The sequence below is a fragment of the Python bivittatus genome, unplaced genomic scaffold, assembly GCF_059951505.1.
Source record: "Python bivittatus isolate LINGU-HERP-01145 unplaced genomic scaffold, Pbiv_v1 ctg000610_np1212, whole genome shotgun sequence".
NCBI classification, from domain to species: domain Eukaryota; kingdom Metazoa; phylum Chordata; class Lepidosauria; order Squamata; family Pythonidae; genus Python; species Python bivittatus.
The window spans coordinates 55,717,315-55,861,493 of record NW_028277088.1 but is presented as its reverse complement, the minus strand read 5'-3'; the positions used below and the strand labels follow the sequence as shown (position 1 = coordinate 55,861,493).

At 37.1% G+C, this 144,179-nt stretch overlaps 1 protein-coding gene and 1 long non-coding RNA gene across 3 annotated transcripts; both read right to left on the bottom strand.

The window, feature by feature from the left end:
* Nucleotides 1–12,736: 12,736 nt before the first annotated feature.
* LOC148214633 (uncharacterized) lies at nucleotides 12,737–25,227 on the bottom strand. Its single transcript, XR_015797726.1, has 3 exons — nucleotides 25,078–25,227; nucleotides 23,384–23,445; nucleotides 12,737–12,829 (listed from the first exon to the last, which is right to left on the bottom strand). It is a non-coding gene; the product is annotated as an uncharacterized LOC148214633 (long non-coding RNA).
* A 24,176-nt stretch (nucleotides 25,228–49,403) lies between these two features.
* Nucleotides 49,404–139,177, bottom strand: RAMP3 (receptor activity modifying protein 3). Of its 2 annotated transcripts, XM_088150070.1 has the most exons (5): nucleotides 138,589–139,177; nucleotides 108,998–109,027; nucleotides 107,457–107,586; nucleotides 61,456–61,516; nucleotides 49,404–50,723 (listed from the first exon to the last, which is right to left on the bottom strand). In XM_088150070.1, exons 1-5 carry the CDS (start codon nucleotides 138,869–138,871, stop codon nucleotides 50,562–50,564), a joined length of 666 nt encoding a protein of 221 aa, XP_088006196.1. In that variant the 5' UTR covers nucleotides 138,872–139,177; the 3' UTR covers nucleotides 49,404–50,561. The 2 variants fall into 2 exon arrangements, with proteins under 2 accessions (XP_088006196.1, XP_007423228.1); XM_007423166.4 differs by lacking the exons at nucleotides 49,404–50,723; nucleotides 61,456–61,516 and adding an exon at nucleotides 72,617–77,262 and having other exon boundaries at nucleotides 138,589–138,916.
* Nucleotides 139,178–144,179: the final 5,002 nt, after the last annotated feature.

The window sequence follows — 144,179 nt, the reverse complement described above, 5'->3', positions numbered from 1 at the left end:
AAAGTTGATTGTGCATAATTGCTTGCTTCTGGCCACTGTTATATGGAGGCAAGAAAGAATGCTCAAACTACTGCACAATTGCGCTCATTTCACATGCTAGTAAGGTTATGCTCAAAATCCTACAAGCTAGGCTTCAGCAGTATGTGAACCGAGAACTACCGGATGTACAAGCTGGGTTTCGAAGAGGCAGAGGAACTAGAAATCAAATTGCCAACATTCGCTGGATCATGGAGAAAGCCCAAGAGATCCAGAAAAACATCAACTTCTGCTTCATTGACTATGCAGAAGCCTTTGATTGTGTGGATCACAACAAACTGGCAAATTCTTAAAGAGATGGGGGTACCAGACCACCTTACCTGTCTCCTGAGAAATCTGTATGCAGGCTAAGAAGCAACACTTCGAACCAGTCATGGAATAACCGATTGGTTCAAAATAGGGAAAGGAATATGACAAGGCTGTATACTGTCACCCTGTTGATTTAACTTATATGCAGAGTACATCATGAGAAATGCCAGGCTGGAAGAATCACAAACTGGAATTAAGATTGCAGGGAGAAATATCAACAACCTCAGATGTGCAGTCTATACCACCCTAATGGCAGAAAGTGAAGAAGAACTAAAGATCATCTTGATGAGGGTGAAAGAGGAGAGTGCAAAAGCTGGCTTGAAACAACATTAAAAAACTAAGATCATGGCATCTGGACCCATCAATTCCTGGCAAACAGAAGGAGTAAAAATGGAAGCAGTAACAGACTTTATTTATTTGGCCTCCAAGATCACCGCAGACGGAGACTACAGCCATGAAATTAAAAGACACTTGCTCCTTGGGAGGAAAGCTATGGCAAACCTAGACAGCATATTAAAAAGCAGAGACATCACCTTGCCGACAAAGATTCGCATAATCAAAGCTATGGTTTTTCAGTACCAATGTATGGCTGTGAGAGCTGGACCATAAGGAAGGCTGAGCGCCAAAGAATTGATGCCTTTGAATTGTGGTGCTGGAGAAGACTCTTAGGAGTCCCTTGGACTGCTAAAAGATCAAACCAGTCAATCCTAAAGGAAATCAACCCTGACTGCTCATTGGAAGGATTGATAGTTTACAGTCATAAACCAAAATTTTCTTATCCACAATAAACATGTAATAAACTAAAAAAAAAAAAAACATGTTTTAGAGAAAAATATATCTAATAGTCTTCTGACCAGGAACAATCTATCAGAATTTAATTATACTTAGAGTTGCTAACAGTGATCATGACTGAACAGTATTTTGCTATAGCAATCAGACTCAGCAAATTAAAACTTTAAACACCTATGAATTGTGCTTCAATCCAGAAAGAGCCCCAAAAAATCCCACCATATTTCATCTTCTGCCAAAAAGCTCTCCAATGCATAATCAAATTTCCTAACTATTATGGAAATAAGTATATTCTTGCTGCAAGTCACATTGTTCAAAGTCAAAGTGCTGAGCCTAATACTTTATGGTATACTAATCTGTGAATATAAAGATGTTAAAAAAAATGGAGGTAATTCAGTCCAAGTTCTTAAGAGCAATGTTTCAAGTCCCTTGCTGTATTTCAAATGCAAGCTTGAGTCTGAAGTTAAATTGCATAGCAACAAAGGCGTGCATGAGATTTGCCAACAGAAATGCTGGCTAAAATTAATTTGGGGAAAAGATCTCTATCCCAGTTCATTTTTGTTGACCAGTTTGTCTCTTCATGGGAAAAAAAAAACAAAAACAATAGCTGCTGAGTTGACCTATTGTGAATTCTCCAGTCAGTCATTAATAACTAGGGGCTGAGAGGGCCTTAGAAGATGTCAGGCAACATACAATATCCTAGGTCTAGACTTACAGGAGGACAGGAGCAAAATCTCTCACTGCTGTAACATCAGTGTTTGGAATAGGCCATTATCTGCTCTTAAGTATTTATACAACATTCTTTCTGTCCCTCACAAAAGTGCTTTTTACGTGCCAAGCATAATGACTTGCCATCAAGAGTTCTGAAGGTGAGATTTATCTGTTCTTGAAGGAAGGGTGTTACTGAATCAACATCACATATACTTTTGAGCTGTACCATACATGAAGTTTTGAATTCAATCCATTTTGTTTCAGTCATAGACCAGCATATAACTAAGAACATAACAATTATGCTAAAATAGAAATAAAAATTAAAAATCATATTGATAGAATAAAATAAGGTAAAGTGAAAATTATTTAGGTAAAATTACAGAGTACAGATATTAAAACTCAAAAGAATCCTATAAAATTACAGTTAAATTTTACAATGAATGATTTAAATGCTATAAACTAAAACCAATAACTATAAAAGTAATACAAGAATTTATAAAACACTACAAGAATGTAAGGCTATGCTAACTTATATTAAGTCTAATACTTGCTGAAGCCCTGCTAGGGTTTGTTGGAATAAGACCATTATGTTCCAGCCAATTATAACAAAGAAATAGCAAAATAAAACATAGAGTGGTATGTGTATATATAAAAGAAGAAGAAGGGGGGAACCCTAACCCTTTTTTCCCCCCTATTAGCTGATAAATCCTTAGATATTAGGGTGTGATGAAATGAAAAATCTGTTTTATTCAATACATGAAATAAACACATTGTGGCTTAGGAATTCAGCCAGATCATTTCAGGTCAGTCATAGTCTGGCTGAATCTAAACCCAGAACATTTTTATTGTTCAAAGTTTTGGCAAAACAAAATCTGGAGGGGTGTCTTATGAGACTGGTTGACCTAGCCCCTCTTTCTTTTCTTCCTCCGCATCACAGCAGCGCACCCATTTATCTTCCAGGGCTTTCTTTCCCTTATCCTCCCTTACCTGCCACATTTGAATTCAAACACTGCATATCCAATTGGCTCACCCTCCTCTTAGTTGCTTCTTGGCTGCTACTGCCCTTCTCTTTTCACCACTATCTCTTGCCCCAGAACATCTCTGCCCAGAACCCATGTCCATGCCCAGAACAAATATGCATTATTTCAGGTCCATACCTGGGCAAACATGCATTTACATCTAGGCATAGACTATCTGAAACTGGCTGTTCCATGCACAGAATAGTCCATGCACTGTACATCTTGCACAATATATCTTATTCCTTTTTAAAATTCTACATAATAACCAGTTCATTTTAGGTGCACTAAAAATGTTAGATGATGTTGATCATTTATTCTAATTAAAATATATTTAGAATAGGAATAGTAACCACTACACACTAATTTCACTGGTGCCACTGTATTTATTTGTGTAATGTGCATAATATATGCAGTACTGTCATATATAGTAGTACAGTGTTATCTATCAATTTCTTTCAGAACTAAGCCCCATTGAATTCAGTGGTGTTTATTCCCCAAGGGAGAGTATGTGGGTATATCACTATTTCAGGTTCAAAATAATTAAGTGTTCTATTCAGTTGTTCTGCACTTAATTATCTCAAAATTTCCCAGGAAGAACATTGTTCAGTCATGTAGATCTTTGTAAGTAAAGTTGACATAAGCTGCATGAACCAAGTATATAAACAGTTTTTCAATAGGCACTATACATGAATTGCTTGGCATGTTTTCTTATACAAAAAGTTTTGACATCCTGAGGTCAGGCTGACTGTTAATCTTGGCAAATCCTGTGGGAAATTTTCTCAATTGTGGCTTGAGGGTCTCCTAGAAGGCATTTTAGGATGGGAACAAACTCAGGTTTTGGTCTGTTTGGAAGGCAGCTGAGACCTTTCCCCTTTAGAAAACAGCAACATGTTTCTATTTGTGATTGTCAACAGTGTAAATCAAAAGCAGTTTTCCACCTATGATAGTATCTGGCATGACTCTATTCATAGCTGCAGCAAATGTCCTGGGGCCAACTGGAATTATATCTGTCTATGAGGCTTATTTAAAATAAAAAACTAGGTAGAAAAAAAATGCAGAACATGACTTCTGGAATCCTTCCCAACCTCTTTGCCAGTGGTGGCCATATGTTCATGTACATGTGTACACTGGATAGTAAAGGGTAGCCTGTATCTGCTCTACTGAGCAGCCCTTTTCATTCTGGGCCACTTACATGCTGCCCCTCCACATTTTTATGGAATTCTTTGTTCTGCAGCCCTTGGCCAGATCCAGTCCATTTCACACTATTTTTTTTTCTGCCAGCTTCTCTCCCATATCAAATCTGGTCCCCATTCTGTTTGGTTTTTGAAGAGTTATCCTGCTGACAGACAGAATGCTGAATCCTTTAAAGAATGTCTTTTCAAACTTCTGTTGGAAAGAATAAAAAAGCCTTAGAAATAATGAGTGTCGACATATGAACTGTATTTTAGGGGAGAGTTGCTTTATCCTTTCCCTCACAACTATATTGTAATCCTCTCTTTAAAGAAGAAAACCTTTTTTTTTTTTTTTTTTGGTCTCTCAGGCCAAGGTCCACAGCTCTTTCACAGAGTATGAAACTTTGGGTACAATCCAAATTGCCTTCTGAAACTCGGGACATAGGAGAAAATAAGTGCTTTAAATCAGCTGATAGGCTGGAAAACAATGTGGTATCATGGCCCAATTCAACTCAAGATTTGTCTAAAAGGGTAACATTATCAACCAGATGCATCATGGCTATGGTGGCTTTTTAAAAAACAGTTACCATCATATTCACTGGTAAAATAAAGATTATGGATGATTTCATACAATGTATGCTAGTTTCTTTTCTACTGTGGGAGTTTTACTGCTTTTAATAGATAACTTCCTCCAGAAACTTCCTGCAGAAGATTCACACAATAATGGAAAAAACTAAAATTAGAGCTTCATTATTCATAGAGCCTTAGCATTCTTTTCACATCACTAAATAGAGTTGGGGGATAATAATAGTATTTTGCTGATACTAAAAACTAATTACTGTTCAACAGTACAAAACGCATTGAATTATACATGATTTTTAATTATGGAACATCACAAACACACCAGATGGGCTCTATTCAAGAACACAATGTTGCAAAATATTTTTGTTATCCCAGGAGCCAGGCTATCTTTGTAAATGGCCTATGTACAGTACTCCATTTCAGTCTTACTAATTCCCACTACTGTACATTCATTCCTCTCGTACACATTTCAGTAGTTCTTTTTCTCATTTTCCACTTACCTTAGAACATTTCAAAGAAATTCAGCAGTGAAAACATGTTCATAACAGCTATTTTTTTCTCTTCCCTTTTATTATATTATTATAAATCTTAATACAATATAGTTTCAAAATAATGACATTTGTACAGTATTAGTTAACCTTGGGATTCTATTGGTTGGGTAACAGAGTACTGAACATGAAGAAAAAAGAAAAATATTCTGTAAGTATTAATTAGTTTAGAATATCACTATTACAAGCATAAAATTATTTGACTTTTTCATACAAGATTGAATATAATATTAAGAAGAAGAAAAACTATTGTAGATTGGTACAATAGAGATTTGAGCCTTTAGCTGGTTACTTAGTATTGAGGTCTCTGTTACATAACTGCTTAGTCTATGATGTGTGTGTGTGTGTGTGTGTGTGTGTGTGTGTTAATAAAGGTAAAAAAGAATAGGAAAAAACAAAAACAATTATCGAGGGTTAAAGTACCAAAATGATTAAAAAGAAAGGGAAAAAAAGAAAGGAAAAGAAACTATTGGGTTTCTAACTCCGCCCCCACCTTTTTTTCCTGTTAATTTACTATATTGTAGACAATTAACTCCCCTTAAAAGCTAGACTGCAAGTTATTATATTTTCAATACTCCATGATATATTGTATATATGGGAACCATTCTTGCTTAATTTTAGTTAAATTTCTAATACACACACACACACATACACACACACAAACTGTTAGTTTTGCCATTGCTGTATATTCTCCTAATTTAAGTTCCCAATCTCTGTTGAAATTCTTCCAATGTTGAGCAAAATTTATTCTTGTTGCTATAAGCATCTATCTCATTAAATTATGATGTTTCTTGTTAATTTTTTCTGAGATTATGCCTAAGAAAAGAGTTGTGGTTTCATTTCAAAATTTAATTACAAAAATCTCTGCATCGTACTATGTATATCTTTCCAGTATTTTGTGTTTTTTTTACATGTCCACCACATATGGTAGAGTGTTACTTCTGTTTCATGGCATTTCCAACATTTATTACTGTATGATTTATCCATCCTGGAGATTATTGATGGAGTTGTATACCATCTGTAGAACATTTTGTACCACTTTTCCTTTAAATTATAACTTGGTGTAAATTGTATATTTAATCCATAATTCTTCCCATCGTTGTGTTGTGACTGTTTCTTTAAAATTTTGCATTCATTTTGTCACTGATTGTGAGGTGGGTGACTATATAAATACCATAAATAAATAAATAAATCACAATTTTTTGTTAGCTCTGTCTCTGTATCATACCTAAATAAAAGTTTGTGTATGCACCCTAATAGACGATGTTGGTTTTCTATGAACATTTAAAATTCTGCATTTTTTTCCTTCCTTCTTAAGATCTGATTTTATCCTTCCAATGATTTGTAAGTACATCAACCATGGTGTAGTCTAGCCTTCACTGAGTAGTTCTTGCTGTGTTTTCAATTTGTTCATAGAGTCTGAATGAATTGTATCTGCATATGTAATTACATTTTTCTTTCTGTAATTGTCTCTGACATGAAAAGCATTTGAGAGAGAAGCTAGAGGTGAAATTGTTCGGCTTATTATCCCGTTTGTAGAATCCCATGTTTATTATCAAACTTTGCCTAATAATGCATCCCTTAGATTTTTATCCCCCTTTGTATCACTATACCATAGTGATATCACATACCTATGAAGTCCATTGGCTAAGCCAGCTCCTTTCAAAATTGCTTTTCTACTATTTGGAAATTTTATCCATTCTGTTATCTACAACAGGCAACTTGCTATATGGTACAGTTTAAAATTTGGAAGGGCAAGACCACCTCTCTCTTTGGAGTCTTGTAGGATTTGTTGTTTGACGTTGGGTCTTTTCACACTCCATATAAGTTTACTGATAGTTTCTTGCCATTCTTGTAAAGTTCTGCCTGAAATACTGATTGGCGCCATTTGAAATAAATAGTTTATCTTGGGTAATATATTCATTTTAATGATTACAGTTGCTCCTAACCAAGATAATGTGTTCCTCTATCTTTCAAGGTCTCTTTTAATCTCTAGTCATAATCTAACACAGTTATTTTGGTATATTTCTTGATTGTTGCCTGTCAGATACAAACCAAGGTATTTCACTGAGTGAACTATCTGACAGCCAGATTCTTCTTGCAAAAGATTGATTTCTCCTTGCTTCAAAAATCTTATAATTATTTTTTTTTAACATTGATTTTGTATCCAGAATATTATCCAAAACTATGATTTTTTAATTAACCTTTTTATTGTCTTTAGTGGTTCTATGATAATACAGTTATAATACTAGTTAATATATTAGTTAATATTAATTAGTTAATATTAGTTTTAGTTAATAATTAGTTAATATATTAACTACAGTTAACTAACTACATCATCTGCATAACATTTAAGCTTATATTCCTCTCTGTGAATTTTGAGAACTGTTATTTGTTTATCACGTCTAACTTTTTCTGCCAGTACTTCTAATGTAATGATGAATAATAAAGAAGTGAGTGGGCATCCTTTACTGATTTAAAAATCTGCAAAGAGTGCTCCATTAGCCATAATCTTTGTTTTTTGCTGTTGAAATATACATTTAACCCAAGCTTGGATCTCTTCTCCAGGATTCATTTTATACAACAGTGCCAGCAGGAATTGCCACCACAAACTGTCAAAAGTTTTTTCTGCATCCAAAAAGATTAGTGTGGCTTTTTTTCCTGTTTGTTTTGTTTTGTTTTGTTTATTATGTCCTATTATATTAATTATAAACCTTCTATTGGTCCTTTATACTACTCTTTGGAACAAAACCCATTTGGTCAATATGTATAATATCTGAAACACATTTTTCAGTCTGTTAGCTAATATTGTTGTAAAAATCTTGTAGTCTACATTCAGCAAGGAAATTAGTCTATATGACTGTGGTTCCTCTGGGTCATTCCCTTCTTTATAAATCAACTTTATATATGCCTCTTCCCATGTTGGTGGTATTGCCTTTGTTACTTTAATTTCATTCATCACATTTGTCAGTGGTTCTAATAATTCTTCAAATTCTTTATAGTATTGGGCTATCAACCCATCTGGGCCTGGTGCTTTTCCTAATTTAATTTGGGGTTTGTTTCCTTGCTTGCTTGCTTTTTTTCATTTCTTGAACAGTTACAGCTGTATTTAGTATTTACCTATGTTGATTATTAAATTCTTTAGTAAGTGATTTTTCAATACATTTGTTCATAGCAACTTATAACATCTATTAAGTTGTAGCAATATAAAACAGCTGTTTATGTGTGTGTGAGAGAGAGAGCATTGCTGAGAGTGGGAATCTGACCTGAGCTATTATTAGTGAAGGAGGTTTTATAACTATAAGACAAAGGAGATTTATGTATAGGAAATACATTATAGTGGCAGGTAGAGCCAAGAACCTCACTACATACCTACTAGCCTATCTCCAGGGTTACTGGGGGGGAAAAGTGGGAAGACAAAGCACTACATATGCCAAAACTAACAAATAAATTAATACCAGGAAGAGAATCAAAGCACAAGTGTATGCATGAGTGCCTGGGAACAAAGGCATAAGCAATCTCCTAAAATGAAGAAAGAGCAGGCAGAATGATAGACAGAGGGAGTCAGAGTAAATCCCTTTTAAAAGACATGTTCAGATTGAGACACTTTGGTAACAGCTTGCAAGGTACTCAGTCCGGACTGCCAGCTACCACGTCCTCCCCTTAGAGCGTTCCCCTGTGGCTGTGCCTTCCCAGCTCTCTTTCCCAGGAAAATAATTGCTTTGCACTTTCCTTCCTGTGGGCAGGTCTTCATCAACATACACATGTTTATATGTGTGTGATATTTATAACTATGTATAAAAGGATATCTCTACAAAGTAACATTAAATGTATATGTACAAAGTTAGAACATCAAAATGCACATATGTACAGGCACACACAAGAGCCTTTGAAAGAGTTTCCTTTCCTGAAAGCCTTTTTGCCTTCTAATAACTTAAGTGCTAAAAAAAAAAAAAAGCAAAGGGAGTAAAATTTGACTCATCCCTCATATGTAAGGGGTCACTGGTTCAAAACTCATAGCAGAAACATTTGTCCTTTTTTTTTAATTACCATTTTCTTTCCTTCATCTATCCAGCTTTCCCTCATTAGCTGAGGGCTTTGAAAAAAAGGAAAGATTTTAATCTGTTCTTCAATCACTTTCTCTTAAGTGACTAGAAAAACAATGAAATGGTGAAATCCTGTACTTACTTATTTTTTAAAAAAGACTTAGCCACCTAAGCAAAGCTAGCTAGATGAAGGAAATATCATTTTAAAATGTTTCTGGTGGGGGTTGCACAAGCAACCTTTTATATGCAGGGCACAGCTCTTCCTCACTGTGCTATTTTTAATACTGAGAGTAAGGAAGAGGTCTTAGAAGCTCTTGGATATCAGTTGAGGGGATTTTCCATCCTTTACAAAACAGCCAAGGAATTTCTGGGATTAGCCAGGAAAAAAGTTTAGCATTCCAGCCAAAACAGACAAGAGCACCAGAAGCAACGTAAGATGAAAATGCTACTTTTAAGCAGGAAAACACCTCACATTTGCAAAGAAAGGGAAGTGTGTAAAGGTTCATTAAAGTGATGTCATCTGTTTCTGCCCTCAAAAAAATGGTTATTATCCCATTGAGGTAATAGGGCCACTAGGCAAGACTGATGATCCTTCTGTCTACACCCCACTGCCCCCTTGTGGTCAGTAGGTCACAAGATGCTGAAGAATCAGTGCCAATGAAATCACACCTCCAACACAATCCTGGTTTGACAATTAACCAGAGTGCCAAATTGGCATGGTGGTTAAACTGGACTAGAAACTGTGAGACCATGAGTTCTAGTCCTCCCTCAGGCATGAAAGCTGGCTGGGTGATTTTGGGCCAGTCACATTTTCTCAGCCCAACCCATCTCACAGGGTTGTTGGTGTGGGGAAAATAAGAGGTGGGAGCATTCTGTATGTCATCTGGAGTTGTACAAAATAAAGACAGGACATAAATCTAATAATAAATAACAGTGTAATAACCACAATTGTAATAAACCACAGTCTCCAAACTTTGAACGTGACGTGTGAGTACATCTGACACATCTGTCACATCTAAAGCAGCTGTCAACCTATTCATTCCATGAATAAAAGAGGAAAATAGGGAGGAAGAGTTTGCAAGTCCAGGCATCACCTCAGTTCATTCTCATAAAACTAAGCTACAGTTTAGTATAGTAACAGGGGCAGATAATTTCCTCATGATGGGCATTAATGCACTTGCAGATACTTCTCTTGGGAATCTAACAGATGCCCAGGCTTTAACGTTATTAGGATTTGTTTACTTAGAAAGAAAGTATTATACCTCAAAACAAAGCAGCAGCTCCTGGAATTATTCTTATTTATAAGGAGGCTCTGGGCCACAACTGTGCAGTCAAAGACCCACCCCTTTCTTATGCACATCACCTCCATCTTGAGTGTTGGACACCTCTCCCCCGTGCCCCTGTGTGGAAGCCTGCCTGCTTCCTGAGAAGCAAGAAAAAGCTAAGCGGGGCTGGTGGAGTATCCTGAGGGCTAGAAAAGTTTGTCTGAAGCAGCCTGACTTGCTTGTCTTTTGATAAATAGGTGTTCAGTAACTGGATACACACACCAAGGCAATCATCCTCTTGTCCAATCTTTTTGCATCTTGATGGCAAGCACCAGTTTAGCACAGAATGCCATTTAGCACTTTCCTTTTTGCAGCCTGCCTGCCTGCCTGGCACAAGCCCAGCAAAAAGCAATTATGCTGTAGTTGCTCTTTGCTGGAATTGTGCAAAAAATGTTGCTGTTGCCTAACTCTTGCATGCATTATATTATAACACAATCACCACCACTATTGCATTTCCATTACCAGGTTCTAAAACCCAGCAAAAATGCACTGTGAAAGCTCAGCGTCGACCTAACCAATATAGATATTTTTCATTTGGAAACACAAACTAAAATCTCAATGTCAATAAAATATAAGTACATGCCAAAGCGAACACTCAGTCAAAGCAAAGCCTTCACATTTGTAATTACAACCTGCAGCTCAGGATGAACAAGATGTAAGAATGCATTCAAAGTGCATACATACTGTACATACACAAAATTCACTCAGCTAACAAAAACAACATATCAGCAAAGCTTCAGCAGCAGACACTCTTCAGTTCAAACACTGTTAGCCAGGCAGCTGCATTTTAACTGTCATAAAAAAAATAAAAAAAAAACCACTCAGGAACAAAGCAAAAATTTAATCACATTTCTCAGAACAGCCTGGAACATTTGAGACACTATTCAAAATAATCAGGTTTTATTCTTCACTTAGAATAAAACTGTCAGAACACACGTGTTAGGTTTTGAACTCAGAATAATTAAAATATTTCCAAGTTCAAAGCATTTCAGCTTTGAAATCTTGTTTGAAATCACTGCAATTACCCAGAAGTAAATTGCATATAAACATTTGTATAAATAAATAAACATATTTGCCAATACTGAGATGCGTTGCAGGATGATTGGGAAGCAAAAGATAATCTAAAACAGCCTAGAAATTCCCAAAGATATTATACAAATAAGGAGGTGGTATATGCAGATGAGGCAGATAGAGAAGGAATAGACTGTAGTATGTATAAATATTCTGTCTGCTTTTAGTGCTGAACTGAAACACAACAATCAAAGCTGAATATTCAATGCATTTCTAGTGAAAATATAATCTGACTGGAGAGAAGGGGGCAAAGAGTCACGTACCAGCATATAGAACACTCTTTTACTATTTTTTTTTAATTCATGGTATTAAACAACATTTTTAAATACCAGAATTGATAAATCAATGCATGAGATAGTAATTCTTGTTTAATAAGTAAAATTCCAAATTTAATTCATGCTGATGATCTGAAGGAAGTGAAGGAAGGAAGAGAAATGGAGGCTTGCTGGTTTGCATCATTAACTATTTTTGAAAGAGGGAAGATATTTTCATATTAATACCAAAAAAAAAAAACCCCACTAAAAATCTTCCAATATACCCTGTAATAATGTTTATGTGGTACATGGGAAACAGCTTCATATCATCTACTGTTCATGAGTAGCATCACAGATTATGCTATCCTGGGTTTTGACCGATTTTCCAGACAGATACATTCATACAAAATATTGTACCATTTGGCAGATTTACTTTTGAGTAACACTTGGAATACTTATCTAAGTATAACACTGATTATCCTTTAAGCCCTCTGCATATTTTCCTTGTCTCTCTTTATTTTCCTCCAAATGACACTTGCACAACATTTTCCTCCAAATAACACTTCCTCCAGCCTTTTGAAATGAATCCTGTCTTCTTAGGATAGGATTCATAGGATTCATTTCAAAAGGATTCATAGGATAGGATTCATTTCAAAAGGCTGGAGGAAAACTTAAAAGCAAAGATAAATGGGGTTAATTTTCTTACTGCCTTCTGGGAGTAGTTGCTTCAGAATTTAATTGAGAAATTTCAGAGTGTTCTAAATTAAACCACAGATAATAAAACAGTGCACAAATCCAAGATTTATAGCAAATTAGCACAATTAACAACAGACAAGAAAGGGGTTTGCTTGGACTTACCCTTGAGTTGGCTGTGGATGAAAAAAAAATGATTTACTGGACCTGCTACCAATGCCAATACAAGAGGGCAGAAAGGTCCCAGAAATTTGAGGTAGAGAAAGGAGGTGTACTGAAATAAAACAAAATAAAATAAAACCTATTATTTGTTCCATGAAAGTGTTTGAGAGAAGAACCTAGCTGTTGCTATAACTGCAGGAAAGCTTACTTTCTCAGGAGAGATGAGTGTGCAAGTCCCTGCCAAAAATTCTTTGTATTTTATTTTTCCATAAAGAAGGTGGAACACAGGAAACAAGAAGTCAATTTATGGTGTCAGCCTAAAACTTCCTAAAGCTATCTATAACATGCCTTTTTTTTTTTTTTTTTTTTTTGCTATACTACCATGGTGGAAGCTAATTCATGTTTTGTTGATGGGGAACATTCTGGGGTAGTAGGGACTACATAATCAGTTGCTCCTCTAAGTAACAAACTGGATGGGGCAACCAGATCTTACCTGCAAAAATCTAGATAACCTCTAGATTGTAATGAAGAAATAACACCACCTTTCTGCTATTATCTACTGATCATCCAGATTTTTGCACCCAGTTCTGGAAGCACTAGAATTGGCAGATAATAATATTCAGAAGGGCATGAAGTAAATCCTGAGACTCCTTGTGGGAGGGAATAGCAAAGATGAAATGCATTACAGTGTTGTGATACAAACTCTGCTCCTTTTGTATGAGTCATGACATCACACACAAACATACACATAAGGAGTGGAGCTTACATCACAATGAATGTTGTGCATCATCATTCTGATGAAACCTCCAGAATCATTCTCTTTCTTGCAAGTAACTTATCCTCATCCACAAACTGACAGAATTCCAAAAGTTATGACCTTTACCAAATCCATACCCAGCTATACCAAAATAATAGCATTCAACTTTGAGTGCATTTGGGGTTGCAGATTGGTCACAGTAACACTCAAGGGTCCCTTTCACTCCCAGATCAGCAGAGAGCAGGTTTTTCAGCATTCCCTAATGTTCCATAACTGACACTGAAAGCACTGGCATCTGGTAGAAGCTACATTGATGTCACAAACGACATCACATCATTGTACAAATTATGTCATGATGTGCATAACTCGTACTATCCTTTGTTCCTCCTGCAGATGCCAGTAATTGGTGAAGGCAATGTAGCATTTCTTCAACACCAGCCCTATTATAAAAAAAGTCCTAAGATGATTCCTCATCTGTTCTCATTTACAGTATATTCTTCACCACCACAGAATATTAAAGTATGCTAAGGCACTGACATAGGTCTAGAATGGGTTCAGATGCTTTGTATTAGTTCCATAGTTTTTTCTTCTTTAATGTTGCTAAACTGATAATGCCTTATCAGAGCATGTACTACTGGAATCAAAGGCACTAAGGAAGCTGCATCAAGGCTATTGTCATTTAGTGCATTATTATCTGCCCTGACACGATTTCTCCAGAGTTTCAGGTAGAAATTTTTCCTATTACCTCCTAATCCTGAAACTCTAGAAAATGAATTTAGGATCTTCTTGCATGCAGAACTTGTATTCTGCTATTGAGTGTGGTCTTTCTGGACCAAATACTTATGCATGCATTAATGAACAATACAATTTTATATGAGGTGGAGAGGCTAATGAAGTACAAATTAGACTAAACAAACATACACATTACTATGAAACCTTTCAAGTCTTTTCTGAGTACAAAATCTATTCCTAGAATTCTGGGTGATTGCAGTGGTTTTCAATTTCCACATAATTAACAATAGCAATAATAACATGATTTTCCTATGCCCAATATGTATACACTACTGAAATAAGAAAAATAACGGGGGGTAAGGAACAGCAGTGGTTATTGAAGCAGATATTTCTGCTGGTCAGATCTCCCAAGGGCAACCATTCCATAGGGTGGGGACTCACCCTTCTTACCTCCTGAAGGTAAGGAACATCAAGCATCCCCAGTTGAGGATGGGCAAGTTCTACATGGAGGAGACAATTCTGAAGATACCTAAGAGCTAAGCCATGTGGGGCTTTTTCTTAAAACCAGCACAACTTGTATCTGGGAGCCTGTGGCAACCAATGCAGTCCCTGCAATATTAGTGTTATATGGCTGAAACAGCTGTCATCTGCCAATGCCTTTGTACCAACTGCAGTCGAAGTAGTCTTCAAAGGCCACTCCATGTAAAGCTCATTGTAGGAGTTTAATCTAGCAGTCATGAGGTCATGACTCATTATTGTCAGGGCTTCCTGATTCAGGCAGGGCTACAAGTGGTGCACCCGTGAAAGCTGGGCAAGGTTCTCCTGGCTACAGCCTTCACCTAAGCATCTAAGCAGTAGCCATCAGTCCTGGAAAAGCCCCAAGTCATGGCCTTCCCTTCCGGAGGAGTGCCATCCCATGGACTGGAGCAAACTGAGAACCAGAAGGTACCTGAACAAATAACAACTTGTTCTTATTAGAATTCAACTTAAAGCCTTTTTCAATCCATCCAGGTCTCCACAGGCTCCAGGTGCCAGGTTGAGACTTCCACAGCATCTCCAGCCAAGGGGGGAAATATATAACTGTGCATCATGACTATACTGATGATGCTTTACTCCAGATGGAGTGATAACCTCTGCCAATAGTTTTATGTGGATGTTTAATAGTAAGAGTGAGAGGACCTCACTCTGAGACGGGGATAATGCTAATGTAGTTGTATTTTATGATGTTAACTGTGTAACTGTGATTTAGTTTAAACTGTGATTTAAACTGTAATTTACCTCATGAAGGTTCCATAGCTTTTGCAGTAAGTTTGAAATTATCTTATATTGGCCCAACAGATAATGAAACTGAATGAAATTGTTCTGACCTTTACAGACTGCTGTATGGATTATAGATTAATGAAACTGAACTGCTACTTCAGAATGTTAATTTGTTTTCTGTGAATGAAGTATTCATATGAAGGAGGGTCAAAGAATTTTATGCTATTTTTTAACCATCCAATAGCACCACAGGAACCGTTGCTATCTTTTCTTTGTGTTCTATTTGTATCTAAGATTTCTTCCCATTGGAGAGGAGAGGCAATTGAAAACCTCTTATATTCTTTTTGAAGGCTGCATCAAAAGCTAGCCTCCAAAACAAAAAAAGGCCTGATAGATTACATTTAATGAGTATGAATTGCAGTTGCATTTTCTTTGATCCAAGGCTATTCTACATACACTTTAAAATATCAGTTTAAAAGGGCGCATTCCAGAGAATAGCATAGCTGACTAGCTGTATGACTAAAGTGAATTTCTCAAACAGATGATTACTAAGCACAGCAAATAGTTTTTGAAACTCAGGGGCCTGCTGTTTAATTCTGTGCATATATGTTCAACAATAAAGAACATGGCATAGCTTCAATGAGCGATTCTGCACTGCACCAATCCATGATTTGTCAGGGAATGAATACAAAGCCAGGGCATTAAATTCAGCTCTGTACATCACTCCAATTTGCTAAAAGTGACTGTTTGGAATTTCTAATTATGACCAAGTCTGTGTAGCTCTAGATTTTGATTCAGGTTATGGAATCACAAATACAGTCATTATGCATCCCTCAAGGAATAATCATGCAGATGTAAGGTTTCACATTGTTCCTCAACTGATTAAACATGCAAACTCTGAAACATTTTTTTTTTTCATGGAATATCCAAATTTAAATATAATTGGAATTATTTTTTTTTTTTTTTGTCTGCGCTCAGTCATTGCTGACCCTGCAGTGACTGCTTTGGACGAGTCCTTTGCAGTTTTCAAGGCAAGTGTTTTGGAAGTGGTTTGCCAGAGCCTCCTTCCTAGAGCAGAGCCCAGCTGGCGAGCGCAGGAGGCGGGGTTTCCGTTGCTTTGCGCCCTTTTCGGGCAAGCGCGGTTTCGCGCTTACCGGCAGCTGCTCCCGACTCCCGTGCAAGGCGCCGCCAGCATTTTTCCTCCCACCGGAGTGAGAGTCCCCATTTATCTACTCACGTGAGTTTTCGACCTGTTGGGTTGACAGGAGCTGGGGAGGAAACAGGAGCTCACCCTGTTTAGCGCGAAGGCTGGACTCGAACCGCTGAAGCGTCAGCCATTTCTGGCCGGCAACTTTCAGCGTCATTAAGCCGCTGCGCCACCACATCCCCTATATAATTGGAAACCTGGTCACAAATATGAAGAATCATAACTGAAATTTCTAAAAGTTAGTTGAAAGATGCTTGTATTTTATCCTGTCTAATCATCAAAATCATAAATTATGCATTCATTTTTTTCTGTTTCACACAAAGTCTATAAGGGCTTTCCAGTCAGCAATAAATGTAGATATTGTCTTTTCTTAGCCTCCTTTTCAGGGCTGAGAGAAAGGGACTGGTCCAAGGTCACCCAACTGGCTTCTGCCTCAGGCAGAACTAGAACTCACAGTCTCTTGGTTTCTAGCTTGGTGCCTTAACCACTACACTAAACTGGCTCTTTCTTCTTGGTATTAAATTTTAATTGTTCCTTCTTTTTATCAAAATTGTATGTAATAATTCAACCTTGACTAAATGCTTTTGCTTTGTCATATATTGAAGACAGCAATACAAATGAGTCCTTGTTAATATATAAAACTATTTCTCATCATCTCAGTAACCTGCTTCATTTCTAGATACCAAGGAATGAGATACCAATGGATAACCTGACCAAAAAATTCTGTTTACAGAAGCAAGAAAAATGTATTCACATTTGGAAGGATTAAAGAATGCTAGATATCTACCAAAATAAATTCACAAGTATAATCTTGCAGAATTGTACAGAACTAGGAATATAATTTGGATGCTGGAGAAGGTGCTGCAATTTAGAAAGAGAGCCAGATTTAGTTAGAAGGTTAGATGTTTATCTTGGAGAAGCTTTGGTTTGATTGTATAAATTCCAGAGGGGTAGACATTGATATCACAATCTAGCAATAGGTATATAAAAAATTAATATTTCTTTTTTAACGTTCAATTTTTTAAAAAATATGCTGATTAAAATCACAAGCTTTCTTGCATATTTACAATTACATTTTGCATATCCTTCCCCGCTTTTTCTATAAAAGAAGTTTATCTTTCAGTAAGTTATGAGTCTCCTCTGAAAAAGTGATTTCAGTTCCTATATTTTTAAACTTAGATAATACTTATCTCTGCTTAGAATTTAAGCCATTTCAGAGCCACTACCAAGGAAGAATGATAAAGGTGCATACATACCCATAATTAATGTTATGAAAAGTGAATAAAAAGAGTAAAAATAATTAGCAAAACTGAAATGAAATGAAATGAAATGAAATGAAATGAAGGCAGGAGATAAGTGAAAGAAAATTTAATGAAATCCTCCTCTTACCTTTCTGTCCTTGCAAACTATCCTTAATTGCATTACATCCATATACCAGTTCACATAATGCTTTTGTGGTTTTTTTTAACTACTTTTTTCTCTCCTTTAAAGGATATTATCAACTCCATCCATCTACAACTTTTTCAATTTTCCCTTTATTTTCAGCACATTCATTCTTCTTTCATATATTTGTTTTGGTACTTCATCCTCATTCATTTGTTCTATATCCAAACCAACTCACAATAATAATAATACTTATTATTATTTTAGGCCATTCACTTTTCTATCCAATCCATATTCATTTACCACCCATTCATTCCTAACTCTATCTCCTCTTGCTTTACTGCACATATTTTTAAAATAATCCATATTTATTCAATTCAAGTTACTTTTCAATTCATTTTTATATTTGTCCTGACATAACCAACTCTCACTTAAAACACTCATCAGAAGCATGCTGTTATACTTTTTTCTTTTTCTTCCAACAAATATTCATTCCTAACCATAGGCCACATACTATATACAGTCTTTCTACCAGCATTTACATTTCTTAAAAAGTCTTCTTACTTTTCCCCATGTTTAGTAGTCATTTTACAAAGCTATAAAAATTCATCTAGTTTAATTTTTTTGCCATTTATGAATAGACTTATGTATTATAAATATAAAAGAGGAAAAAGTGAGCAATCACAATAAAAATAAAATCTGTATTTTCAGATTCCTACACACTTTAATAAGATGATGATAGTGGCAATGATACTCAGAGAGATGAACAGGTAGAAAAAGAATGAACAGAGATAGAGGGGAAAGCATTCTGCTGATTAATTTGTTAGTACACATATACCTTACAAAAGTCAGCTGTAGAAAAAAAAATTAAGATGGGGAAAGAATGGGACAGGGAGAAAAAAGAGGATTACCACTGAAGAAAAAAAGTGGAATTTGTTTCCATTGTCATTCTAAAGACATAAATTAAGGAAATGCCAATTAGGAGTTAGAGGTTAAAAAAAAAAAAAATTTGGCAGCCTAGTTATTGGCTCAACAACAAAACCTGGCAAAAATTGAATCATCTAAGAGATTTCAGTCAGAAGTTAAGGTAATACGGAATTTTTCAACTTCTAAGGGACTATGAAAAGATCTATGGATATCCACCAATGCTTTAAGAACAAAACTGTCCAGAAATTTTACAAAATATTGAACGTTCTTCTTTCAAGCCCAAACCTTCAGGGAAAGAGCTTGATGAAGGCACAGCAAAAAGTTATTTGAATAAACCTCCCTTATATCTGTATTGCTCAGTTTTGCAGATTCTAAAATATCTGGGATCTTGCAAGATTTCACAGAAGGGTAATTTTATCTACACATTTGGATAGTCAGGCCACATATCCAACCATCCACTTGAACTAAAAAAATATGTTTGATTAAGAAGCATGCAAGGCTCTTTATTGAATCAGGGAAGGATTTTAATTTCCTTTAATAAGAGTCCTGATTTAGGGATAAGGCAGTTTGATCCTCCTTTTCATTTCATTTTCTGCTTAAGTGCTAATTGGAGAAATTTAGCAACTGCCTACTATTTTCACATGTTAATATACCACTGGAGAAAAGAATAGTGAAAAAAGTATAGCCCACTAGGTTATCTGGCCTTTTAGGTCTTTCATTTATAAATGTTAATTCAGCATTTATATATTATTGTATCTCTTGGCTTTGGTAGGAAGAGGGCTGTAGAAAGTAAGGGAAATGGCCTTGACAAAAGTATGCAAGAATTGTTACATAGGCAAAAGGGAAGAAACGTTTTTTAAACCATGAGAAACAAGATTATCTTCTGAAGCAGCTCAGGCAGATGCCTCCCTGATTCGCTGGAGCAACAAGAAGGAGAAGGAGGAGGCACAATCAGACTTGCAAGATTCTGATATTATAGCCATTCTCAATAAGATTGGTTTTTGCCTTCCTGTGGAGTTGATTTCCTGGTCTGACCAGGGCTGATAGCTGGCACAACACGACTGAGAAACCTCAGGCTTTGATTTAATAAACTTCAAAACCAACAGCTGGGATGGGAAAGAAGAAAAATGTTGAGAAACAAGATCTGGACAAATTATCCATTTTGAAAGAAGAAACTCCAAGAAAGTAAGACTGGCCCACTTTTGTAGGCAAATAAGGTATCTTCAAAACATACCTAAGATAAGCCTTCCATATAAAAACTGTTGAAGGATGCTTTCTCAGTCTTGCCCAGATTTTTTTTGAAGGGGTGGGGGGAAGGTTGAAGCACTTCTAATCTTGTGACTTAGCCAGAGAATTTATAGCTAAATTGATGGTCACTAGATTAGAACAGAAGTTCCAGCTGAAATGTGTCTTGGGCCATTAATTGATTCTGTGGTATTGACTCTACTTTTCCTCTCAGATCGTCTGCTTCTGCTTGAGATGTTTTTGCCTGAGTTTCAATACAGAGAAGGGGTGCTTCCATGTCTTTGCCAAAATGGAAAAGATCCTTTCAAATGCAGGCCCTCTTTAACAAAGATATCAAATAAATATTTTTTTATTCATCAAATTTCACAACTCCAAAATGATTCTGGGCAGCTTACAACAAACAAACAAACTTATAAATAACACAACCGACCAGAACAGCAAAATACTGTATGAACCATAAACCTACCAAAACCACATCAACACAAAATAAAACAAAAAGGGGATGTACAGTCTCCCTGTCCCCATGGCTTGTGACAACAATCAGATCTTTAAGGATTTCCTAAATAACAAAATAATAAAAGCTGCATGAATTTCTAGAGGGAGATCATTCCAGAGGACAAGAACTGCAACAGGAAGGAAGTAGGAGCTTCCTAACATCACTTCTATTATATTCAAAGTTTTGGCTGTATATTAACACATCATCCAAGTATGGTACATATATCTTACTTCTCCCATCTTCCAATCATTGTTCCAAACAGCTCTGAAAGGCTGGAAATGCATTGCATAGTCCCAAATGGATTCTCAGCTATTCATGCAGCTCCCAGCAGTGTTGAGTGTTATAAATCCAAAACACTAAACCAGGGATTTTCATCTAACCTCTTGGAATTTTCTAAATTCTGGATATGTACGTTACTCAGGCGCCATCTTTTTTAAAATAATTAATGCATAGCCTCAGCATATCATCTTTTTTCTATAGGTGATATAATTAAAATCTAAATTTATTTATTATTATATATAGATAAAAATAAAATTAAACCCCTTTATTTCTTATCTTTTAGGATTTTTTTTTTAAATTCTCCATGCAAAACATGAAATATAAAATGATATAATTCTCTTTATCTGGGATGCTGTCATTGCCTGATATCCTCTTTAGACTTAATGCATCTTACATCTGAGTCATCTCAAGTGATGGTGTGTCATTCATTACAAAGCGTTTTCCTGACACATTTTTGCTGGTCTTCTGTGAGAGGTTGGAGTCCAGGTTTTTTGTTCAAATTCGACATTCTTTTCACTCTTCCATGCTGTCTCCCACCCATAAACATGTTAAAAACAAAATACAGAACATTTCTAAGTATCTCAAATTGCATTGCCAAAAAGCTTCTAATATTCAAAAAGTAACATTTGAAGTATGGGTTGATAAAAAGCTAATGTTATCACCATTCATATTTTTGTGAATGGATGTATGTTAAGAAGTTGAACTGATACTGTAATATTAATTAAGTTTATATTATAATGCTGAAGATCTCTCAGAAATAATTTAAACACAGAAGAAAAATCTACATCTCATATAAAAACAATCAGAAAACTGCATATTCATAATACGTTTCATCATAGCCTACTCAGCCTTGGCTACTGTTTGTAGGCCTATCTGAAATGGTAGATAGCACTGATTTCTTCCCGAAATCACAAGTTGTATACTTGACTTTAAAAATTATAAGTCACAAATACTCTGTTAATAGATAATCCACTTTGTATTATTTAATTTTGTTTCTATGGATGAGTATATCCATAGAATATCCATGAGTAATAGTGAAAATCTTGCATTGCTAAATACCATGAAATTACATGAAAATCAAGGCTATTTGTTAAGTAGGAAAGCCACAAAGATCTAAATAACCTGAGAAACTTAGAACAACATTATGGCTCATATATTTATAGCTTCTTTCAGAAACCTAATAAAGCTGTTCCTAATTTATCTTTGGTTTTGTCATAAATGTTAGAATTTCAAACACAAATTCTAATTCCAATAATAAATTATTGTTATATTAATTATATTATTATTATATAATATATATATTATATATTTTAATTATTATTTAATTATATAATACATTATATAATAATATTAATTATAAATTAATAAATGATAAATGATAAATTCCAAGGATTACAGCAAGATCATTTAATCTTTTCATCCTCTTGGGTTTAGAGCTGACCTTCCTTGAAAGCCTTGCTCATTGCTAATGCAAAAAGGTATGGCACATCTTAAGGAGAATTGGAGAAGACATTAAAGTAGTAAACTTTTCAAACCACTGTTTGCAATTTCCTTATCTGAAATCAATTAATTATTGAAATACTTTTCTAGAACAATTGGCTCAGGAGGGCCTTTATTTATCCACAGCTGAGAATCACTGGAGGACAAAGCATAGTGAACTAGTGACCAGACAACTAATTCTCAAATTCATTCTATTCTCCTGAGGGGATACCACATCTGGCCCGCAAAAATCTGGATGACCACTAGGTAACAGCAAAAAGACGCAAAGAAAGGAATACGGTGCACACATACTTTATTCCAAAATTTCAATCTTAACAAGCATCAAAGGAAAACTTCTTTAGGGGATTCTGAATATTAGAAATGACATTTTTACAGTACATATCTATAATAATGACAAATATGACACACATAAAACACTATGAAATAATGTAAATTAAATAAAGGAACTCAAAAATAAAAGAATAGATCATAAGAATGAATGGAAAAAAATTGGGGAATTAATAGAAAACTTAAGAAAAAAATCTAAAACCAAATTACAACATAAATGAAAATTGAAAAAGGGTCTATGAGCAAACCCCAAAGAAATAAATGCAGTGTGACAAAATAAAAAGCAACGATGCATGTTACATATGAACCTATGGCATCAACATAAAAACAGTCACAATTACACAAAAGATGCAAATACATAGCTCTGTGCTAAAGGTAAGAAAGACATCGCACTTGTCAGAATAAACCACTAATTTAAAAGACACAAATGAAAAAGGATAACTCAGATTATTGTAGGGAGAATGACATTATAAATGTATAGCTATACTCAGAGTAACGACTACACAGTAGTTTAAAAAACAGGCTATTGGAAATAGGGAGGGAAAAAACTCACGTCCAGCATATGTAGGATGACCAGCAACTGTATGAGCAAGAAAAGCGGTCAGGGCCTTAATCCTGTAATAATAAAATACACACTCTTGAACACGAAACTCAAAATACCCAAAATAAACAATGATGTGAATCAATGTTTGGGATTCTCCAAATGGAAAAGCAGCCTGTACCTTTCTACTCATTTGGAGTAGAAAGGGACAGGATGAAGAAATTATCCGAGCCAAGATTTTGGTGAAAACAGTGGGTGCGATGGATTATGCAAAGTGAATGATGTTGTGAATGTGCACACTGAGATATGGACAAAAATGGAATTAATCTTTTGAGGGGGAGGGAGGAGGGAGAACCACACATCTTCCAGTTAGAGAGTTATGTGGGCACACCTGATGAACCTGGCAACTGCAGTTTAGTAACCATATAGCTATCTTCTTTGGCCTCTAAAGGGAAGCAGGAAAGATAAGATGATGACGACAGCCTGCAAAAAACATGAATTTATTCAGTACTCAAAGGGAAAGAAGAGAGCACTGAAACCCTTTTGCAACCAAGAGGAAAGTAAAGAACAGGATTTCATTGACAACTGCTGATTTCAGCTGCCAGTATTTCTCTGTAGCTGTCATTTTTAACAGCATCTTAATGTACAGACATTAACAAGCAATTATATTCTTTCCATGCTGTGGAAACAGATCAACCTGTTGTTAGAAGCACAAGAACAAAGAAGTCCAGTTTTTTTCCTCTCTCTCTCATTTGCTGGCAGTTCAGTGGATGCAGAAACACAGGGCTTTTCATGGCAAATTATTTTTATTTATATATTTACTTATTACAACATTATAAACCATTGACTCCACATGGACTCCCACCAGTTTACAACATCCATAAAACATTCAGTTAAAACCATAATGCACATTTTCCCTGATGAACATTCCCCAGCACTCTTATAGATTAAAAGTTCTGAATTCATTCATTCATTCTTTTTTTTTTTTTTGCAGTTTTTGTAAAGGCTATAAGAGAGGACACCATCTGGATCTCCATGGGCAAGCTATTCCAGAGGGATAGAGCAAAAACTGAGCAATATAATTGCTTTCTCACATGGAGGGAACCCTCAACATCCCCATGCAGGACATGCATACTGGACAGATCGGTTCTATTTAAATAAGCAGTCCTGAAGGAACCTTGGTGTAACGCTGTGGATGCCTGTATAGGCAATCACCAGCACTCTGAACTGCAGAATCAATGCAGTGCTCACAATACTAATGATTCTGCCAACTCTTGTTTGCCACTAAGCCAGCTGCTACATTCTGTACCAGTTGTAACTTCCAGGCAGACCTCAAGCAGACCCATGTAGAGTACATAGTTGTAGTCCATCCTATAGGTGATAAGGGCATCAGTGGCTAATGTCAGGCTTTTTTGTTCCAGATAGGGCCAAAACTGATGCACCAGCTGAAGCAGGGATAAAGCCAACTTAACTACAGCATCCACCTGCCTATCCAGCAGTAGCTGTGAATATAGCTCTCAAGTCATGGACCTACCCTTCAGGCAGAATACTAATCTGTTCAGAATTATAGCTGGAGCAGATAAAAGGTTAGATGATTTCTGGACAAAAAGCACCTTCAACCTTCATATTTCAAGAATTCAATTCCAACTTTTCTTTTCAGTCCCTCACAGCCTCCACACATCAGGTAAATATTGATGATAGCTTACCCTAAGCTAGCTGATGTCCCAGTGACTTCATGTGAATGTTGCAGTAATAAGTGGTAGAGATATCTCTCCATCCAGGATTTGTGTGGACTGGGATAGGAACCATATTGGACATCCTGTCACCCTTTGTTCTCATGAACAAGGTACCATGGCCAGAAGATGAGCCAATTACATGCAGAAAGATGCCACAAATTGCCTTCCCCTGTAGAGAAGGGTGTGTAGGGGTTCCTTAGTTCTGAATGAATATGGGATGAAAAGAAAAAGCAGCTGTGAACATTAGACCCTGTCACAGATCCTTCCATTATGTTGAGAAGTATATTAACCTAAATAATCAGAGGGAAAGATGTTCTTATTCATTTCAAGGGGTCACATATTCAGGGCTTGAAACTGTGTGGCATGCCATTATATTTCTTTTCAGGCTGACTAATGTATTGCACTTCTTTCACCAGATGTAATTCAGTCCAACCTTATTTAAAATGGAACAATCATGCATTCTTTGTTCTTTTACTTTGAGGACTGAATAAATTACCATTTCGGAATTAATCCCCCTCCCCAGCACAATAAGAAGTGGGATAGTGACAGACAATATCATTAAGATAATTTGTATTTGACACTTTTTATAATCCTTCTTTTTGAAAATCTTAAGGCATTTAGGTTTCCTGAAAAATAACATCATAATTCAAATCCCGAGGTGTTCCTCTCCTCTCATTTTCAGCTGCTGCACTATTCTCGGAGGTTTTTGTGGGTGCAGGAATCATTTATGGAAGGAGAATGTCAGAAGAAGGTTTGTCTCTAAAGGACACCTAGAATATCAAATGTTACAATATACAAAGCATGGAATCTAAATGTTCTGTACATGCACCAAATTTTAAAATATTCCAAATCTCAATTTGCTTTCTTGTTCCATAACTGAAAAAAGCAGTTTACTGTATGTCACACCACTCTTCCAGATTTTGATGTCACTATTCAACCCCATTTAGGTTGAAAAAAATGTGTGGTCATTATTTTGCTGTACATTTATATATGTTGTTGTGTTCTTTTCTAGAGGATTCTTAACACAGAATTCAGAGTAAGTGGTCATTTAAAACTCTTTAATACCTATTAATTTGAGACATAGCATTTTCCCAATCCACCATTTTGCCTCCTTTCTTACTCCTCTCCTAAGTCCTTCCTCTTCTAATCCTAAGGCAGTGTCACCTGGAAATGGTAGTACTACAGAACATCCCTCTTTTTCTTATATAGAAACAAACAATAATAAAACAACTCTTATAACATTAGAAAATATCCTACAAGTAATTCCCAATGTAAAACAGACTCACTAATATATAGAACTACATAAATACATGAAAGGTTCTTCTAACAAGTTTGTCATCACCTGGGTAAAGTTCATCCCAGTTTATCTCCACTTAAACTGTTATTTATTTTTATAGTATCATACAGCAAGTCTCCAACTTTAAAACAACTGTATGTGTGGTATTAGCCTAGTGTTTTGTTTGGTCTCAATATTTCTGATGGTGTTCTCTAATTGCTCAATCATTAACCTTCATTTCAGACTAAAAAGACTAAAAAGTTTAGTATGAATGTCCTGAGAAAGAAGCAACTTGGCAAGTCCTGGGTGGAGCAGAATGATACTCTATGTCCCATTAAAATCTTAAATAATTCTTTTTCCACTTTCTTCCTTCACAGTGCACAGCCTACAGAGTTTTCTCCAAATGATGTCTTATCTTCCCGTTACTCTGGGGATAACAAAGAGAAGCATGGATATGTTTAATGGCACAAGACTAGAAAAAAAGTTGAAGGCCAAACAGCCCCAATACCCAATGTAGTCCAAGGATGAACTGGTAGTGGACTACCAGGTAGTGGAGGGGACAAGGAATAGCCTTGAAGGACAGAAGGAAGAGCTGCTACCAAGGCAACAATCAGAAAGCTTGAGTTCATTCCAAGAAACTAATTTGAGGAAAAGTCTCAGACAAATCCCACCCACCCACCCCCACCCCTACTTCACACAAAGATAAAGTGAGGGAGAAGGGAAGCACTTTCAGACTTGCAAATTTCTGTTACTATAGCTATTCCAATAAAAATAGTTTTAGATCTATATGGAATCAGTTTCTTAGTCTAGTCTACCTTATAAGGCTAAGAGTGGAAGAGAGTATAGTTAGTGATTATCATGTAAAGGTTAAGTTCTTGATAAATTGTCCGATATCTGAGTTAATATTATGCTAGTAAAACTCAACATGCAGAACTTGTTTGATTCACCCCATACCTTGGTGCAACTCATGTGCTAATTTTAACAATTTGTGCATTTTAAATTCAGATATAACAATCTGTTTAGCCTGCAGCAAGAGATTATTGTGTACTGAAAATTCAACAGTAACGTGCTTAAACAGTCACGGTGGAGCAGGAATTATTTGGGGTCATTTGTTGGCTTTAACAATATGTCAAAGACTTTTGGCTAAAGCATTTGCTAAAAAGCAAGGCAGAGCTGTTTTAACGATAATGCCTCAAAATCCAGCAGGCATAAATCAACAACTGATGAATATCCACCAGTAAGTTTGGTCCTGAATAGGTAAGGGAAAGAAATAGGGAATCAGCTATCTTTGTTTTTCTAGAAATGGATTGAACAACAAAATGATAAGGTTGCAATCTCCAACAAAGCTACTGGAAGCAAATTGGCAAAATTATTGTATTACATGAATGAAGCAAGAGTATGAGTGAGTTGTGATTCATTAATAGTACAAATGTACATCCCCACAGGTAAAAATTAAAATGTTCAAAGCTCACAGAAATTCCATAGTTTCACACTCAAGCTGGGAATAGCTCTGCTCTGAAGAAGAAAGTAAATGACATAGGCAATGAACTGTCCTCCTGAATCTACAGCAAGAATGGCATCAAGACTCATAGAACTGATATCAGTAACCACAAATGTTGGTTTATTCACATTGTACTAAGTTATCTAGTTCTTTAGTTAATACATTCTTTCAATTGCTGGAATGGAGAGTCAGCTGCTACAGAGCAGGCTACCAATTCTTTTTCTAGTTAAGAAGTGCAGTCATTCCAAAATATCCATATAGTAATACAGATACATTTCAGAAAATACCCATAAGTAGCTAGAAAAGAATGCATCATATCCAGATTCTCAGGAGGTGCGGTTTGTAGAATAGCTTCCACCTTCTTTGAATCAGGGGGACTGCCTGATTGTGGGTTGCCAGAGCAGTAGGCAACAGTTTCTGGAGGAAAAATGGATGACACCTCTCTCTATTTATGAACTTCTTCCTTGCATGTGGTTGTTTTCGGTCTTGATTCTGAGATGTATCCCTGGCTTTCTTGTAACAGACTCAAGCTAACTGTCCTTTTTTTTTTTTTTGTAATATGAACAGATAGTGATAAACGTACTACATTGTTCTGTAAAATTTCTCCCTGTGACTGACTTGAATCCTGAAACACTTTTTGACAACATTTTGCTGATCTTTTCACCCAATTTTTGCTGCTGAACGTGATTCAGTCTCTATGAAGTTGATATTCATCGCTGCCATTAGATGACATTCTTCTTAAGCACATCCATAAAATCTGACCACAGTAACTGCTTTATCCAATATCCGATCTGCTGCAGCTGCAGTGTTTTGTGAGTACATTTTCCCACTTCTTGATCCTGAATTAGATCTGCTTCTAAGTCTCCATACTCACATGATTTACCTAATTTCCCAAATGTATTAGGAATGCATCCTTAGATTTATTTGTGCTTGTATCTTTCTCCAGTTTTAAACCATTCCATCACAACATTTCTATATGGAATGAAATATTTATCCAAAGCAGTTTTAGCTTGGGAAAAATCCATTGTACTGGAGCTTCCAAGGAGAGTAGCAATAAACTTCAAAGAACATTGTCTGCCATGCCCAGCTTGATAGTAACTTCATAGAATACAAAAAATATTTATATTTATTCTGTATACAGTTTATATTCTGTATACAGACTATCTGCAGAGGCTGGAGAGTAGGAAGACCAGAGCAAACTATGTTTCTAAGGCCATCCATAGTCAAGGTAACAAAAAGTCAAGATGGTAGCTGTTACCATGTGAAGCCCAGCCCCTTTTTATGTACGTTGGGCATGCAAGACATGTAGAAAAGGAGTGAGGCTTCAAATTGTACAGTCATGACCACCATCTTGACTTTTTTGACCCCATCTGTGGCTATCCCTGCAATGCTTATGCAATGTTCCAGGATCCCATCTTTATTGCTAATTGTTGAATTCTTTCTTAGGGATTCTTAATACAGACTGAAGAATATGTAAGTTGTAAACTAAAGCTCTTTCTTACATAACACTTTGAAATATAGCAATGAAGGCAAGATTACTGTTAGGGTACTATGTTATCTGTTCGATATACACTAGCAACTTCATCTTTATTTGTTTCCTCTCCAAAACACTGACCCAAACATTTGCCCATTTAAAGCACCAAGTTCTCAGACTTCAAAGGCAAATGAAGTTCACAGGCACACTGTTGAAGTGAGAGCATACATGAATAGTGACACTTAAAAAAAAAGATTAATGCTTTCACACACGGAATAAAGTATTGCTTGAATTCTATCTCCATAAATTGCTTCTCTCTCAGTATCCTCTCTTAATGGCAGAATTGTGGAATCTGTTTTAATACTCTTAAGTGGTAACCAATGAGTTTAATGAGCTTAGATGTGCCCCCAAACCTTGTAGATGTAGCCTAAAGTTTCCCTAAAATTAATGCAGAATCTTATGCTATTTCTCCTCCTTAATTCTGTCTATCCATAACACTGATATTGGGCAAGAGCAACTGAGACTTGTGAATGCTTCAAAAATGATTCCAAAGAAGTGCTTTGGGATTTGCATGCACACAGCACATTGTAAGCTTGGAAAAAAATGCACAGCTGCTTAATAATTCAATTTGTTAAAGCACCTTCATCTTTTTTCAAGGTCAGATAAGGCTGAAAAAAATGTATCTGCTGTAAAAGAAAAAGAAAAAAAGCAGAGAAGTGTTGCACTAACACGTGTAGAAGGTTCATAACACTTCTTTTAAAACACGAAAAAAATGCATAGGTTTATTGGAATCAACTAATTTTATTTAAGGAAATAAAATTCCATACACCCACCCAGTCTGAAAGCTTAGTTTAAAATTAGAATTTTTCATTGGAACAGAATTGAAACACCAGTAATCCAGTCTGAGCAGATTTCTTCCAAATTAATTATTTAGAGATACAAAATGATCATTTTGTGATACTGTATGTATAAAAGTCAGGGAGCAGAAGAATAGCAAAGCATTTGTCCACAGTTCATGTTACTACTACTCAGAATCTCTCATGCAAATAGCCTGCTTGGCTGCCTCTATCCAGCTGTCACAAATCTGATTTTCTTCCTTTGCCTAAGGGTTCTGTGTTTGGATATTTTTTCCAGTGTTAGATTGCAGGCTTTGGGCCAGCTACACATGTCCGTATAATGTGAAATATGTTTGTAGTTTATGCTCACTTCTTTTGTCTATCACCAAGAAGGTTTCAAAACTGTACAAAAATTCTGGTCAAGTTGTGTGTGCAAATAGAGAATAAGTCCACACAGGAGTCTGAGTCCCTTTTTTGAACCATTTGCCTTTAAAAAAAACCCTTTAAAAAACTATGATTGAATCCCCCAGAAAACAATATAACCATATGTAATGGACATTTATTTATTCCCATTATATGGCTGCCCATTTCAACATAATGTCTCTGGCAGCTAACAACAGTTAAAAACATGACATCACAATGGATAGAGATTGGCAACAGAAGTAAACAATCACCACAACTATCCCACAGGATCTGTCATGCATCCCAATCGCCATACCTGGTGGCAGAACCAAGCCATCAAGGCCTTACAAAAGGCCAGTAGGATTGGGGCTAATCTGATCTCTGTTTGGGGAAGATGTTCCAAACAGCAGATCCTACAGCAGAAAAGGTTCTCTTCTAGGGTCTCACCAAATGGCTCTCTTTAATAGCTGGAAACCATGGCACACCTCTCTGCTGGATCTGATGGGACAAGAAGACACAGTCAGGGAGAGGCAGACCCCAGATAACCCAGCCCCATCCCATGAAAGTTTTATAGGTAACTTCCAGCCCCTTGAACTGAACCCAGAAGCACATTGGCAACTAATGCAGCTTGCAGAGCAGAGGTCGATCGAGGAGTGCATATAATTGCTGGCGCTACAGTATTTTGAACCAGCTGCAGCTTCCAGATGGAAGTTTATCTACTTTTCATGTCTCCCACATGAAGCAAATATAATTTTCTAGTAGTAAAAGAAATATTGCACAGAATACTGAATTGCGTAGGGGAAAAAATTACCAGAAACTAAACAAACAAACAAGCAAACAAAAATCCCTTAATAACATGCCTTTCACTTTAATCAAGTTGATTCATGTTCTGGATGCAACTGTAAAATTAAGTCCTTGTTTTTCCATGAAGGTGTTTTTCTATTTCTGCATCTGATTATTTCTATCCAAATTTATTCATAAAAGGCACTTAGCTATGCATTAATATGAGGATGCTTATCTGACTCTGCTTTCTCTTTTCAGTTGACATTCCAAAACATTAGGCGTTTCTTGCTGCAGCTGTCATCCAATCAGAACTGCATTGTACTAATTTCAAGTTTTCATAGCATCTCCAAACACTAATTTGGTCCATGAGATTAATACAAATTATGTAATGGGATATAAATGTATTTCTGGGTTAACTAGCAGCAAGTAATCCTATTGGAATTGGTGCACTGTTAATACTGGTTCTGTTTCAGTTTTATTCAGTCATCCAACCACTTCCCCTAAAATGAGTACGAGTGTGTGATTATTTATTTATAATCTGCTTTTCTGCCACAAAAACTCTCACAGTTAATTAGCTACAATGGCATAATGACATTATCAATGAGTTCATAAATTACTTTATATCAGAATAGCTACTTGGTAAAAAGATAATGAATATCCCAGACTCAGAGATCTGCAGAAGTTTGGCAGAACAGATTGGTTTTCAGCAGCTGGTAGATTTCATCTTGGAGGGAATTCCAGTGGATTTTATTTGGGAGAGGATGGAATTCCATCACGTACAAGTAGGCACTTACTGTATATGAAAAGACTCTGTGGGGCTGTGTTGCTTTTCGTTTTCAATGTTTGAGGGTGACAGATTTGAAAAGAATTGCAGATTGACTTCAAATTGTACTCAAGGGATTGGGAGATGGAAGCTGTGGCAGTGTAGAAGTGCTGGTCTTTTCCTTGGTAGCAGTAGTATTTGAAGTGGTGTGCCTACACAAAGAAAATGGAGTGCTGATTGCCACTTTGGATGGTTTAAAAGATATGTCTCCCTGAAGAATCTCCAGGTTCTCAGGTTTTACCGCCTCCCAGCAACACCAGCTGCTGAGGAATCCAGGTGAAAAGGTACAGGTGCACTCACTTCCTGCTTGGCATTCCTATAGGTGACTGGTTTATCACTGTGGGAACAGAATACTGGACTAGATAGCTTTCTGACTGACATTAAAAAAGGATGTTTTGCATAGTGCATTGGCTTAAGGGAGGCATCTCTCCTTGAAGAAAATATGACCTCCAGAAGTCTTGGTGTGTCTACTTTGAAAGTTTTCCCAATTTTGATGCAAGCATGGGTATGCATAGACTGCACATTGACTACAGCTACATCTCACCACTCCTTTTATGGCCCTGGCTCTCATAATAAATAAGAGTAGTAAAAGACGCTGGCAGATATATAGTTGGGATAATAATCTTAATAGAAAGTAGGGTAAAGGGAAGCATTACTTGGTGGAAAGAGGTCTGTAATGGCTCAAATTACTTTTTGTTTCATTTATTAAAAGAACAAATATTAAACTTTGGGAAAGTACACAAAACCTGCTGTGGGGTCTCTTAAAATAATATGTTAGAGGATTAAGTACAGAATTATAAATATTTAATGTCTATGAAGCCCCCTGTAATTATGTAATAGATGTTTGAATTACTGTTAGGTATTAAAGTTGAATCACAGGTATTTTGGCAAACAATATTTTGTTCCAATAAATCAAGGGGAGTTGCCATTTTTGTCAAAGCAACTGTTGCCTTTCAACTGATAAAAATGCAAAAAATAAAATAAATAAGGAAGTAAATGTTTATTTGTACAAGATTTGTTAAAGGAGCTATTATTGTCAGGCTTCATCTGGACCACTACTCAAACCTGAAGGCTAGCAGGCAGAGATTGGAGGACACAGCTCTTTGATAAACTAGTTTTATTGCAGTTACTTGAAAGGGCAGAAAACTAGCAAGAGCCTTAAGCCATATATTTTACAGTCCTGAAGTTCAAATTTTACATCTCTTTTTTCCCACCAGTGAGTTCTAACAAGCTAAAAGTTGGGTCGTTTTTTGGAGGAAAGGGTAGTTGATAACTGTGCATTGTTTTTGCAATAGACTAGCAGTTCTCAAATGTTTGGGTCTCAGGACGCTTTCCATTCTTAAAAATTATTAAGGACCCAAAAAAGCTTTTGTTTGTGTGGGTTATATCTATTGATAGTTACCATATTAGAAATTAAAACTGAGAAAATTTTAACATAGTTATATGAATTCATTTAAAAGTATGAATAATAAACCCATTACATTAATGAAAAATAACTATATTTTCTAGATAAAAAAATTAATAAGAAGTGGCATTGTTTTACATTTCTGCAAATCTCTTTAATGAACACAGCTGGATTCTCATTTCTGCTTCTGGTTTCAATCTGTTGGTTGAAGTAGGTGAAGAAATCCTGTGTCACATAGATATCTAGTTGAAAAAGGGAGGAGTACTTTAACAGCCTTTTCAGATAATTGTAACATCATGCATTAGTCATTTGGAAAATATTGGATCATTCTGAGAAAATGTCTGCCAAATACCCAAGTCTGAATAACCATAATTTGTCGGTCAATAATTGTTTTCAAGTAAAAATGGTGTTATATGAAAAAGTGGCTAACACAAGCTCAGACAATCGTGCAAGTGCTTTTCCTTGAGACAAACATTGGTATTCAGCAGAAGTGCTTTATGGACACCTCCCATTGCAACACACAGAATATTGGCAAGATGTGTACTCAAGGGTGGAGATTTAACAAAATTAATAATTTCTCCTTCATCAAGGACAAACTTAAGTGAAACTGGCTTTTTCTTTTTTGCTGCAAGTGAGTGGCAGAGAAGAATACAATGACTATTAGTACAGTGTGGTGTCACTGCTTTGATTTGTGCTAAGCGGTTTTGCTTTTACACCATCAGTGCAAATTTCAACAGGGTTGTTCCAGGATAAACCAGTTATTCGACACTGAATATTTCAGCACCACTTGTGCTTGTTGCCAAGCATTCACACAAAAGATCTTTGATGATTAGCTGATGCTGATAGACAAATACAAGCAAAACAGCAAGTCTCACTGCATCTGTAGATTCATCCATTTATAAGGCAAAAGTACGATTCTGAAGATGAGATATTAATTCACTCTTGCATCTAAATCTTTAATTTGATGAGTTATTGTAAAAGACTATAAAATCAGGCACTGCCATGATTTATTTTACTGACTTTTCAACTAGCAGGCATTCAGCAGTGTCAACTGTAGAAGGCTTTATTAGTCTGTCAGCTATTGGGTGCACTTCTCCAGACAATGCAGTATGATAATTCATCCTATAAGGTGCTTTAGTGGCTCTTTCATTTCTAGTTTGAAAACAACAAACAATTTTGGGCTTTTAAAGAGCTCATCATGTCTACATCTAAAATATTCAATTCCTTTTTCTGTAATCTCTGAATGATTGTTGTTAAAATGACACCACAACTTAACAGCACCATAATACTGTTGAAAAATGTTCTGTTGCATAAGAAGCAATAAGGTAAATTATTCATATCTATAAAGATGCTTTTGGCATCTTTTCTTATTTACAGTTTCACCTAGTTTCTTTGGAATTTATTCCTCCTTTCCATGAGTCAGAAACTCTCTGATACATCAATTTCATCTTTCTCAGTATCTTTATATGTAGATGGTGCAACCATGGGTTGTGAAAGTGAGTTTTCTAATCTCCTTTTTTTAAGCCAAAGATTCATGGCTGGTGTGGGTCTTCTGGGCTGTGTGGCTGTGTTCTGGAAGTTTTGTTTCCTAACGTTTCGCCAACATCTGTGACCGGCATCTTCAGAGGGCAGGAGCACAGACAGGAGCAGTTCTCTCTGTGCCCAGGATGATGTGACCCTTTTGTGGGTATTTATAGAGATCTGAAGGGGGGATTGGGAGGGGGAATGGGGGTTATGGGGGTTGGGGGGTTGGGTTAACGAGTGGCTGCTTGTTTGGTGTCAGAGTATGTGTGTATGTGGAAAATGTGGAAATATACACACATATTCTGACACCAAACAAGCAGCCACTCATTAACCCAACCCCCCATCCCCTAACTCCCCTAACCCCCACATCCCCCACCCTCCCAATTCCCCCCTTCAGATCTCTATAAATACCCACAAAAGGGTCACATCATCCTGGGCACAGAGAAAACTGCTCCTGTCTGTGCTCCTGCCCTCTGAAGATGCCAGTCACAGATGCTGGTGAAACGTTAGGAAATAAAACTTCCAGAACACGGCCACACAGCCCGGAAGACACACACCAGCCATCGTATTCCGGCCATGAAAGCCTTCGACAATACACCAAAGATTCATCCTTAAATATAAGAAAAAAATATCTTTGCTTTTGTTTCAGAATAAAATATTAACTTCTAAAATAATAACAATTTTAGAGAAAACTTAATAATTTAGAAAAAATTGAAAAAATAAAATATTATTGTAAAATAAAGCAATAAAGTGTACTTACTTCTTCTTGTGTTTCTGCATAGGTACAGTTTTAAATGATTTTTGTAAAATACACCTTCAGAGAGGAATTTTACATTTGATTCAGTGAGAGGCTAGGAAGTCAGCAATGAAATTCACATCAAGTAATAGTTATTAGAAGATGAAATTAAAATTGTTTGGATTTCATAAAACAGTAGCAAAAAGATATACAAGTTGTTAGAATATAAAAGGAAAGAACTAGAAGTTCTGGAAAAAAAACAACAGTACTTGTACAATTATTACAACTACTATGAGATTTATGGTAATAATTAAATTTGCTTAGCAAATAAGCTTAGAAAGGCTAAAGAAAAGCAGTAGATAAGGTCTATTTAAATCTCTACTAGTAGTATTATAACTAAACCTCATTAAATTTGATCAGGATTTCATATGTTTTCTATACAGCTACAAAACCCAGAGAAAGAATGATAGTACATATCTAGACAAGTTATATATACACATGTTCAAGAAGAAAGTGACTTTTTCAATGCAGCATTTACTGAAATAGAAATAATAAAGGCTCCCCCCCCCCCCCCCCGTCCCAGAATTAAAAAGAGAGAATGAGATTCCCAGGCCTTAGTGGCTTCTCAGGAAAATTTTACAAGGCTTTTAAAGACACTGTCATTCCAGAACTCTTGCTCATGTGTGAGCACTTGCTCATATGTGAGCAAGTGAAGGGACTTTCAATTCCTAAAGTGTGGGTGGAAAACTTCTAAAATGTCTATGCCTTAAATCAGGAAAATAACAGTATGTTCTCTCACAGACCATTTTTATTATTAAATACAGTCTTTAGGATTTATACAAAACTAATTGCTATTTGATTAAAATAAGTGTTAGATGATACATTTAGATCAAGTTTGATATATTCCTAAAAGAAATATTTCTAATCCAATGTGTAAATTATTAAACATTATTCATTTTGTAAGATTAAACCATCCTTTCTTATCATGTATTCCCTTGCTTCTGTATCATCACTCTACTGCTTATAAACTCCTTAATTTTTTGAAGGTAAAGGCCATAGGACCAGAAAGACCTTAGGAGAGCAATTTTTGTGAAGTTTTGTGAAGTATATCCATACCCATCAGATAATGCAAAATAGCTCCATTAAAATCTGATTAAGCCTTAGCTAAGCACATTAAGCTGTTTATAACTTAGAGTAAATTATCTGGATTCATATGAAATTTGGATTCTTTTGAAATAGCAATAGGAAGAAAGCAGGGATGCCCACTGTCACCATTATTATTTCTATTAATAATTGAAACGTAGTCAGTTGCTTTACATACAAACAAGAAATTAAAGATATTAATCTAAATGGAGTAAAATCTCTGTCACATTTTTTGGCAGATGATATGATCTTAACCATATAATGCCATATAAGTTGTCCTAATTTTGAACCAAGAACTTTACAGTTTTGCATTAGTGTCAGGGTTATTCATTAATTATAAGAAATACAAATTACTTCATGTTCGTACAACCCATAGAATTATTTATGGAAATGAATAAATATTTAGCTCATAAGGCTAAATACCTAGGAGTAAATATACTCACAAATTTGAATAAACTTTTAAAAGAAATATATATTTCAGTATTGTGGGGGGTGGGAGTAAGGATTTGTCCTGATGTGGGAAAAGTTCATTTACCCTTACTGAGTAAAATAGTTGATAGTTCTGCCAAAATTATGAGTTTTCCAAAATTAACATGTTCATGTCAATATAGTAATCTGAAAATCCCAGGCTATATAAGAAATGCTTGGCAAAACAAAAAAAAAAATTAAGCCATCAAATTTTATCATGCATTAAAAATGTTTTTTATTTCCCCTTCAGATCAGGATGGTTTGGAAATATCTATATGCTACTAAAACTCTCCTGTCCATTTGTCTGTTTGTAACCTTCAACTGGGCAAAACGGTGCGTCACAGGCCAACAATATTTGAAGCAAGGTACCTCAGATGCGCTAACTTACAGAATCCTGGGACCTGTTACTCCTGTGGGAATGAAATTTAGGAAAGTTGTGGCCACTTCAGCGCTGCTGTGCTGCTGCTGCTGCTGCTGCTGCTGCTGCTGCTGCTGCTGCTTCAATACCACTGCGCTGCCACAATCAGCCACAGTCACATGATCCTCATTTCCAATGCTCCCTGACAGCTTCCTACAAGTCAATGGGGAAGCCAGCAGGGAAGGTCACACCTCCTTCCCCAGGCCTCCCTGTGCTTGCACACATGCACACACCCACCAGCACCCTCCTTCCTGGGCTTCCCTGCTCTCGCAAACATGCAGACACACACCAGCACCCTCCTTTCTGGGACTCTCTGCACTCATACACACCCTGCACCCTCTTTCCCTGGCCTTCCTGCACTCCCACATGCATACACACACATATACACCTACCAGTGCCCTCCTTCCTGGGGGACCTCCCTTCACTTGCACACATGCATGCACCCACCAGCACCCTCCTTCCTGGGGGCCTCCCGATGCTTGCACACACACATCCTACACCCTCTTCCCCTGGCCTTCCTGCGTTCACACACACACACACACACACAAACACATGCATCCACCAGCACCCCCCTTCCTGGGGCTTCCCTGCGCTCACACATATGCATGCACCCCACTCCCTCCTTCTCAGGCCTCCCTGTGCCTGCACACAAGCACCCACCCACCAGCACCCTCCTTGTCAGCCTTCCTGTGCTTGCACACACCCCACACTCTCTTTCCCTGCATGCACCACAGCACCCTCCTCCTATCTTAAATAAAATCTGATAGATGCCATCCAAAGCTTTCCATACCTATTGAACCATCCATAAAATTCACACTTCTATGCAAATTAATATCAAAAACTGAAATGTGGCCAAGGATCCCTTTGACCTTCTCTCCTTCCAGGAGGAATCTATTGCTGCTAAAAGTCAACACTAACTAGAATACATATTTTATTTTTAAAACAGCTTGCTTCCCTTGACATTCTGAATCAACATCACTCAATAGTGATGCATTCCAGGGTGGAGGTATTCTTCTGGAAAAGCTCTCAGTCACTGCCACTGAAGAAAAACAGGTACCTGGTTTTACCAGCTATAAACCACTGTCTCGACTAAGCTTATATGGTAGAAGTTATGTAGGCAGTTGTCAAAATGAGGAATTTCAGATACAGCTAACAAAAAGCTTTGTTGAATAACCTATCTGATAAATTACTCCCTAACATAAATAATGTGCTCTGTATTCCACGGGATTTCTAAGCTTTCTCTATCTACTTCCCAAGGCTTTGTGCTTGGATACTGGCAATCTTTGCTTGTATCCTTCAGCAGACTTGTAAAGTGAAGAAGTACTATTTATAATTGATTTGATCTCTTGTCATTCTCTATCTCCAGATCAGGCTATAAATCAGGAGCATAAAAATGGTCTCTCTAAATATCAAAGAATGCATCCTGGCATCACAGAAACAAATCCTTTCACTAAATACATATGAAAAATGTTCTTCTGCATCAATGGATAGGATGGATGTCATCTTCAGATTTCAAAATCTCAGGGCTACTAGGCAGGTGCCAACATTTCAGCCCCAATAAGCTTTGGAGCCATAGTGACAAGGCAACAGGCCATAGCTCATTTTCATGTGTATTGAATATATCACTTGCCAGGGGTATGCCCAAGGCTTCCTCCTACACCCAAACCTCCACATTTTTGGATTTAGTAGTACTGGAGAACTTTAGTTGGGATAGCTTATATTCATCCTGTTTGTATGAATTAGAGATAGAATCACAATCACAAGTATTGAACTAGCCATATGATTGGTCCAGAAAAGGAATACTCTATAATGGGTGTTCAACCATCAGTAATTTGATTACTATGTAGTATGCTTTCTATTCCGGAGTGCCTAGTCCTCTGCTTTAATTATGTGGGTCCTTCCTCCCTGGGCAAACAAAAACATCTCTTTATATTTTCATTACTCATGGATGCTAATAAATGGACTAGCCCTCAAAGTTCAATCCTTTTCCATAAATCCTATTTTAATTGCAAAGAATTTAGGTGTTCTGCTAAAAGTAACATCTGCGGAAAATACTGTACAACGATGCTCCTACAAAACAAAACACTTAACAAAAGAAAGAAAATAACTGGTACATTCATACCATGAGCCAGAACCAAACCTGCTCCTTCTTTCCTTTCCTCTGTCAGCCACTGACTACCCCAATAGTCTTAGTCCACAACTATCTTTCCTTAGTTTTGACTATAGGTTTTCCAGTTGTTGTGAGTGTCATTATCATAATTATTTTGCATAAGTCTACAAAATTTTGTGAGAAGCCATTCCCTTCATATATTATTTCTTTATTTAGGTGAAGTTAAACTGGCAGATGCTTACAGTCACAACCTTTCAATTGTGGCCTCTACTTCATGGAACTCTCCCCCAAAGGATGTTGGATTGGCCTTCTCCATTAAAAAAATGTGGAAATGCTGCTTAAGTGATTGAAACTTGTTTTGGGGGTTATGAACCCCATGTTATTGTATTTTACTTTTTATACTTGACTTTGCATACAAGCTTTTATTACCATTGTTTGGAATAGTGGCTTATGGATATTAAAATAAATATATACTTTACACTCATGGATTCTCTACTGCATTTATTACTGCCATTTCTTTCATTAGAGAACTCAAAGTTATGTGCATGGGTTTCCAAGTGCCCTCCTTTCCAGATCTGCTTTACTTCAGCCCAATCATGTATCCCTAGACCATGCCTTGGAAATTGCATATTTCTACCAGAAAGCTTGGCTATAAATATTACCTCTGGTGATAAGTATAAATCAACTAGCAATAACCTTAGTTATTCCTCTCAGTTCTTAGAACACCAACCCATTCCTTCTACAGTATTAACATAAAACTATAAAAAGAATAGTGTTGCATATACTCTCAAGCTTATTCGTGCTTCCTGTCTAAAGTAAAACTTATTTTCCAGTGCAAATTACATAGTATTTTTGTAATGAAGTTGCTGAAGGACAGATTTTATTCTTATCTGTGCCCACAGAAAATAATGGCTAATTGTCATTTTCAGTTTTTGCCATTTGATCTTCTTCTAACTATGTGATTCAAAGCCTTTGTTAATTAAGGGTTAATAATGAAATATAGGATTTACCAAAAGTCAGGTCCCATAGGCTAATCACAATAAGTTAATTAATTAATTTTTTTTCAAAAAAATATGTCACTGTACTAAGCAATGTTCAAAAGTAATGCATCAAACAAGTAACAGTTTAAAGAAAATGGCAACCAATTCAAACATTTAATGTAATTTATATAATTAATTGACTATAGGGCCTGACTTTATCTATAGGGCCTGACCTTTGGTAACCCCATATATGCTCTTCACAGCTATAAGATGACTAAACAACTTATTCCAATTCTCACTACTACAGTGTGGAGTGAAATATGATGTGCAATCATCATTCATAGGTAAAACATCAATAAAGGGGCAGCATGGCTAATAGTGAAGTTAAAAGCCATGTTTATATAAAAAGCTAGATCAGCAAGGCATTGAGACTGGATTGGCAAAACAGAGTTCTGCAATTGCTCAAATAATGTGCACAGCCTTACAACGTGGAAAATGAAACATGATTTAGAGTGGTTTAAAACCACAGGCAGCTAAAAGAAGATATCTAGAGCATTCACATCTGGAAAGCAAAATGAGTTTCCTGACTCTAATACAAGATATGAGGGAAAGATTGAGGTATTTCTGCTCCTCAGCTAAAGATGCTGTTGGCAGGCAGGAAGCGAACTGCTTTCAAGTGAAGAGTTTGCAATATTCTTCCAAGTTAGAGGACAAAATTTGCTTTCTCTAGACCACACATTCTTAATCTAGGATACAGATAGATTTCAGGGGGTCTGTGAACTTGAACGGAAAAAAAAATACAACTTAATTTTCAGCAGCCTTTAACTGAAGTTTAGCTCTTTGTTCAATAACGAATGAAGACAAAGTAATTTATGGCCTCTAGACTCCCCAAATGTTTCTTAACTACAATAAATCTATCTAAAATTATTTATGCAGTACATTTATTATTATATTTGTTATTTTTAAACATTACAATTTTGATAACTGTATTTGAATATAATTGGTTTCCTATGTAATATGCACTCAAATACATTTTTTGGAAAAGGGGTCTGTAGGTTTCACCAAATTCCCAAAGAGGTCCATGGCACAAAAGCCTAAGAACCCCTGTTGTGTACTAAACATCTAATTCCTTTCCAGATACAATCTGATTTATTCTGTAATCCAAATTCCTAAGATTCACCTAATAAAGACAAATCCATATATATACAGATGCACACAAAATGTCATTGACTCTTCCCTCATTCAGAAGACAGACAGGACTCAAAAGCATACATTGAGTTAGTTCCCTGCTTGCAAAGAAGTCAATGGTATTGCATGTCAGGTTCGGTCAGCACGGGGCTGCAGGGAAGCTCGCAGCCAGACCACGCGGAATCCACCGGCGGTAGCTAGCGGGGAAAAGAGGAACTGAAAGCGCCACTAATTAACGGGCCACCTGCGCCCAGCCAAACCGGAAAACCGCAGCGGAAGCTTTTAACTATAAACTGATAACGGCGCGAGCCAGCAATGAACGGGGCCGCAGGCAGCGAAACAAGATCGCAACGCAGCACAGAACCCGCGGGCTTGCACGTAACGGGGAGGAACCAACCCAGCCGGAGGGGGACTGGCAATCAAGGACAATGGACCCTGACCGATCCTGCCATCATGAACAATCAAGGGGGATTATTGGGGGCCCATAATCCGCAGCTGCAACGTGATCGCGGGGCGGGAAAAAAGCGCGGGAAGGGGGGAATATAACAAGTGATGCAATTGTACCAAGCCAGTCCTGGCTTTGCTTGTGACTACTACGTTACGCATGAGTAAATCTCTTTTGTGAACCACACGTGTCACGAGAGTTTCTCTGTCGAACGGGGCAAACCTTACATTGCAAACGCAGAATGGTGCTTAGAAAAGACATGGAGAAATGGGGAGACATTTGGGAGAAAAAAATGAAAGGCACCAATATAGGAAGGGAAAGCTGGCTTGTGGTAGCACATATGAAAAGCATCTGCACATTCTAGTACATCGCAAGCTCAGCATGAGCCAGCAATGTGGTGCAGCTAATAAAAAGACAAATGCTGTTTGGGATCCATTAACATGAGCATACAGAGTCCAGATCACAGGAAGTAATTGTACCAATCTATTTTGCCTTGGTCAAGGCCCCTTGTGGATTATTGTGTCCAAGTCTGGACACCGCAGTCTAAAAAGGACATCAACAAACCAGAGTGAGTTCAGAGGGTGACTACCAAGATGGTGAGGGGCCTGGAAACCAAGTCTCGGGAAAAAGTGTTACGGGAACTATGTATGGCTAGCCTGCAGAAGATGAGATATCAGAGCACTCTTCAGATATTTAAAGGGATGTTATATTGAGAAATAGACTGGTTCTCTGTCACATGGAAGACAGGACCAGAACCAATGGGCTGAAACTACAAGGAAGTAGATTCAGATTATATTTTAGGATAAATGTCCTTACGATAATAGGTGGCACCCAGTAGAATAGGTTACCTCATGAAGTAGTATGTTCCCCCTCACTGGAAGTCTTCAAACTAGAGGTTTGGTAGCTATCTATCCAAAACTCTTTAGCAAATCTTGCACTGAACAAGTGTGATCTCTGAGATCATTTCCAGCTCTATCATTCTGTGTCCTTAATTCAGACATTTTCAAACATCTCCAATAGAATGTAGTATGATTAGTACACAGTCTACAGATCCTTAAGCACAGAGCAACAAATTACACCATTAAAAATGTATGCACTGATTCTACATAGTTATGTATTAGGAAGATGACTGTTGGGGCACTGGGAATTCAGCTGAATGACACATTAATACTTTTAACTCCTATAAGCTGAGAATATATCATGAATTCAGAAAATTGAACTGTAGCCTCAAAAGCATAGCAAACACTACTTGACCGTGTCTAGAATCTTTGTGGATTAAGTCTGTATTTGTCATCAAGCAGAGTGAAAGGAATAGGATTCTCCATTCTTCAAATATCTGAAATACTGTCATAGAACAAGGGAAAGACATGGTCTCTGTTGCTTCACAAAACAGGATTAAATCTAACTAGACAACCTGTGACCCATTGGTCATCATTTCAGTTGTGTCATTGTTCAGAGATATTTGCTTACCTAAACAGGTCAACAGAACAACAATGGGTGGGAAAAAAGCAGTGGGAGCAGGCGTGATTTGTGACTTCCTGCCAGCTTCCCCGCTAACTTTGCTTGTGGGAAGCTTGCAGGGAGAAAATCAATGGGGAAGTTGGCAGGGAAGGTCACAAATTGCTCAGGTAAGTCTCCCCCACCTGTGCACTGTCCTCCAGTCCCTCTGTGCTTGCACTGCGCCAGCCACTCATGCACCCCTGCATACACTTCCTGACCTGCACCACACACCCTCCTCGACCCACAACCCCATGCACCCTCCTTGACTTATGCTGCACCTTTGCACACCCTCCCTGACACTCGCTGCACCCCTTGTGTACCCCTTACTCTCTCCCCCACCCGACAGCAGCCACTAGCCTTGGACTTGCAACTTCCTGCGGGCCTCCCCACTGACTTTGCTTATGGGAAGCTGGCAAGGAGCATCAGCAATCACAATCAAGTTTAGGTTTCCTGTTGGCTTTCCCGCTGACTTGTGGAAAGCTGTCAAGAAGCACTGGAAAGATGATCGTGTGGCTGCAGCTGACTGTGGCAGCACGGCAGCACTGAAGCAGTGACAACTTTGCCAAATTTCAATCCCACAGAAGTAGTGAGTCCTGGATTTTGGACACGTTCTGTAAGTTAGCCCATTTGAGGTACCTTGGTTCAAAAATTGTTGCCCTATGATGCACCATTTCGCCCAACTGAAGCCACGAGAGTTTTAGCAATATATAGATGGGCTTCAGTTGCTATATTTTTGGTTTGATGGTCAGATGGTAATGATGGAACTACTACTTGGGGAGAAGAATCTCACTTTAGGTCTTCAGGCACAAGCTGGAGAGTCTGTAGCTCTGGATTCCCTCCACTGAGCAGGGGGTTGGACCAGAAATGTATGAATCAATGACACACTGCTTTCTTGAATCAACAGGTCATAGTATGCATAGTATTAAATCTTTAATACTATAGGTCATAGTATTAAATCTTCCAAATAGCTACTTGCTTTGCTGTTTGTTGGTGAAGTTCCTTTTATGAAAGGCATAAATATTTTATTATTAGGCTAGAGGAAAACCATTAGAACTGAACTATCATAACTGATGTGAAAATCCTCCATTTAATATCTTTGGCACAATTTACAATTTCTAAACATTATTAATTATTATATTATAATGTATATATATATTAAAGTTATAATGCTAAAACATTAATGTTCTAAATGTAACATTATAATTGCAACAATAATCAGTATTTATAAAGCACCTAATGTTTTCTAATAATTTCTAATATTTCTAACAGATATTAATGTATAAACCAAAACCTACTTGCAGGCTCAGAATCTAATGAGATACAAAAGAAAATAGAGAAAAGAGAACTGTTGGTGAATTTTATTCTGTATCCCAATAATAATATTACACAGCTCCCCAGCTAAAATGAATATGGTTTGTTAGGTTTGCATTTTGATTACGTTAATGTTATTAGATTTAATATTAAGCCTTTTTTAGGAGGTCTTCTTAGAGTGCTTAATCAAGAAAGGCATAATAATATTTAAAGTATGTGAGGCTATTTCAGTGGAAATGTAGTTTTCTAAGTGCCCTGTTTATCTTTAGTTTGGATGAGACTCCTTGCTGTTCCAAACCCTGAATGATCTCTGTGACACAGTTCCTCTGATTTATCTCTTCATCAGCTAATCATCCCCTAATTTACTTCTAGACCATTTGAGATTCATATTCAATTACACAGTTTTTATAAGCATCCCATTTTAATTAGCAAATCCCTTACTATTTTTAAGTGTTCTATTATCAACATTTTTCTCATTTATTTTAAACTATTTATCTTAAGCTGATTTTAATTACAGCCATGTCAAATGCTAATTTTGTCTATTATTGTTTTTGAAGATGAAGAGCTGTAGACAATACCATAAAGAGGAATGCATTTCCAACTGTGTTAAAATACTTTTGAGTCAGGAACATTGGTCTGCAGAGTGTATTCTAAAAACTCTGCCTTTTGATGCACATTTCCTGGAATTTCCTCAGTTAGAAGGCCAGCAGTGATGTTAACCCCAGTTTATACACCACCACATGACACAGTCCCAAGCTATGCCTAACCATGATAAGAGATTTCAAGCTGTTTCTTCCTTCCTGGGCAGTTCTTCTGAGGAATAATTCAATTAAGCAATCTTTCCAAACAACTTTCCCAGCTCCCTGACTTTCACTACAATTTTCCAAGTCCTTACCTTCATTCCCACCCTCCATGTTGTTGATTCAGCAGCAAAATGCTCTTCAGTGCTCAAAAATCTCTCTTATTTCTCTCTCCCTTGCCCTGCTTTTAGAAGATCACTGGGTTAGGTTACTTCTGAGCAAGCAAGATAGAAAAGCACATGCATTTCATTTATATCTTTAGGACAGCAGGTCTGCTGTCTGAAAATATCCCTTGTTGTCAACTGTCACTGTATTCTTAAATGGGGACTGTGCAAAAGTATATGGAGCTATTATCTGTAGTGGTCCTTCTCCTGCATCACTCCCAAACTATGGAATTAAATTCCTCAGGAACAGCATTTGAGCCACTTCCTTTCTCTCCTTTCTAGAAGAGCAGTTCAAACACATATTTTCATCCAGTCCTTTAAATATTACTCATTTCGGCAACTTGCATATTTTAGTTTAGTTTAATTGTCTTGTTTTTATCTTCTTCTTTTTTTTCCTATATTTTTAATATGCTCACTGGCTCTGTTCCTGACATCAGTTGTACCACAGAAAACATATAAGTGTATAGACTTTGTGTCAGATGAACATGTGAGATTGGGAACAGGATCTCATCTGCCAGGAGTAGAGAATATTTTAAGCAGCTATTAAGATAGCTTAATACGTTTAGCAGCTGGATATTTATTAGAGTTAATGCTGATATGTTGGCTTTACTATATATTAGTCCACTACTGTTGGAAGGAAGTCATTTGATAAGAACAAAAAATGACACCATAAATGATTTGATGTTTGTTCATGAGATATGAAGAGGAATAGTTCATTTTCCCCAAATAATGTTGAAATATATCTCATATGTTGCTGACTATGAGCAGAGCACCACAGGGAGTTGCAAATAAAGGTTTTTCTCCTGTAGTACAACACTGTGCAATTTAACCACCCCATGAAGCTTTTGTTATTGTTTTGTTTTCTATTGAAACATCATTCATGGGGGATACATATTTCAGGGCAGTAACTCTAGGGAATCATACAGTTCTATTTTTTTTTTATCAAATATATTTTTGTGCAGTTTCATATAGATGAATGCATTAACATTCAGGGCTTTGAAATTTATAAAAGAAACAAGATAATCATATCACCCACTCATCCCAAAACCCCTGAGGCCAAAAATAGTTGGAACTGAAATACTCCCCTTTTCCAATAACTCTGCAAATGACTGGATTGCTGCAAAGTGGCATAAGAAATCCAATCTGTCATCCTACTTCCCCAGGAAAATGATGAGCAACTAGTCATGGGAAAGATTGGCATCACACATTGGTACTGCCTGAGGGCCACAACTATTCAGGAGATTCAGTATAGATTCTTGAATTCTATAGGATCCACTCCTTTTCCTCCTTGCAGTCACTGTTTGTTCACCAGCCCTCTCCAAATATTTAAGCAGTAGCAACACAAAACAACTGAAACAACAATTGTTCTTTCTTTGTGTTCTTTCTTTGTACTCTCTTTGCGTTCTGTTTGGGCAGTAACACAGATTGGAGAGAGAGAGAGAGCGAAAGAGAGAGAGCAAGCACAACTGAATGGACAGTGATGAGAAGGTTGCAGACCCCTCATTGATGTGATCTAGGAAAACGATTATTTACTAGTTTGAGAGCCACATCATGTTTTGAATGGCGCATTGAGGACTGCACTCCCAAAGTAAGTGGTATCATGGCCAATTTTGGGGAGAGCTTTAAGGATTTTTAAAAGGTGAGATGGATCCCTTAACATCTGCAGGGTTTGAAACATCCATTTGATCCCTTAAAAAGAAAGCCAAATAAGGACATACCCACTCTGGGGAGGTGCCTGAAACCACAAAATGGATTGGTCTAGGAAGATGCAGTCCCCAGGCCACACTTTTTGCCCCACAGAAGTAGGGCTTACTTTTCTTTGTTCAACTTTTCTTTTGTTCATCTAGTACATTATTTTGATTGCCAGTGATCAATTATGTGCAGATAATTTTATCTGGCTCTTCAAAAAAAATATCTTTCATGGTGCAATATCAGATTGGTATGGTATATGCCTGTTAATTCAATTTTTCCTTACACTCTTCTATTCAGACTATACATAAAGGAATTTTGACGATGAGAGTACCCACCAATGTATGTTCTTGTCTTTACCACCTATATTCTGGGATTCCCTGTTTAATTGCTACAGAATATGAAAGCAGAATAAAATGTGAACTAAATAACATGTAGTTGTATCTTTCTTTAACAAATAAAGACTAGACTAGGCTTATGTGAAGGCTGGGAGTGAAAAATGAGTACAGTAGATCTCATTAAAATGCTTTCTGGCAAACTGGAGGTAGATATTGGAGAAAAGAGAGGAATTGATCTGAAAAAACATTGATTTGACTTTGGGCATGCCTATATCTACCCTTATCCCCTTGAAATTTTGGCTATTACTACCATAATTACTACCTATCTCAAAAGGCTGAGTGTAGGCATCAGTCTAACCATGACCTACACATGCCTTTGGATCAACTATCATAGATTACTGCCATCAGAAGATCAGCTCTGAGTAATGAAGGTTGCATTTCCATTTTTAAAAAAATATTCCTTTCTTCCCACTAGTAGAAAACCTCACTTTTGTTTGTTAATAAAATATAACTCAATTTTTAAAAATTAATAACTGCTCAAAAAGATAAAATTATCAGATCACATTTTCCCCTCTCAGATATGTTGTTAAGGCAAGCAATTAATTACTGTGTTCTGTAGAATTTATTTCAGGGAGTTGACCAAGCCTTCTGCTTGCCTAGAATTTCTTTCTTTTTCAACTTTGGTTCCCCAAGAGCTGAATTTGAAGGAGATGTTCCATTTTTAATTTAGGCCTTATTTGTGTATGTGAAAAGTACAACCTGCTTTTAAAAGAAAAACAAACGAACAAATATTATTTTGAAAATATTCACATTTTGTTTATTGTATATGTTTTCCAAATGTTAGAAAATATACTTACCAAGGTATTTGGTTCTGTTTGTTTGGAAACAAATAAGACTGATGGTTCCTTGTTCTCCTTGTTAATTATGATCCTGTGCTAAAAATTCTCCTCAAATCCCAGAATTTTTCTTCTCCTGAAAAGGAAGCTTCTCTTTTTCCATCAAGGTTCCATCTTCTGAAGGGAACCTTAAATCTTTCACCACAGTAAGAGACTCTGAAAATGGACTAAATGATTGATGTGTTATCTGTTCACCCTTAAATGTACAATGAGCACTTTAACAGCACATGTGATACTGATTCTACTTCCATATCAGAGCATACACAAGCACATAACACCAATAGTCAGAAAATTCAGCTGTTCTCATGATAAAGAGACTCTTCTTATCTGACCAATTTCCAGATACCTCCAAGAAGGTTACAAAATTTTTATCAATAGCTATGGCTTATAAAATTCATTTGGAGCCTTCCTTACATTCTTAAATGTGTTCAGATTTGTCATGTAACTTTTTATTTCTGTTATTTTTATTTGTAACATTTGATATAGTTTTGTAATTTGTCTTGGACTATATATAAAACTAAATAACTTAGATCAAAGAATAAGAACATGTCTGTTATTTTAGGGGAAAAAACAAGGTTTTGTGATATTGACAGCTGAGACAATTGATGTAAAAGTTGCTGATGTCAAAATCAATGCTTCTGGGGTTGGGGGAATATGCATAGTATCTTGTATGCCATATGTTGCCCACCCACAAGCTACAGCTGCATTTTCATATGAAACTGCTTTATTTGTAATATTTCTTCCTTCCTTCTTCCTTCCAACCTTTCCCTGCCCTGCCCTGCCCTCCCCTCCTGTGTTTTTGGAACCTGTTCTTAGCAAAATATAAGTAAAAACCCAGAACTAATCAAATACAATTAGATCTGATTCAGCTACTAATAGCTGAGTCTTCAGTCAACAGAACTAATCTGAGTAAACATTAATAGGATTATGCAGGTAAAAAAAAGAGAGAGAAGAAAAATCAATCAAAGACATTTTCCTAGGAAGGAAGAGATACAGTATGTAACTAGGGCTACAGAAACCGCTGGACCTGTCTCCTTGTTCCCATGAAATCATCTGGATGCTTGTTTACTTTTCTTCTTTTTTCCAATAGTGGAGAAGTAAGATTTTCCAGTTAATATAATACAGCTTCATGTGTGAATTTCTATAATCCTCAAATCCAGGACTGAAAGGAAGACAACTTTTCACTGGCCATTTTGTGCCCGTAGCAATTGTTTCTCTTCTATTACCATTCATTTCATAACAGATTACTCTTCTGGACCCAGAGAATTGAGAGTCATCACAAGCCTTCGTTTTACCAGAGGCACCTCAGTCCCTTCTGTCCAATCTATTATTTGATCCAGTATGAATACTGCTATTAGAAAAGCAATCTCAAAAAATGAGACCCAGCTGGATTGTTCTTTCCTGACCTGTAATGATGCAATAAAGAACAAAATGAGTTCTACAAAGAAAGTGCAAGAAAGCCAAGTGGTTTTATTACCATGATGCTGAATACTTAGAGTGCCTGTGGATTTCATCTGTAATAATTTCAAAGCTAAATAAGAACATTTATACACCAAAAGTAATATGCAATTTTTATTTAAAAATGCAGCTGCTTTGCTTCTGGCCTAAATTATACTAATGCTACAGTATTTCATTTTGTGGCCACCGTTCGGGCCACATTCTCACAAACAGCAACGAGGTAATAAAATTGAAAGCTAAACTGGCATTATATGTGCAGTGTATTGGTCCATCTTTTTTTTTTCTTTAATAGCCTGATCTGGATTGAGACCCTAATCTGGATGGAGAATGGTTTAACTTTGCCCTTCCACTGCATTCCTGACTAAATTGCCTGTTCCTCAAAGTCCCCCAGGGAGGGAAGCTGTCCTCGGCACTATTTGAAAAGAAAAGTACATCAGGAAGAGATTTAGGCTAAAAGTGTTTGCTTTGATATGCTTTTTATATGAGGGGAGTTTTCTTTGTTCTGGAACACAGATGCTATTTAAAACCATACATTCCCATAAGAAGTCAGCTAATTTCTAAAGCATTCCATCCTACTTGCAATTACTCAGAAGAAAACTCCACTAATGAGTGGGAGTTTCCTACACAACATTGTATTTAGGACTGAAGGTTTCGCTTATAACCGAATTCTTTTGTATGCTTTGTAATTGTCATTGGTTAACATTCTGATGACAGCTTTGACATCCTGCAAATCATTTGTTATTACTTGGTTCTAATCTAACACTTTCTTTCTTACAAGATAATTGGATTGACCATGCAAGGTTTTCAAGGAGAGACTGTCTCAGCTATTTTATATAACATAATCAATACTTAATACATTCCACATTATGCAATAATGGGGGGGTTAGTAATAGGTTCTTATGCATTTGAATGAATTTTTATATCACAGGTGTATAAAATACTGAAATGTCACAAAGAAGACATTGGAAAAAGGAGGAAACAGGATAGAGAAAGAACTATTGTCACGACCTGGTAATAGAGATCTGGGTGGAACTTCAGAATGTATATCTATCTGGATGTCCATCCCATTAGACTGCTTTGATATAAATACTGATACAGATGTTCACTATTTGTAGCCATCAGGGTTTTTTTCATAACAGATTAGGCACAGTTAAAACTCAGTATGAACCTACTCTTTCCAATTCTCCAGTGAAGCAAGATCTCATCAGTCCATTATTCCTAAATTTGTTTAATCCGCATCCTCCATTGCCTCATGTAGCAACTAGTATTCAAGATGTTTCATATAACATGCATGTATGGATGCTATGTATACAATTGCATGTATATGTTTTACATACTGTAGGGAAGGCCATAGAAACAGTCATCTTACCAGTTTAATTTGGATTTTATAGTATAACTTTGGCTCCAAATAATTTTATTAGAATACTGTATAATATTGCCATAATTTAATTAAATGTATTTTTTCTCATTATGGATGACAATCCAGCAAATGCCTAGCAGAAAGACTAAACAAGATTAAGGTTAGGGCCTGATTTGCTATATTAGATAATATTCTGGTTTGGCTCAGTTTTAATTAGATGTTGATCTCTTTGAATTGGAGTCTAGTTCAAGAGAAGTTTTATGTTTCCCCATGACTAGCATTAGGGAAAATGCATTTTGTAAAATGATAAAATAGGTAAAACTTGCAAAACCTTGGATATTTTTGAGGGATGATTACAGGAAAACAAGTGTAGGACCAGAGAGCTAAACTCTTTTGGGAGCTAGATGGTTTTATTTTTCAAAAGATAGAATTGACATTTGCAGGCTCAGTTGATCCTAATCTGAACCAAGTTCCAGTCAGTTAGCTGGTTTGAGAAAATTCACGAACCCTCCCAGCAACGCCAATGCATTTTTAGGAGAGGGATAGAATCCTACAACAATCCCAATAATCACTGGGTTTCTTAACCAGTAGCCTAATGGTCTGCAAACCTCATATTCCAATGACTTTTTGAAATGAGCTAATACAGTGTAGTGGACATTCATCACTGTCCTTTTTAGTATATTCCAATTTATTGTAGGTTTAAAAAAAAAACTTTTCCAAAACACTGTGATTAGTTATCAAGGATTTCCCAATTTCACCCATCTCAGTGGGAAGACATCCATATGTTTGGAAAGGCAGAGATAATGGAAGAAGAGCTACTACAGTTTCTAACACCTTTCTTGGTGTCATAGCATTATGGGTAAGACAGTGTAGAACACAGTGCAGATTACGTTGTTGTCTATGATGAACCATTATTGGGAGCATCGACATACCAAGGAAGGCAATGGCAGTTGTTGCTAATGAACATGTTACATACACTTAAGTCCTTTACTCCACTCCTCTGCAGTTTTCCTTCCCACCATCACACGCTGCAATTTGCAGAAAAATGGAAACAATACTTTTACAGACACGGCACCTGCCTCCTGAAATATTCCCAAAGCTTCCTAGTGTAGCTTTGAACACTTACAGAGATCTCCCTTTGTCCCACAGTCACAGACTCAGTCCAGCTGAACCGGCTGTGTCTTGTTATTTGGTTTCAGCTGAATACCATCCAGACCACCACAAAAACACAACTATTCATGCCACAGCAGTATTGATTCCAGTATAATTCGTTGCTTGAGGATGTTAATTATGTATCTATCAAAAGACTCTCAGATTTGAATTAAAAATAAGCCTGCAACAGCTTTTCTATTGCCTGGAAAGTAGGAAGGGAAGGACATAATTATTTTGTTCATTCCTTTTTTTTTTTTTGGCTGATTAGTTATTCTTCACTTTAAACTTTAAATATTAAAAACCTGTGTTCCTGATTTGCATTCTTTGCTCCTCTGTTACCCTTTAATCCAGCCTATGGAAAATGACTGTTAAGGATTGGGAGCTCGGGGTGTTGCCTTCTCATGGTTCCATTACTTCCTAAACGTCCATGGCCAGTCAGAGATAGTGGGAGATGAGTGGTCAAGTTTTATATGGGGTGCCAGAGGGCTTAGTCCTCTCTTTGATGCTATATGAAGTTGCTGGCAGACAGCATATGTCAGTTCAGGGTGAAACATCATCAACACACTAATGATACCCAGGTATCCTCTATCCAGATTCAAACAGGAGATGCTATCAAGGCCTTCCTTGACTTCTGGAGGCTGTAAGTTTCCTGGTCTTCCTGTGCCTGGCCATTAAGGCTAATTGCACAATTGTAAATTTCCAAGCTGGCAGTCTATAAAACTCTCAAGCCACCTACTAAGAAGCTGAGTAGTAGAAACTTGAGGAAAACCAGCAGTAAGAGAAGGGAAAGAAGGAGTTTGCTTTCAATGCCTCAGGCAAATGTACACAACAGAAAAAGTCAAGAAGACTTCAAACACACACAAGCCAAAATGCCAACTTGAAGTGCCAGAAGCATGGTCAAACAATAGGGCAAGTATCTACCAGGAACCTAACAGACAAAAGTGAAATAAGTTACAGTAGAAAGTTGCTTCCAGCAGCCTACCAAGTACAAGGTTTAAGTATTCCCTGCTGAGCCTCCTCCCAGCAGACAGCTGAGAGTCATTGATCCTCTTGCAACAATTTATCTGTTCTCCTGCCAGAACATAAAGACTTCTGAGCCAACCTGACACTTTTGCACTGTCCAGCCTTCTGACATCCAGAGTCCACATCTTTCCCAAGGGCTGGGTGATCTAATTTCAGGGTCTGCATCATTTGAGGAGCCCCTGAGTTAGAAGACTTTTGTAAGGCAGGACTTGGTTCCATAGTGTCAAGGTTGCTGTAGCTCAGAACATGTCTTCATTTAGAGGCAGGACAATAAGGATCTGGATAAGACAAAACAAGTTGAAGTTGAATCTAGTGCAATGGAGTGGCTGTTTGGCCATGCAGGTTCCTTACTGACTGTGACTTACAGACGCCCCCAAAAAATAGTCTTCAACTGGGGGACAGTTCTGAATTTGTGGCTCCACCAGGATCCATGGATGGAAGCCCTGGCTAGAGGTGCCTTTCCCCAGCTTTGGTTAATGTTCCAGTACCAGCCCTTTTGAAGTGGAAGGCTTAGTAACAGTCAACCTAGGCTAGATTACTGCAATGTGTTCTACATGGGCCTGTATCTGGAAACTCCAATAGGTGTGAAATCAGTACAAGCTGATTCAGCAACATAATACTTATTCTGCAGGTTCTGCACTGTCTTCCTATAGGTTTCTCAGAATAGTCAAGATGCTGGTTTTAACCTAAAAAGCCCTACTGATGCTTATGGGACTGCCTCCAAGTTAATTCTAGTTGGCCTATCCATTTCACTCAAGAGGAGATATTCTGCTGTTCCTTATTTTGGGAAGTGGTGTAATGCTTCCCTTTTGCTGCTATAACCCTGTGAAATATGTCCCCAGCAAGACCCAGCTAGCCCTCCCTTTTTGGAAAGTGGTGAAAAAATGGCTTTTCTGATAGGCCTTTGGAAATTTACATTTATACTTTTCTGCCTATTCAGTTGCCAATAAACTACGTTAAATTTTACTGATTATTTTACAGTTGTTTATGAATTATGTTGTTTTTATGGCTTGATTTGTAATTTCATTTATTTTAATTTGTACCTAGAAATGTGTGATTGTGGCTGCATAGAAATACTGGAAATGAATGAATGAATGAATGAATGGCATGTTACTTGTATCTAAAACTAGTAATGTGAGATAGAAATCAAATTTGTGGGAAAGGTAATAAATTTGTCAGGTGCGTCAAATGAAGGTTTTTAAATATAGAGAAGAAAGTATGGAACTCCCCCTCTCCTCAGTTACCATCAAATTTGATTAGCTTTCAGTGTCAGCTAAAACTTATTACTTTGCCAAGGGTTTTGACTGAAATCATGCTGCGATATCATTTAGTAGGTTTCAGCTGTTATCATACTCTTGTATACTTTCAACTGTTGTAACTTTGCACTGTTTTACTGCACTTGTTTTATTGTATCCCAATAAGTAAAATTTCCAGCTGACCTTGGTACAACAATCATAATTAGACTAACCATAACAATCATAGTTAAACCGTCTAGAAAGAATATTTGTAGTATTCATTGCTCTATGTACTATCGCCCAGAACTGATATCAGTTAAAGATAGCTAATTTGATTTTAACAAAGGAAAAATTCACTATTTCCTAACTCCTATGAATTGCCTAATTACCTATGAAAGAGTATAAGCTACACAGATAACTCTACAGTTTTTATAACTTCTCATTTACTCCACCATATATTTTTTCCTGTGCAGATAGATTACAATTATTTATTTGTTTGTTTAGCACTTATATAGCCACTCATCTCACAAAACGTGACTCTGGGCGACTTACAAACCTAGTAACAATTAAAACCATATCACAATTCAAGAAACATCAAACAAAAATAAAAAACAGAAAAAACAAAGACGTGAAATTACCTTTAATAGCCATGACAAATCGAAAAATATAAGTGCCCTGCCTGATCAATTTCCCCTGGAGATGATGGAAACAAAAGGCTTCACAAATCAGAATAGACAATTGACCTATAATTATATGTTACACAGGATGTAATGTTATTATTCAGAGCAACAACCAGTGGAAGGGGGAAATGAAAGTGTTGAACCTTTCACACAGGAGCCATGGAGGTCCGAGATGATTCAAATTTTAGGCAGATATCCTCAACACCCTGAACAGACCAAAATTTCTATTTTCAAGCATAATATCCCATCAGTGATTTCAGTGTTAGAAATAATCATTCTAGAAGCATTCCAAACTAGCCTAATATGTTCCTTATTCTGCTATCACTTCTCTTCCATTCAGGCCAAAGATATGCTTTATTTCAACAAGGCTATATTATATCTCTTCCAGGCTCTTGTAAACTGCCCCTGGTTTTATGAATGAAATCTTCATGATCATTTACTGAACATAAGAATCTGATGAAAGCTTCAAATGAACAAACATAATGAATAATTTGTATGCAGATACAGATGCTATCTTAATTCAGGAGAGAAATTGTGTTTGCACTCATTGGGCTTCTCCCGACCTTTATAGGACACATAGCTTGAGAGGGTGACTTTCACAAATCTCATGTAATGTATTGTGATGGATTGATTACAGAGGCAAATTGTACTGAAAGAGATTTATTTTTTGCAATTATTCAGAATGATTGAAAGAGATGACATCTATCACTTTGATTCACCTTCAAATGCAAATTCAGCACTCAGTCTCTGAACGTTATGAAGAAATTGTAAAGAAGTGTATTCTTAAGAGCTTAAAATCAGTTCTAGCTAAATAAAGTATTATGGCTGTGGGGCATTTCAGATTCAATCAGGAAAAGGTCCTCGGACGAAGTAGAGCAGGCACATAACCTTAAAACAGCCACATCTTTTTCCAAACAAGTGCTATGTTCTTTCTCCCAAGCATCCTGAAGCACTTTTTGGCAGGCAAATTCAAAACGGAGGGTGAGGACAGGTATGTGTGCATGTCTCTCTCTCTCCAGCCAGCCATTCCTGAAGGGCTATTGCAGATTATTGGCAGAGTTCATCCTTTACATCAAAAAGGTTCTAGAAACAATCCACATCATTTAATGCTTTTTAAGTGTTTTTTTTTAAATATTCTTCCTTTTTGTTCTCACAGGTCTCTGATTTCCTTAAATTCAGTGCTACTCTTTAATACATTGCTGTTTCTGCAGAAAATTTATATAAACCAGTATTTGAATGTAAACTATTAGATTTTATATCAATCTACATAAAATCTGAAATGGTTCAGAATTTAAAGGAAACTGCATACGTTATATATATATTCCAAGTAAGAGGTTGGTCAAAATATGATTCTACAATCTACAGAAAGTGATAACAGCAGATAATTGCCAAGCATTGCTTTAATTTATTAAAATCAGCATGTGCAAGTTGTCAAGAGGACCACTTGAAGCAAAGCTGTAAATTTCCATTCTGAAGAATATTGGGTTTAATATAAGTAATCCTTTAACTAAATATTACCCGTTGCAACACTGCCCTCCTTTAGGAACTAGAGACCTTGTTTGTAGAGAGAAGCTGACTCAGCCTACGTAATCTCTGTCCCCATGATTAGAACTTGATCATACAGAGATCTATATAGCCCTATAGACACAGGGCCAGTTCCCCTGTGTACTCTAGCTATTCGCTCTAATGCATGGATGGCAGAGGGATCTTGGAGCAAAGCAACAGCCTACACTTGCTGCCATTTCTCCCAGCCCTCCAATTTTAATCTTGTGAGGGATAATGCTTAAATACAACTATTATATATTTGTTTTCTACAAGCTATTTTCTACATAAGCTCTAAACTATTTTGATTATGATTTTTATCTGTCCTACAAAAAGAATGGTGATGGATGGATGGATGGATGGATGGATGGATGGATGGATGGATGGATGGATGGATAGGTAGGTAGATATGAATAAAATATCTTGACTGATTCACCCATCCCCACTATACAATATATAACTGACCCCACAGCAAGAATTACTCAGTGAAGCTAGGAATATACCATGGTTAATGTATTTACAAATTGCTAGAATAACAAAAAGTGACCTTAAGAAAGAAGGGGGGACCTTGGGAAAGATGACCAAATTTAAAACTCTTATACAGAACCAAGATCATTTATTGGGGCACATTTACAAATTGTTACTGAAATGACATGGAGATGGAACAAACTAAAACTTGCATGAAAAAGGAATGTAAACTTTCAAAGAAGTGATCACAGTTGAACAATGGGTAGAGCTATAGGAAAGAAATAAAATAAAATTCACTTCAAGCTATAATCTGTCAATTATCACCAAGATGGACAAATCATATAATAATAAATGTTTAAAATGCCGCAATAAAGAACATTTTGTCACATGTGGTCATGCAAAAAACCCCCTCAAAAATACAGGAAGGAAATATACCACAATATTCAGAAAATTTAAAAAATAAATTTTGACCTGAAACCACAGATATTTTTATTGGGAATAATTCCAGAAAGCATAAATGAAAAGTATCACAACTTATTACAATAATATCTTGACAGTTGTAAGAACCTGGGACAACATTGCAAAAGTAAAACTCTGGCGATGAGAAAAGGTTGGGAGACCAAAATTGGTGAATATGTAGCAATGGCAAAACTGATAGTATATATGCATATCAGAGATTTAATTAAATGTAAGCGGGAATAGCTCCCCTATATATATTGCATTACATGTAAGGCAGATTCATACATTTGGAGTACAGCTTCTAGGAAGAAAGTCAAGAGGTTAATTAAAAACAACAGATATAAGTAAAAATCTCCACTTAATATTTAATAGTGGCTGGGGAAAATGTATGAAAGGGAAGGGGGGGACTGTGTCACCAAAATTCCTCTTCATAATATTTTTACTTGTATTTGATTTTTCATTTTTATCGTTACTCTTTACTTTTTTCTACACTTTCAGCTCATGCCATATTACATGCATATATATATGGCTGACCCAATCAAAATGCAGCCCATCAAAATGGCAGCATAACATACGCTTCCTGCTTGTGCTGTAATGTAAAAGTTGTATACGTCAGAGAAGAATTGTATCTGGGAAGCAATAAGCTACAAGAACCAATACAGTGTTCATTATGTGCTCATCTTGATGGATCAAAAGTTAGACAGCCCTGCTTGCTCTGGAGACTCTGTAATCCGAAATCCACTTTCCTCATCCCTGCAAGCATCTCTAACAGCTCTTTTTCAGCACTGCACCAGTTGAGGAAAAACCTGTCTCATTTCTGATTGTCATTAGTTGGCTATATACCAATATCTCTCTCGAAAGATGGTTTATTTTCAGCAGTTTATATTCCATTCCTGCATACAGATTGAAGAAAACTATTTAAATGGATTATATATCCTAGGAGTGATACTTGAGGGCAGAAATGGAAGGATATTTTTAATGAATATTTTCATCCTATGTTGCCAGGGCAACTAGGTCTGCACTCATTTAACCGAGCTGTAAGTGTGAAGCTGATGAGACATGAACTAATAGTTCCTGGGTCAGAGAACACTGTTTTGTCAACACTGAACTGGTGCCTTTCAAAACATTCACAAAATGGCCAAATTTCTGTTGATTTGGAATAATGAAAGGGAAAATCTAGAATTTAAAGCTTGAAGTATAAATTTCTTGATTCTTGCCTGCACTAGAGACATTGTTTGAGCTGAGTTGCATTTGAGAGTCTTCCTTCAAATAAACCAATCCTGGGCTAAAGTGTTAAGTATCCATAGCAGAGATTTAAAATCTGGTATGAAACCTGACATACATTCTTTCCTAACTGTGACAATATTTAAGTGGAAAGTTAAGACACTTTGCCATGTCTTTTATTTGCAGCTATTCCCATGTTCTTGCATCTGCTCATGTATTCACTATTTCTGACTAAAACTGAATTGAGGTGAAAGACTTGTCCTGCACGCATATCAGGCAATGGAGCTGCTATCCCTCTGAAGCAGAGACCATAGAGTGGATTATCTTCACAACGTGGATACATCCCCATTTCCATCTTATTTATAGCCTTCAGTGAGAGCATCTTGTTAATTTTCAGTAACAGCTTCACATATTTAAATGCAATTGCAATCATTGTATAATTTCCTCATATTTAGTATACACTTCTGTGCTGGCACATTATCATTTATCAAAGATAAAAAAACTTAAAAATGTTAGAGAAGCTGATGAAGGACATTGGTATGAAGAAATGCACAAAATCACTAAGGCAAGGGGGGAGCTGAATGCATTTTCTTATCTCTCAAAACTTGATTTTTCAATCTGACAATATTCAAGTGTAAAGTGTGGTATAGCACTAGCTTCTTGGATCAATATGGGCCTCTGGATATATAGACTATATTTATATCTGGTGACAAAGAATGATAACTGAGAATGAACTAGCTAGATATTGTCCTAGTCCAAAAAGACAGAAGACAGACATAGTAGAAATAGCAGGGGAGCAAAATGTTGAATTTTGCAAATGTGACTTTTTAGATTAGGAAGCCCTTTGTTTTTGCAGTTGTTGGCAGATGCTTCACAGTTAGAGGTACTGATCACAGTAAATCAGAAAGGAGAAAACAACTTGAAAGATAGAACCAGGTATTCCAATAACAAGATCATCACATACTCTATCATAGGACATCTTGAAGGCATCTACTTGGACAGCTATCAGAAGATACCTGTCTGAAAGCATATTCAATTTGAAATACTCTCACATCAAAGTCCAGTTGAAAGAGAAAGGACTACACAAAAGGAGAGCAGAGCTTTGATGGTGCCCTTCAATAGTGAACAGGTAGACAGCAGACTGAGTAGGCAAACAAGTATATTAATCAGTCTTTCACTATAATGAGATATACTGTTATAGGAAGACAAAGACATGCTTCATTGTGACATCAGAAGGATTTTTAACATTCTAACATTATTTTTCCAAATATTCTATTGCTTGTAACATTTATAATATCCACTGCAACCAGAAAACTTAATGTATGTGAAATCAGCAGTAACCACATTCAGCAGTCCAGATTAGATGCAACTCTTATGAGATTTGACAGTGATAGAGCAGATTAAAAATTCTGATAAATTGCTGGAAAGTGTTTTGCAAATAGGAGGAACATACCATTGATTTTATTTTTAGCATCAGAAACTGCTTTTTAAAGGGTAATTTCACAAATTTCAAAGAAAGTCTGAAATTCCATCTTACTGTCTCAAGGACTTCTTCCATAGTTCTTTCATCTTCCCCAATTCTTTCTATAGAATTCCTCCTGCCAGAGACAGAAGAGCATTCAAGTTAGCAAGATCAAATGCTTTACCTTATGGAGCGGCGATTTAACATCCCTCATAGAGAATGTTTCTGCATGTGTTCTGACTCTGCAGTTAACTCGGCCATGTTTTACTTCACTTCTGCCTTGATTTTGCTTGGTGTGCAGATCACAACTCCACATCTTACTTATTGTGTTCCTTCTTACTCATTCTGAAACTTCCACGTATATGATATAATCTTTATTTTTTATTCTACTCTATTTTTACATAGCGCTGTTAGAATATTATTACTCATCTTTTCCTGTAACTGTTATCTCTTGGCATTGTTCCCACCCCCACCCCCTTCCCAGCTGTAAATTAGAAAAGTTAATTGGTAAGATGGGGTACCATATATAGGACCGAAAAATCTAGTCAATCATTTGATGACAGCAAAGGGATACCGAAAACTCTTTTTGCTGCAACCACAGGGTTGACCAAATTTCTGAGTCTGGATATGTCAATCCTATGAAAAGGGAAGGAAGGCCAATTTTAATGGACATGAAGTGTGGGAAAAACAATAAGTCAGAAATCCAAGCTTGGATAATAGGATGTAAGAGGCTGTGAAATGAGTGATTACAGTCATTAATATGAATGCAACAATCAAAGCTAGGCATGGGAGATAGATTAACAGGGGTGGAGAAACATGCAAAATAACATAAGATACTTGAGGCAGAATATTCTTCACCTGGAATTTGAAGAATTCCATCATTCACATTCTTTTGTTGCCTATATATTATGGCGGTTAGAAGAATGAAGAGTAACTTATTGTGAAAATTAGTCCTCATATTCTATATCAGGTTGCAACAAAAACAAGGAACAGATAGGAACTCTGTCTCCCACTTCTAGTAGGTGAGGAAAAATAAGCATGAAATTTGAACACTGATTATAGATGGAATTCACATTTGATATGCAGCAGTTTCTGGAATTCTTTTAGCTTCATAAATTTCTACAATTACTGAATTTATCAGAAATTGCTGGATTCTTGTGTGCATGACTCATTACTAGCACTGTATGAGAGGCAACCTAGCTTCAAGTCTCTAGCCAGGCTATGGGAACCAATACTCTTGTCACGTCTTTGACCACTGAACAAGTTATCAAAGCCTTGCCCCAGGATAATGATCAAGCAATCAGCTTCAGGTGGCTGCCCAGATTAACCATTTGACCAATTATACAACTGATGATCCAATTTCAGCAACAGGAGCCAATCCTGACAAAGTAAGTGCAGACTCTGGGCTTGTGTGCTAGAATGAAGTGGCTTTAACTGATCAATTTAAAGAGTACATCTGGTAAGTTAAGGAATGTGCTATTTTGATAGAATATCTCAGACACCTTGGAAGCCTTAATCCATCACTGTAGACAGAAGACCAGAAGAAATGAGACACATTCTGGTGGAAAAGAGATCTTACAAATCTCTCTTGCTACCCACTGCTGCTCCCTCTGTCCACAGCAAAGTCTTCAGATATTGAGCCATTGCATCTAAAGACCAGCAGAGCCTCAGTTTGGGCTGAAGAAGAGCAATGCCAACATATCCAAGGTCTTTGTTGATGTAGTGGAACTTCAGGACATTTTGCATGAGCTTGTCCTACCAAATTTCCCTGCTAAGAATTGACTGTGCTATCCCATATGTATGGATTACAAGGGCATTTTGCAAGCAAATGCCCTGGATGGCCATGTCTGGCTTCCTGGGAAATGACAGTGCCACTCACACCAGGAGCTCAGAGAAGGGGGCATCTGACAATTAAGTGGGACTTAGAGATACAACATTTGATCCTGCCTGTTACCGTTTCATACTTTACAGAGCCCAAAGCTCTCCCTTCTCACAAGTCAACAGAATACTTTCACTTACTAAATACTCTGATTATACTAATGTTTTTGGAAAGGAGGAAGCACAAATCTTACCTCACCTCCTGTGATTGTACCAGGTACTCAGACCCTTTCTAAAGCCCAATATCTTTTTCTCTTTGCAAGAATCAAACTCTTCAAAGGAATTCTTGGATGACAACTTGCAGGAGGAATTAATTAGATATTCTGCACCTTCAACCAGTAACCTTTCACTCTGTCAAAAAGGAGATGGTTTCTTGAGAGTGGTTCTCTTCTGTTTTATTTCTGAACTTTTGGAATGGCTACAGAAGGCATATTTTTACTGAGTTGAATCTCAGAGAGGCTTACAACCTAATTTGCATGAAGGAAGGACATGATACTTAACTGTTTTTGACGTGTGTTCATGAAAATTTGAGTATATAGTAAAGCCCTATAGTTTAGTGAATGTGTTTTCAATGTATGAATGAGATTTTTCATGACCTTTCAATGTTTATTTTATTACCTTTATTGTCTATTTAGATTTTATTACCTTTGGTTGTCTATTCAGATAGCATTGATTGATCTACCTGTTTTGGTTTATGTAGGATGCCACATCTCTTATGAGGACATTCCAGATGGACACTGTCAAAGTAGACTTTATCCTGTCCTGGTATTTTCAATACTGGTGCCACCTCTTGGAAAAAGCCTCATACATATTCCACCAAAATCTGAACTGAACCTTGAACATCTGTAGACTTTGCAAGTACTCCCAGAGCATCAAATCTGATTTTGTCCTGTTTTAACATTCTTAACATTAATGGCCTTAGCTCACTGAACAAGCAAGCTGATGTTCCTTTACAGAAACTTAAATATTTTGTTCCCTATCACTCACTTCTAGGATCAACTTCACCTAACATAATAATGTAGAAGCAGATTTGGATAATGTGAATAGGTTTTGGGAGCAAATTGCCCTTAAAAGAGGTAATTTTATATTTCATTCCCCTACATACATATCTCACATTACAAAAAATGTGGTTGCATAAGTTGCCACATTACCCAGTAATAGTGTGTATCTAAAGGCCTTCAATCAAAAAGAAACCATTTTCATAAATACTAAAACTTTCCCATTTTCCCAGTCAGATATGCTTTAGTTTTTTACATTTTCTTGCACTGAGATTATTTCCTAAATTGTTATACATAAATCATGAGGCAAATATCTTTTTTAATCTAGTCATTTATTTTCCTCTGTTTAGGAGGTTGGATTAAAATTAGAAAATAATGTAATTGCCTCAGAGAGCACAGCTGCATAATTTTGTTTTGTTTAAAATACATGAATAAATTATCGTTGGGACTGTGCATTTCTTCCAGTTGTATAATGCCTTTCTCAGGTCAAAAACTGCATGCAGAAGGGTTGATTGGGGGAAATGACATTTAACATATAAATACTAGGGGAAATGTGAAGGAAATATAACAAGATCAGCTGTTGTATTTTACACTTCTTAAGATTCTTGGGAAGGATTATACCATGTTATCTTTACAACAAACCTATGAAGTAGGCTAGGCTAAGAAAAAGTAACTGGTATCAGACACAAGTTCAGGTTACTGTATTTCAAGGTTTCATTTTCCAAATATTTAGTGAATATAGGTTTCATTATTTTTCATATCTGATATCTTCCAAAAGGGCCAAGCACATTATTAATCTTCATTAATGCTTCAAATTATAGGTTTTTTTTCTTTTGTAACAGAATAAACTTCTACAGTTTGATCGATGTCAACAGAAAAAACATTTGATCATTATCTTATTCCTTTGCTTACTGAACAGCCTATCATTGCTTCCTTCAGAAGATTTTCAAGGATATATAACTTGGCCATAAATATTCATGACCGAGCCAAGTAGGTTTATATACTGTACATGTGTGATGTTCCCTTACTGAAACTTCATGACTGGCACAAAAATAGACCTAGTATATATTTAATAACAAAATCCAGCAGTATAGGTTCAGTTGAATCTGAGTGCATTTCTCTTTATACTTGATGCATAGCTCTTACCTCTCTATCTCAAGCTTTTAATATTCTCTCAAACAGTCTAGAGAGAGGGGCAAATTAGCAAATGTATGCTCTTGTTTAGACCTGAATATAAGCAGAAAATGTAGATTGTGGACTTAATAGCACTGACTTGCCATTTTGTATCATATTGCAACTAGAACACAGTGAATCCTTTAATAGTTCTGAATGTTTATTTATTTAAACTTTTTATATAGTGCCATATTCCAATACAACTCGCAGTGGTTTACAAATAGTTACACAACACTTAAACAACAACTATGTTAATAAAATAATTACAACGGTATATGAAATAACACATCTCCCCACTGGAACCCAGTCTCAAAGACAACGAGAGCCCAAATTTTTGTCCAAAAATATAATTTTACAGCCTATAACTGCAGCTCTCATCCCTGAAAAAGCATAGACAGAGGCAGCAGCCATAGCAGTAGGCTTTTCTCTCAAATCTCTTCCTTTGTAATCTATATTTCCATGATGGATAAGTTAAAAATATCAGATTTATCCCAAACAAGCAAACAAACAAACCTGGCTTTGTTTCTCTGCTGAAACTTTCCTTTCAAACCTGAAACCTTGCTAGGACCTTTATTGCCTTAGCAATAAATAAACGACTCTAACAAGATGGAAACTATAAGTGGCAAGTTCTGTGGAATATACTTTTGACATTTGCTTTTCTGGCTGGAATAACTGTCCCTTATTAAAATTATGTTAAATTCTAGTTAATGTTCCTCCTGACCTTGTCACAATGCAACTGTATTCAGTATGTCTGCTGTGATTGAAGGGTTCCACTATTCATACCCCCATTTCTTCTTCTTTTTTTAGATGAGAAAGGGAAAAGAAAGGAGGCACGGAAAAGATTAAATGTGAAAATGCACAGCATTCCCTTATCTTTAATATTCGTATTAAAAAAAATTATTTCAACTTTCTTGCACCTGCTTGAGAAGCTGCACTTACCAACATTCAAAGGTGGAAGAAGAATGATTAACATAAAAATGTAGGTCAATCTGAAAGACATTTCTATCATTTCTCTCCTTTGCCCCAACAGCTCTTAAATCTCAAAGACAGCAGTGTCAGCGAAAAAAGCTTGTGGAAAACTTAGTGACAAGAAGATAATTCCACCCCTTTCATTCTTTTTAATTTTTTTGCGGTGCCATGTAACTCTTAGTTCCTAACTCTGCATAGTTTTATCCATGTATTTTATATAAATAAATATCTTTACACAAATAAATATTTTACATAAATAAACATAAAAAATCTCTTAATAATCATGAAAAGCAAGGAATGGAAGCAGGGTTAGTTATAAACAACCTATTAAAAAGCTTTTTTTTTCACTGCATCCAGGTGACACTGAGATAACTGAAAATATCACTGAGCATCTGAGTCATTATAAAAACTTCTACAAAACTGCTGAAAAAAATTATTTTTTTCTAATGAGCAATTACCGGTCCTGGGAATCAAATATAGTGGCCTACTAATTGCCTGTGCTGGGATTTTAATGATAAAATGCAGTGTTATTAAAATACATAATAGTTGCACCAATTAACTTTTAACCTAACTCATAATGCTGATAGTGCTTTTGATTCAGACTGTCCTTAGGGTTTAAAATTGCTTGGAAGGCTGTTTCACACCTTACATGGCAGGCTACGTGATCAGGAACAGAGACATGCTCAAATATTCTCATTCAATTCATGAGGGAGTTTCTGGCAGCCCCCCCCCCCCGCCGCTGCATCCATTCCCCACATGTACAGTATGACCACTATGCCTTCAGCAGATAGATATAAACAGTACAGATATAAGGCTTAGCCACACATGTACAATTGCCCTGAACTCCACAAATTCTTGGATGCAGATCAACTGAAGAGCAGAGGTACATTTTAATGCTTACTGTAGATTAGTGAGAAGTGATAACCTTCCAACCCACAGTTTTCAGGCTGTGTATGAATACCAGGCCCACGTATCTCCTAAACTGATCTCCTCTGTACCCATCATGCTTGATAGGGGTTAAAAGCATGCCTGATGAGTCAGAGTATCAGCCTTGGAAAAGAGATTGGAGACAAATGCAGAAATATAGATCACACTGACTTAAAAGCCTCTTAGATGTGTTCTCCAAAAATATTATTTGTGGAAGGCTACTGGATTAGAAAAGGTTGACTTAATATCAGGCCTCCAAAGTCACATTAATCTCTGAGGTATAGATTCTGTGCTAAATGTTCACCACAAAAAAATGCCCCCATCAGTCATTCCCATGCTGAAATGATTTTAAAATGTCATTGTCTCCAATTCAGGTTCATAACCTCTATTTCCCTTGAGCAATAGTGGCTTGCAGGGCAACCATTCCAGAGCTGTATTTCCTTTTCAGGAGACAGCCTCGGAGATTTACAGTGCTTTTGTAATCTACAATTTATTTAGCGATTAGGCAGTACTTTTATTCATACAGTTATTCTTTAAAATCATATGAATGAGAGATTCAGCTCATCCAAATGCATAATGTTATGTATATCAGAGGATGGTTGACAGATGAATTTTTCCCCTCAAAAATCAGAGAATATCATATTGATCACACAGAGTGCATAGTGGCCTTACCTCCATCCATATGCAGGTTATTTCTCAAATATATAGAAATCTTCATTTGATGACAGCAGAGGGTGCATCTCTCTCTTTCCCAACGCAAACTGAAGTACTAGTTTGGTGGATTAAGCTTTTAGGGAGCATTTCTTCAATCCCAGGCAAGAATGTACCGTTTCAATTCATTATGGCTGTAAAGCTCTCTTTCTTCCCCAGGAGTCAAAGCTAGTTTACCTGCATTTGTCAGGAATTACAGAGCCATAACCATGACCCCCGTTTTCACCCTCAGATTTCAGGAATGAAAAATGGAGGACAAAAGAGTATAAACAAGAATATGTTTACAAAAATATTTTTCTTGCTATGGATGGGGCATCCTAATAAGGCCATGCAAGAATTAATGCTTCTAGATTAGGACCACAGGTGCCTTGTGAACCTTATCACTATTTTTTTTTTAATTGTTATCTCTGGAGTGCACTCTAACTATATTTCAGGCACAGCTGTTGAAAATCTAGGACATAGTTTCCTGCCTTTTTGAGGCAGGAAACTATCTCAACTGTATGAAAATTCTAGCGGAAGCCCTCAAATAGAACATAGTTTAAGAAACAAGGAATATCTCCTCCCAAAAAGCAGCAATCCAGGCCCTGCTTAGATGTATGACATAGCACTTTTTTTCACCACTCTCCCCACTAGGATCTTTGCTCCCCAAAGAAAAAGTGGTGAAATTAAGCTTTTCTTGAGCAGTCGCCCTGCCTCTTATACAGAATGTGAGGAGGGATCCCCACAACACCTCCCACCCAATTTCTAATCCATCTAAATTTTCCTATCAGTTTGGTTTCTTCATTCCTTTCATAAGAAACATGCTAAGAAAGGGAAAACTGATTGCGCAATGCCTTTTGATTAGCCTTCCTTTGAGATACCCTCACTGTTTCAGTAATTTACAAAACTAAAATCCCAGAAGAAGGCGTGAATCACAAGTGACGTTCCCATATAAATGGTCTGACCTATCCCCTTTCACAGCTACAGTCAGGGCATCATCTTGGACGTTCCCCAGATGATCTGTCCATCCTTCTCCAATCTGTTCTAGTCATATATTAACAGGAAACATGGATTGCATTGTGAATTGATTGGTTCACAGGAACATCAGAGTTATGGTTGTGAATGTATGTGCTTTCTCCAGAATTTAGGAACAGCCTTTCTTCCTTAATAAAACAAATAAAGTAAAAATGTTACTGTACTTCTATGGGATATCAGATATGGTTGTCTGCCCCGGCAGATTATTTTTCTCCTCTCTCAAGCTATGTATTGCCCTCATTCTGTCACTGGTTCTCTCACATAGGTCATGCAAGGTGGTAGAAAGAGGTCCTAAGAAATATTAATTTCTTTGATGTAGGTTCCTAAGATTAAAGTACATGGCTTTTGTCCCCTTCTAGGAGTTAATATTTATTAAACTATTTATTTAGTTATTCAATTTGTAAGGCTGTCCAATTCACAACTGCAACTCTGGGAGGTTAACAAATTAATTATACAGTGGCCATATCTTTTTGTGAAATGATATCAAATGCTTGCCAAGCCTAGATGTCCAGAGATACTGGCCAGGTTTCTAAGTTATTCTTCTGTTAGTACAAAGGGGAGGAATTTCTGTTGGTCCTTTCTTCTATCTATAACCTCCTGTGACAAGCCCCACTAGTAGTCTCCCTGCCTTCTGGAGCAGTATTTCAGGGAGGCTGGAGAGGAAACTGAGGAAAGGAATTCCCTCTCTGAAAAAGGATGGAATCCAAGTCAATCACGACATGGAACAACTAATGCTGCCTCTCTCGAGTACAGTCTACAATGGCCTCTCAAAATTCTTCCCTCTAAAACAGAAAGGCTAAAAAGGGAAGAGACCATGTTGCCAAAGACCATTTATTGAATGTGGGATTTATTTGTGGTATTTTAAGAGAAGGTGATAAGTTCCTAAAATTGTTCATACTTCCTGTGATGAAAGGGGAAATCATTTCTTTATATATTTCTTCTTTTTCTTGACTGTATTATTTTTTATTTCTTTTCTATTTTTCTATTATTTTCTTTTCTTCACAAGAATATTTTTTATTCTTTTATTTTTTTTAGTTTGCATTAGTTTTCATCATTGTAATTGTAATTTTTAATAAAATTACTATAAAAAAGAGAATATCCAGCTTCACAGAATATACACTATATCATTAAATGCTAGCAAGCCATTTAAATTTTTTTTTGCACAAGAAACTACTGCTATGGGTATTGAATGGCATGGTAATCAGGATGATGGTGATGATGATGATGATGCCAAGAGGTAGTTTGAAAAAAATTAAAATAAAATTGGTTTATATACAGATGGAGGAATAAAAGCACTGCATATTACAATAAACACTGTAAATGTAATAGATGTTACCTTTCTAAAAAGACTTCTATAAACCTAATACAGAATATGGTAATACTGATTGCTTAGCCTGCTAGTTCACTGATTAAATAATTTAACTTTTCTTGCTACAGAATGTGAATTAGTGTCCTAGGCACAATTCTAATTCTTTTTTAACTTTTAAAGCAGTGCATATTATGATAACTATTCGATAATTGGCAAGTATTTATATCTGATAATGATTATTTTCGAGTTGCTCAGAAAGTATTGGTTTCCCTAGCAGTTTCAAAAGCCAACTCATTTCCTCATTTACCATAAGCATTTTCCATATACCTACATTGTTGTGAAAAACAATAACGCTGCAGCAAAATTCATTTCTGATTTCTTGCTGAACCTCTTTATTTTTAAATGTTATTAGTAAAAGTAATCAGATAATTCCCACAACCTATATGTCCTTTGCTTATAACTTGGTTTGTATATGCAAGAATATAAGTATTATTTTCCTTATGATTATCAAATCTGAATTCCTCCCAAAAACCATAACGTCTATTGGTCAGGCATAAATACATTACGGTTGTTTAAAATCCTGTATGGTTGTACAGATTCCTAGTGTCTGAAGAACATATGCAAAAACAATCATCTTGTTTAAAGATATTTCCACTTTCTTATGGCTTAAATGCAATTTCATCCTGTAGCTGAAACAGGATTTCTCTGCTGATGCAGACGTCTGTCATTGACGTCAATAGCTGTACGTAAATGGGTGCCTATCCATCACCCTCGTGTCAGAGCTTCCACTGCACTACTTCTACAAAGACTGAGTAGTCAGGCCTTTTATGTTGCCACCCAGGAGGCTTTTCAGGGGTCCTGGAACAATAATTTCTGTCCAGTTATATCCTGAAAGCATTTTACCATATTAGCAATGTGTGTGTGTGTGTGTGTGCGCGCACGCGCATGTGCGCGCGCGCGTGCATTTGACAACTGGTTCTTTTCTCATGCAACTAGTAGAAATGATTCCCTGTGGCGTGAACCAGCAATCTTAATCATTTTAATTTTTTTGGACAAGAAACTACTGTCATGGGTACTGAATAGCACAATAATCAGGATGATGGTGATGGTGATGACGATGATTTGATTGTAAAGTAATTTATGAAAATATTAGAATGTTTGAGAAAATGGTTCATACAAGCCAATTTATTGGGCAATATTGCGGGAGCTACTTTAATATGGATCCTATGCTTCCATGTGTTCAGTTTTCTGGACACATATAAAAAATTATATAAAGTATTTCTTCCCAAAGCAGTAATACATATAGCAATACATAAAACAAAGCAGTAATCACTACAGAAGTGATTTTTCACCCTAGTTATTACATTTATGTTCTCATGTATGAGGACTCAGTGAGACTGAGCTTACTGTCTCCAGAATGTTTCTCCTTTGGGCACCTCCAAAGCCCTTCATTTAAAATACTGCCACTGTGCTCTGTTCCTGAAAATTTCTTCCAGTTTTCCAGCAAATAACTCAAACCTCTTTTTTCATGGAAATCCGTACTCCAAAATCAGAATCAGCTAGTAGCATTGACAGGATCATTGACAAAATAGACCCATAAAGGAACAAGAGGCTATCAGAGGGCATATGGAGAACTTCTGAAAGAGTCCCACAAGGCTTGAGCATGATCATTTGCTACAGATTGCTCTATGGTGGTATGAGAAAAATAGAGCTGATCATTCAGTAAGCACATACTGCTGCTTACTGAACAAGTTGAACAAATAACAAGTATATTCCTCATTGCAACACTTTTCTCCAAGACCCATTCTTTTGAACCAAATGAAGTCACCACAAATTTAAGGAGAGCATTATCTTTCCAGTATTGAAACCAAAGTCCAGGCTGTGAGAATCATTGGTAGCTAAGCCAGGTTAAGTTATATTTAAAAGTGAATTAATGAATTAAAATATCAGTGATTGAGGAAGGGTGTTCAGAGCCTGCACAATTCCTTGCCTCTCACAGTGACAAACAGAAGCAAAATAATTTATGTGAAAAAAGATTATGATTGCAATGGAGGCGAATATGTGTAGCTCAGGGTTGAACTGTGGAGTCCTTGGGGTTCTCTGAGCTTGGTTCTTTTCTTGCAAACGTTTTATTGCCCGGCTAGGTAACATCACTGAAGGCTGCCACTCAGTAACCCAACCCCACCCACACACCCCCATCCCCCCCTTTCCCCCCCCCCCCCCCAGATCTCTATAAATACCCACAGAAGGGTCACTTCACCCTGGGCACAGAGAGAACTGCTCCTGTCTGTGCTCCTGCACTCTGAAGATGCCGGTCACAGGTGCTGGCGAAACGTTAGGAAACAAAACTTCAAGACCACGGCCACACAGCCCGGAAGACCCACGCCAGCCATTGTATGCCGGCCGTGAAAGCCTTCGACAATACATAGAAACAACTTCTTCATTATATATTGTTGTGACACAGTTGACTTTATGAGGACTGCACTGGGAGTTGGCACATCTGTAATGCTACAGGTATAGCTTTATACAGAGCTCTAAAGAATTTGACTGTTAAGATACGTGGTTATAGAATAGCCAGAGAAATGAAAGGAATTATCCATCACTTGCACTGAGTAATTCTTTCTGAAAGTTATCTATTGTATATTACCATGTACCAATTCACTATATTTTCTGCCTTTTCTTCTTTCATCATGTATAAATCAATCATCAGCTGTTCATTCCAGGCCAAAAACACCACCACCACCTTGTGGCCTACTGCCTTGTGGAGGTGCTTTATTTTACTATATGCCTAGTATTCCAGAGTCTAGGTTAGCCAAAGCCCCACCTGATTCGTTCAGTAAGTCATGTGAATTTGGGGTTCTGCTTTATTCGGAGGAGCAAATCAGAGTCCCTAGTCTGAGAGTCATATTTGTGGAAGAAGCCAATTATATGTTTGATGCTAAGTCAAAGTATGGTTTAATGTGACAAAAATCCAAAATGATTGCAGTCCTTCAAAGTCATTTAGTCTAATCTCTGTTTTATTAAAACTCTTGGGTGATTCAAGAGTATTTCTTAAATATCTTGTAAACTCAACAATAACAACTAAAATCATTTCCACAACTAGGTATTTATTTATGCTGCCTACATCATCATTTCCACTGAGAACAGTATGAATCATCATACAGATGAAAGCATTTGTTGGAGAAGCAAATTTTACTATCTTGTTGTATATCATAGCTTTAATATAGTTTTAATATTCCTGAAGGCTGACTTAGCATCCCACATATCAGCTGGCTCCTCCTACAAATGAATGAGAGTATGACTAACAGACTATGGCCAGCTCCATCCATTGTTTATCATTCAAAGTAACAGGGAGTCTGATTTGTCCCTCAGACTGAGTCAGAGCTCCTAATTCATAAGACATAAACAAACCAGATGGGGTTTGGATAATGTAGACTCTGGAACTAGACATATAGTAAAACTTTGTCTTCCAAAATTGCTTTGAAATTAACCTAAGGTTAAATATATCAGAAGAATCATTTGAGCTGGAAAAGGAGATGGTAGTAAGCCTGCACCTCTGAGAATTTACCAGCTGGTTGATGCCAGTTCAACTATTCTTACTTGGCATTTTTCCGCACGTTAAAAATTATGTGCCAGAATTTCATATCTCAGTTTTGATTTTGAACTTCCTTCCTTCTTTCTGTTCTGCATAGTTTGAACTAAGAAAACAAGACTATACAGTAACTACTTGCCTAACACCATTAACATTTATCATTCATCCCTTAGGTCACATTAGATGGATTTGCAATGAGACAAACATATAAATATATATAAAGCTGAAATTACTCCAACACTGTTTTATTACATGTTTAATTCTGCATGGATTTAGAATGACTTGAAATCTTCAGAACAAAGAGAAAAAAGTGTAAATTAGCAGTGCTTCTTCTCCATGCAACTGATTGGATTTCCCATATCTGAATGTTCACTTCTCTTTTCAGGAAGCACAAATAAGCATGAGAAGAGGAAGTAAAATGCACTTAAACTTCCTACGTCCTCTCTTAAAATATTGTCACTCAACATATACCCCAGGATGGGGAGGCTATTTGGCTCTAGCTCAATTGTTTGCTAATTGCAAAAGTCACAGAACAAACAATGCAAAATAATTAAAAGCATGGTGCAGTTTTTACATGCATTAAGAATTTAAGAATCCTGCAGAATGAGACCAAAAGCCTAATTGATCTTTGTTCTGTTTTTCATAATAATTGACCAGATGTCCATGGAGAAGATATGGCCTCCTACATTTGTTGATTAAAAACACTATGCCTTATTGCCAAATATATCATATTTGATGGCCATTGATAGTCTTATCATCTATTGATCCATTGGATACCCTTTTAAAGACTTCATAGTTGTTGTCTGTTGATTCCTTTAGTAACAGCTAATTTTTATAATTTAAATAAATGCTTTATCAAGAAAGATTAGTTTTAACAATACATTCACTTGATTTTTGAAAAATGTAAAGCTGCATTATAACAATACAATATTTATAGCACAATATAGGTTTGTTCAGGTTTTCAACATTTTAACAAGATAATCAACATAATGTTATTTTACTAAGATATACAGTGCATATCACAACTGGTAAATGTATGTCCTATACATCCTTATTTTTTATGCCATTCATAAAACCATACCATTTGGTTCTACATTAGCATTTATAAGTAATAAATTACAATGTGGTTCTAGCTTTCTTGGATTCTCTAGATAAGATTTTAACTAGTTTGATTAAGTTCTCTGCCTCAATTTATTTCTCTTTATTCAAGCAGTCCCCTAATGTGATAGGAAATTTCATATTTTTAAAAGCATATACAAGCCCCACTGAAGTCAGATTGCAAGAATAGCACTTGGTGAATTGTACCCCATTTCATTTTTTAAATAAAACAACTAAAATATGTTCAGATTAATAGAAGAGCAAGATACATATTTATATCATCTATAGTATCAATCAGGTGGTATATCAGGAGCACCCGACTGAAATCCTTGATCCCCAAAACAACTGTTTTTGTTTTGCATAAACAGCAGACAGTTGGTAAGCTGTTCTACTCTTATTTAATTGTGTGGGGTGCAGAAACAAAATGTTTACAACTGAAGATGTCAGCATTCAGAATGAAATATTTACAGTATGTTATAAAACACTTCCAATTAGCAAATCTGAGGCTTTCTATAGGAATAGAAATTGTTTCACCTGTGTCATTAAACTTTAGGTGCAACTTCTCAAAGAGTATAAGAGGAAGGCTGGTGTGGGTCTTCCGGGCTGTGTGGCCGTGTTCTTGAAGTTCTGTTTCCTAACGTTTCGTCAGCACCTGTGACCGGCATCTTCACAGTGCAGGAGCACAGGCAGCAGCACAAAACAAGCAGCCACTCAGTAACCTAACCCCCACACACACACCCATCCCCCCTTCCCCTCCCTCAGATCTCTATAAATACCCACAAAAGGGTCACATCACCCTGGGCACAGAGAGAACTGCTCCTGTCTGTGCTCCTGCACTCTGAAGATGCCGGTCACAGGTGCTGGTGAAATGTTAGGAAACAGAACTTCAAGACCACGGCCACACAGCCCGGAAGACCCACACCAGCCATCGTATGCCGGCCGTGAAAGCCTTTGACAATACAAGTATAAGAGGAAGTTTATTTGTTCTCCTATATGTACAAGTCTGTGTGGAATGCTCACTTCAAAACATTTAACATATAAACTATCTCTCAGTATGCAAAATCTGGAATGCATCAGTATTAACATGGTTACTATATTTTATTCCTATAAAATCTGTCCATTTAAAACACATCAGAAGCACACACACACACACAAAAAAGGCTATGGAAGAAAGAAGAAAAATTGCCCTAATATTACCAGTTTAAAAAGACAGAGAGGACTTTAACAGTTCCTTTGACATTTCAATAAATTTCTGGTTGACCAATTTCCTCTCATTCTCTTTGCAGCTTTGCAAAAGAAACCATATCCTTTCAGGAGATCATTCTGTAGATTTCCAGCTCCAAGATGCAACCTTTCAAGGACATTTTTCTTGTTTACTTATATGGAGAAGAGCCAACATAATACTGAGAATTCTCTGACCATTAGTTACTCAAACAGTGTTCAATTTTCTTTTGCTGCACACGTATACGCAAGTTATATATCTTTGGCAAGGATTCTCTGCTTAAATCACAAAGTTCATACTTAAATACCCTTAATTTTCACATTTAATTCCAAAACAGCTCCTACAGTAAATATGATTGTTCAGTGTACATGTGTATACATTTCAGATCTGCAGTCCACATATAGTATCATGCTAAACAAAATAGTTGAACAGCTGAGATTCATTCTTGAGTTAAAAAGCCCCAAACCTCCATTGTACATAGCACATTCAGTTATTGTTTTCAGTTCTTTCCATTACAGAACTATGGTCATCAGCCATTGTGTCCTTTATCAAAACAATGTTTGCACTCCTAGACAAGTAGTGTAGGTAGTAGGTATGTGTGGCTACAGAAAAATGTTGCCCTTTATTGCTTGACAAAGTTGACTCTATATGTATGTGCATATATACATGTACACATACATATTTCTGTCAGCCATTCTCAGTAAAAGAAAGAACAGTGTGGTGATGAATGCTGAGTTACACCAAAATGTCACTTCTTTTGCTACACCATACCACTAAACCAACCATGGCAACTGTCAGAAGAATTGGTACAAAAATCAGAGGGACCAGAATTTTATCTGAAGGATCTTCCCAATGCACTTTATCTGAAGTACAGTTTGTAAAGAATTGTCTATGGATTCCAGTGATGAAGCCTTCAGCCAGTGGGTTAGGCCAAAAACACTTTGCAGTTAAAGCCTTGTGTTCTGTACATAAAATGAAGTTGTTGTAATACCTGAAAAGGAAACAATATGAAAATAAGTGGAACAGATACGTACTAAAAACACTGCTGAGAATTCTTTTCCCCTTTCATTCTAGTTTAATGTACATCTAGTTCAACAAGATATAACAAAGAGTCTGCTTCTAAAATATAAGTTGCGTGAGCCTTTTTACAGGTAGTCCTCGCTTAATAACCCTAATTGGGACTGGCAACTCTACCACTAAGTGAAGCGGTCACTAAGTGGGAAAACATGTGACCGTGGCTGTGCTTTCTGGCTGGAAAGAGACAAGACTAGTCAGTTTCACACCTTTGCAGCATTCCTCAGTCACCTGATTGCCATTATAGTCAGTATGCCATAATGGGGCTGGGAACTGCAGGCATTCTACGCAAACAGCTTATAGTACTCTCTTCAAATCTCTTCCTCTCCAATCTCTCTGCTCTGCAAGGAGAGGTAGAAAAAAAGGCAAGCGATTTCTGAAGGCGATCTTTTCTTTGCCAGACAGTTCCCTCCCCTTCTCCCAGAGTGAGGAGACTGGAGAAGAGATTTCAAGATATCATTGCTATTGTTTTCAGTGTATAGAAGAGCAAACAGCTTGCAATCCCTTTTTCTCCAACCTCTCTGCTCTGCAAGGGGGGACAAAAAGAAAAAATCACAGGACAACATGTACTGGCTGTAATGATGATCACATGAATGAGGGATCCTGCGAAGGTTGTAAATGGGCACAAAGTTATTTTTTCAGCACTGTTGTAACTTTGAATGGTTGCTAAATGAGTGGTTGGTAAGCGAGGACTACCTGTATATAAAATTACAGAAGCCATCTTCTATTTACATCTTTGGATCAGACTCTCTTATGCCAATCATTATCATTCCTTTCTATCAGGGATATTCTCCTGGTGGGATGTACCTCTTAAAGATAGAGGAGGGGGTTCTTGTGGTTTCATTATACTAGGTTATTGGTTTATTTCATATATAAAATAAATATAATATTCCTTGTAGGGCTAGTATCCATAAAAACTGCATTTCAGAAAGCATCAACTTTTGAGCAAGTTATGAATTATTCATACACTGTTGCTGTTGAGACAAATGGTCAGCTGCAGCAAGAGTACGGCTTGGTTTTAAAAAAAGCATCATGATGCTGTGCTGCAATATAGAGGGGTGGGGAGGAGAGAGACTTGGAACTAAATTTAATTAGAGTAGACCCACCAAAATCACCAATAAGTCTACTTTAAATATGACTAATACAGGTTGGAAACCAGAGCAACTAAAAACTGAAAATGGAATCTATTTCAATAGAAGTGGTAATGAAAATTTTATACTAGAATTTGCTCAGTGTTTTGAGATTGGTGAAACCTGTCAGTTTGAATCCTGAATTAGCCATAGTTAGAGCAAGTTCACATATAATGCTAAGTGAGTATGCAATAAAAATGGTTAAAGGAAGAAGCATGAATTCACTCTTACCCCTTTCAATGTGAGTGGAGCTTACATCACGTCTAATTAAGATCAAGGGTTTGTGCAAACATAAATTTTCCTTGTGGATCTGAAGCCACACTTGGGCAATGCCCTAAAGCTAGATTTAATATTCTGGCAGCAATTCACTGAGGAGTCAAGATGTTATAAAACTTCAAAAAACTTTAAATAAATTATCTCAGTTTTTATTTTAAAAAAATATGAATATAACCTGGATTAAAAACTTCACCAGAACAGAGAAGACACTCCACAAGATCATACCACCTTTTTTCAGTTCCCTTTCTTTTAGCTTCACATAGTATATTTTTGTGGGATAGATATTTTACCACTCTCATTTCATGCACTATTTTTAATGTGGTTTACCATATATTCCTTTTATGTTCAAAGTCACAGTATTTCATACACCATGGTTGTAACCAAATGGGTCTCTTCCATCTTTCATGGCTTGGCCTACTATGACTTTCTCATAATACTTTTTGGTAAGATGAAAAAAAGAATAGAACAGGTTCTCAACCTTATTCATAATCATGCCACATGTAGCATTCCCTGCCAACAGTGTAATAACTGTCAACTTTGGCACATAAATCTACTTTTATCTCAGACATTTTCACACTTTTTTATGCAAGCTTGGATTTCAATCCAAAAGTACCTCACAAGCCAACAGCTATTGCCTGCATCCCACCAACTAGGAGGCACATGCAATACACTATACACTATACACTACAGATAGTCCACATTTAGTGACTGAATTGGGACCAGAAACTCGGTCATTAAGTGAAATGGTTGCTAAGTGAAAATCACATGACTGCAACTGTGCTTATGATTTTACTCCAGCTTTCCTTTGCTTTATAGCTTTAGAAGGATACAACCTCAAACAGCTGGGTGAGCCCAAACAGAGAGGAACCTCAGCTCACGAGGAAGCTGGGTAAAAGGGCAAATCTTATAGCCCTTTTCCCCTACTCCCCCACCCTTTAGAATGCACACCCTAGCACTGGAATAATTAGCAAGAAGAAAATTAATGTTTGTATTTACATTCACTGGTGAGGAAGGGATTACAAGAGAGTAAGCAGGCACACAATGGGGAACACATATCAAAAGGAATGTCCTAGCACCTACTGTTTGCCTAGCTAGCCACTTAGGAGGCAAACAAAAGCCTTTAGTATGAAACTGATTAGGGTCTTGTCAATTTCAGGCAGCAGCTGCAAGAGGTCTGAGGGTTCTATCAACTAATTAAGGTCACAGAGCTGAGCTTGTTAACTTATGGTTAGCACTTTTTAGGGCCTTGCTGTGCTGCAGAGAAAAGCAGCTTTGAAAGAGAGTTTGTTTAGGCAATCTCTCTGCATTGCAAGGAGGAGGAACGAAAAAAAACAGGTCAGGCACAGGACAACACTTATTGACTGTAATGGTGAACACTGCAAAGGTTGTAAATGTGGGCATCAGTTGAAAAGTTACTTTTTCATCACTGTCATAACTGCAAACAGTTGCTGTCTGAGTCAGTCACTAAATGAAAACTACCTGCATTTTTTTTTTGAAAAAAGTGAACTAAAACAGCAACTATAGACTCATGAACATCTGTTGGGGTGGGAGCAACTTATGACTTGGCTACTGTCATAATCATATATGCATCAGACATAATGGCACATGTGTGATTACATCATCATGTGTATGAATGCATTCAGACTTCGTTCACTGGTGCAAAATATGGATTTACCATGTTTTTTTTCCATGTAAGAAAAGCAAATTTGGGATGGAGGCACAGAAATGGAACATGGCTCCCAAAGAAAGAGTTATGCTATCCCTCCTTCACACCTGTCAAATCCACCCCCCACCCCCAAACCTGGCTGCCTTTTCATTTGAAAAAAAAAAGGTTGGCTCAGACTAACTTAAGTCGATCTTAATGGGATTTACATTCAAATTTTATATATTGTGTTTATATACTTGTTGAAGCCAGTAGGACTTATTCTAAAGTATATCGTTACAGGATTGCCCCTTAATCTCAACTAACTTCAACACTATATGTGGTTGCTTAAAATAATTTACAGAATAACTGAAACTTATTTATTTGCTTCTTGCATAAATAACTGGAAAGTAACTAGAAATGCTCACAGTGACCTACAGTAATATGAACAATTCACCGGATGCTTGGATTTCTAAAGCTTACTACTTATATTGGCCTATGGCACGCATACTTGCAGAACTGTTCACAAGGGTGTACTTGCGAATCATACGTGTGGATTTGTTTCTAAAACTGAACATGAGATAAAACACTTCAAGAAATCATTTAGGAGGAGTTGCTAAAAATCAACATTCTCAAAAAAATCTCTATTTGCTCTCTAACAATAGAGTATCATAATTAACTCAGTGGCTGTGATTGTGGAACCATCTTTACTCACCAAGGTACCCTTACTGCAACTCTTTCAAAGATCAAAGACACAAATACCAGGAGCTAGAGTGTGGTACCTGCTCACAATTCCCAAAACCTTTTTTTGTCATGCATCTCAGTTCTTCTTGCTTTCTCTCACTCATTTCCTTCCACACCAACTTTAAAGACTTATTGCTTATAACAAAAAGAAGCAAGTAAATACCTAAATGTATGGAACCAATTATCCTCAATGTCTTCTAATTTAAACTTTGTTATTCAAAAGCAATTTATTAAATAATGTAGCAAATGTAATAATTATGAACTAGAAATGCATAACAGAAAAATCTTCAGTATGTCTCTGTAGGCTCACAATATTTGAATTAGAATAGGAAATGGAATTCTTTGCAGATGAAATTCTGCATGATACAGCTTACAGCATGTAATTTTAAATTGTGAAAAGAGAAGCAAAACTCTTACTTTAACATTATTTTAAAACTTATGTTATATTCGTCAACACACAAATCCTGAGCCAGTCAAATTCTGTAATGCTTTAATTCCATTGTTAGCAGTGGGGCAAATTATCTGCAACAACTCTCAGGCCCTAAGGTTATGGAGCTCTTATTTTACTGTTTGAATCTCTTAGATTATTGGTTTTATTGTCTATGTGCTGAGAATCTTGAGACAGTAAAATGAATATATAAATATTAAACAGGGCATAATCTTCTCATAGGTATATACAAAGTCAAATGATCCATGTTATGGTTCTGTTTGATTGCTTCCAATAACATCAGAAGATGTAAGAACTGTATGGTCTACTTAGACCTATACCTACAGAAAGCACTCAAATTGTAATGGTATGGCAATATTAAGGAGAAATAAACCCCTGTTAACTACTTCCATTTTGGATCCCTGTTAAACAAGTGTTGATACTGAGAAACTAATTCTTCAGACAGAGGTATGAATGTCAGGTCACTATTTGTTTCTGAATATTTCTATTTATTTATTCAACAAATGTATATAGCTGCCCATCTTCTAAAAGGAACTCTGAGCAGCAAACAAAATAAAATCACAGTTCAATAAAATAACCATTTAAAACAATTAACAACACTGAGACCTTGATAAAACTTGCATCCATCCATCATTCCCCCTGTGCCAGCTGTATCAACATCCTGGCCCCATGTCTGGGGGAAAAGGCAGGTCTTCACCACTTTTCTGATAATTCATGCATAATTTCAAATGCAGCAGAGTAGATATGAGCCTTTTTTTTCCACTGAATTTTTGATGGTCCTTAAAGAAGACCAAGACCACAGCTTACATTTTTGTGTCATTTTTTAAGCTATAAACAATATGAATATTAGTACCAACAGAACAAGGCTGAATTTGTGCCAAAGCTTAACATCAGACTTGTGTTCCTGAGATTATCCTGAGCCAGGAAGTAGTAAGGAGCTATATACATGTATAAAACAAACTCTTTTTAATACAACTTTCCTCTCATTTCTCCCAAAACATATGTTTTCAAACGTTATATTTGGGGCAAAGCACTCAAGAACTTTGGATTCCAGAGAGTAACCTCCACTCACAGAGCTTAATTTGCTTGCCTATTTGCCTGAATGGGGAGAGTACTGATGTTGCAGAAAGCAATGTACTGAAAATCCTAGTTGAAGATCTGACCTATTGCCTATATGCTTGTATAGATATTCCATTGATAAATTATTTTATTTATTGGTGTTGCCAATAAATCAAACAATAGAAGACAATATATGTAGTTCAGGGCTGAACGGTGGAGTCGCTGGGGTTCTTTGAGCTTGGTTGTTTTCTTGCAGACATTTCCTTACTTGGCTAGCGAACATCTTCAGTGCTAGAAGGGAGTGGGGTTTGCTCTCTGTTTGTATACAGTAACTTGCCCTGTCAGTGTTGGAGGACAGACCAGCTCAGAGAACCCCAAGGACTCCACAAATCAAACAATTTATATCTCTTATGAGATATAGCAACATTATGAGATCTATATTCTATTTTACTTGGACATTTCCACCACCACCCCTGCCCCAGAGATTGTAAATTAGATTGTTTAAGGCTGTATGAGATATTTTATTTGTTTCCACTGAATACCTACAAGGTCAATGAGGGATATTAGGTCAGCTGAGTCTTTTGGCCAATTAGATTTTCACTCAGCTTTAAGAACTAATATGGGCCTCTACTAAATCAATAATTTTACTAATAACTTATTCTGATATCCCAACTCTAAGGTGCTTAAGGAAGTTGTGTGTGGTCTGAAAGTATATAATGTGGGTTACCTTGCTGAAGCAAAACAAGCTTGATCTAAATGTTGGCTTTTTGTTGTTCTGTCCATATTGACATACAGTGACTAACCTTATTTATGTTTGTCTGAAACAAGTCCATTTAACAAATCATACTGAGATTAACATGAGTCTAAGGTTTGAACATAACTGTAATTTAGGGATGACAGTATCAAATAAACAATGAACACTTGTATATCAAGGTGCAAAGGTCAAATTTAATCAAGGAGTGTGTCAGAAAACGACAGACACGGGTTCGGTTATCCAGTAGACAGAAGTTTTTATTGGGCACGTTTGCAAAGGTGGGTCCCTCCCGCAGCAATGGAGGAACCCCGAAGCAAGGTCTGACAGGTTTTTATACCCCCTATCTGTCCTCCCCCTCCTACGAGGGCTTGGCTCACAATCTCACCTTTTTTACCGCCCCGGAGCGCTGCTAATTAACCGCAAAACCGCAGACATTCCACTTTCCGAATCCAATCAGCGCAATACACATTCCAATCCCCACTTGACCCGACAGCCGCCCCCTGCCGTTTCTCTTCACTCTGGAGCGAACGTGCCTCTTGCCTGCAGTCTTTCCTCCCTCCTGCCGTCCCTCTCCACTCTGATGCGAGTGTGCCTTCTGCCCATCCTCCCTCCTGCCACCCCCCCAAGGCTGCCCCATGGTGCACAGCGCTCTCCCCTAGCAAACATGGTTCGTTTGAGGCCCTCACTTCTCCCTGCCTTCTCACAAGTGTCTTGATGATAGAATGTATCAGTACCAGTCCTATTCTCAAATATAATTTTTAAAAAATCTTTGGTTCATGTGAACTGCAAATATATTTGCTAACTGCAAATATGTCTTTGAGAAAAATCCTCCTTAATGAAAAATATAATAGAAAGAACATCAAATAAAGAAACAAATGTTGGAGAAATAAAACAGTGATCCAAAATTCTACTTTAACTGATCTCCAGCACCAGATCAAAGATGCATTAACCTCTCCAAGTTTTTGGAGTTTTTCCACTTCTTCACTTTTTCTCCCACATTTATACTGAAAATTTGGAAGATCATTCCATAACTGGGAGTTCTTGGCATAGGTCAAACTTAATTAGTTCCCAGCAGTGTCTCTCCTGAAAAATGGCCTTTGAAAGTATATTTGCGGTTGGCAGTCCAAGTGGCAAGATCAGAGAGCCCATCTTCGTTAATCATTGACTCTCATCTCTTCAGCTGTTCCCTCTGTGCCTTTGAATGGATGATTCATTCCAGGTACCTTCAGTGTCTTTCATTTCCAGTGATTCTATTTTAGTCTGGATTTAAGCCAAGTTCAGTTTGTTTGGTTTCAAACTATCTAGCTGTTTGTATAAGGAAGACACATTTTGGGACTGTATACTGATATGGAAAGTATCACAATATTTAGGGGTGGGGATCTAATTTCCTTTTGAACTATAGCTTTCTACCATCTGTTCTGAAGCTCTACTGAACAGAGTTAGGCCTGAAATTATTCTGTTTTATTTTATTTTATTGTTAATGATATATACCTGTCACATTAACTTTCTAAGGAACATTGAAACTGCTATAGTTTTACATTTAATTGATTTTGAAAGGTCTTAATGGTAGGGCTGATGTTACATACATGAAAACCCCTGATAGCAAAAAAAAAAAAACCAGGAGCTTGGTCCATCCTAGTGACAAGCTTGCTCTGCATTCTCCCCCATATTCTCCCTTTTTATTCCAAGGATTAATTTCCCCATAACCTCTTGGTTAACAGCAGTGGATGAAGCCAGTCAGAACCAGGGAAGGCCAAAACAATTTACACACATTGTTCAAATCTAATTGCAGCATGGCAGGACCTATCGCATTAAGGAAGTAGGTTTCACATAACAACTTCAACATCTTATAGTGTTCCCCAGCCCCACCCTGAATGTTAAAATTAGGCTTGGGGGGAAAAAAAAGATTCCTATTGGTTTCAAGAAAGGCTTTTAAAATGTCTAATTGCTATTTGTGAATGTGTGTGTATATGCTTGTGTGGGAACAGGCAACCAATGGGGCCTGATCAGGTTGGAAAGACCAACAGGCCACACTTGGCCTATGGATTAATGGTTGCCATCCTCTGTCTTAAATATGATACTCCAGGTCTGGTTTTGCTGCCTGTCATAGGCATCTGCTACATTAAGATATCTATGGAAATATTAATTGCTCCAAACTATTGTAAATCCTCAGCCTATCCCTACCAGCAATTAAGCTTTCAGTTTGGTTATTTTTTAAAAAAAATGTATTGATGGATTTTTAAAATGTTTCAGTATGGGAGATAGCAATGCATGCACATGATACACAAAAAGAGGGAGATTTTGTTGTTAAGCAGGATGGCCTAGTTTGCTACATTGGAGGAGTGAACAGTGCAAGCAGCTGATGTAGTTTCGTACCATTGTTCCAGGAATGTAACATGACAAAATCATGCTGCAGTTGCACAACTGTGGTGCCCTAGGAACTTCCCAAATCTGAAACTCCATTAAACATAAGGAATTTCTCCACACTTGGCAGCAGCTGTCATAATATATTTTGTATATATCTATTTTGCTGAATGCCCAGCTAAGAAATACAGAATATCTGTTTTCCAGAATCTTTATAGAGAACTGTATATTTATTTATTTGCAAAAGATGACATATCATGACATCTGGTTTAGGTGGGTAATAGACATTTCTTTTGTGAAATTGACTCTAATTTGGAGAACAGAAGCAGCAATCTAGATTTATCCTTGCCATCATTCATCTCTGATAGTGTGGTAGATTTGTCCAGAGGTTGGTAGATTAGCAGTTGTTTAATCTCTAATAATAGTCTACAAAACGTAAGCTTCATTTTGTTTTGTTATCCAATTAATTTCATATTATTCCCTTATACTGCTTGTGGCCTAAATAAACCCTTTGGAGTATTAGAACCGGACAGTATTGTAGTTACATGCTGATGGATAAAGCCAGTGTGATCTTAATAGCTTTGCAGCATTTTCATAGATGACATGCCTTGTAGTTTCCACCTATCCACCAAAGACTTACTGTATACAAAATGTCAAGACTCCATAGTAAAACTTGACATGAAACTCAGCAGAAGATATACCTAATACATTGTTTTTCTTTTCAACAAAATGTTTACACTCCTTGTATCCTTGCAGGTGTAAGCCAGGAAGGATGTACTGAGACAATAAAATGTCAACATTGGATTGTTCAAGATTCTTAAGACTTTATTGTAATTCTGTTGATAGAATCATCAGCAGCAGACTGTCAAATACTTATTTCCTTTTGTTATAAAGTTCTGTACAGTTCACAGCTGTGTTTGTACAGAATACTGAATAAAGCAGATGTGTTTCTAACAATGAAGACTAATAACAATTATCTTTATGTTGCAAAAAACTGACTTTGTGATACTTCTCTACATGTATTTGTGATGACGTAAGAGCATTTGTATCCCCAGTTCCAATATTAACTCAAGAATGAAAATGTGTGATTTTTTTTCCCATCATGCAACAGTTGTTTTCTCCTTGTGGGCAGAATCCACAATGTGAAGGCTACTTCCTAACCAGTTTCAATTTACACTTAACAGGAAATTGGACATGGTGAGATTCAGATGTAGAAACTTCAACAAATTAGTGGCTACAGCTACCAAATGGTGGGACGAGCCAGTTAAAAATTACTTTGCAAGCCACATCTAGCCCACAGTTTGGTTCTTTGCATTTTCTGACATATATGTTCTTTATCCTTGCTTTTCCCATATTGCATTTCAGGTTACTCATGATAATATATTAATATTTTATTTCCTGCACTGGATATTTTTAAAATGAAATACAGGATTTTAAAGTTTAATATCAATAATGAATAAATCAATACTCATAAGAATGAAAAGGCCATTGAGAAATAGTAGTTAAGAAGACAGCCAGGATGCTCAGTTATGATCTTGGTAGACTACTACTATACCTCTACTAGCATAGCCTCTGCTACGGAGGAAAAAAATGGAATAAATAATTAATATATTGTCCCCTCTAATTTCTTGGAGATAGGTGAAATACAGATGCACTGTAATAATTTTCAAACTTATATGTGAGAAATTAGCCCATCACATTATCTGGGATGCAAAAACAATTTCTGTATTTCTTAGCTATCCACTAGTACTCATCCAGAGTTTTGCAGCTCAGGTATGGTTGGCTGTAAGAGACACACATTTTCCTATTTGATTTTAACATCAAGGCAGGAGTCTTAAAAGTAGTTGCGGCTGGTTTAAATGTCACTAACAGGTTGTCACATTATGTCACAGTATGTCACATTAACAGGTTGACTCCTTAAAGTAGCTGCATCTTTTTACAGGCTTGCATGAAAATCTGAAAAGACAGTCTGCTTTAGAGAAGGGCTGCACTTATGCAAGTTCTTGAAGCATTCCTTCCAAATAAATTTCAAAGCATGCACTGCTCTATCACTGCATTTGCCCTTTGAGACAGCTAGGAGTCCATAAAGAAGAGACAAAGTAAGAGCAAAAGACTGTCTTACAGAAATTAGCATTACATCTCTTTTTTAAGGGCTAGCACTCTCCTGAGCCACAAAAGGAATTCCTGCCCTCTCTATAACTGGATATCTTATCTTCCAGTTCTGCATAAATTACTCTCTTGTTTTATCTTAATATGCAGACACTTTATGGACCAATTCAAACTGATTCCCTTCCTTGAAACTGGATTATATTGGCTGTTGTAGCAGAATTAGGTTGTTCTGTATAAAAGAACAATTTAGAATGTGTCTGGATATGCTCGGAAGTAGAAATGATTTAACTGCACTTGAAAACAACATGTTTTCAGAAGGGTTTTATTTTTCCTCTGGGACTTCCTCTTAAAAATCCAGCCTACATTGTTTATCACTGACATTACTTCTGGCTGAAGAATTAGAAACAGATAAATAGAGTTGCTTTATGTGGGTGCCACAGGCGCTCTTTGAAACGTGATACAATAATTTTTTTAGAAAATTATGGTGAGCTCCAATGTTAATCTGTATTAATAACTACATGGTATTTTTTATTCTCCTCCATGCCAGAGTCCTAGTAAGTGCTTTGAAATAAGGAAAAACAAAATAACCAAGTCCTACCTACTAGGCAGGACTGTTAATTGCAACTTTACAAATGTGTTCAGTTAGGACCAGCTGACATCTCTCTTTAAATTAATAGGCTTTTCTCAGCCCCTACACACATTATAAAGTATATGGCATACCCACATGGAAGCCAGATCAGTTCTCTTAGCCCTGCTCCCAATTCTAATCACTTCTGGGCTTTCTGTCAGTTTTGTTCCCAAATCATATGCTAACTACTACAATTTATTTCCAAAAATTAGTAGTTTAGAAGGGAGATCCAGTTTCAGAATCTCACTTAGCCACAGTGTGACTTTGAGCTGACCATTATCATTCTGTCCAAAATACCTTACAGGATTGTGTGTGTGCGTGCGTGCACACGCACGCCTTCAAGTCAGTGTTGACTCCTGGCAACTACTTGGACAGGTCCCTGCAGTTTTCTTAACAAGATTTCAGTATGCCATTGCCTGCTTCCCAGGGCTGAGAGAAAGTGACTGGCCCAAGGTCACCCAGCTGGCTTCTTGTCTAAGACGGAACTAGAACTCACAGTCTCCCAGTCCTAGCCTGATGCCTTAACCACTAGACCAGTGTGACTCTGAGGAGAATAAAACTGCATGGAGCATACGATGAACATTCCCTGGTCCAGGGAACTGTGCTATAGGACTGGACTATGGTCCAGTGATAATTTGTGCTATAACGGTAGCCGAGAAAGAGGAGAATGAAAGACAGGCACTAGTCATCACTCTTTTTGTTCTTGCCTTCTTTTGCTGAGAGATGCTTCAGTTTATTTCAGCATCACAGCATCTTATTATGTCCTCTGAGCTGCTCCCATGGAGACAACCATTATGCCTCTCTAATGTTATCACCAGAGCAGTTCTGTTTAAGTTGGAAAAAGCATAGCAGACCAAGCAACTGTTCTCTATTGAGTGTTGCTCCTTACAGATCTTCTTTCCCATGTTAAATTGCCTCTTTAAAAGTCAGTGGCTTCATAGAGAGGAATATTTAATCTTAAAATTAAGTTAAACGTTTCTGAAGAATGTATTGTGGCAACTGAGCATCTTGGGAGAACAGAAACCCGGAAACTATTTTCCATATCATTATTTCCAGCTTTTGGCTCAGTGTAACAATCTGATGAGATGCATGAAACATAAGCCATGAAGATCCCAGGGGGTCAACAGTCATTTGTTTGATGTATGAGAAACTTTTCATTTATATATTTTCTTAAGTAAGGCCATATAAATTTCCTCTTCAGGCAAGAAGGCTAAAAACTTATTTTAAAAAAGTATTCAGTCTTTAAAAAGTCTATTTAAAGAAATGGTGAGAATAAGTTTCCCATCTCTTGCTCATAGGACTATCACTCCAATTGCCTTTATGAAGGGAAGAAGCAGACTGAGTTAGTGATGATGCCCCTTTACTTCACTGGGTACTTTTTTTTAGCTTCCTCCTTTTCTCCATTTTTTGTGGAGATTTAGCTTAAATGGAATTATTTACATGGAAGTGGTGGGCACTTTCTGCAGTGGCAGATGGCTACCTGGCCCAAAGTCTTAATCATCCATCTTGACAATTGAAGAAGAGGAAAGTGGTACCTCTACTGCCACCACACCAACTAAAAAAGGAAATGAGAGGATGCAATTTAGAAGGAGTTTGCTCAGAGTTCCCTGATATTTCATAATGCCTCTACTCAGATTTTCATATAATTTAGATGGAAAAAGAGAAAAAAGTAATGAAAAAGTCAGAGAAGACTGATTTTAGATAATCAAGAGATTCATTCAATAATTGCCATTAAAGGGATGGCAAAATATAGTTAAAGCTCCATTGTCAGATATTAGAAACACTGCCCATATTTCCCCAGGTTTTGGCCAACCAACCTGCTATACATCTCCAATTTCTGTCAACCACAATGAGGAATCAAAACTTGCATTTAAATGATAAATCCGTAATTGTAAGAATTTGTGTTCATTACAGCGGCACAACATGTATGTCCCAGAAATTGTTGCAATTGCTCCTAAAAATCTCAAATGCTTTTTAAGATTTACATTAACTACTCAGAGGTATCATAAGGAGATTTAATGATGGGTTGTATCAATAGGCTAGTGATATATTTATTTCTCTGTTACTACCTCATCAGGAAATAGCATGATGCCTTAAATGTCTACCTATCGTAAGAATGAATCCAAGCAAGACAAAAATACTTCACTGTGAGGTATTATAATTTTGGGGATGTCATAGTCCCCCACATATACAGTAGTCACTTCCACCCAAAGTAACAGTTTGGGTGTACTTGTGAATTCACATCTCTCTTTTGCACTTCAGTTTGAGACAAAGGTCGGGAATACTAATATACCGATTTTGCATCTCTTTCTAGAAGAAAATGGCCTAAATGTGATGGGTTCAAATTATAACAATCCTGTAGGCTTCATTACATTACTGCAGTGTACTATACATGACTACTTTTGCACACAATTCATCATCTTCAGCATATTCTGAAAATGGCAGCCAGATTGCTCTGAGATAATCTAAAGTGATCATATCCAAATAATTACATGTCCATATATTTATTTCTGAATGTAATGCAAAGTGCTGGTTTATTTCCAGTTATCTACAACAATTTTGTATTATCCTGACCACATACTAAGGTCAGCCAAAAACCTTAGTTGCTATAATTTGATAGATAATGAGACAGGGCCAGACTTTCTTGGTCATTGCCCCAGAGTTCTGGAATGTGCTTCCTTCAGAAATATAGAGATTAACAATTAAAATACAGAGATTCATCCCGGCCTTAAAGCCTAGAACACATACTTTTAAAATATTTTCTAAATAGAGAATTTTAATAATTTTTAATCTCATGATTGCATTATTTGTAAGCCTCCTTGAGAATAGTTGATAGTTGGAGGTCTATAAATGTTTAAAGTCTTAATGCCTTGTATGCCTGCAAATTTGTCCATTTCTCTCTCTGCTTCCTCCTCTACCTGAATTGCTTTGCTGCCTGGGGCAGAAAGTGGGGAGAAATGTAAACGATCTCATGCAGAACTTGATCTCATGCAGAACTTATCTGCATTCTTAGCAGATAGTGTTTAAAAAAAGCAACAGGGGCCAATGTGTCTAATAGCTCTGAACCAAAGAGTAAAGAACAGATTAAAGAATGACAGAGCCAGCTATAAGAAGAAATTGGAGCTGGTACTTGCCTATTCATTCAAGAACAGTCTATATCTATGGCTATATTTTAATGTACTCTCCCATTATTTGATGGGTATCTCAGTGGCTTAATAATAATGTTTTATTTATTCTTTTTTGATGACAGACACAGCATAAAATACAAGTCTGTAAAATGCCTGGAAAAAAGTGACAGATGCATATAATTACAAGACATGGTAATATTTTCTTAGTTTGTATTTTTTAAATCAGTATTGACATGAAGAATTACTGTCACAGCATTTGCTTTTATAATAATTAAAAATCTGCAGAATCTTAATTAACTGGAAGAACCCACATAAATACTTTTTAAAGTTACATATAGGTTCAGAAGTTATAGCTCGACTTTGTCATCCTGCTTGATCTCCTTCAAATCTTCCCATTTCTGAAGACCGTCTCCTGTAGATAGGATATGAATCTTCACCACACCTTGTATGTTCATTGAATGGCTTCGGGTACCTTTTACTTCATGTACCACTTTTCCAACACACTGAGTTTTTGGAGCAATATGGACCATGGATCATGTGCTTCAATACCAATTTATGCAGCTCTGAATCTTCATTTGGGTCTGATGTATGGGCTTGCATGAATCTAGCATAATCTTGGGGTCTTGGCTTGGACACTTCATCAAGCCACAGCAGACAGTGCAAATGAGGCAGATCCTGCTTTTGGTACTCCACGCTTAGCACGTAAGTGATACACCTACCAAGGAAACCATGTGTTCCAGTGAGGTGCTTCATGAACAACTTTCTCTTCAAGTTGAATACTGTTGTGATTAAATCCAGCCAATCATTTGGCTACTGATTCAAACAAACAAACAAAAAAAAGTTGTATTTCTGGCCAGCTTGGACTGCATGCCTTCATAATGAAAAATGGAGCATTGCCACACTTCCATATATACATCATGGCATCATCTTGACATCATTCCATCATATATCTCGGTCCACTAACAAATGAAGAGAGGATGATGAACCTTCTGATGTTTCTAAAATCATCATCATTGTTCAATGCATCAGTCAGGCCTCTGTATGTTGTTGATCTCAAGGTTGCCTGATTCATTCGGATGTAACTCAGTCTCTTGCCTTCAATCTTAGCAGCCATTTCAAGCAAGTATTTCTGAAGTTGTCCTCCTCTGAGAAGGTTATTAAACTCATTCTCATGGTTCATTATTTGATAAGCACAGTAACACATTGCCATTAGTTTTTTGTTGTTAGCCATTTCAAGCTGATGATGCCAACCATTGTCTCTAAGTGCAAAGAAAAATATGTATTGAAAGCTGTCATAGGAGCAATGGGACTCTGAAATTATTTGCAAACCACCTCCTTGTTCTTTCAACATAATGTGCCATGATCTTGTTTCAGGTTCAGTGTTGTTTGGTACGATGACGGTGACTTCATTGGCAATTTGTGCATTCAATCTCTCATGTTCAAATGCCGGTCTCTGGTCAGGATCAGTGACAATGGACACTTCTGACATGTCTCAAATTTGTTCTTTTGCAAATTGAAGGAACTCAATGTATGGGTTTCGTTGTCGTAGTAGGTTTTCCAATAATTCAACAATCTCACATTGAATTCCATCATTGTGCAGTAAACCCATTCTCAGTTCTACGCTGTCTTGAGGATCCATGAAGTAAATTTGAAGGAACTTGGCTTGCTGGTTGGGATCTGGCATTAAATGTCTGATGTAATGATGGATTTGCCCTTGAATTATCATAGAAGGATTCCATCCATTCCTCGCTGGAAGGACTTATTTGGCAACAAAAGGTGTCATTTGGAAGAGGTGGTTGTATTGTCTGATGTTCTTCCTGAACTCGTTAGCAATATGTTCATCACTGCTGTATAAATTGAGGAGTTCATTAGGTACAGTAGAGGTTGCAAATTGCCTATCCTGAACTTTCCCTTCATATAGCAGAAACTGGTGGTTTCTCCAGGGAATAGGAAGGCACGACACTGAGCTCAGACTTTGGCCATCACACCAGCATCAGCAGAAATATTATGTTGTGTGAGTTATGCATTTTCCTTTGCTCTTTCTCTGTTGAGGTCTTGTCGTTGAAGGCGGGTATTGTTGTGTTGAGGAACTCTCACAGTAATTGCCACATGTTTGATCTTCCCTTTCCTCTTCTGTCTCTTCTTGTCTCCTCATTCTGTGGCTTTTGTTGTCATTCTGGAGACATGCAGTCCTTTCGTCCTCCATTTCTTCATCTCTTTTGCTGTTCATTCTTTGTCTCTGATCCAGGAGACGTGCATTTCTTTGCTCCTTTGCCTCTTCCTCTCTTCTCCTGCTCCTCTTGTGGTAGTTCTGGAAACTTGCATGCCTCTCCTCCTCTGTCTCTCCTTGTCTCATGTTATTTGTCCTGACTATTTGATCCTGGAGTTGTGCAGCCCTGGCCTCATCCGATTCTTGTTTTCTCCTCCTCCTTGCCTCTTCCTGACGTTTGGTGTCATCTGTTGACCACAACCCCCCCTCTTTCCACACAGCATAATTAGGCTGACAATATTCTTTTATTTTTATTTTATTTTATTTTATTTACCACAATGCTGTACAATGCCATCATCACCTCAGAAGAGTTCATACTTCCTGCCGGCTTCCCCACTGACTTGTGGGAAGCTGGCAGGGAGCATTGGAAATGATGATCATGTGACTGCAGCCAACCATGGCGGCACTGAAGTGGTGGCAGCATGGTGGCACTGAAGTGGCCACAACTTTGCCAAATTTCAATCCCTCGGGAGTAATGGGTCTTGGATTTTGGACGCATTCTTTAAGTTAGCCCATTTGAGGTAGGTTCATTAAAAAAAAAGTTGCCCTATGATGCACCGTTTTGCCCAATTGAAGATTACAAACAGATAGGAGAGTTTTAGTAGTATATAGATGTAAGGAAATTATTAGACTCCAATTGGAAGAACAGAAGAGCAAGATATTTTTTCAAACCAGTAAGCATTCTTTACTATTTGCAAGCTTCACAGAAATGTTAAATCTGCAGTAAAATACTCTATTAACACTCTAATAAAACCCAAATGTAAAAGATAGCTTTCAGATTCACTATAATAATCTCTATAACACTTATTTAAATCCCGATACCTGATGTACTTGCATGCATCTCCATATATTTACTTTAATTATATGTAAATAATTTAATGCTGAAGTATTACATTATCAAATCAAATCATGATGAATACCTGTCTGCAGTACACAAGAGCATTTATATATATATATATATATATATATATATATATATATATATATGTTTATTAAATGTATTTAAAAATCCCATCAGAGGCTGACAATTAAAGCTGTAAAAAATAGTCTGCTCTTGATCAACAGGGGCCACGCAGTACTGAGGGGGTGATATGAGTCTCTAAAGCTGTTTCTCATCTACAAGGTCTTGTTCCATTTATCATCCAGCCTTCTTTAACTCTGGGCTTCCATCAACAGTTACTCCATCTACTGACTTTTCATTCCACCATCCTGAGCTGTGATTTCAGCCTTGTTTCTTTCCCTTACCATCTTTCTTCTAATGAGCTGTCTTATTCAGAGGGCCTTTGTGAATTTTGAGGGGTTCCTTGCAACCTCAGTTTCATATCTTCATGCCTAGCCTAACCTGTCTTTTTTTTTTCCTTGAAGGCTTCCTCCTTCATTTATACTTTCTCATCTTGCTGTTGTCTTGATCCATTGCTTATTCTTTTGCAGCTTTGTTCAGCTTCCCTGCATCAACACTTGTTTCTTAACTCAAGAATAAAAAGTTTTCTTCTATCTCAGTGTACACCCCAGAGAGATACGATTATATGGCACATGGTATATAAGGGCAGTAGGTGTGGTAAAAGTTCGTGTAGAAATTCCCTTTTTTGATTCCTTTACATTCCCTCTTTGACAACATCTAGCATGCCTTTAATTGGTAAGAGTGATACTCTTCTGGCTGTCATCACTTTCAGTCATTGCTCCTTGTTGCCATAACTTTCTTCTCTCTCCTCTGGTAATAGAACAGAAACCATGTCAGGTTCCAGGTTACAGAGTCTACAAGAGGTTTTCATCATTTTACTGTGAATACAGCTAAATCTATTTAGGGTCTTCTAATAATTTCATAAAGATTTTCTTCTTTTTTAAAAAAGAAGCAGCAGTCTCCAGAAATCCTTCTGTAAATTGCTCTATTATTTTTATTTTGCTCTGCATACATTGCTTTATGGGCCTAGCTCATAGGAAGATTTAAAAGAATAAAGGGAGATTTCTTTTTTTCTTGGTACTATTAGGTCTGCAAGAGAGGCATATTATTTAAGACAAGACATTTAGCTATGAACTAGGCAAGGGAGCTAACTGATTGACCTGATGATACAAACTACAGAAGATAGCCCTTTTAAATGAAAAATGTTGCTGAACAAGCTGGGGTTGGCCCAAGGACCAAAAAACAGGTGCATCCTGAAAGAAACAGGTAAAATGGGATGCTGCAGGTAAGAAAGCCACAAGATGGATGGATGGATGGATGGATGGATAGGATATAGATCTGGAGAAGCCTCTAATGCAGGGAAAGGTGGGAGGTAAGAGAAGAAGAGGATGACCAGCAGCAAGGTGGATGGACTCAGTTACAGAGGCAACGGGTACATTGTTGGAAGACCTGAAGGGCCAGGTTCAGATCAGGCAGCATATAAATTTAACAAATTATTATTATAATCATCATCATCATCATCACCACCACCACCACCACCATGGAGAAAATCTATATGGTTGCTAAAAATTAACACTAACTTGATGGCATATAATCAATCAATCACAGATTACAGATGTAGACATAATCTCTGTAAATGACAGCATGCTTATGCATACGGAAGATTAAAAAATTGTACAGGTAATATTGAAAAGGTTGAGGGAGCTATTTCAGCAAAAGATCTTGATACTGCAAATTTCCCTCATGATACAGTTCTATAATAAAAGACTTAAATCATCTTTATCAGCATGCACGAGCTTCTTCATTCATTATAGGACCAATAAGAGACCTGGGCAACAAGATGTAAAAGTACCTAAGATGATTAAGATCAATTTTCTGCTCCATAGTCTGCCTGAGAAATATGAAGGAATTAATTTTCTTCCAGTTAAAGAAAATCTGGGTCTTTGTCCAAGAACATATATGGAAGTTTAATCTCAGAAACTATATTGAGAAAAGGAATGGATTTTCAAATCAAGCCTATAGGCTCACAAATAGAAAAAGAAGGCATTGTTCTCTTGCTGGAACAGAAAGAAAAAGAGAGAAGGAACTCTCACTAGAGAAATACCCTTAAAGGGAATGTAATAAGAATGAGTTTTCTTTCTTTTTTTGTTTCAGTACAATGATGTTTATATGATATGATTAGAGATTATTAACATTTTATTATTTAGATCTATTATTTAGATAGCTCAAAGTATTGAAAATAGAGAATGGAAAGAAAAAAACTATCAATATTAATTACAATTTAGTATGTCAATATTACAAGCAAAAACTATTTGGTTTTTTCATCCAAAGTTAAATATAACATTAAAAAAGAACCACTACAACTCATATCTAAGTATTGGTTAGATGAAAATGGTTTCAATCTTAAGCTAATTACTTAATATTAAAATAGATAGATAGATATAAAAGATAAAAGAGATAAAAGAGATAAAAGAAAAAAGGTAAAGCAATTTAACAGAAGTGAAGAAGGAGGAGGAGGAGGAGAGGAGGAGGAGGAGGAGGGGCAGCTGCTGCTGCTGCTTTCTGGGATAGCAATGGTGGACCTAAGACAGCTCCACTTTTGCAGAGCTAACAACCACAGTGAAAAGAGGAGCTGGTGAAGGGATCAGCTTCTGGATTACTTAGAAGTTACGAATCTTCCAAAGGATAAGTTTTATCACACTGGGAGAATGTCCTTCTACCTTGGATGCAAGAAGCTACATGTAAGTCTAAGGATTAAAAAGAAAAGATTTACTTTTTGAGCAGCAAAAGATTTTGGAAAGTTAAGGGACTAGATAGACTTGAAAGAATATTTCCTTGTGGAGTGTTTAAAAATTACTAAAAAAAAATGAAGGTTTTGAAATTAATTGTAAGAAATCTTCCCATGGGAAAGTTTTCTTGTGACCTTCCAGGGGAGAAATGGCAGATTGGCTCTATAATAAAATAATATAATTTTTTAAAAATAAAAATATTTAATACTTAATATTAAAATCCCCAATTTTATTGTGTGTGTGTGTGTGTGTGTGTGTGTGTATGTATGTATGTATGTATGTATATATATATATATATATAGAGAGAGAGAGAGAGAGAGAGAGAGAGAGAGAGAGAGAGAGAAGGAGAGCTTCCGGGGACAGCAATGGCAGATTGAATATGGCTGTTTTTGCAGAGCCAATGCCCACAGTAATTAGAGGAGCTGGCAATTGGGCTGGCTCTTCGGAATCATCTCTGGATGAAGGAGATGACAGGATAACCCACAGGCACTCCTTACAGAGGCTCCCTATGAAAAGATTGCAATCTAGCACTCTCCAGCAGGTGGAGCACTCTGGGAGTCAAGGGAAACATCGAGCCCAAGCTGCAGTATGGACCCTTCAAAAGGACGCTAGATTTGTTTTCTCTTCCTCTTTTAGTTAACAATGGAAACTGCCTATTCATGATTTATTTGGAAATGAAAAACCTCCTGAAAGGCAAGTTGCTGTACAGTGGGAGAATTTCCTTCTATCCTGAGAGAAAGAAGATTAAAGTACATTTCAAAAAGAAATATTTTAACTTTTGGAAACAGCAAAATGGAATTAAGAATGCTGATTGGGGATGGTTAAGAGGCTAGATGGATTTGAAACTGCTTTTGAAAGGATTGTTTTAAATGTTTAAGAAAATACAGTAAGTGAGTTTGGATTTAACTGCAAGAAAATCTGTCCTGGGAAAGTTTTGCTTCTGCAAATAAACACCAGATAAGACTGAGATTTGGAGGTTAACCAGAGAGAACCCAAGAGCAATTAAAGGAAAAGATATCTTTTAATACAATGGAGGAATATCCTTCTTTCAAAGAAGACTTTTTAGCTGTTTGGAATCAGCGTGTCCAGGAATTATTTCTAAAACTGGCACTAACAGAGGTTGTAGAAGAAAAGATTTCATTGGATTAAATAGAATTTGAGGAAGACTTGAATAAAGCCTTTTAAATGGAAGACATGGAAGATATGGAAAAAAGATGCTGTGGATCTGGCGATGGATTCAAAGTTGCCTGATTATGAGAATGATATGGAGAAAAAAGCTGTAATGGATCAGAAGAATGACTTTGAGAGTTATTCTATTTTGGATCCACAGAAGGGAAACACAACATCTCTGAAACCTTTTCTGAAAACAATCAAGGAGAGAACGATAGAGATTACTATCTGGGGCTTTATTTGGAGAGGAGATTGAAGATTGAACTTCTTTCTCTTCTTTTTGAAAGGCTCAAAGTGGATTTATCAGATCAGGGTTAAGTTCATTTTCTATGTGTAGCCTACTTTACCGGATCTTTCATAGTATTATCAACTGCTTTTTGTCAAAATAAATTGAATTTATATTGTTACATTCAGCCAGAGTCCCTAGAATGATCGAGCACTCCTTTGGTTGACTGGTGTTTTTCTCAGATTTCCAAGATGACATTTACAATAACACCGTAATATTGGAACTAATACAGAATAGAGTACAATTTGCTCTTGAACTAAAATATATTACTGAATCAAAAGACAAAAACAATTACCAAATTCAGTATCTGATTTTGCTACCCAAAAGGAATAAAATTTAGCAAGTAATGATACTGGACTGAAATATTTAGAATAATATGTTCTACATCTGTTTTGGTCTCTTCATAATAGAGCCTTTCAGGCAATAAGCAAATATGGAAATAATGACCCTGAAATTCTCCAGGGTTTTTATAGAATTTCTAAGATAGTGCAAGTCCTTTGAACCCACTAAACTACATCATTAGAAATGTGCCATTTACTTCTGAAGCTACAGCTTCTCACAAATCACACCTCCATATGAGCACTGCCCATTTGTTAAAACCGTGGTTGCCTCAGTCAATTCCTAAGAATTTTATATGGGAGCCATCATAAGCAAACTCCAAAAAACTACCTTTCAAAACCATCCTGAGAGAAGGATGGCTATAAATCAGAACTTCAGCCAATTCCATACCCCAGATGACTTCTGTAAGATTCCTTTCACTTTTCAACTATGTCCTCAGCTATTAAGTACACTGCAGATGAAAACGGTATTCGTGAGCAATTAGTGCACGATGCACATATATGAAACACCTAGTTTAAGTAAAGTGGAGGCATATAAAATGAGACAGAAATATGTTTTTCTCAGCAGTCCAGTACCATTGTTGGGCTTAACAAGGGAAGTCTGCCGCATATAGTTTAAAATAAGCCAAATACACACATATTGAAGGCTAATGTTTGAATATCTAGTACATGTCCCAGTATGTTCAAACCAGCAGCTTATAAGAAAAGTTTAAAAACTATTTGTAGTGTGGCATTTCCAGGGACGATGAACAGGCAGAATACTCCAAAAAGGACTGAAAGAACTCTATCTTGTGCCTAAATATTTACTTTCCATCACAGAATAGGCCACCACTTATCTAAGTGACAGGGAGATTTTTATTTATATATTCAGCACCATAACAGTCCTTAAGTAAAACAACAATCTGCTTGTATGTGCTATAACAAATCATTTTTAATTCAATCAGTTACGTTGTTCAAGAAAGAGGCTTCAGTATTACTGTAACACCTAAAAGTCATTCCAAAAGTTTGGCAAGCTTGCCAGCCTTATTCAACATCTGCTGTATAAGACTGTCTCATTACCCACTTCACTTTATAGGCTAATTGATAAAAAATCCATTACAACTCAAATCCAAAAGCAACACTAACTAGCATATCAGCTATTTCAATTTCTTCCAATTATGGCTGTGATTGTCCCCTCTGGAATAGGACCCAGGCAGTCTGACTATGTTTTCGCCTCTCCCAATCCCTAACCCTGATCTGGAACAGGACAATAAAAGAGAAATGTGCTTTCCTATGTGATATATTTTCTCAAGAGTGGGCATTTCCTAAAGATAGGCAGAAAAACTTAACAGGATGTGGAAGCTGGCTGTTAGCCAGAGAACGGAGCAAGCTCCATAATGATAAAGGGCACTGAATTCCCAGGATCAGTGGAAACCACTGCCACTGAGGAAACGCACGAGCTCCTGAAAAAAATGGGAATAAATGAACTAGGCTTTCAGTCTCTAGGTCTAGAATATATTGAAAAATAATGTAAAAAAGCATGCAACGGTTTTTAAGAGCATTTGTCGGGTATTAACATATATACTGTACATGCTATATTGCCATATATTAGCTTTACAAATCAGGTAGCAAGAAGTATAAGCAGTTTTAACAAAGAGAACATAAATAAATTTAAATGTGTTTAATCAAGTAAGGGACAAGGGGTGGGGGAAATACACATTTTTCTTGTGCCTAGAGAAATGCTTGGGCATTCAGAATTACTCTGAGGAAAAGCCATAAAAGAGCTGTAATAGTATGCCTAGGAAAAAATAAGATGGTTGCTTTTAATCCATCCTAGAATTGTATTTTACAATTCACAATTGTTTAATTAGACTCAAATATCTATTCCAGGTTTGCAGTACTTATCATAATAGTCAATCATCATCCTAAGTGCTTTTCCATAGTACTGAAGGATTTTACCAACTGGGACAAAATGGAATTTAATCTACAATATTTAGCTGATTTCTTTTCTCATGAAATGAGATCATAATATCCTGCAGGTCAACATAATGCAAGTTAACATTTTTACTTTCAGTGTTCTAGAGATAAGAAGAGTGCTATGCTTTGAGCATGAACTCAATCAATTTTTAAGCCATCAACAAGTTTGTCTGTTATACTGTGAAATTAGTTCTTAAGTTTTATATTAAAAAAAAAAACATTCCCAACCACTCTGTCCTTTAGCATTTCAAATTACACATTTCTTTCCTCCTTTTGTGATATGGATTAAATTAATCTAGCTACTTACTTAGGATTCAAACAAGAAAAAAAACACAAGCAACATCCCCTTCAATTAATAATACTGAAAGCCAAACTATTCCTGAAAAGTTAATGGTGATTTCTCTTTTTTCTATATAATTTGAATACCAGAGGTAATGAAAATTCACTAACCATTAGACACATAGAACAGTATTCATTCAATAACATAGCTCTCACTTTAATTTCCATGTATCTCTCAACCCACACATACTACAAACCACTTTTAATCTTAACTATGCTGCAAGGAAAGAAAATAGTAATATGTAACAATATCAGGAATTTCAATATCAGTATGAATTTCTTTTGCACGATCTTATAATATGAAATAATAAATTCCAATCTTGCTGTTTTTAAGGCTATCAGCACTGAGGACTCGAAGCATCCCTGTAATTATGTGCTGATTCTAAAGTTTCACTTCTATACAGTGGCTGACCATGGCTGGGAGCAAGCAACTCACTAAAACTCACAATTTATTGGAAAAAATAATATTTGGCAACAGATCCAAATGGATAATTGTATGGGCTGGTCATTGACTACAGTGAAGATACTTCTTCATTCATTTAAACAAGATATCCTTTTTGACTTAAAGACACTGTTTTTGAAATATTAATCAAAAGAAATAAAACATTCGCATTTAAAAACTCAGTAAAGTAAAAGCAAACACCAGTTAAAACTGCCCAAGGAAAGACTTTCCCTACTGGAGCACTCCACGCTCTGATTTCCCCTTGCGGCGCTATACTTCTTTACTGTATATACATATTTTTCTAAATTATAACATAACAAAAGTTAATATATCATTTCACCCCATTACAAAATAAAGTATCTGCCAAATATCAAAAATAGCAACTTATCCCAATTTTGTTAGGAAAACGGGTTGAAGCTTCAGCTATTCTTCCCCTTTGGTGCAAAGAGAACTGACTGAACTGCAATGTCCAAAAATATGATCCCTTAGAGTTCCTAAATAAAACCACTCTGTTTCACCTCAGCAAATTTGTCATCTCCCTGGATTAAATGGCCTTTCAGTATTCATAAGGATTGAGAGCAGCCATCTGGAAAATACTTATCTTCTCTTTCTTTTCCCAGATAATATCAAATGATCAGAAAAAAGCAGCACAGCCACCCAGCTGAATCATTCTGTGATAGCTAAAAGGCTTCTCTTCTGCACAGGGTTATGTTATTCATCATTATAAAGTAATGAAAGTGTAAAATATTATTAACAGATCCAAAATTTAACCCGGATCATGGAGAGGCAATAATATAAATATGGCAAAAAACTAAATCTTTCTGCAGAAATGTTTAACCACTACTAAGGGGTGGGGTGGGGGGACATTCATTTAAGAAGAAAGTTTGGCTAATGCATTTTTTAAGCAACATTTTCTAGTACTAGGGCTCATTCATTCCCCTAACTGCAGCATAGACATGTTCTGGTAACATTTTTTTTGTGCCGTGTCCTCATGATATTGCCTTGGCTCATCTCCAGCGCACATCAACTTAAAGTATGTTTTATTTCTTCCCCGATACAGTTTTGGCAGCAGATACAATCTAGCAGGCTTTGTTAGCTATGTGGTTGCAAATCTGCCCAACAACTAGCCACTTTGGCCCACTGGAAACATGCCCCTTCCCTTTTGGTTGCTGGGAACTGCCCTCCATGGTTTCTTATAAACATAGGTTTAGCACTCTTCTGAAAAATTATTAACTTTGTGTTTACAAAGCTGGACTAGTGCTATCTTGAGAGCAATCATTCTGGGCCATAAGATGCTTGATTTAAAATGGATAAGGGAGCCAGGTATTGCCAGCTGTGTGTGGCTAGTTCTGTCCCCCCTGGGTATATTATAGGTTTTCTGCTGCTTCTGCTAACAAGCTTTTTGCATGGCTGTACTTTTTTATTATCTTTATTACTTGGAAGTAGGGGGGATTACTTCATTTTGCCTATTGTATTCTTGCTCTATGGCTATCATGGACTACTTCTGGGTGTCACTGTCCACTGAGGCACAACTGGACTTACTAGCTGCAGCACAACTAGAGAATGGAGCTCATTGGCTAGCAGTTGGTCTTCACCTTGTGCCCCTTCTCCATGCCTGCATCCTGGTAGTTGGACAACTTGACAGGTGGCTAAGTGCAGTCTTCCAAGCACTCACCTACCTGCATCCAATCCCACCACACATGAGCAAAAGTAATTGGTGGCTGTATTCCCACCACCAGGCAACACTTGCTGGGAAGGAAACAAAGCTGGGGGAATCCACCAATCACTTTTCATAACTTTTCTCACATTAAAATGGTAAGGACAAAAGGAAGGCTTTGTTTCTGTGGCAAAATAGGGTTCAGAAGTGGGACAATAGGTAGATATTTAAGCAGCTGTCTGGTTGTGGCCTCTAGTTTGGTTGCAAACATAAGTTCAATAAACTCAGCTGAAACAAATGGGATCTGTGGCTAACTAAATAAAAATACTATGGCTTAGCAGATAAAATTACAAGATTTGAGTTGACAGTCTCTCAGTTCAGCATGTCATTCATAGCAGTACTATTGGGCAAGCAATTTTCTTGTAGCATCTAAACAGTCTCCCATAGCACTCTGTGAACAAGATTTCACCTGTTCTGAAACCTCCAGATGACCCACAGCATTTTTTCAGTTATTACTGCAAGACATCTTTTCCAGTCTAATTTTGCAGCAGTTCCTAACAAGTGGAGGTTGTAACATTTTTTTTTCTCTCTTGGCAAGAGAAATGTTGGCTGATGGTACATGGAGCAAAAGCAATGAAGAATCTCATGGCATCCTAAAGATCAATATATTTATTATGGCATTAACTCTTGTGGACTATTGACCACTGTGTCACAAGACTCAGTGTTAGTTCTATTACAGCAGACTAAAACAGCTAACCCTCTGAAAATTATTATAATGAAGACCAGCAGAAAATGCTGGAGGAGAAATGGTATCTGGATCAAAATCTGCTACAGGTATCTGGAGGCTTTTCAGCAAATATAACTGGCTTTTTAATAAGGTGCCTTATGGGCCAATATAGAGGATTCATAGGCATCTAGGGTATTGTGGGAATCATCTGCACAATATTGTTATAGTATGTGTCATCATTTTGACATCATGTCTTAATACAGACATATGACATATGACAGGATTGCATTAAGGATAAAATAGGAATTAATCTTTAATTTAGGAGATAGAAAGCATTTTTCCCAATGTAACGAAATCCTATCAGAGCAATACCAGAACAAGAAAATGGTAATATGGACAATCTAATATTTAAATCTCATGGAGAAAATCTATCTCTGGTTGCTAAGACAACAACAACTTGATGCCACATAATCAATCAATCACTCAATCAATCAAATATTTAAACCAACTTTTAAGCATCTTATGCAGAATGACTTTCTTGAGTCTAAATCATTGCAAATGCCAGAAAATCCAGGCATGTATAAATGCAACCTAAAATATCTTAAAAATCAGGTTTGATGTGACCCTATATACTCTGAAGAAAGAAAGCTATTTTCTTCCATTTATTAAAATAAAACTACATCGTTATATAAATTTGACAATTTTCTGCAGAGCAGTTTGTAGGTGAGTGGGTTTAGTATAGCTTTAATTACACATACACATAACATATCAAAATAAAAATCTGCCTATTGTGACTTTCAAGGAGAGAAAGAGATAAGTAGTGGACAGCTTGCAGGAGGTAAATGGTACTTCATAGACTCCTGTACATTTAGAAGTGGCAGGAGAAAACAGGTGCTACTGAGCTTTTAAAGCTTTTAACATCTGGCACAAACTGTTTTCAGCTTGTTTTGTTGTAACTGATTCAGTCTAAAAATAGTTTCTGACACCATCACTCAGACAGGTGAATATAGCCTTACTAGCAGTTGAATGACACAAGTAATATAGTTTTAGAAAGAAACATAGGATGGGTGGACACAATGAAATTTGCATGGTAATTATCATCAACTGTAAACCCAATTTGTTATGCTTGGGAATAATACTTTTTCATACAGGACTCATACTTTCTCTTCCTGCAGTCATTCTCCTTTAACTCTAGTTTCTTTCATTTCTTTCTTTTTCTTCCATGTACAGTTTTTCCCCAGAATACTCTTTTCCTCCAGATTACATTCATTCAAAATATTTATAACTTTCCCAAAATTTGTATCAGTTCTTCCATTATTGCTATTCACTGCAGTTATTTATATTTTCATACATACAACAATCTAGATGACACTAGTACATACTTTCTGACATGTGTTAGTTTTTTCATTCCTAGTTAATCTTACACCTTCACTTCCATGCACATATTCATACAGACAAGCTGCATTAAGAAGTATTCCATACCTCTCCTTTCTCTTAGTTTTCATGAAGAGATGCTGTCAGTATAAGAGGGAAATTAATGGCTTCCCAATCAAAGGTAAAGTTGTTTAAATGCTTAGGCGTTTTCTTTCAGTCTTCTGCTCCCAGGATATATCACACATACAAAGATACAGCCTCACCTCAAAAAGCTGCCAACACAATTATCAGACCTGTCAGCTGCAATGGAAACAGTTTGGTTCTTACTGTCTTTAAACTATTTAATGCAAAATGTTGTGGCTGCTGTTGTTTGCTCGTCAGTTCTGCACTTACTCTGATTCATCACACGTAGAAGCAATTCAATCAAAATTCAGTAGAATTTTATTCAGAGTTCTTCACTCTAGCCTGAATGCACTTTTTTTGGCTGGAACTATGGCTAGAACTCTTTTGTAGCTCAACTTTATCATTTGCCATCTAAATTTTGGTTGAGACAAAACTTGGGGGCAAGTCACTGGCTCAACTCACTTTCGCCTGTAAGTTCATTTCCTCTGGAAAAGATCTTTCGTTCTGTGGCTTCTCAGCCCCTTTTTAAATATTGCTTGGCTCTCATAAAGTTCTGCAAGAAATTAAACAAATAGTCCTTCATCTGGATATACAGGATAATAAATGAAATTCCTTCCAACTATTTCAAGAACCTTTATAAACCATCTTCTGCCATACATAGTGTGACACTTAATTCCCTACTTCAATGTTAATTAATAATATCCCTTGTGTAGAGTGCTTCTGTATTTGCTCACAGGCTGCTGTTGAGACAATAGCACGTGTTACTTTACTGCCCCTTTTACTATGCTTGGTGTTCAAGCTTATTGCTCTATTTCTTATCAGCTCCAAAGGTCGATCAGATGGAAGCTGTTTGCTTCCCACTTGCAAACATTTTATCAGAGATCTCTAGGAATCTAGTGAAGGACTGCTTGATCACTATTGCCATTAGAAAGTTTTGGATCTGTTCCTTATAAGCAGCACTAAACTATCATGACTCAAGTTTTGCCCCTTTGTGCAGAATATGAGGGGCAAAAATCTTCAGTCCTGCAGATGGTTCTGTCTATAGCATGTCTGCTCAGAAGTAAACCCCTTTGGTAGATTAGATCCAATATACAATAGGAAGCCAGTCTCCACCTATTTATTCAGGCTATTCTTTATTCTGAAAATTTTGACATTTCCTATCATTCCTTAAAATATTAGTAGCTACCATTTCTTATTAAGTCTAACCAAAACCCAAAATATAATATAGAATGATTGTACATAATGGAGTGCTTTTTCTTGTAAGTTCCTAAATCAGGAAATGGGGAACTGCTGAGTAGAAAACTGCTGAGCAGATACATCAGACCCAGTGCTACAGTTCCTCCTGCATCAGAAGTTCCATACATTCTAGTGGCCTATGCCAATTGTGTAATTAATGCCACATGATAAACATTTTTAATAGCTAGTACCTCGCCCACCTCCTCAAATTATAAAGCTTACAGTATAAATTCTGTCAGATTGCACCATTTTTTAGAGTCCACTTTGTGCATCATCTCTTCAAAGGATTTTCCACACACTGGCAAGTTCTGTAACATGAGGGATTCATTGCAGATGAATTGCTGTTGTGCATCTAAGAAAAACAGAAAATTTCTGGTCAAGTCAGCAAAGAAACATGACTATGGTCTACTTTGGAAAACCAAGAAGATTTTCAGAAACATTCATCAAAAGAAGGTGTTCCAATAAAAATGGAGTATTTAACTACTTTATATCTCAGATCATAGACATGTCATTGGCTAGATGCTGTGCAGCTCTAAAGCTCTTACCTAAAAGATGTAGTGCTCTTGGAAATTTGGAAATGTTTGCTTCCAATTATTTTGTTAATATTATTTTTAATATTATGTATTTTTTTAAAAATCACTACCAAGTCAGCTCTAGGAGCATACATACATTTATGTATCATTTGGCTTCTTCACAAAATCATCAGGTTTTATTATGCTAAATTTCAAAGTGTGGTTGATGCAAATAAATTTGGATTTGTCATACAGGGTCAATGGGTATTAAATACCAAATAAAGCAAAGTTTCTGTCAAACTAAACACAACTTTTAGTTATTACATGGAGAGATCCATATTTTCTTGCAAAATATGGAAATAGTTTACCACTGCTATCCTCTGGGATTTTTTTTTTCCAACTTCCCAGTCTAGTCTAAAGCCCATAGTCTACAGCTCAAGGAATGACTGATAGTCTCCATCCAAGGACTAACCAGGTCTGACCCTGCTTAATTTTTTCTAAATCAAGCTGGACCAACTAGGTTCTATCATCTGTTGTGATAATAAAAAAGTAAATGAAAACTGTAGCAAATTGTAACTTCATCTGTACATTGATGGGGTCTGAGCTACTGGTGATTAACCAAGAAAGAGGGGTTGGGTTATGATGGATAGTATCCAGTGCTCCTTTTTTCTTTCCCTTTTTGCTATAGTAGCTTCCTATTTTCTAATAGGAATGAATGGTAGTGTCCAGGAGCTGAGATGGAATTTGTTGAGAGATATTTGCTTCATTGTCTATAACAAGAGCATCTGCTTGGCTAGGTTGAGAGAGATCTTCAAAAGGGCTACTATTGTCACTTCAGGCCTTCATTTATTTATTTACACCTCAAGGACATATAAGATCTCCATAAAGGAAATGGGATCACTATTCACTTGAAATATTGCTGACAAATGCATTTTTCCTTATAGAGATATCAATTTCTTAAGCTAAATAGTCATAGGAAAATGAAACAGTTACACCAAGTTGTAAAATTGTGTTGATTTCTCCTGCAGAGTCATTCTTTCTCCAAACAGAAAAAGTCACACATGAGGTAGGCCTTGTAAATATTTAAATTTCATCTGCAGAAGCATCATGTTTTCTATCTTCCATTATAATCAGTATGCAAGGAATTACACTTTTAATAAAGGTATCAGAAACCAATCTTCTAAAGGCTGCCCTTTTTAAAGAGATACAATGAAAAAGAATAATACAAATAGAAAATATCTAGCTTCTTACCTGCTAATCCAATTGTTGTTAGGCTATTAGCTGGAAAAAACAAAGGAGTACCTATTAGAATGCTATTATTCCAAAGCAATTACTGTAAAAGACATTGAACTAATGATAATCATATGACAACATCTTGAATTTAAACCATACAGATTCTAAGGGGAAGTAAGTGGAACCAACTGGTTTCAACCCATAAAACATCTACAGCATCAGACCAGCAAAGTGACTTCCAAGAACATGATACCTCACCCAATGCCAAACCAAAACCTAAACCAAAATGGAATTGCTGCCAATCAGAAAATAATAAAGAATGTCCTCCATAGAGCCATAGAACTTAGTCTATCAGGGCTCCTATTCCCATGAACTTAATGGGTGTGCATCCACTTATGCAGAGAGAAGAGTATTCAGAATGATGCTGATTACACATCAAATGGTTTAAGTGTGATTGAGATGCATGTCGGCCTTTAGAGTCAGAGCTGTGAAAAGTCCCTTGACACATTTGAAAACCAGCACAATTTATCAAATCACCACAAGCTCCCTTCAAACCTGTATCCTCTCAGATGGCTGCATTTATTATTCAGAGGAAAAGACTTCACATTTACTAAATACAAAGGAACCATATATCACTTCAGCTTAATGTATTTTATGGCATTTTCTTGCTGCATTAAAAAACTTCCTTCAAAATATAATGGAGAATGACTGAGTAATTAAGACAACAAAACCACATTTAAATAGGAAATCAGCTGAAGTGTATCTGGGTTCATTAAGATTTTGGAACTATAAGGTAACAATTATTCTAGCCAAGGATTTAAATGCTCAAATTCTAGACAATTTCTGCACAGGAAGTGGATTTGCTTGAAATGGAAAAAGATAGCAAGTTTGGCGAAAAGACCTTCCAAAAGCCTTTGCCAGCGAAAAGAGCAGAAGGGCCAATGGATTAATGGATTAAGGCAACTTCATAGCTTTATAACTAGGCAAATATCTAACAAGTAAGGAAAAGCATGGGAAGAAGAGCAAATTAATATTTATACCAACTTAGCTGGACTGTTATTTAATTTTTCTAACATGTATTATATTGGTTTATTCAATTTTTCATTCAGTATGCTCATTTCTGTTGTAGACTATGTTGGGACTTTATGAAATATACATTGATGAAGATTCTCAGGCATCCAGGTGAAATTATCTGGATGAGTCATGGCAACTGGACTTTTCTTTTTTGTTTGATATGTTTCGCTGCTTGTCCAAGCAGCTTCTTCAGTCTAGAAAGTTGGTTGGGGGGACACCATACCAGGTATGTGGTATTTTCCAAATATCCATTTTATCTTCTCTGACATACCAGCCATGTATGGAATGACAAGATTCTTCCGTTGACTCTCGGTCTTAGCTCTATCTGCCATTTTTTTTTTGTTGATCTAGAAGTGGATTTAATAAAGGCTCAATTTGGATACCCACAGGCCTTAAGAGCTGTCCTCAGGTGTCTGTTTTCTTTCTTTTTGGCATCTATGGAGGTGAGGATGGTTTCTGCCCTGTGGTGTAATGTCCTGATGACTCCTAGTTTGTGCTGCACTGGATGGTGGGAGTCAAACTGCAGGTATTGGTCTCTGTGTGTGGGACCCACTGCAGCACAAACTAGGAGTCATCAGGACATTACACCACATACCTGTGTTTTTCAAACCCACTAACACACTGAGACAGAGGCTGGTACACCCTAAAGATCGAACTCCAAAACATAAAAAGAGCAATATGCAATCCAGTGCAGTGAGGAGTGTTCAGAGCTCTGCATTGGAGAAACCAAACAGCCTTTACACAAGTGGATGGCCCAGCACAGGAGGAGCAACAACACAGGACCAGAGTCAGCAGTTTACTTTCATCTAAAGGAAAAAGGACACTCATTTGAGGACAATAATGTTCACATTTTGGACAGAGAAGATAGGTGGTTTGAGAGAGGAGTGAAGGAATCCATTTATGCCAAAGTGGAAAATCCTTCCCTCAGTAGAGGTGGAGGCCTCAGACACAACTTGTCTCCCATTTTTCATGCTGCTCTTTCATCAGTCCCCAGGAAGATTAAGACTACTTCACAAGTTCACCATGGAGGCAGCACTTAACGACCCACTTGGGAATGAGTGAGGGATTAGGAGTAAGACATCCACATCCCAAAGACTCTACTAATCACTCTCCTATTGTCCCTTCAATGAGCCCATCATGTCAATGAGAAACTGGAAGACATTTATGGTGTCCCCCCAACCAACTTTCTAGACTGAAGAAGCTGCTTGGACAAGCAGCGAAACGTATCAAACCAAAAAGAAAAGAAGTCCAGTTGCCGTGACTCGACCTCCAGATTTATGAAATAGAATACCAATTAAGGTATAAATATTATCAACCCAGGGAGTTAATAAAATTATTTCCAAAATTATGACACTACAGGAAGTTTCTGTAATACATTGTCATAGGTCAATGTAATATTAAAGTCAAAGCAAACTCTTCTTAACAGCTAATGATAGGAATCATTAATCAAGGTAATGTTGAAATTCCCCTCTATTTTTATGGACACGGATTTCTATTTTTCTACTGATAGCACTCTGAACTCTATTTTAAGATTACAGCGTCCCAAAGCCTAGTGCTAATTTCTTCTGTCCTCCAACAGATCTGGAACAATGACAATGCCTTTAATCTCTGAAAATTACATCCAATAATATTCCTGGAGACTTAATTCAGAGCAGACTTTCCCAACCTGGTTCTCTCCTGATGCACTGGCCTGAACTTTCATCACTCCAAGCAAGCTTGGCCAATAAGAGAAGGGCTCATGGTTTCTTCTGATAAGTATACATAAAGCAAAGAAAAATGTAAAACATTCTTTTTTAAAGTAAAGTGTATGTGTGCATATTTCCTTTTTCACATTAGAGTTTAATTACTCCTAGATATGCTTTCCGCTGCCATACATACATAATTTTCTATGGCGTGTTGTTTTTACTTTTTATAATAGGATAAATTTTATAATATTTATTAAGAAAATAGGAGTAATCTACTGAACTGATTGTACTGAAATTTCCTTAACTGGTGTATATTAATTGCATATTACAGGATTTTAAAAAGAAAATAATTTGTTTCCATTTTTAGTTAGCTTTTCCATAGTACTTGCTTGGATTTTGTGATTATTAAATGTACATACAAAACAATTGTCCAAAGGTGAATGAAGCTATCACTTGTAAATCAGGCAGATGTTAATTGCAGTCAGCATCATGGTACTGGCCTTCACAAAAAAAACTGCAACAGAGAAGGAGAAAAGCTAGCAAGGCAGTGACTCTCCAGGGTTTCAGATAGTAAAGATGGAACCTAGGCATTTCTTCATGCAAATCACGTTCTCTCAATTATCGAGCTATAGCTCTTCCCTTGAGAAAAGACCATTGACACCTGCCAAACACATTTTGCAGTAGTTATGTGATGGAGTACCCTAGAGCTGGGATGAGTTCAGACCTCTGGGAAAGACCTTCTGTCTAGAACACATTGTTGTAATACTGAAAATGAAATCTTCTGACTTTTTCTTCCAATAGAGGTGAATATGTGTATTCAGGGTTTAACTGTGGAGTCTTTGGGGTTCTCTGAGCTTAGTTCTTTTCTTGCAAACGTTTCATTACCCGGCTCAGTGCTAAAATGGGATGGGGTTTGCTCTCTATTTATGTGCTGTGGCCTGCCTTGCCAGTGCTGGTAAGGGTAGGGGTTTTGTTTTGCTCCTCTGGTAGTTTTGACTGGCATGTGTTTGCTGCTTGATTGTGTGCCTGGTGGTAACCTTTGCTTATCTGGGTGAGGATTGCTGGTGAGGATTGCTGGTGATTGATTGCTGGTGAGGCGATCTTCTGGTCTTTTGTCTCTTTCGAATAGTATGTAGATGCTCTTAATCTCTATGTGTCTGTTAATTGCTGCCTTGTCTGAATGAGCTAAGAGAACCCCAAGGACTCCACAGTGACTTTTTCTTAATTCTTATTTTAAGTGGTAATAGTGACTACCTATACCTTTAGATGTTCTGTTAGCACCTTGTGACACTATTATAAATTGAAGTCACACTGAAAAGTTTTGATTTATTAGACAATTCTATATAGTATCCTAAAATGAAAACCCGGGAATAGAGTGGTTCTACTAAATTCAACTAAATTGAGTATAGCTAGAAGTTAAAATGCTGGGTAGTTCAGTAGATACCTAGTTGCTGACCTATGGTAACAGAAGTAGTTCATGTTTTATCATTAAATTACCACTTAGATAAATGGAACTCTATGTTCAGAGTTGGTACACATGCTCTCTCTCTTTCTCTCTCTCACACACGCACACACACACACTCCCATAGGTACTTCTAGCAATGGATTTAAGTTTTTGCATATTCTGTCTCAAATATTCTAAAAATACTTTGTCTTTACACATCAATTTCTCATTCCAACTCCATCTGTGCCTCCAAATATTTGTCCTTCAGTTTATGTGTTCTTATATTCTTTAAAACATTCCTTTCTCTTCTAGCTACTTAAATGAAAAGAACTCAATTTTAAGGCCAGCTTGATACATTGTGTATAACTGCAACTACACAATTTAAATTGTAATATTTAATGTTCACAGACAATGAGAGCGAGATCATACAAATGCAACTATTAGCAGATTGGTACTGCAGCTAATGAAACTGCCATTTTGATTGCTCATGAAGCAGAATTGCTTAGTATTGACATGACAGCACTATTCTGAGTAGTCTGAATTTGTTGGAGCATGTAGAGAATTTCTACCTTGTAATTATGAACATGAATTTTTAAAATTAGATTTATATCCCATCTTTCTGCTCCAGCAAATAAGTAATAAGGCTAAATTGATCTCCAGATTCTGATGCATCAATACTTTATGTCATTCCTGTGGTTAATGCTATCATACAAAGACCCAAACTTATAAATGCACTTACATGACACGTTAAAGAGGCAATGGTTCCATTTATGTGTGTGATTGACTGGGTTCATCCATCACACTGAACAACAGTTTATTGAATAAGACAAGGTGGCCTGATCCCCACATAATTCTAAGATACAACAGCTAAGTCCTGCCCTCCCCCCACATGGCTTGGTGGAATGTACGTTTAATAGATCATCTTTTAAGAGACATAACGTTACCAACTATATTGATCTCCTTTTAACACGCAATAGGAGTTGGTTTCAGTTTAAAACAGTAAAACTAAAAGCTGATACAAGGAAATTCAAAGATGGGAAATTCAACCAGTGGGCAGAGTCTAGGCTGGGGTAGAAAGAGGGGAAGCTAGATACAAAGGATTTCCAGGGGGGCAGGGGTGGGTGAGGACAGGAAGAACCCAGAGACAACACAACATGATACAGTAATGTGTAAATAGCTTCATATATGAAGCAGAGCAGGTATCAAGCAAAATCTAAACTCAAAGAGTCAACCTCTCTCCTCACCAAAATTGCAAAAAATTTAAGATCTCAAAAATCGCATTTGACCTTACACAAGAATGCCAAAATCATACAAGATTTCACACAACACCACCAAAATCACAGGAGAACTCACCAAAATCTTCCAAACTCTCATAAGGTCTTATATGATTTGGTTAGTTTGTGGGGATGCCCAAGTTATCAATCAAAATTGCATGATGGAATCCCAACCTCACAGTCATTGATAGGCGGAGGGGAATGACTTATAACTTGCATTATATGTTGGGAAACAAGTACTTAAGAGCAAGATCTGAATCATAACATCGTTGCACGTGTTGCCAGTTTAACATAGTCTCAGTTTGCCATGGATACCTACACCCAGGCCAGAAATCTTAAGTTTAGCAGTTTAGGGACAGGAAAAGATGGTACTGGGAGCAGAACAGCAAGCATAGTCTTGGTCCCTTTGCCAAGCATTGGATGTACATGTGGAGAAGACTAATTGAAACTCCTTACAGAAAAAGGCTATCATACAGAAGACGAGGCAGGCTTGACTTATTCTGCATTGTTCCACGCAGGATTACAGCTAATAGGAGAAATTTTGGCTAAACATTAGAAGAAACTTTCAGATAGTATAAACTACTGGAGAGTGAAACAGATTGCCCTGGATAGGGGTAGATTTTCCTTCTGTGATGTTGTTTCATAGGTTGGATAGCCACTTCTTAGTGATACTGTACTTGCTTCCTACACAGCACTGAGTGAGGAATTAGGTCAAGTGATCCCCTTATTCCACTTCTATTGTTCTATTTACAGAATGCATCATCTCTCCAGATACACACATGCATACGCTAGAGCAGCAATGGGAATCTCCAGCCTGTGAGTCAGATATGACCAGTCACTGTGACTCCCATCAGTTCATCGAACGATTTGAAGGAGAGATTCCCAAAACCTTCTCTGGCCAAAAATCAGGAAGCTGCAATTGGAGTACCTGTCTTCTATATGCAGTTTCCCTGCAGAATCACCTCCAAGTACTTCCATCATGAACTGTGGCTTGCTTCATTTTGTTTGGAGCCCTTGGCAGATGCCAACAAACCTTACATGACCATTGAGTCAAATTTGACCAATCCACAGAATTCCTTGCCCTCCATCCATGGATCATTTTCCCTAATACCCGAGCATAGTGAGAATGTGTGCTGTGCACTTATTTGCAGAAAAATTCCACAGAAATAAAATAAAAACTAATGTTTCCTCCTCCATCCTATCCTTCTGTTTGTGGTGCTATAAATACTATGTTGCCCTTTGTAATCAGAGCAACCTGGCTGGGCAGGAGGAAGGATGAAAGAGCATCGCCTTTGGAACCCAGCTGGTATTTTATAGCTAATCTTTGAAAAGAGTGAAGGGAGAACTAAGGTTGAAAGAGCAAACTAATGTCCCATGTGGTGAATTAGCTCTCTGGAAAGAACAAAAGAAGCAGAGGATTAAAGATATGAACTTTCTAGAAATGTTGATGCTATGGAGAAAAGAAGAGTTTTTTAAAGGAGGTAGGAGCAGCAGAACATGACTTCTGGAATTCCTTCCAATTCCATTACCACCTGTGGTCATAGGAGGCACGTGTATTTTCTTCAGTATACAAAAATCATGTGTTACATCTATATGTGGGCATGTTTCTGGTCTCCCCTCATGTTGCATCAGTGTGCGTTTGAGTGTTTGTGTATAACGGACAGCACAGGGAAAGCTGAACGCACATTGTCATGGGCCACAAAATGGAGCAGGTGGCAACATTCCAAGATGCTGCCACTGCCTCCCCCATGGAGATGCAGCAATAGAGTTCTTTCTGGAGTGTTTTTCTCTGAAGCTCTAAGCTGCATTCAACCCATTTTCAGATTCAGTTGTTCTTCCCCACACACACCAAATTTGGGGCAGTTCTGTTCAGTTTTTGGAAAGTTATCCCGCTAACAACGGACAGGTTCCTGACTCCCTCTGCATAATTTCTTTCCAGCATTGTTAGGTTGCAAACTACTAAAATAAGGGAAATGTAAAAAATGAAAATCTATGCAATACTCATATTTCCTGATTTGCTATTTTAATATTGATTCTATTTTATTGATTATGTGCCATCAAGTCAGTGTCAACTCTTAGTGATTACACAGATAAGATTTTCTCCAAGAGGACCTCTCCCCAATCTGGTCCTTTTGTCTTCCAACAATGCACCCATTACTGCCGTAATTGAGTCCATCCACCTTGCTGTTTGTTGTACTCTTCTTCTCTTTCCTCCCACCTGTCCCAACATTACAGACTTCCCCAGAGTGCTAGGTCTTTGGATAATGTGTCTGAAGTATGAAAATTTGAGCCTGACCATTTGTGCTTTAAGTGAGAACTCTATTGATGGTCCATTTGTTTTGTTTTCTTGGCTATCCATTGTATTCTCAATTGTCTTCTCCAACACCAAAATTCAAAAGGGTAAATTATCTTGATTTTTCAAAGTCCAATTTTTACTTCCTTTGAAAGTCACAGGGAAAACCACTTTGCTATTTTAATATTGACTTTTTGATTGATTATGTGCCATCAAGTCAGTGTCAACTCTTAGCAACCACATAGATTTTCTCCAGGAAAATCTGTCCCTAACCTGGTCCTTTTGGTCTTCCAGTGGTGCACCCATTGCCACTGTAATTGAGTCCTTGCTGTTGGGTGTAATGTTTCCCAACATTACACACTTGGTCATTCCATAATGCACCAATCTCAGGAACTCCTCAGTCATTATGTGTGTGTTTGAGAATGTGCAGTTCATTCACACAACACAAAACTAGGTTAGTTACAAATGTAGCAGGTGCATTTGCACAATGTGCTAATCCTGAATAATTTTAAACTTGATTCATTTTCTGTGCCTTAGTGTGTTGTATCATCCCAAGCCATCTTACATTTTGAATGCTTTTTGCAATTATTGTATTTTGCAAACCTAGAAAACTTGGTTAATTCAGCAATCAGATTAAACATATTGTTGGAACACAACCAATATATGTAAAATATTTTTTAAAAAATGTAAGTCATGCAGAGGAGATAAATATGAACAAGCAAACATGTTAGGACAACGGGAATTAAGTTTAGTTTCTCCTGACACAAGATGGCCTCTTTTCAGATCAGAATTTACATGCTTATTATTTACAGTAATTAAAAAAAAACCCCTGAAGGTGAAATATTCAATATGTATTTTATATATCACATTGTTCGGCCCTTTTAGTGCTGGTTTTGCTCTCATAGTTGCCAGAGGTACATGACAGAAAGCTGGATTTACCAAATAATTAATTTATTTTTTATAAGAACTTTATTAAGTTATAAAAAGCATAAAGATAAAAGCAAACAAGAACTAATAATCAAAGACAGAAATAGAGAAGAGAGTTAGAAATAAAGAAAGAATACAAAAGTGATGAAAAGTAAAGAAAGGAAAAATTACAAAAAGAATGATTTCCGACTTCTTATGCAGCAGATATAGCTAAATCATATAGTGACCTCTTACTCTAAAACTACATCTTTACATACTGTGCATAACTTATTATTTTAACTAATCATCAAATCCATAAATCATAATTTCATTTTGTTTCTGTCTCTTGCAAGAAGTCCAGAAGGGGCTTCCAACTGGCATTAAAGTTAGTCAATGTTTTTTCTCTAAGCAAAGCTGTCAATTTTGCCATGTCAGCTAACCCCATCATCTTCACAACCCATTCTTCCATTGTGGGTAATGTCAAGTCTTTCCATCTTTGAGCATATAAACGTCTAGCTGCCATTATCATTTATAAAAACAAAGGTCCATGAGCTTTTTGCCATTGTTTATCCATCAGTCCCAAAAGGAAAGTCTCTGGTTTTAACTGTATATTAACCTTCAAGATCTTCTGAATTAACTAAACTATTCATTTCGATATAAGGCAAAAGAAAGCATCAACACTGATTTATGCATGCACACATTCCTGATCTTTGAAAAATTGCCTGGGAAGAAATTCCCTACTGCTTCATACATCATAAAATGCGTGCCTTATGTTCCAGTAATAAAAAGAAAACAGAGAACAACTCTATTAATTTTTAAAAGCATACAGAGATAATTATTTTAATATAATAAAAGAAAACAATCCACTCATTTATTTAAGCAGACCCATATAATTGCATCCTGTTTAGAAGGTTTTATTTTGTCCAACTAATACTCCATGACATTATTTGACTTTTGAAAACAAATCAGCCTATTGTGAGAAAAAGTGGAAGAACAATCCTAATGTGATATGGTAAGGCAAAAGAAACGAAACAAATGAAATTCACAGACTGGAATAATTAACATGCGACAAAACAAGGATGTGGAATATAAAGAGAAGCTTTCATTAATGTATTGCAATGAACAATATAATGGCACAAATATATGAGTAATAGGAAATATATCATGCAAAAAAGAATGAGAAAAATAAAATGGAACAGTTAAGAAAATAAATCTTTTTTTATAAAAGCTTTATTAAATTTTAAATACAGAAAGATAAAAACTAACAAGAACTAATAATCAAGAAAAAGAATAGAAGAAAATAAAAGAGAAAGGAGAACAGAAGTACAGAAAGATAAAGAAACAAAAAGAAACAAAGAAACAAATACAAAGAATGACTTTTGACTTATTTTACAGCAGTTGTAAGTAAAACTTACATTAAACTCTTACTCTAGGATTAGAACTTAACATAGATTTTTCTATAATTTATTAATTTTACTAATCATCAAATCCATACATCATAATTTCATTTTTTTTTCTGTTTCCCACAAAAAGTTCAAATGGGGCTTCCAATTAGCATTAAAATTAATATTTTCTCTAATCAAAGCTGTCAATTTCGCTATCTTGGCTAGCTCCATCAACTTTACCATCCATTCTTCCATTGTAGGTAATATCGAGTTTGTCCACCTTTGAGCATATAGAAGTTATCATATATAAAAACAAAGATCCGTGAGATTTTTCCAATTTTTCCAATTGTTTATCCATCAGCCCCCAAAGAAATGTCTCTGGTTTTGATTGTAAATTAATCCTCAAAATCTTCTGAATTAATATATATATTTGAGCCCAAAATTGTTTAGCTTTATTATATGCCCATCAAAGATGATAAAAAGTCCCTTCTTGTAAAATGGTAAAATGACCCTTCTTCTTGTTCACATTTCCAACATATATTTGAAGTCCCTTTGTACATTTTTGACAATCTTTCCAGTGACAGATATCATTGATACATCAGTTTATCAAAATTCTTTTAAGATTATAATATAATGTAAATTCCACCCCTTTCATCCGCATATATTCCCATTGTTCCATTTGTATATTACAGTCGTGTGAAAAAGAAAGTACACCCTCTTTGAGTTCTATGGTTTTACGTATCAGGACATAATAAAAGTCATCTGGTCCTTAGCCATTCTCAAAAGTAGGTAAATACAACCTCAGATGAACAACAACACATGACATATTACACCATGTCATCATTTATTTTACAAAAAGAAAGCCAAAATGGAGAATTATGTGTGTGTGTGTGTGTGTGTGTGTGTGTATACATACACATATAGACCTCTTGGAACAATTCAGCCAATTTAAGCATACTAAGCCTTCAAAACCATCAGGATTTAAATGCCAACCTGTCATTTAATTGCATGGTATAATAACATTATTAAATATATATTAATATCACATTTCTCATATTATTTGTTCAAAAATTATTTTTAAGTCCAAACAGGGCATCCATACATATAAAAACTCACTCTGCACGTTTTCTAGCTGCTTTGATTGGAGCCCACAAGTTCTCCCCAGTAAAGAAATATTTCTACTGCAAAACAGCTGGCAGTATTTAGTTTGACAGTAGTTGTTTCAAACTTGCTAGTCTGGTCTACACTAAAGCTGTTTAACATACAATTGCCACTAAACATTTAGAATGAAAATATTCAAAGCATCAAACATCCACAACTTACGATATCTGGAACAATACAAACAGCTGCTATTTCTGTTGTATTACAAATGTGATGTATTATCTATTTGACAGAAGCGCTATAGACAATAACTGTTTCTCCAGAAATACTGCAGGCTGAGATTTAAAAGTTTTGCCATAATAGACTGTCATTTTCTTTGGCTTCAAGAACGGAACATAATACTGACTGCAGAGTCAAGAGGATTTCATACTCTAGTAAGATTTTCAAATTTGAGGGAGGAGGGGAAGATGTTAAAAAGCTCCCCCCCCCCCAATTTTTGTAGGGAAAGTGGAATGTTCTCTATGATTTTGCAATTCGGTGAGTGAACCTGAAGTTTGAACTCTGCTAATTTGTCTCTAGGGGTCTCTAAGCACATCCTTTTCACGTCAGGCATCATGATTTTCAGAGCCTTGGTTTTCACAATTATTTTCCTAGTACTAAAGAGTCTCTAAAATAAATATAAGGTATAGGTTGGTTAAATCAAGTACAATGCATCTAGTATCATAATAAAATATTCATACAAATAGGCTACATTGCCTAAAAGAAGTTAAGTCCGGTTTGTTATGCTCAAGAAAGCAACTGACGTATTTGCCATTTAATTAGCATAATGAATAAGCATACAGACTGCTCTATTCTAATTTTCATAAATATAAAAATAACTACAAATTTGCCACATATGTTATGCTATTATGAAAACATAAGTAACTATTCAAATAAGCTTTGATGGCACAGTCTGCTGAATCATCGAGCAACCCAAATGGTTGTTTTGGCTAGAAATGGGAAGGGGAGCAAATATCACAGCTTCTCACAACAATGTTTTCTTTCTGGGTTAGTTTGTCTCATTTTATGGCTCTGTGGGCTTCTAAGCAAGTAGCAGCACTTGGCTGAATATATCTGGCCTTGGAATCTAAGGGGGATTGGGCTTTGAATGGGAGATGAGTCAGGAAGAGGGCATGGCAAACTGCATGAATGTGTTCATGAAGTCACTAGCAATCAAGTACAACTCAAAGGAGATTAAATTAATCTGAACTAAAAGGGATCAAGTGTGCCCTTATTACTGTTCACTTGAAAGGGTGAAAAATACATAACGTCAAATTGGTGTAGAAGTCCAGGAATAAAACTCTATTTCTGCCTTTATAACTATCCCTGGGAGAAGAAGAATACTGTGGCATAGAGGGAAAGGGTTAATTCTTTTAACCTTTTCCTTCTACATTCTTCAGTTGAAGATCCCCAACACCACCAGTTACTAGACTATTTGAAGTAACAAAAGGGTGTTTGATTGACATGTCCATTTGAGGCTACTCTGCAAAGCACCTAGTACTTCCTGAAGGCTCAACTTTGCTAAATTGTGTTGAAGCAGCCACTTTGGGGGACTTTGACAGCCCCCACCCCCATGTGTAGGCAGAGAAATCATTTCCAGCAGCACTTCTGATGAAGTAAACAGGTGGCCAAAATGAAGGGGCCTGTTTCACTGCTTCAGCAGAAAGTGCTGAAGTTGAGAATGGGAGTGGGGGGGGGGTGGCAGTTGAGTTTCATTACTCCTTAGATCCAACTTGAGACAACTTCATGAAATGAAGGGATGATGTCAGGGTTTTTGAATCTAATTTATTGCATCTGTACTCAGAAGTTAATATATATGTAGGGCACATGCTAACATCTATTCTGTCACCAATTGCTTCTTAAGAATTATTTATTTATTTATTCATTCATTTATCTATTTATTTATTTATTTGAATTTATAAGTCGCCCAATTCCAATATGAAGGCACTATTTATATTATCATAGTATATCAGGAATTTACATTGTATGCTTTGTGTTTAGTTGTATAATTGGAGAATGATTTTCTAAAAAAATACCACAGATCTTTTTCTTAACGGAAACATATGGAGGAGTGCAGAGCAGATATGCCATAAGGTGAGATGTGGAAATTTAAAAGAGGAGGTTTGGAAAGATTCACTGGGAAAAAGTGAGTTTTGGAGCAAAATAGGGTTACAGTGTCACTAGTCAGCTTGTTGGTTGGTATAGCTTGCTGACATTTTCTCGCCTCCCATCAACTGCGCATCCTACCAAGCCAGATATCAGTAATCACACGTTAAGTTCTCTCAAGACTGACTCTGCCTCAGGAGACAATCCTCTTCCTTTTCCTCACTGGAATCCCACTTCCATGCCTTTTTCACCAAAAACAAAAACAAACACCCTGAAGGTGGGTGGCTGAGCCAGTTGCTTCAAGGCATTCCAAGGGTCTTAAAATTATCCTCCTTCCTGTCAGGCTTTCCAGCTTGAGTAGCAGAAGTTACCCAGACCCTCAACAGAGCACAGTTAGAAAGGACTGTCATTGTATACCACAAAAAAACCCCACTTTTAAGCGGCTGATTGGCCTTTGTCAGCACAAGAGTGCAATTCCTCCTTCTATCCTCTGCAGTTTATATCTGGCACTTCTCCTCCTGCCCTTTCCCCTGACTTAATGGACACCTTGCTTTCAGCTTCTCAGGCTTTTTGCTGAATGCCAGTTGGTTACTGACGTAACTAGCATTCCTGCTGTGAGATACTGTAGTTCTCTGACCTCCTGAGGTGTTATTGCTGATGAGAAAGATCAGAGGTAAATGAAGCCGGTCCACCAACATCATAGCTACACAGTGCACCAAGCCAGGAAACACAAGACAGAAGCAAAGTCAGCACACTAGAGAGATTTTCTCAGAAAAGGTGAAGACAACTTCTTGGAGAACTATTGTTTTCAATGGTTAGTTTCTTTCTTTTCTTTTCTTTTAGATTTTTTATTCCACCTTTATTATTTTTATAAATAACTCAAGGTGGCAAACGTACTAATACTCCTTCCTCCTTCTATTTTTCCCCACAACAACAACCCTGTGAGGTGAGTTGGGCTGAGAGAGAGTGACTGGTCCAAAGTCACCCAGCCAGCTTTCATGCCCAAGGGAGGACTAGAACTCACAATCTTCTGCTTTCTAGCCTGGTGACTTACCCACTAAACCAAACTGTCTCGCACAACACTCAGGGCTAAAATGTGGTTGGTTAGTCTGTGGTTCAGTTCCTTTGTGCATTAATTCATTAAATTATGGCCCAGTTAAGTATGAGTTAGTGTGGTCCTGAAATGGTGTCTCCTTGGACAAACAAGGACAAATACAGCCAGCTGTCGGGGGGGGGGCTATGACTTAAAGGTGATTAAGACAGAAGATGGGGAAACAAACCCAGCTGTGTTGGAGCCAGGGATTCAAGGGCCTTGGTTAGAAGTGATTTTGAGGAGTCACCCCTTCAAGGTGCCTTCTGCAGGGCTGCCAGATCCAGGCTGCAAAAGTCCAGGTGACCGCTAGATGGCAGCAAAAATATTTGTCTGTATCTCTCTGTTGCTATCTAGTGGTCATCTGTTGACACTTCAAAATAGCTAAGGAAAGGTAGTAAGCAAAGGGCAAAAGAGACAGGAAAATTTGCCCCCCTAAATGCTGAGTTCCAGAGAATAGCAAGAGGAGACAAGCAGCTATATCTAAATGCAAAGAAACTGTGAGTAAGAATCAAAAGGAAAGTACAAGTGATTTATTTAAGAACATTACCGAAATCAAGGGAAACCTCTAAGTAAAGACTGGCATGATAAAAGACAAAGAAACAAAAATCTACTGGAAGAAAAGATCCCAAAACTGATTATATGCATGAAGGTCTGATCACGAGCTAAACCAGATGTTTGGGAAAGTAAAGTTAAATGTGCCCTAAAAAGCATTGTTAACAACAAAGGTGCAAGAGCTGATGAAACACCAATGAATTATCTTATATTTTATAAGATTATGCAGTTAACATGCTACATGCAGTTTATAAGGAAGTAAGGGAAACTTAACAGTAGCCAAGAGAAAGATCAATTTATATTCTGTACCAAAAAAAAAAAGCGGTACTAAAGAATGCTCAAACTACTGAATACTGTAAATGCACTTATCTCACATGCAACTAAGATAATATATAAGATTCTCAATAATACATGGAACGAGAACTGCCAGATATGCAAGCTGGATTCAGAAGAGGCAGAGGCAGCCCAGATCACTTTTCATGCCCTTTGGTGGAAACGGCAAGGAAGTTCAAAAAAAGACCTTTTTTTTATATGAAAAATCATTTTGATATTTTTATCACAACTTGTTTATATTTTTGAAGATCAGAACCAGCATTTTGGATGATATCCAGAAACAAACTTGGAGTCAGTAAAGATCTTTGTGGATAAGTGTAATACACTCAACAACCTGGTTGGTCTGTTCTGAACTACAGTAGGTGAAATTTCCAGAGGCTGTTGAAAGAGATGTTTTACAGGTTACATTACAACTGTCCAGCCTGGATGTCACTACAACAAAGTCATTTCTTTCCAGAATGGCCACAGGTTAGATTGGAAGAAGACTTCCTCAGCATAAATTTACCTTTAGAATTGTGAAGCAGTGCTGAACCCATAATCTTTTCTCCAGCTGCAAATCTCTTCTTGTTGTTGGTAGCCAAAAATGAAATTCACTACAACTGTTCCTTATCTCTCCAGTCTGAGCAGCATCAATATTGTTTTCAGTTGCTTCACATAAATAGTTCCTAATCAGATCCAAACATCTTTTGATCAAATCACTACTTGATTATTATAGATTGTCACTCATTTTGATATTTTGTGATAGTCTGTGTTGCCACAAGCAAGAATATTTTTTAAAATATACAGTGTGAAGGTAATGGAAGTAATATTTTCTGTAATGTTTACAACTGCTACATCCATAATGAAAGTTAAAAAAAAAAAGTCCATCTAGGTTATTTTAAAAGTGTGTGTTCATCTTTTTCTCAATTGAAAAGCTTATTTTATTTCTTAATGCTTTGGATCAGTTTCAATTAAGCATCAGTGGAGATGCTTTGGATCAGTTTCAATTAAGAATGCCAACACATGTACTTTTACTGTATAAATATCCTTTTGAGACTCACATCAGAGCAATATGCTTCTAAAAGCCTTTTCATTTTTGTTAAAAAACATTAATATCATCTGGAAGATACAGCTTTCGATTCTGACTGTAGTGTGTTTCTTTCTGTGCTGCATCAAACTGCTGAAGTAGGCAAGACAAAGATATTTATCCTTTTGCCAAGGTGTAACCATATAAATCATAGATCTCTCCAGTCTGAGCAGCATCAATATTTGTTTTCATCTGCTTCATATAAATAGTTCCTAATCAGATCCAAACATCCTTTGATCAAATCACCACTTGATTATGATAGAAATATTTGGGGGAAGATGATAAAAACGAATATGCTAGGTTAGAAACACTACACATTCTATTAACATGACATAGCACAACTGACTGAATCTAATTCACTTCTTCCCATAGCACCTATTGGGATAGAGTGAGTGTAAGTCAATCAAAACTTTGCATGTTTTTTTCTTATTTATTTAAATAAGCATTTGTGAACCTTCTGTATTTAAAGCTTCTTTCACAACAGAGAGGGAAATTCACCCAGTGAATACTACAAAAACTTGCCATTCCAAAGGGTCTTAATATTTCAAAAACAGTAAAAAAACAATAACGAGGATGATGATTTGCTGGAATCTGCTTCTCCTCTAGGTCCAAGAGAACAGAGGCAAATGAGATTGCTGGATCAGAACTTCACATGCAGCATAATTAGGCAACAATCAGGGAAATGTCTTGTTCTGAACATTTATGCCTGTCTTCTAACCTCTTTCAGTATTGCTTGCAAATAAGTCATAACTATTAGCCATCCCTGAGTATTTCATGTATCTCTCTCTAGATTACAGATTTGTGTACCAAGATTCTACGATTAACTCACCACCTCCTTTTGTCTATCTATTTGAATGAGACATCAGCCACTGACTTAAGAAAGATCCAGATACAAACTACAAACTATACTATCTGTAAGGCCACTCACCTCAGATTTTCTAACTAAAATATGTTTTTCTTTGCATTAGACCACCTACACTGTTTACTTAAGAGTGACTGATAGGAATAGGACAGACTGCTATTAAAACATATTGACAACTAAGACAGATAGATGAATGAGATTAAAGAGACTACTAGAATTCCTTAAATGAGATTTGAGTTCAGGTTGGTGAACATTTATTTATGCAGTCAAATGCTTCTGCTTGATTTCATTTACTGTAACTAACAGATCTAACAAAAGCTTTTTAGTATCTCCTCTAATGAAACCATAACTGTTAGCTAACACAAGGAAGAATTCACTACTAGTTGACTCAGATAGCTGTACTTATTTGGCTTGATGTTAAATGCATATATATTGTATAAATCATGAGCTATATCTATCCCATGAACCTACCTTTTCTCATGAAGTGATGCACATACAGGTAGTCCTTGCTTAATGACCACAATTGGGATCAGCAACTCCATTGCTAAGTGATGCAGTCATTAAGCAAGACATCACATGACCGCGACTTGCAATTTTACTGCCAGCTTTTCCATTGACACTGCTTGTCAGAAGCTGGCTATGAAGGGCATAAATGGCAATTATGTGACTGTAGAACACTAGTGGTCGTAAATGCCCACCAGTTGCAAAGCACCCAAATCTTGATCCATAGGGATGCTGCAATGGTTGTAAGTGTGAGGACCAGTCGTAAAGTTATCTTTTCAGTGCTGTCATAACTTCGGTCACAAAACAGGGCAGTTGTTAAGTGAGGACTACCTGTATAAGGCTGGAGGTGAAGGCTTGAGGTGAAAGAACGCACATCTACTGTATGTCAACATGACTCAGTTTTTCCATATACTATTTTCATCCTTTATCTTGAGAAACTCTGCTGGGAGCTGCTGTTGGAAAATTGTTCTCATGGGGGTTCTACCCAAACGTTTCTGAGTGGGGACTCAACTTATAGTACTAGAGAAGGCTAGATGGACTTATTTATGCCATAATGTCTAGGAAATTTTTCTGCTGAACTTGACTCATGCACCTGCCATATTCAGCCCAACGAAATTGGAAAATAACCACATAGCAGTAGTTAATAGCGGAAGCAATGGAAGATTCAGAACATGTCCTTCCTATTCTTATTATCATTGAATCCTAGAGTAATTCCACAATAAGTACCAGCAGAGAGATGGAATAAGTATACTTAATACTATTAACTTCACTGCTTTCCCACTTTTCCATCTTGGTGTAGCCAAATATTCTCTGACTATTATCTGATTGAATGACACAGTGAAATAGATGTTGGACAGATAAGACTAAAATTATGGAAAGAAATGTTAGTCTTTCTACTCTGCGTTTTCTTTTATCTCCATGCACCAAAAATTCACTTCAGACCCCTGTTACAGGTATTGGAAAAGGAAAATAAAAACAGGATAATTTAGTTAGGTACTCCATAGAAAGTCTTTTAATACTCAAGAGCTATTTTGGTAGAGGCACTCTGCCTTTCATCTTTTCATTGTGGCTGTCTCTGCTACAGTCAATTTTATTTTCACCTCAACTTTTTATCTGAGTTCTTTAATTTTTATTAAGGCATCAGAAAAGGGTATAAAAAGAATCTGTGATCTACTAGCACTAACAAAAAATAATTGCACTGAGTCCTATTCACAGGAGGAACTGTTGAAGAGAAAGGCAAACATTAAAGAGCTTGCTAAAAATTATAGCAGATGAATGAAGAAGAATACACAGGGTTCCAAACAACGCCACTGAAATTTTTAGGTTGACCCAGGATGTCTCCAGAAGGTAGCTAGTAGTAAGAACTATTGCAAAGAATTCGGGGGATATGCCATTAAGACAAGATACCGGACACTCACTCATTATAAGGGAACACATAAAGATGTCCTATATCATTGGTCCATCCAAGATTCTTGTCAGTGTTTGCTAGTGACTCTCTAAAAGTTTCAGACAAGACATTACTGAAGATGCCAGAGACAGAAATGCATCATTTTCTGTGAAAGCCAAGAGCTGTGTTATGGCTACTACAGAAATTTATGGAGGAGCAGTCTATTGATAGTAATTAGCCATGCCATCTTAATACAACCTCCATCTGTAAAAAATGCCATTTGAAGACAACTGAGAAGGGGAAGGCCATTATGCACAGACAATGGAACAATCTTCATCCTTTTACTCTTCAGCTTGTGTGTGTATCCATTAAAAACTCCCCATGCCTCCCGTCAAGTGAAAAGAAGATGGAGGAGAGGTTAAGAAGTAACTTGCAATCCAAACTCTGATTCTTAGATTGCAGCTTCTTGGTTATATTCTGAAAACAAAAACCTTAAGAATAAGCAACATGAAATTTAGTTTTGCATATTCTTTGATCCTCAACTATGAATTAAATAATTAACTTTGAAAATAGCCTGACTGCAGTCAAAACAATGGCTAATGTCACATTCACAGTATAGAAGTAACAAATCAAATACAAGTTACCTAGAGAAGTTGTGCTACTTACCACCTCATCCTAAGCATACAAACTTGGATACGTCATCTGGGTGGGTTTACATATTGCATTAAGCCATAGTGTCCTTAACCAAAGCTTCCTAATAAACTACAATTGTCTCAGTTCACATTTTGTTAAACCATGGTTTACAAACTTGGGCTAGAATCATGTAGTATTTTCAACTAAGACCAAACAAATGCACAAAGTTTAGTGCAATGTATTCATCTATCCACTAATGTTTAGATTATGTATTCTACATGGGACTTCTTCTAAAGAGCATTTGGAAATAGCTGTCTTCCAAGCACCCTGCAACTTTCATGTTATAACAACTTCACTGGCTTCCAACCTATTTTAGAACACAATTCAAGTTGCTGATTAAGATACTGTATGAGATATAAAACCTGAACCACTGGGGACCAGCTTACTTGAAAGACTGCCTTCTCCCATGTCAACCTGCTCTTTAAGATCCTCAAGAGAACCCTGTCTTCTGAAGTACATCTGGCAGGGACTCAAAAGTGGCATCTCCAGGATTTTATAACTCCCTCTTAAGGAAAGCTGTTTAACTTCTTCTCTAGAAACTATCTACAAACAAGAAAAGACCTTTTTAATTAGATAGGGCTTTGATCTTATTCATTACAGATAAGGTTTTGGTGTTATTCATTAACTGATGTACATTAGCCACTGCTTTACTCATTTGTTTTAATCTACTCTTTGTTTATATTGTATTTGTGTACTGTGATTGCTGTACCATATTTCTTAGGCATTCTTTGTGTGGAAAAGCAGAATATTCTTAACAGTAGTAGAAATAATAACAAATACATAAACATTGTGGTCTTAATCAAAGAATCAAATCAAAGAACTCCTGGGATGTGCCAGACATCTCCTTTCTAAGAAATGGACATGGGTGCTTTCAAAAAGGAACAATAATTAACATTATTCTTGTCCATTTATATAGTTGAACAGCAGGTGCTATCATTAAGACAATTTTTTAAAGTATAAGGGAAGGCATTAGTTTAGGGTTGGGCTTGCAAGTGGCCCCAGAAAAAAGAAACAACAAGACAGCCAATGAAGATGACAGCCAGTTCTTTCCATGGAAGAGCTGAGCATACCCCATGGTCCAGAGATTTAGCAGCAGAATTGGAGGAAATCCCACCCTTTTGGCAACTATAGCAGCAAACCAACTTTTTCACTGATGAACTTAGTACATCAGAAATTGTGGATACTTTATATCTTCCTAATCCTTTTTCTTTGTTAGTTTGTTTGTTTTTGTGCCTTCAAGTCAGTGTGGACTCCTGGCAACTACCTGGACAAGTCCCTGAGGTTTATTGACAAGATTTCGGAAGTGGTCTCCATTGCCTCCTTCCTAGGGCTGAGAGAGAGTGACTGGTCCAAGGTCAGGCAGTTGGCTTTGTGTCCAAGGCGGGACTAGATCTCACAGTCTCCCAGTTTCTAGCCTGATGCCTTAACCAATACACCAAACTGGCTCTTCCTAATCCATTGTTGCCACTAAAAAGATTGGCAGCCAATAAGGTAAGATGAATCCATTAAGGTGCGGCTATCATTTCTGATTCTCGTTCAGTGTTTTATGACAACTATCAATCTTTTATTTCTTTTGTTAAAGGAACTGTAAAATCTTTAAATTAAACTGGTATAGCAATAAGAGGAAAAATTAGTGATTACCTTTATCTGACATACCCAAATGAATATCAGTATATTCAATGGGATGATGGTAATTGGGTGGGAGAAAAGTTTGAAAATCAAGCAATAACAGCCTGAAAGAAGGGCTTATAGGGTTGAAATCTTTCAACTGCTAAATATATGTCACCCATAGAAAAAACATATACGGCACAAGTTACCAGTCAATGCAGTTCTCCCAATAGCCTAAGAAAGAAGGAGGATTGTGTTAGGATTTCTTTGGGGATTTTTCCAACAGCTAGCAGCCATCAGTTTGAAGACTGCATTTTTTCTTGACAATATTAAAAGCTAGCAAATTAAAAAATAAGGAAGGCTCTGCCCACAGGTTCACAGATATAATAGATACAGTACATAAAATGGAAAAGGGGGAAAAGAATACATAGGGCAAAGGAAAAGATGCATTAGACCAGCACCTCCACCTTCACTTGCTCGCATTCTTCTTGGGAGGCAGAACGTGCACCCACCCTTGGATTCTTGGTCAGCAGCAGAAGCCAGACTGTCTTTTCTTTCAGCTCTGTCACTGCAGAGTAGCAAACATGAAGCTTCTTCATAATGTAGTAACATTCTCTTCTAATCACAGATAAGAGCTTGTATTTAGGTAATGTGAGAACTGAACACACAGCCAGAGATTAATGCTTGCATTCAATAGAGTGGCTTCATTTTTCAAGGCACATTAGAACATTTTTTCAGTACAAAGAGAGAGATCAGATAAAACAGCTCTGCCCAACTGGTGCCAGACTGCGGGGAGAGGGGTGCTTATAAAAGAAGCAGTCTGACACATCTGAGAGCCACCAGGTTGGGTAAAACTGCAGGAAAGCATATGACAGAGTGATGATGAAGCCTTGGGTTTAAACTTTCATTTTCATATTCATGTTAATTTTCCCTTGCAACTATATATAAATGCTTTGCTTACTTTCACTCTTTCTTAGGTTTATCTCTTTCCCCCCTAGTTCTCAGTGACAACAAATATCCATGCAGCACTGAGCTTCATAAGGTCAGAAGCTCTATATTTGCTTCCAAAATGCAGTAAGATTATTTTAAAATGATGTAATTATTCTGAAAATGCACAGGCCTCTAAAATTAAAGTATTGTTCTGAGAGACTACTTTACACTAAACTAGTTTATTGGGTTCAGGGGTGGGTGACAGATTTAATTATAAAGAAAAAGAGATAGGGATTTCTCCCACACGCCAATACACAGACACTTTCCCCTCTCTTGCTTTTCAGATCAGCTCTCTTTTTCATTTGCAAGAACATTTTCCCCTTAAAAAAAACCTCCATCCCTATCACCCTAATCAAAATAAGGCCTGCTTACTTATTTGGGGAAATTAATTCCTCCAGTTCATTTTGGGTTTGAGTATTGGCAATGATGGTACTGCTGCTTGCTAGATACAAGTGCACATATGCTTTTTCTCTTTTAAAAAGAGGCTTGCCTTTCAGGCTAATCTCCATCCCCACACTGTTGAAGCTAACGAGGTACAGTCTTCAAACCATATCCCCCCATGTTTGAACAAGTCATGATTTTGAGATTAAGACCAATTTGTCAAAGGGAAGACAGTGCCAAGGTTTACTGGTCAAGGAAGGGACGATACTGTTTTTGGTGCCATGCCCACTCCCCTTGAAGCAGCAGTGATGCTACCAGCTGGCATCATGGTGGATGAGGCTGAGAAAGGGTCCAGCATTTAGGGAGGAAATCATCCACCCTGCACAAATGGAGGAGGCAGACCCGAGGATGCTTTAGGTAATCAGTCCCCTTTGGTCCATTAGCAACCCAGGGGCTAAGATGAGGCTCAGGGGGAGAAGGAGCTACCTGCTCCTAAATCTGAGTTCACAGCATACGGTGGTAGTAGTGGTGACCCAGATATACCAGCTTGACATGGCTCACACAACTGATGAGGGGACTGGTGTCATCAACTGTGTGACTGAGAGCTGGATGTCTGGGCAACCAAGTGGGCCTAATAACTGAATGGCAACCACTCAGGTGCAGTTTATTGGCATCAGCTGCATTGCTCACAAAACCACACGTGACTGTGTGGAATAAGCTTGGCCTGGAGAGGCTCAGCACCAATATCAGCCCAACAAGCACCAAATTACTACCAGAGTTTTCACAGATAAGTGCTGTAAGATGTTTGATTATTTCCACCAGAGTGTGAAAGGGAGGCAGATGGTAGACCAGCACCAAGTCAAGCTCCAATTAGCCTAACACCTGATACTTCAGGATGTCCCCATCTGTGGAACTGCATTTCCCATTGTTTAAGTGGCTTTTGGAATAACATGTATTGAGCATTACATGTGAAGATACTCAGCCAAACTACTTCTCCAACCCCCTCCCTGGAGTGCAGACTTGCCATTCTTCTTGCAATGAAATTCTCAAGTACAGAGAAAGACGTACTGACCCTGGTTCTGCTCTCAGTTCTTTTCTTAGAAAAATCCTTGGATAAACTCCAGAAGAATTTGGGCTTCAAGGATGGGAAAACCTTGGCAGCCCAACTTCACATGCAGTGGCTGAAGTCCCTGGACAAGAAAGCATTTCTATTTGCCAGACTATAAGACACAACGGTAAAAGGGATGATTGTCCATGCTGATGATCTGCCCCAGATGACTGTCCATGCTGATGATTTAGATGGAGGACAGAAGATGACAATGCAGCCAGGAAGAAAGAACTGGGCCATTTAGCATCCACTAACAGCAGCAGTAGCCAGGGCCCTGATTTTGACACAGGATTTCTTTGGCAGGCTCAAGCACACCAATCTCAATTTAGGCACAGTATTTGGCACTTTGCCAGGAAGAAGAAAGGTTGTCAGTTGGCTCAGTCAACTGACAACCAAGGAAGGTGAAGGTAAGATTATCAGATCTGGGCTGCTAGTCTTCTGCCTGTCTGTCCTACATAGTGTTTACCAAAAGACCTAGTAGCCCAAGAAGAAAAAACAGGAGTCATCTACAACATACAGTGTAAGGACTGTAACAAACACTATGTAGGACAGACAGGCAGAAGACTAGCAGAGCACATCCAGGAGCACCAATTAGCAGTCAGAAGACATGATGAAAATTCCTTAATCTCACAACACATGGACAGACTTAATCATAGTTTTAACTGGGAAACTGTCAGCATTTTAGACCAAGCTAAATAATTCTTGGAAGCTTGGTATTCAGACAAGGCAGCAATTAACAGACACAGAGAGATAAACAGCATCTACATACTATTCAAAAGAGACAAAAGACCAGAAGATTGCCTCACCAGCAATTATCACCCAGATAGGCGAAGGTTACCACCAGACACACAATCAAGCAGTAAACATAGGCTAATCAAGGAACTCCCAGAGGAGCAAAACAAACCCCCCACCAGCACTGGCAAGGCAGGCCACAGCATATAAATAGAGAGCAAACCCCATCCCATTTTAGCACTGAAGATGTTACCCAGCTGGGTAATGAAACATTTGCAAGAAAAGAACCAAGCTCAGAGAACCCCAAGGACTCCACAGTTCAACCCTGAGCTACATATATTCACCTGTATTATTAGATTTAATATTTTAACTTTTTTATGCCATAGAACTTTGGTAAAATAAATAAATAAATAAGCAGACAAACTTCTGGAATGTAATGTTTTGTTGCAAGTTTAAAACAAAACACATGTTCCATTTCTGCACACATCTACTTTTGAGTAAGCAATGCATATGCTTTGAGAAGATGCTGTCATTTCCAAAGCACAAGCTAGATAAAAGTAGAACAACTAGACAAAAGGCCCATAAAAGTTGAATACTTGAGCCTCTAATTCTTAAATTTCTGCAAGCTTTAATGTCATTTTACCCTGCATTTTAGGCATTAGTCATTTCATTTTGATCTTTTACGTTATTTCGCTATATTCTTCTATGATAATCCCCTGTAGAAACAAACATCTGTCTCTATCTCTGTCTATAGAACTTAGATATGCTTATAGACCTCTCCTCAAGAGGACATAATACTTTATGAAACCTTCCAAAAGAAATTCACTGATTCCCCAATTCCAAATTTATATCACTGATCAAACCTAGTGATATTTATAAACTTTCTTTATGTAAGCACTTAAAAAGAACTCTATTTCTGACTATTTCTGGCAATTTAAGGAATTACCTCATTCTGTTCAGTTATACACTTTTTCACTATATGGCCTCTCTATGCTTATCTAACTCCTCTTCCAGTAAACAAAATAAGTTTTATCATTCATATAACAGAATACATGGTAGTTTCTGTGATATATCTTTGCTTATATAAATTACCAAATCATATCACATATGTCCTTTTAATGTGAAAGTACCTATTCTAATGATTACTTTCTAGGGAGGGGACAGCTCAGATGTAGATAGAAATAACCCCTGTGATTTGATGGCTCTTCAGTGTAAAGCTTAATAGACATGCACACCATGTAATTACTCAAGTGGTGAGGAAAATTGATCCATAGCTGCTAAAGACACTTTCATCTATTCTTATTCTGAAAACAGTTTTCGGGGTGAATCTGGTGAGTCATGACATAGTTAAATCCTGATGTTAAATTAAGAAAACAAACCATAGCAGATTAAATTCTTAAAAAATGCAAGTATGGATATTAAAGAGAAGTGAAAGAAAGTAAGGAAAATCCTTTTCCATAACAGGCTTCTATTATATATTCCATAATGTCTACTTCCTCTTCTGGGTTCAGATAAACACCAACTTTTCTCTCTCTCTCTCTCTCTCTCTCTCTCACACACACACACACACACACACATAAAAGTTTATATATGTAAAAACTAATATAAAACTAAGAGACCTACAAACAAAAAGAAAAAGAGAGAAAAGAGAAAGAAAGAAATATAAAAGATGACTTCCCCCTCCCTCCAACCATGTATATGCATTAACAGTAATTTAACACCTTCTCTAATATTACTTACAAACACCAATCTTTATTAGGAAGCAAGTATTACCATACCCATTTCCAACTAGCCAGTGAACTCCCTGAGAAGGCAACAACTTTCCTGGTTGTTTTTTGGTCAAGTCTCACTATTTTCTGCTGATACTTGATCTGTCTGTATTTAACAGGTCAAGATTAACAACTGAAAAGTCCAGGGCAAAATGTGCAAATGAGCTACTGTTAATCCTAGATCACCATTAGCTTATCAGTACAGTCTACACCCTTCTAAATTCATTTGTTTAATTGATACATTTTCTAGAATGTTTAGGAATCTTTAGTCTTTCTCAAGAGAAAGCAACATGGCATCACCAGAAAACGTTTATTATGGGGGTTGCGAGAATCCAGTCACAAATCACAAATTTCATAGAGAGGCAGAATGATGTGGCTAAACCCAAATAATTGCTGAAGAATCACCAAACCATGGAGTCCTTGGGGTTCTCTGAGTTTGGTTCTTTTTTTACAAATGTTTCATTACCTGAAACATTTGCAAGAAAAGAACCAAGCTCAGAGAACCCAATGACTCCACAGTTCAACCCTGAGCTACACATATTCGCCTCTATTGGAATCGCCAAAACCTTCTTTAGCTCCAACAAAAATCTAATGGAAGCCTAGTGAAAGGCTGGGGGGGAAAAAAAAACAAATTTGCCTAAGTCCCTGAATAAATATTTATCTATTGGCTTTGTAAGGTCACCTAATCCCCAAATGACTCAATATATAGCAAAAGTAGGATATGAACATTAAAATACAAGCATATTTCTTCAAATCTAGAGTTATCTCTTTCACAACCATTTCCCCATTCCCCGAATTCAATCTCTCTCACTCTGTTCATCTCATCTGTCATTTCTTATAGGAACCAACCCTGAAACTTTCACACATGCACCTACAACTTCTATCCACATTCCCTTCCTCTTTCACTGAACCATCTTAATCATTCTCCTAAATCCTGCTTTATCCTCCTTTATACTAGGTTGTCTCCCCGCCTTCCCCATCAAAATTCCTGTTTCTTTGCCACCACCTCCAACCCCACATTCACTACTTCGTGTCATCCACAGTCTTCCCTGCTTGCCTGACTACTATATGCAAACCTCCCTATGTCCCAGAGTGGCATTAGCATCTGATCCCTTCTTTGAGTTTTCTAGGTGGCTGAGTGTACTTCAAAGCAAAGCAATGTCTTCCCCCTACCTGCCATTTTTATCTCCTAAGAATTTTTCTACAGAATAAAGATGGCAAGTGGCTGAAGGCCAGCTCTTCATTTTGAATGTTTCCACTAAAGCTACCTGATCTAAATAAATAAAATGAAATTTTAAAAAACAGGTATCAGCAACCCGCTTCAGGACTGCAGGGAGGAAATGTTCACCAGTGCAGTGATGCCTATATGCACCATGATGCTTATCCCACTCTACACTCAAGATAGCACTCATTCATTCATTAAAATGGCTCACATTCCAGCCACCAACAATTAGCCAGGCTCTACTGCTTTGTGTCATTTTAACTAGTCTTGATTACCATACTGTAGGCAGCTTCCTATGACTTTAGATTTTTAATTGCCATTTCTTCATCATACATTATTTTTTTTAAAAAAAGAAAGTTGATGATTATGTTCTTATGTACATACTTAAACTTACTACAAAAGTATGCCAGCATCTGTAAGTTTAAATTCATCTTTCTTCTTTATTATGTTCCAGGCTTGCCTTGTTAAACATCTGCCATATGGCAGGGGAGCCTATTCCATGATAGTTACATCATTGCCAAGTCTTTAGGTAAAAATAAGTATCTCCCACTGCAACTAACTAATAATGGGGGAGGGAGAAGATAAGAAGAGGGGAAAACCCTGGACTGAGCAAAGCCTCATTTCCCAGGAAATTATTATTGCTTTGGGAACAGATGTTTGCTTTCACAAGGAAAAGGGGGAAGGAGAGAGAGTTTTAAGAAAATCCCTTCCCTTTCCCAAACTCAAAATATGTCTTTTTGAACAAAATATTTATACTGGCTTCCATCAGTTATTATGAAATGAAATGTTATCATTTCTCTCACACACATACAGTGTTCTAACACAGATATACTACTGGGGTCAGGTAATGGCTGGATTTACGACCCATCTCTCTAAGCCAGTCAATATGTAACATTTTAGATATAAATGCATGTTACAGTAAAGCTATATCAGTTACACCTAAAAATAATGTGCTACATATGTCCTTCATGTGATGAAGTGGACTGAAATCTTATGTGCTAACAAAATTGCTGCAGAAGATTAGCATACTGTTTCTCCAGAAATGTTTCATACAGGTACATTTGCTAGGAAGCTATAGTGAGTTCCAACTCCCTGCTGAGTGCACGCAGTGGGGGAAAATGAAGTTTGTCCTTCTTCTACACAACACTTGAAATGGTCCTGCTGGATACCTTTGGGCAAGGGTGGGCAATCTGTGATCCTATTGCTGCATAAGACCCCAAATACCCCTTCTGCAGCCCTTGGAGCATCCCCAACCACAACTGTTAAAAACTGACCGCAGAATTTACTGCCATGTTAAGAAACACATTCAAAAGGCAGTGTAAACCCTAAAATAATCACATAACATTTAAAAGGAGCCAAGCAAACCAAAACAATCTGAGCACAGAAACATGTACAATGAGGCCAAATCCACTTTTCAGCATTCAGGCCCCCAAAGAATATAAAGTGTGGTCCTTGGTCATCAAAGGTGGCTCAGTTCTGGTTTGGGAAAACTCATGAGATCTATTGATTGTTCTTCACTGGAGGCCACAATCAGTTATGATATGAAGGACATCCATGAAGTAGATGGTTCTCCTCAAAGTCTTCAAAACCCAAATGAGCAAAATTGCACTGAGCATATCAACCCAGAAGCATCCAGCCTTTTGAGAATGTAGGCTTGTGTCCCTGTATAAATACTGCCAATAGGGGTTTCAAGCAAGATGCTAGAAGATTGAGATGGTTGTCTCCCTCAAAATCTGATTATTTTTTGCTCCTAGAATATTATCAAACTTTTAGCTCATATTACTGATTTGCTGTTTCAGTTAGAATCAGTCTATAGAGAAGAGAATGAGTTCTCTGACAAACTCCTGCTTGTTGTTTTTTTTTCTCCCCCAGAGGACTTAATGCAAAGCCATTCAAACGTACCTTGAGCATACTATTCACGAGCGTGGCCAAATGTCCCTTTCAAGCGTTTCCCTGACAATGTAGTAGATATACCCGGAGAACCGCAGCACCGGGTACTTACCCCATAGCGCAAAGAGGAAAAGTTGGACCAACCGCAGGGCACGACGATCCATCCCGAACCTTTCGGCAGCACGAGGCAACGTAGCCGGCCGTCTGAGCCAAAAGCAGCGCGCATGAGGCCCTTCGCAAGCAGCCTCGGTCGGATCTTTTATTCGGCGCCCTCGCCAGCGGGGAAAGGACCTTTCACTCCACTGTATGAAGTCTTGAGCGGGAACTTGGGCTGCCAAGCGTCTCGCTCGCACAAAATCCAACCCTTCTGCTCCTCCCCCTTCCTCCCCTGACATGTAAGCCGCCGCCGCCACCGACGCTCAGCTTGAAGTGCCATCGCTTCTCGCGTCCCTCCCCCCCAGCCTGGTTCGTCTCGAGGAGGGGGGGAGGAGGAGGAGGAGGAGGAGGAGGAGCGGATACCCTCGGACGCTCCGCGGGAAGATAGCGCAGCCAGATGCTACGGCGAGCACTGCCAGGACGGGAGCCGGGGTCTCCTCATAGAGCTAGAGCCTGCGAAGGGGCCAGTCGGAGGAATGCAAGGACCGGTTGCGGCCGCTTCCTTTCGCCGCCCTCCGGCCAAACTCGCCCCTCTTCTGTCCCTTTTTCCCTTCGGTCCGCTTCTTTCGTTCCCCTTGATCAATGGAACCCTATTTCATTTAATCCACTTTAACCTCATCTCTCTTGAATGAACAGTGGTGCATTCCCCATACCTAGCTTTTAGATAACTCCAGGAGCTCAGAAGCGAGATAAACTTTTGCCAGGGTAGCTTAGCTGAAGCAGGAGGCCAAGAGACTTTTGATGGCATCACAATTTATCATAATGGGTGCCTTTAGCGCAAGGGGTAAATGAGCTGGCACGGAGCTCACACAGACAATTTTATAATAGCTGGCTGGGTACAAGTTGACAGCGCCAATTAATCATAACAAAATCCTGTAGCATATAAAAGGAAATAGGAGGGAGATTTTTATTACTCTTTTTAACTTTTCATCATTTTCCATCATGAATAATTAGGCCTTGAAAACAGAAGCCCAGGTATTCTCTGCTCAACCTCAATGTCTGTCTGTGGGTCTTATGTGCATGTGTATGTGTGAACAATCTTGCATTTTCACATGTGAAAGCATATTCAATAGCTGAATTTCCAGGCTTTTTTTGTTTTTCCTAAGAAAAGCCACTGTAGGACAATGTATTGATTTCTTTGAAATAATATGATGAGAAATTATCTACTTCTTAAATAAAGAACCAGGAAGTTTAGGTAAATGATCCAAGCTATGCTTGGAGGGCTAAATCCTTATTCCGTAGCACCAATAACTTGGAGTGAACAACAGCAGCCCAGAATACTGCTAAAGCCAGTTATAGTCATCAATATTACTTTGTGGTTTCACACCACTATACGTTTAAGAACTGAGCAAGCCTCGCCATTACCATGACATACCGTGCTGGTCACTGGTATTCATCCTTCCTTGCTCTGTGTTGGCCTCAAAACCAAGGGAAAGCGGAAAGTCTGGAGCAAGGTTAATCTTAAGAAATTTAATTCTAATAAAACTGAAGGTTAATTTTTTGTGTTTAATGCACCGAGGAAGGTTTGGCTAAAAATAATTGCCTGCCTCTGAACTCTCTTTTGAATCCTGGGATGAGGCAAAACTGCTGCAGAGCCTGCTTCACTGAAAAGGGAGCATTTATCAACAGGATAGTCCTTTTTCATGATCATTCATTGCATGATGGATGTAGCCTTTGTTCTGGATGGGTTTGATTTGGGCCTCTGAGGATGTATTCAGTAGAGGAGGTAGGCTATTTGCTGGAAAAGAGAAAGAGTATCCTTTTGGGGGCTATTCAGTCAAAGAAATTATGCAGTTAATGATCATGCCTGAAAAAGGAGGAAAGAGCAAGTCTTACTATTTTTTTGCCAGGCAACAGGCTACCGAACTGCCCACTATCCATGCATGATGTCCATGGACATATGGTAAATAAGTATTAAGGTAGAGCAGGCCTGCACCACTTGTAGAGAGGAAAGGGCCACATTGATAAATTAAAAATAATAGCGAGCCACACAGGAATACCTGGCACGCCAGTCAGCTGGGCAGTGACTAGCAGAGAGGCAGCAGTGCTGGAGCTAGTGGCCATGAGGCTTGGAGATGTTGGAGGTACTCGGCAGTACATCTTTCAGGATGGTGATGAATTGATTGACATTTTAAAAAATGCCAGTGGGCCACACAAGACTGGTTGGTGAGCCAAATGTGGCCCACTGGCCATAAGCTAGCCAGGCCTGGGTTAAAGGCCAGTAAGTTAGTGTTTGTTAAATTTATTTCCTTGATTTTCTCAGGAACTAAGGTTGCCTTACATGGGTATATCCCTTCATTTTATCCCCCCAACAATAATCCTCCAAGATCAGAGGGCCGAGAGAAAGTTACTGGCCCAGAGTTATCCAGTCAGTCTCCACAGCTGAGGACAGACTTGAACATGGTTCTCACAGTCAATATCTTTCAATATTGTTCAATATCTTTACCACTACACCTTCCTTGCTCTTTTAAGTAGCCTGGGTTGGCTATTACATGAGCTTATCTGGCCTTTGTCATTGTGATAATTTTATGTTATGAGTAACTTATTAGTGTTTTCCAGAGTGTCTGCATTTTCAAAACTATGGGGAACTTCATTTTGAGGACAAGTGTTCTTTTTTTTTTTTTTAAGCATATCTCTACTATTCGGGACTGGTTAATTCTGTTGTAAACAAAGCACATTAACAAGATGGAAGTAACCTCTAAATAATTCTGGATTAGCAATATAGCTCAAAATGTCTCTGTAAAGAGGCCAGATTTTACTGACCCCAGTAATGACTGAATCTCATTAAAAGGTGAAGTATTTTCTCTATGCTCCATTTCCTGGGAATTACTCAAATCAGGAATCCAAATATTATGTCATATTGTTTTGTGTCTTTTCTAAAAGGAATTCTAAACATGGTTTAAATTTCAAGCACCCCAAATGTTGCTATCTGAGGTATAAATTTCATGCTTGTTTGATTTGGCATCTTCATTTTCCTGTTTCTTCCTATCCTCCTCTCCAGCCACTTTCCCAAGAATACTTTCCTGGGATTTATAAATTAACACATCCTTTCTTTTATGCCAAGTCTTAAAGCAGCCTTTTTCTATGGAGGAGGAGGAGGAGGAGGAGGAAGAGCATCATGTACCCACCTCAAAAAGTACATATAATTTCATTTCAATTTGTATATGCTAATATGTTGATATAATTTTAGAATTAATCACTATAATTTAAATCATGAATACATCTCAGCAGAGCAGAAATTAGTAATCAAGTACTCTGCGCCTGCGTAATTTACTGCCAGTGAGCTTTGATAGCCAGCCAAAGGTTCATGCTCTCCTTTTCTTTAATTGTTCTTTATTTTTTAAATCACACTTGGACTGGAGAGCTCTTCAAATGAATGTCTTGTGCTTTGTAAAATAGGACACAGGACTACTCTAGCTACAACTGCATGGATGTTAAGCTATCCCTGAATATTTAGGCTATTTCATTATATTGTACTAAGTTCTGTATCCTCTGGGATTAGTAAAGTGAATACAAAACTCCTTGCTATTTATCATTTCTACAGCTAGATTTCAGGAAGAAAATTTTAATAACAGAGCTTAAACAATAAATATTTGGATAACAGCCCCCCCAATCCATCCCCCACTATACCACAAATCTGATTACAAAGAATTGGGAGTGCATTTTAAGACAGGAAACACGTCTATGCAAACTTCTTAAGAAGAATGTGCTATATGATGCCCTCACATTTTATGGAAGGGTGGAGTTTGAGAGATGTGACTGCACATAACAACTGATTGCATGTAGGCAGGATGGTTTGTACCACATCTAACAGATTAAGATAAAACTTGTTCTTCCTGAGGAAGACAAGAATCCACTTCAGTTCTGTCCATATACGTGCATACTCATCACCCTGTTCTCTTTCAAGATGAGCAGTGTTATGCAAAATGCTGAAAAGCTCAGAAATAATATGCCAAAGAAAAGGCATGAGAAAAAGAAAAGAAAATCTATCTATATCTAGCTTACAAGAACACCATTCACTATGGTTCTCCCTTTCTGTCTCTGTTCTTCTCAGTACTCTCCAGAAATATAATCCTGCATTCAAGAAGTTGATAACAGGAGCAGACTCGACACTGCAAGTTCAGTTTCTTCATTGCAGGCAAGACAAGAGAGTTTTAAGGCTGGGCAACCACCTCTTGTGGATGGTTTTAATTCTTTTCTTGTACACTGCAGAGGGCTGGGCTGTAGTATAAGGAGCCCTTATGCGGAATTTATCTTAGTGCCTCCCCCAAAAAACCATTTTTTAAAAAAATGTTCAAAATATTGCATCTCCTCTTTCTATATAACCATGCCATACAGTTTTTTTTTTTCTTTTAAATTTCAAATGGCATTCTTCCTTATGCAGCACCCTTGTGGGGTGCATGATTTGCACACCAGGTTGTGGTGGCTCTGGATGGATTATATGATTCTACAAGGTCATATATACACTGAAGATCTATGATCTGCCGAATAAAGGAATCCAGCCCTATATATTTGCCATCCCCTATGCCTTTTCCTCCCTTTTATTTTCCAGTCAAAGGACTTTGGGCCATTCCTTCTTCTGCTTTAATTGGAACATCTCTTCATTGCTTACATGCCTGGGCTGAATCTTTGCTGCCTGTTTCATCAGTTTCAGCCCTTAGCACTTTCTGTAAATAAAGATTGCTATACAAGTAGTCCTTGGTTAACAATGGTAATTGGGACCAGGAACTCTGTTGCTAAGCAACCCAGTCATAAAGTGCAACATCACATGACCGTGCCAACTTACAGCAGTTCTGGCAGTTCGAATTGCAGTTGTTAGGCGCAATGTCACACAATCACCATTTGCGACCTCCTGCTGGCTTTCCCATTGACTTTGCTTATTGAAAGCCAGCAGTGAAGGTTGCAAATGGTGATCACATGACCGTGGGACACTGTGATCACCATAATAGTGCACAGATTGCCAAGCACACAAATCACGATCACATGACCGCAGGGATGCTGTGACGGCTACAACTTCAAGGACCAGCTGTAAGTCTCCTTGTTCAGCACCATGGTAACTTCAAACAGTTGCTGAATGAATGCTTGCTAACTGAGGACTATCTGTACATACTTACAGGTATTCCTATGTTAATCACTTTATGGTATTTTAAGCAGATTGACAAGGTATTAACATTATTTTAATGGGAAGAATCAACCTCTAAAATGTCTTCATCTAAATTGCAGTTATAATATTATGAGAGTTTTAATTTTCTGATTTTCAGTTTTATTACTCCATATATATTTTAATTTCTTTACAGAATACAAGTAACCATGTACAAAAAAAATGGGGGCATAAAAGGGTTTGTTGTGAGCCCTCTTATACTATGGCAGTGACTTGTTTCCAGTTTTAACAATAGTTCTATTGAATTTCCTTTATTGATGGTTGTACAACATAACTGGAAGATACTGGAATGGAAGCATAATTTGAGACTTCTATATATCACAAATCCCAGTTTGAAAAGTGAAGATACATCCTTTTCTTGGAAGTCATGAGTTATTTGGGTATTA

Excerpts from the sequence above, each read along its gene's own strand:
- RAMP3 (XM_007423166.4), bottom strand. The coding sequence starts at position 138,871 with ATGTCAGGGGAGGAAGGGGGAGGAGCAGAAGGGTTGGATTTTGTGCGA. Across the intron at positions 107,587-108,997 it reads AACAACAATTGGATTAGCAG|ATGCACAACAGCAATTCATC; the intron begins GTAAGAAGCTAG and ends TGTTTTTCTTAG. Across the intron at positions 77,263-107,456 it reads AATCTGACAGAATTTATACT|GTATTACAACAACTTCATTT; the intron begins GTAAGCTTTATA and ends TTTCCTTTTCAG.